The sequence below is a fragment of the Kogia breviceps genome, chromosome 6, assembly GCF_026419965.1.
Source record: "Kogia breviceps isolate mKogBre1 chromosome 6, mKogBre1 haplotype 1, whole genome shotgun sequence".
Classification (NCBI taxonomy): Eukaryota; Metazoa; Chordata; class Mammalia; order Artiodactyla; family Physeteridae; genus Kogia; species Kogia breviceps.
The window spans coordinates 35324766-35468944 of NC_081315.1; the positions used below are offsets into that span (position 1 = coordinate 35324766).

Here is a 144179-nt window from a genome sequence, read left to right on the forward strand (position 1 = left end):
TTCTTTTACACTGCTTTACAATCTGTGCTAGTCCTGCTTTGCATATTCTTGAACGTTTCTAAAGATCTCCTGCTCTCTGCCTACACCAGAAGCAATCAAAATACAGTAAGGCAAGTCTCTGACATTTCAGGACCCCCTCTAAATCAAAAACTTTTCCCTATATCCCTTAAATGAGCACATTCCAAACCCATAGGGATATTTGAAAATAAGGCCAAAAAGCAAATCTCCGATTTCCTTTTTTGTTTGTTTTTATTTGATCTACAAGGACTGTCCTTTCCTCCTTTTTCTTTCATGGACCTCACAAAAGAGGTCTGGGTACTTCTAAAAAGCCTTGTTAGATATCCATGGTTATATTTTTCTGATCGAAGCCCTTTTTTGTTGAATTTGCCTAATGGGAAACAATAGAGATAAAACTAGAAATCATATACAATATCTATTTTTGAAAGCTCACAGAAACAAAAGGATTAGAATTTCATGAAAAACATATTTGGTTCAACGATTTTAATTATCCATAAGCCTGTCCTTTCATATCCATTAGTAATCAAGATTTAACTGATAAACTTTTTAAAACTGATTTTGTTGTTTTCCAAGTTCAGGAGACTCCTCCCACACCTGAAGTCACTAAATTAAATAAAGGGGAAAATATCCCAAATGTTGCACTGAAATCTAAATACATACTAATGAAAATGATCAGGGGCTCATGGGCTAAAAGAGGAGAGACAGTGAGAGTGTCAAGACTGTTTGTATAAGTACATGCCTGGGACATCTAAGCTTGAATAAAGATGCTACATTTTAGGCTCAGTAACTTATCCATGAACTGTGGTATTTTGAGCTAAAGTTGGAATTTCTGAGGTCCTGATTTAGAGAGAAGCCAAATCGAAGACATCTTATAGATTTTTAATCTGAAGATTAAAGCCAGTGGGGAGAGGAATCTAAATACAAATCCACTTAGACAGAAACAAGGAAAGTCTGAAAGAGAATAAGTTCAAAGGAAAGTATGGAAATTCACAACCTAATTATTAGACCAACTAATGGAAAAATGAAGCTGATTTTACTAGAGTAACAATATTATTTGCAAAAATTATTACGGATGAATTAAAGAGACTATCTCAGGTTTATCCATTGAAAAACCCAAAGGTGCTTGCTACATTTCTAAGGTTGGTGCTACAACAGCATCTTCCTCCAGCCTGTACACTTTTCAGTAGACAAAAATAGTAGTCAGCTGGGAACCTCTTCACATACTTGGGTTTTCTGCCTCAAGTTAATGTTGTTGGGATATTTAAGTATAAGCTATAGTGGCGTCTTAGTTAATTGGCATAGGGGAGAGCTGAGGAAGAAAGGAGGGATGTCAATGAATGAAGCAATTGGAAGCTGAAAGTTATGAGATTAGTATTATTAGTTACTAACACCTCAAAGCAGTCCCACAGAACTTCAAACCATAACACTGGGTACAAGGACATCAAAAAGTATATTCTACATAGTAGTCTTCGCTAAGTTTAAAAATTCAGCATCTCTAAACATGCTACACAAATGCCAAAACATTTGCACCTTATCTTGATACCATGGAGACTATGGTGGTGTCATTTCCTTATGGCCTGTACATTTCTCAAGTGCTAAAAAGCTACCAGGGGAATGCAAAATGGTATGGCCACTTTGGAAGAAAGTTTGGCAGTTTCTTTCAAAACTAAACATACTCTTACATACAATCCAGCAATTGTGCTCCTTGGTACTTAACCAAAATGAGTTGAAAATCTATGTCCATACAAAAACATGCACAAGAATATTTATAGCAGTTTTATTCATAGTCACAAAAATTTGGAAGTAACCAAGACAACCTTCAATAGGTAAATAGATAACCTGTGTTACAAGCAGACAGTGTAATATTACTCAATGATAAAAAGAAATGAGCTATCAAGCCATGAAAAGACGTGGAGGAAGCTTAAATGCACGTGACTAAGTGAAAGAAGCCAATCTGAAAAGGCTACACACGGTATGATTCCAGCTAGATGACATTCTGAAAAAGGAAAAACTATGGAAACATTAAAAATATCAGTGGTTTCCAGGGATTGAGGGGAGGGAGGGATAAATAGGTAGAGCATGGAGGACTTTTAGGGTAGTAAAACTATTCAGTATAATACTCTAATGGTTGTCAAAACTCATAGATTATCAAAACCAAGAGTTAATGTTAATATAAACTTTGGACTTTGGGTAATAATGATGTGTCACTGTAGGTCCATTGATTGTAAAAAAATGTACCACTCTGGTTCAGGATGTTGATAGTGGGGAAACTGTGCACATCAGGGGGTAGTTGGTATATGGAGGCTCTTTGTACTTTCTGTTCAATTTTGCCGTGAACCTAAAATTTCTCTAAATATAAACTCTGTTTCTCTATTTTTTAACAAAAGCTGCTAGAGCCTCAGAGGCCCTTGGGGATGTGGTAAAATATAAAGGAATATTGAGTTCTGACTCACAGGGAGTTAGTATAAGGGAATTCTTCTGTAGCTGAATTGTGTTGTTTGCAGGAAACATACAACAGGAGAGTTTTCTAATTACGAAGCTGAAAGTCTTTTTATCAATCGGTATAGGTAAAAAAAGAGGAACTAAACGTATTTTTCTTAAATGAATAGCTGAACATTATATTAAAAAATTCTGTGGAAATTGATAGTGATGGTGAAGATAGAGGTCCAGTATAGGGATTAACAACTTCATGAGGGTAGTGAAGACCTTCAATGTCAGTGAGGGAAAAATCAAAGATTAAAATGCAGGCTTTCAGGAGTCAGAAAAAAAAAAGAAACAAATGAACAGAAGTTCCTCAGATTACCCTAAACTGTGTTTTGCCTTGAAATAGGTGTTATGGGTTTAGGCATATAGACGATATTATGTCATATACAGGACCCCTGAAAATTCCTGCATAACCTGTTGAATACATTATATGGGCTACAATGATCAACTGTGGTAACAACATGGTACAGGGAAAAACACTAAGCTGAGCACGTCTCTGACTGAGTTATGCTGTCACTGCCCTCACAGAGTGGACCACCTATGTACCCTGTGCCTCCCAGGGCCATCTCAGGAGGTTCTGCCATTCAGTGACGCACTATTATCCACATGATTCTCCTGCTATCCTTTAAGGGATCATGTGCTTTAGTTGGAACCTGGGAACTAGATGACTTCAAAATTCTCAAGATTTCCCAAGGAAAAATTTCCCTTACCAATCTCTGTTAACCTAGCTTCCAGGATTAGAGGAGCCATCTGGCAGGTTTGCTTTATGTACTTCAGCGAAAGCAACTCACCAAAAAGGACAGTGGCAGTAACCATGGTAGAACAAACCATGAAAGTCTAGAGACATGATGCTGGCCCCCCTCAAAGGGATAGTTCTAAATCTTGAAAGTGTGCTTGATATTGAATAAATAAGGTATTTTACCTTTGTGGGAATGCTTTCCTGGAGAATCATATATAATGTTGGTTCCTGAGCAAAGATAAGTCCAATTTCAATGACGGAAGGTAGGGGTAGTTTAGAGGAGGAGATTGGAGTAATTTCTGTCATTGTCCATAGAAAGTACACAGTTGTCTCTGGGGTTCCAGACAAACCTCCTTCCCATGTAAAGTTTTGTTATTGTTTTGTTTTGTTTAAGTGACCATGGCAGAAAAGTATGAAATGAATCACTGGGGGACCTTAAATATTTTTGGCCAACCTTGAAGATTCCCACTTATAAAACTGTCATCAGTTATCTGGCTGGGATCATGTCTGGAGAGAGAGAACATTCAGGGTTCCTGTCAGTGCTCTTCTTGAAACTGTACTAAAAGTGGTAACATAATCTGGCTCCATGATACACTACACAATGGTGGTCCAGCACAAACCTTTAGCTAGGCCTCCAACACTCTTCCTGCTTACTCTGGATGGACAACTGGGAAGTAGGATGGAGACCATTCTAGGTCAGAAGTCATGCCACAGCTGACCATAGCTGCTTCCTCTCTCTCATGGTGTCTAAGGCAATGGACAGTATTCTTGGTGCAAAAGCACAAACTTTACTTCTGGCTTTCCAAGAAAACCACTCTAAATACAGCCTAGCCCTCACACTGCCTTTCATTGGGCCATTTTAAGAACCTAACCATCAACCAGGAGATAATTACACCATCTCCTATTTGATCCACATTCCTTATTTCCTTCTCATTTAGATGCCTCTGAAAAAATAATCAGATCAACAGACTCAAACACAAGACAAATAAAGCAAACATTAAAAAAAAACACACTGAATTCCAAGGTGAGCTGGTAGCTTCTCCCTGTTCCATGACTACAGACTATTCCTAATCCTCAAAACTATCATAGTATTAAATGTTCTTGTTCAAAAGCCTTGGAAAACAAATAAGGATAAATCAGTGGAAATGCACCAGTATTACTAAAAAAAACAACTCAAGTACTTTCTCTTCGAACAGTGAGTGAGAATTGTTATCTCTGTGTCAAAATGATGTCATCATGCACTTTCATGGTTCCAAATGACCTCAAACCCTGTTCACGTACCTCCCTACAATCACATATTTCACAGATTGGTGAAAGAGTTCAACACTAATACAAAACCTGGCCATTAATGCTCATTTGAATCAACTGGATTATTAAATATAGGTTTAAAAAATCTTTCAAAATGTTTGTAAAAGATTACACTACCAAATCATACAATTGCTGGATAGTGAGTAGCAAAACACAGAATTAAACGATATGAAGTTAAAAAGAATTTATTTAAAGAAAAAAAAAGAATTTATTTGAATCCCAGCTCCATAGCTTACCAGCTGAGTGACTATGGGTGTGTTATTTGAACTCTATGATGGTTAGCTTTACATGTCATCTTGACTGGGCCACAGTGCGCAGATATGTATCAATAGTTAAAAATTATTTTGGATGTTTCTGTGAGGGTGTTTTGGGTGATATTAACACTTTTCCAGCTTTATTGAAATATAATTGAAAAAACTGTATGTATTTAAAGCATACAACATGATAACTTGATTGTATATATACACTGTGAAATTATTACCACATTAAGTTAATTAACACATCCATAACCTAACATGGTTACTTTTTTTTTTTGAGTGAAAATGCTTAAGGTTTACTCTCTCAGAAAATTTCAAGTATACAATACAGTATAATTAACTATAGTCACTATGCTAAACATTAGGTTGCCAGGAGTTGGGGGTAGGGGAAATGGGGAGATGTTGGGTGAAAGGGTACAAACTTTTAGCTATGAGATGAATAACCTCCAGGATCTAATACACAGCATAGTGATTATAGTCAATACTGTATTATATACCTGAAAGTTGCTCTGAGAGTAGAGCTTTAATGTTCCCAAAACAACAACAACAAAGATATGGTAATTATGGAAGGTGAAGGATGTATTAACTAACCTAACTGTGGTAAATATTTTGCAATGTATATGTGTATCAAATCATCACATTATATAAATTAAACTTACACAATGTTATATATCAATTATATCTCAATAAAGCTGAGGGGAAAATCAATAGGAAAATCAATCAAAAATCTTGAAGTTAGCAGTAAACAAACAGAAAAAGAAATGAAAAATTAACTTATTCAAAATGACAACAAAAGCAAATCCAACAAAACAAAATCAAGAAATTTGCTTTGACCGTTCCCAGGGCCAAAGCAGGAAAAACCCAAGTCCTATTAAAGGTCTATGTAGGGGGAGATTCAAGATGGCAGAAGAGTAAGACGAGGAGATCCCCTTCCTCCCCACAAATAAATCAGAAATACATCTACATGTGGAACAGCTCCCACAGAACACCTACTGAATGCTGGCAGAAGACCTCAGACCTCCCAAAAGGCAAGAAACTCCCCACATACCTGGGTAGGGCAAAAAAAAAAAAGAAAAAAAACAGAAACAAAAGAATAGGGATGGGACCTGCACCAGTGGGAGGGAGTTGTGAAGGAGGAAAGGTTTCCACACACTAGGAAGGCCCTTCACAGGCGGAGACTGTGGGTGGCGGAGAGGGGAAGATTTGCAGCCACGGAGGAGAGCGTAGCAACACGGGTGTGGAGGGCAAAGTGGATAGAGTCCCACACAGAGGATCGGTGCCGACCAGCACTTACCAGCCCGAGAGGCTTGTCTGCTCACCCGCCGGGATAGGTGGGGGCTGGGAGCTGAGGCTCCCATACACCATGATCAAGTGGGGTTTATCCCAGGAATGAAAGGTTTCTTCAATATATGCAAATCAATCAATGTGACATACCATATTAACAAACTGAAGAATAAAAATCATATGAACATCTCAATAGATGCAGAGAAAGCTTTTGACAAAATTCAACACCATTTATGTTAAAAACCCTCCAGAAAGTAGGCATACAGGGAACTTACCAAAACATAATAAAAGCCATATATGACAAACCCACAGCCAACATTGTCCTCAATGGTGAAAAACTGAAACCATTTCCACTAAGATCAGGAACAAGACAACGTTGCCCACTCTAACCACTATTATTCATCATAGTTTTGGAAGTTATAGCCCCAGCAATCAGAAAAGTAAAAGAAATAAAAGGAATCCAAATAGGAAAAGAAGAAGTAAAACTGTTTGCAGATGACATGATACTATACATAGAGAATCCTAAAGGTGCTACCAGAAAACTACCAGAGCTAATCAATGAATTTGGTAAAGTAGCAGGATACAAAATTAATGCACAGAAATCTCTTGCACTCCTATACACTAATGATGAAAAATCTGAAAAAGAAATCAAGAAAACACTCCCATTTACCATTGCAACAGAAAGAATAAAATATCTAGGAATAAACCTACCTAAGGAAACAAAAGAGCTGTATGCAGAAAATTATAAGACCCTGATGAAAGAAATTAAAGATGATACAAATAGATGGAGAGATATACCGTGTTCTTGGATTGGAAGGATCAACATTGTGAAAATGACTCTACTACCCAAAGCAGTCTACAGATTCAATGCAATCCCTATCAAACTACCACTGGCATTTTTTACAGAACTAGAACAAAAAATTTCACAATTTGTATGGAAACACAAAAGACCCCGAATAGCCAAAGCAACTTGAGAAAGAAAAACGGAGCTGAAGGAATCATGCTCCCTGACTTCAGACTATACTACAAAGCTATAGTAATCAAGGCAGTATGGTACTGGCACAAAAATAGAAATACAGATCAATGGAACAGGATAGAAAGCCCAGAGAGAAACCCATGCACATATTGTCACCTTATCTTTGATAAAGGAGGCAAGAATATACAGTGGAGAAAAGACAGCCTCTTCAATACGTGGTGCTGCGAAAACTGGACAGCTACATGTAAAAGAATGAAATTAGAACACTCCCTAACACCATACACAAAAATAAACTCAAAATGGGTTAAAGACCTACATGTAAGGCCAGACACTATCAAACTCTTAGAGGAAAACATGAGCAGAACACTCTATGACATAAATCACAGCAAGATCCTTTTTGACCCACCTCCTAGAGAAATGGAAATAAAAATAAAAATAAACAAATGGGACCTAATGGAACTTAAAAGCTTTTGCACAGCATAGGAAACCATAAACAAGACCAAAAGACAGCACTCAGAAGGGGAGAAAATATTTGCAAATGAAGCAACTGACAAAGGTTAATCTCCAAAATTTACCAGCAGCTCATTCAGCTCAATATCAAAAAAACAAACAACCCAATCTAAAAATGGGCAGAAGATCTAAACAGACATTACTCCAAAAAAGATATACAGATTGCCAACAAACACATGAAAGAATGCTCAACATCATTAATCATTAAGAGAAATGCATATCAAAACTACTATGAGATATCATCTCACACCAGTCAGAATGGCCATCATCAAAAAATCTACATATGATAAATGCTGGAGAGGGTGTGGAGAAAAGGGCATCTTCTTGCACTGTTGGTGGGAATGTAAATTGATACAGCCACTATGGAGAACAGTATAGAGGTTCCTTAAAAACTAAAACTCACACTACTATATAACCCAGCAATCCCATTACTGGGCATACACCCTGAGAAAACCATAATTCAAAAGTACCACAATGTTCATTGCAGCTCTATTTACAATAGCCAGGACATGGAAGCAACCTAAGTGTCCATCAACAGATTAATGTATAAAGAAGGTGTGGCACATATATACAATGGAATATTACTCAGCCATAAAAAGTAATGAAATTGAGTTATTTGTAGTGAGGTGGATGGACCTAGAGTCTGTCATACAGAGTGAAGTAAGTCAGAAAGAGAAAAACAAATACCATATGCTAACACATATATATGGAATCTAAAAAACAAACAAACAAAAAATGGTCATGAAGATCCTAGGGTCAAGACGGGAATAAAGACACAGACCTACTAGAGCATGGACTTGATGATACGGGGAGGGGGAAAGGTAAGCTGGGACAAAGTGAGAGAGTGGCACAGACATATATACACTACCAAATGTAAAATAGCTAATGGGAAGCAGCCGCACAGCACAGTGACATCAGCTCAGTGCTTTGTGACCACCTAGAGGGATTTGATAGGGAGGGTTGGAGGGAGGGAGATGCAAGAAGGAAGAGATATGGGGATATATGTACATGTATAACTCATTCACTTTGTTATAAATCAGAAACTAACACACCATTGTAAAGCAATTATACTCCAATAAAGATGTTAAAAAATAAAATAAAATAAATAATTCTATTATGGATGCATGTTAAAAAAAACGTCTATGTAACTAAAGATCTAGTAGGACATGTCATGTATATTGCAAGTAAAACCAAAAACATATATGTGATTTTCAAATACCAATCCCAAATAGAAGATCATAAGGGCAAACACCCCAAATTACATGTGTTTGGTTTGTAGTCTACATAGGCAATTCTATGTAGCTTATATAAAAAAGATAGACCCATGGGGAATTAATTCAAATATGTTAATAATTCCTCAGGAGTAGACTGGTACATTTCTTAGTGTCTTATCAAGATTTTTATTAACCAAGATAATGTCAGCAGTGTAAAATTCACAGAAGAGTTTTCAACATGTTCTATACTTGGGAACAGTTATGAGAGCATAGGAAATAACAGTTTCTTGAAAACATTATAAGTCCTGATGCTTTTAGGAAAAAAAATTATATAATCTTTTCTATTTCTTCCACAGTTTTTTTTCTGTCCAAATTTCCTAGTTCTTGAGTCAATTTGAATAATTTTTATTTTTTTCAGAAATTTATTTTCTTGAGACTATTTTTGGTATAGTTTCACATATTCTTATTTCTTCTACATCAGCTGTTACCTTATTACTCTGTTTTAAAATTGCTGTATTATATATTTGTGTGTTTTTATCAATATAAATAACCCTCTTTACTTGTTACTGTTATTGCTTTGGACCTCTATCCTTACTATCTCCGTATATTTGCTTGCTATCCTTGTTCCTTCTCTTTAACTTTTTGTATTAGTTGTATATCTGACAATGTATAGGCTTCTGAAAACTGGATTTTCTTTTTAAAACTATCAAAGAGTCTTTGCCTTTTACTCCATCTGTTGAAACTACTCATGTATATTAGCGTAAGTTTTATGTTTGGTATAACTCTGTCACATTTCTTTCTACCATTTATTTCTTATGTTTCTTATGGCTAATTTCTTCATTATCTTTATTTTATTCCCCAAACAGACACCCATCCCCAGAGCAATAAAGACCTCAGTAAATACTTCTAGGTACTTCCCTCCCTTGGTGGGAGATTTTCTACATCTTATTCATAATAGTCTAATCATTCTGTTTTAGACAAACATGCTTTGTTTCCTTTAAAGTATCTAAAAACAAAAATTAAAAAAATGTTTTTATACTAATACTTTATGTAATTTTATCTCCCCAAACACCCCTACTTGTCCCAGCTCGCCAGTGAAATCTCCCCTATTGTGACTTTGGTAACAGGCTTGGCAGCCAGAAGAGAAAATGCATGCAGCTCCTGGAGAGGACAGCTACCGCCTTGTGGGGAAGAGGCTTCTGCAATATCCCTGCGCAATGCTAGCTCAACGGAGAGAGAGAACCCACTTCTGCAAACTCAGAAGGCTCAAACAAAAAAAGTTTGCAGAGTCAAAAACTTCAGGTTATCTAGCCCAATAGCCACATCCCATGCGTCAGGTTCCAAGTTTTACTAACTAGGGCTCTGACTTTGGATCACCAGATCTATGTTGAGCATCCAACCATCAATGCAGTTCAACCACTCTATCCAGTCCTGTGTTTGGTATTCAGCTTTTCCTGTTCACCTACTGCATGAGATGAGAGCTTTTTAATAATCTACCAAAGAGAATCTCTGGATCTCAAACTCAGCTTTCAATTATGTTAATTGCCCTCCACCTTTCATTATCCACCTCTTGCACATAATTGCAAACTAGTAGCAACCATGCAATTCCACTGTCCTTATGTTTATCACCTCTAATCCTAAAATGTATGAACTGGCACTAACCTGTGCACTCACCTCTACTACCAGTGCCAGTCGTGAAAGTTTTAACAATCACATCACTGCCTGAGCTAGAAGCTGTCAGCATGCCACCTACCACCAAATTCTCATTACCAGCACCAGGTGAGTGGTGACTGATCCAGTCCCCAAATCTCATCTTAACATCAGTTTTCTTGGAGCTCTTTCAGTACTACCTACTACCTACTACAAACTGGGCTTTCTGGGTACCAGACACTTAAACAAAGTAAATGTGCAAAGGTTTATTGAGAAGTAACACCTATTAAAGGAAAAGGGAGGAAGCAGGATCTGGCGGGGAAAGCTATCAGACAGCAACGCCAATCTGACAAAAGTCTCTTCCAGACCAACTGGGAACTATGGAGTAAATAATGTGTTAGAGAAATCCACACTGGATGGAAATGACTAAACCTTTATACCACTACCTTGCTTAGTCATTGGCTGAGGGCTACCCAGAGAAGAAAATGCCCTGAGCTTGAAAACTGAGGCAAACCTTAACAAAGCTAACAGCTAGAGTCTGTCAGGTTGTATTAAGCATATATTTTTACTCTGATACTTTGATATCTGAGGCCTTGCTGACCCTGGAGGGAATGCCTCTTCCAGGGCCAGCTAATTCCCAGAGACGGCAAATGACTCCACTGTGAGCATGTCCTCCATATGCAAACCAACCAACCCAGAGCTTATAACCCAACCATCTTCTTTTTTGAGCTCTTATACTCTGGGCCATCATTCCTCTGCCAGGGAATAGTGTACGCAGTATTATAGTGTACCCACACCAGGGCCATGTACCAGACAACTGGGGACAGCTCCTATGCCACAGGGCCCACTGAAATTATTTCAACTAGCCAATCATCAGCCTGTTTACCCTGACTCATCTGTCCTTCTGATGGAAATCACAATAAAGGCTCTTGCACATAGTTCCTTCTTTATCCCTCTGCCTCTTGACTCTGCTTTCCCATGTGACCCTGCATGCTGTGACATGTCCCCTTCTTGGGAACAGTAAATAACAAACTATCTTTTCAATAAATGGCAATCATCTCTTGATCTGCTAGCCTTACCTTAGCTAAATAAAAATGAAATCTATGTTTTAAAATATAGGTACTCATATTCTTTGCAGTTGAGCAGTTTGTCTTGAAGGATGATCTGAAGGCTACCTCCATGTATCCTACAGGAGTGATATTTTTTTAAGTGGATCATTCATAGCTGTAATACTTCAGAAAGCAGTGAATTTTTATTCACTATTTCATTCACTACTTTTTAAATTAACCACATACCAGTTAGGGATGACTGGCTCTGAAAACGCAGCAGTCCTTTCCCCTATGGGCCCTATGGTCTACTGTAGAATAATTTCAAAAGGTGTGCTGAATACTGTAATGAGTATGAGAGGAGAAGCAAACAGACGTGGGATCACAATGAAGAGGAACCAACCTCTCCTAAGTGTGAAGACTCCCTCATGGATGGAAAAGCATATAAGCATTCCTGAAAGACGATTCAGATTTGGACACTAAAAAGAAATTTGTTGAAAGAGGTATGAAACAATAGGGAAAGCTGAGGGAACACAGCTGGAGGAGACAGAGAGGGCAGTATATTCAAGTAACTAAAGGATATTCAGTGTATAGTGTAGAATTCTAGAAGCAAGGTGGGAAAGGAGGGTGCAAAGGTAGGCAAAGTCCAGATGCTGCAGGGTTCTGCCACCCATGTTAAGGAGAGTGAACTCTCTTAAATGCAAGAGAAGCTACTGAAGAGTTTTTAAGAGGGTAGTGACATAACTCAATGTGTAATGATCACTCGTTGGACGAAAAAGACTTAGAGTGGAAAAAAAAATATGGGCAGACAAGCTAATCAGAAGACTGTGGCAGTAATCCAGCTAAAAGATCACAGTGGCCTGAAGTCATATAGTGGCAGTGGGTATAAGGACAAGGGGGAAATGGGTTCAATAAATATTTATGCACATAAGACATTAAGAAAAGAGATGCAGTCAAGGATGACACCCAGATTTCAGGTGTGAGAAACTGGGTGAATGGAAGGTGACTTATAGAGATAGGAAATACTGGAGAAGCATATTAGGAAGAGGAAGCATAAAGATGTGCATGTAAAGAACAAGTAAAAAGATTAGCCTCCCAAGGGAGGACAAAAACATCTTCCACTATAATAAGAAGGATATAGGCAGATGTATAAAATTTACAGATACAATAACAAGTAGTTGAGGTAGTGTCCATCTGAAGGTGGTTCTATCTTCACCTGTTGATAGAAAAAGTTCTGTCTTTTTCTCCAACAGTAAATCTGTAAGACATCTGTTGAAAGCAAATGCAGGGTGTAAAGGATAGAAAATAAACATTTGGGGAAGAATAGATAAGATATGAAATGGTTTTTGTAAACACTAAACACCGACCAGGGAAACCTAGCTATATTGCTGGGCAGTAGTGAAGAGCCAGATAAGCCCAGCAGTTATAAAATTATAAGGGGATATTTTTTTTTTTTTTTTTTTTTTCGGTACGCGGGACTCTCGCTGTTGTGGCCTCTCCCATTGCGGAGCACAGGCTCTGGACGCGCAGACTCAGCGGCCATGGCTCACGGGCCCAGCCGCTCCGTGGCATGTGGGATCTTCCCGGACCGGGGCACGAACCCGTATCACCTGCATCGGCAGGCGGACTCTCAACCAGTGCGCCACCAGGGAAGCCCTAGGGATCAATCTTAAAATAGATACTTACAACGGTTATGTATATTCATACTGTTCTTATTAGCGACCAAGTAAAAGATCACTTAAGGCCTTTTGTGGATATACTGGGTAATTTTAATTTTAGTTTACCAGCCAGACCTTTCAATTAATCAGATGACTTATGTTGTATATTAATATGTACTATATTTATTTGCCTTGATTGCCTCTCTGAATGTGGAGGGAAAAGAGCAAGAGTCAAATTTTCATATGTATATAGGAAGACAGAAATTACCCTTTATAGGAGAAAATGACTCTATGCAGCTCAAGGGAGACTGATGTGGAGAACTTAGGAGAGGGGTAAAGGATACATGCTTCCTCCTCTAACAAGATAAAAAGGTATCTATAACCGAGATGCTTCTTTGACCTCTTAGTATTAGAAACTGGCTTAAAAAAATTTACATGTGGAAAGCACAAGAAAATAGTTGGCTCTCAACATAAAAGCCATCACAGATTGTAATAAGCTTCTTTGGATTTCTTAAACCATGTTTGAAGGAACGCTGTAGGAATAAGATTGCTTTGGAGAAGCATGGTCACATATGTGAATCTAGGGAGGGGGTATTTTAGAAACACCCAGGGCCATTTTCAAACTGTATGTGCTTTCCACCTCTCAGAAATTGTGACTTCTACACATGTACACACACACTGCCTTGAGAATCAGTGTTAAAGGAGTGACCACATTACATATTGTTGCATTGCCAGGTGCTTTACTTTTGTTAATTCATTTGATTGGATTTGACTGAATTTTCATTTTTCCATGAGAATGGTATTTTAACTTCATTTGTATGTATAAGAAAACTGAGCCATACACAGATAAACAATTTTGTTGGACCCCACTGGGTAGTAAATATTGGGTGGGCCAAAAAGTGCCTTTGGGTTTTTTTTAAGTAAAAATAAAAGACACATTTTTAATTTTCACCAAGACCTTTATTGAACAACATATTCACCCTTTTGTTCTACTACCTTCTGCCCTTTTTCAGGCAACTTCATAATTCCATCTTCCCAAAACTTTTTATCTTTCTGAGCAAAGAACTGTTTCAGGTGCCTTTTACAGTCTTCCAGGGAACTGAAATTTTTTCCATTAAGAGAATTTTGTAAAGGCTAAAATAAATGGAAATCTGAAGGTGCAATGTCTGGTGAATACAGCAGATGAATCAGAACTTCCCAGCCAAGCTGTAACAGTTTTTGCCTGGTCATCAAAGAAACATGCGGTCTTGCATTATCCTGATGGAAGATTATACATATTCTGTTGACTAATTCTAGATGCTTTTCATTGGGTGTTGCTTTCAGTTGGTCTCAGTGGGAGCAGGACTTGTTGGAATTAACCGTTTGGTTTCCTGGAAGGAGCTCATAATACAGGACTCCCTTCCAATCCCACCATATACACAACATCACCTTCTTTGGATGAAGACTGGCATTTGGTATGGTTGGTGGTGGTTCATTTCGCTTGCCCCACAATTTCTTCCATTCCACATTGTTGTACAGTATCCACTTTTCATCACCTGTCACAATTTGTTTTAAAAACGGAACGGTTTCATTACGTTTCAGTAGAGAACTGCATGTGAAAATAAGGTCAAGAAGGTTTTTTTCACTTAACTTATGTGGAACACAAACATCAAAGCAATTCACATAACAAAGCTGGTGGAAATGCTTTTCAATGCTTGATCTGGATATTTTGAGTATGTAGGCTATCTCCCTCATGGTATAACACTGATTGTTCTGAATTAATATTTTGATTTGATTGCTATCAACTTCAACTGGTCTACCTGACCGTAGAGCACTGTCTAGCGAGAAATCTCCAGCACGAAACTTCGTAAACCACTTTTGACACATTTGATCAGTCACAGCACCTTCTCCATACACTGTACAAATCTTTTTTTGCATTTCAGTTGCATTTTTACCTTTCTTGAAATAATGTAGCATAATATGCCAAGAATGTTGCTTTTTTTCCCTTCAATATTAAAATGGCTACACAAAAATTCACCAATTTTGATGTCATTTTGTAAATGCACACTGATATGACAGCTGTCACATACAACCTAACAAAATTGTTTCAAATGACATTAAAGACAACTAAGTGCCACTAGAGCCATCTTATGGAAAAAAAGAACGTTTTGGTGCACCCAGTAGAAGAAACAAGATTTGATTCCAGATGTATTCTAACTCCAAAGAGTGTACTGTTTCTACTACATGCCTTCTGAAGAGAAAAAAGCCTTTGAAACATAGTAGGACATACGTATTCCCTTACCTCCCACTGCCTACAAGTCATAATCCACAAAATATACAAACAGCTCATGCAGCTCAAAATCAAAAAAACCAAACACCCCAATCAAAAAAATGGGCAGAATACCTTAATAGACCTCTCTCCAAAGACATACAGATGGCCAACAAACACATAAAAAGATGCTCAAAGATTCTACCAAAACAAAGATAGCACAAAAAATGAAAATTACAGGCCAATATCACTGATGAACATAGAGGCAAAAATCCTCAACAAAATACTAGCAAACAGAATCCAACAGAACATTAAAAGGATCATACCCCACGATCAAGTGGGATTTATCCTAGGGATGCAAGGATTCTTCAATATACACAAATCAATCAATGTGATACACCACATTAACAAACTGAAGAATAAAAACTGTATGATTGGGCTCCCCTGGTGGCACAGTGGTTGAGAGTCCGCCTGCCGATGCAGGGGACACGGGTTCATGCCCTGGTTCAGAAAGATCCCATATGCCATGGAGCGGCTGGGCCCGTGAGCTATAGCTGCTGAGCCTGTGCATACGGAGCCTGCGCTCCTCAATGGGAGAGGCCACAACAGCGAGAGGCCCGCGTACCGCAAAAAAAAAAAAAAAAAAAAAAAAAAAACCCTGTATGATCATCTTAATAGATGCAGAAAAAAGCTTTTGATGAAATTCAATACCCATTTATGATAAACACTCTCCAGAAAGTGGGCATAGAGGGAACCTACCTCAACATGATAAAGGCCATATACAACAAACCCACAGCAAACATCATTCTCAATGGTGAAAAAACTGAAAGCATTTCCATAAAGATCAGGAACAAGACAAGGATGTCCACTCTCAACACTATTATTCAACAATTTTAGAAGTCCTAGTCACAGCAATCAGAGAAGAAAAATAAATAAAAGGAATCCAAATTGGAAAAGAAGAAGTAAAACTGTCACTGTTTGCAAATGACACGATACTATATATAGAAAATCCTAAAGATGCCACCAGAAAACTACCAGTGCTAATCAATGAATTTGGTAAAGCTGGATACAAAATTAATACACAGAAATCTCTTACATTCCTATACACTAACAATGAAATATCAGAAAGAGAAATTAAAGAAACAATCCCACTTGCCATTGCAACAAAAAGAATAAAATACCAGGGATTAACCTACCTAAGGAGGCAAAAGACCTGTATACAGAAAACTATAAGACACTGACAAAAGAAATCAAAGATGACACTCACAGATGGAGAAATATAACATGTTCTTGGATTGGAAGAATCAATATTGTGAAAATGACTATCCTACCTAAAGCAATCTACAGATTCAATGCAATCCCTATCAAACTACCAATGCCTTTTTCACAAAACTAGAACTAAAAATTTTACAATTTGTATGGAAACCCAAAAGACCCTGAATAGCCAAACTAATCCTGAGAAAAAAAAATGGAGCTGAAGGGATCAGGCTCCCTGACTTCAGACTATACTACAAAGCTACAGTAATCAAGACAATATGGTACTGGCACAAAAACAGAAATATAGATAAATGGAACAGGATAGAAAGCCCAGAAATAAGCCCACGCACCTCTGTTTACCTAATCTACAACAAAGGAGGCAAGAATATGCAATGGAGAAAAGACAGTCTCTTCAATAACTGGTGCTGGAAAACTGGACAGTTCCATGTAAAAGAATGAAATTAGGACATTCCTTAGCACCATACACAAAAATAAACTCAAAATGGATTAAAGACCTAAATGTAAGGCCGGACACTATTAAACTCTTAAAGGAAAACATAGGCAGAACATTCTTTGACATATATCACAGCAAGATCTTTTTTGACCCACCTCCTACAGTAATGAAAATAGAAACAAAAATATACAAGTGGGACCTAATGAAACTTAAAAGCTTTTGCACAGCAAAGAAACCATAAACAAGACCAAAAGACAGCACTCAGAATGGGAGAAAATATTTGCAAATCATGCAACTGACAAGTGATTAATCTCTAAAATACACAAACAGCTCATGCAGCTCAATATCAAACAACCAAACAACCCAATCCAGAAATGGGCAGAAGACCTAAACAGACATTTCTCCAAAGAAGACATACAGATTGCCAACAAACACATGAAAGAATGCTCAACATCACTAACCATTAGAGAAATGCAAATCACAACTACAATGAGGTATCACCTCACACCCGTCAGAATGGCCATCATCAAAAAATCTACAAACAATAAATCCTGGAGAGGGTGTGGAGAAAAGGGAAACCTCTTACACTGTTGGTGGGAATGTAAATTGATACAGCCACTATGGAGAACAGTATGCGCTTCCTTAAAAAACTAAAAATAGAACTACCATATGACCCAGCAATCCCACTCCTGGGCATATACCCTGGGAAAACCATAATGCAAAAGAACACTTGCAATGTTCATTGCAGCACTATTTACAATAGCCAGGACATGGAAGCAACCTAAATGTCCATCAACAGAAGAATGGATAAAGAAGATGTGGTACATATATGCAATAGAATACGATTCAGCCATAAAAAGGAATGAACCTGTGCCATTTGCAGAGACATGGATGGAACTAGAGACTGTCATACAAAGTGAAGTAAGTCAGAAAGAGAAAAACAAATATCATATAATATTGTTTATATGTGGAATCTAGAAAAATGATAAACTTATTTTCAAAACAGAAATAGAGACACAGATATAGAGAACAAATGTATGGACACCTGGCGGGGAAAAAAGGATGGGATGAATTGGGAGATTGGGATTGACATATATACACTACTATGTATAAAACAGGTGACTAATGAGAACCTACTGTATAGCACAGGGAACTCTACTCAATGCTCTGTGGTGACCTAAATGGGGAGGAAATCCAAAAAGAGGGGATATATGTATACACGTATAGCTGATTCACTTTTCTGCAAGCAGAAACTAACACAACGTTGTAAAGCAACTATACTCCAATAAAAATTAATTTAGAAAAAAAGAACCTGCACATAGTAAGAAATAAAATCAAATAGACTTGGCCACACTTAGAAAATCCAATTACTACCCAACTTTTAAATTTACACTTATACTAAATGTAAACATTTCTATTTAAACAACATTTTACAACTTTCAAATGGTGGGCACATCCATTATCTTTCTTTTTCTATCTATATAATAACTCTGTGAAGGAGGTCATGACAAGTTCATTACCAGCCATAGCCATACAACAGTGCTGCCCTGGACATGATGACTAAACAATCTCCAAATTCAAAGAAAACACTCTGGCCCACACCTTCTTACATCATCTGCCTTTTGGTTGTTTTCTTCTGCTCATATTGTTGTGATGGGTTCCACTGAATGACTCATATTTCTTTTAAAGCTAGGTCTATTTTCAGACATTTATGTATTTGGAGATATTGTCTTTACCATGATCTCCCCCCTCAGCCTAGGCAGGCAAAAGAACCAATCTTGATAATATTTACACTACATGATTTATTCTCCATCAAAACAAATGATCTCTTCTATTGATACTTCCCTGAAGCTTTTTCCTGTCAGTCTTAGGTCACATTGCCTTGGTTTTGTGAATGTACAGCTGGAGGAATAAAATCAAGCCTATGGCAGGGAAGAAGAGGATTCTGATATTTTTTTGTACAATGTCATTCTACATTCCTTATTCTTGCAATGGCTTCCCCTATAAAATAGGTCAAGGCCTATCCTGCCACTCTCTGAGGATCTGAAAATTAAGAGTCAACATCTTTTGAATCAGTCCTTGTTAAGAGCTATTCCTTCGCCTCACAAACCATAATTTTTATTGTTTTTTATTAATTTTTATTGGAATATAGTTGCTTTACAATGTTGTGGTAGTTTCTGCTGTGCAGAAAAGTGAATCAGCTATACATATATCCCCTCTTTTTTGGATTTCCTCCCCATCTAGGTCACCACACAGCATTGAGTAGATTCCCTGTGCTATATAGCAGGTTCTCATTAGTCACCTATTTTATACATAGTAGTGTATATATGTCAATACCAATCTCCCAATTCATCGTACCTGCCCCCCTTTCCCCTCTGGTAACCATAAGTTTGTTCTCTACATCTGTGACTCTATTTCTGCTTTCACAAACCATAATTTCATGCCCCATCTCTCTTCCTGTGTTGAGCTCATCACAGGAAAGCAGGAAGTTGCTTTCAGACCGAATGCAGTTTACCCCATGCCTCTCCCCTGACTCATTCCCAAGTTCTGTTTTGAACAGTGCTGCGAAACCAGGATCTGCATTAATTCATTTAGTCATTGGACATTGAAATAATGTGTGCTGACTAAGTACCTTCTCATTAAAAAGGGCTTTGCTGATTGCTCCAGGAAATACAAAGATGGAGAAGAAAGAGCACACATAGTTGGGGGAAAGTATTGTCAACAAAAACCAGAAGACAATATACTTCACATCTTTAAAAAAATTATTAAAATAAAAGCAAATTTTTAAAGGTCATTAAAATATTTAAATAATTTGCCCCAGTATGCTATTTTTTCTTTTTCATGTATTTCAAGGAAAAATTCAGCAGCAGGGTAAAAAAAAAAAAAGACTACATTCATGAAGGTAGTCAAAATATTTCACATTAGGAGATGGTTTCAGTGTTTTATGATGAATCTGTTCAGTGTGATATGATTCACCTTTTAAAATGCAGCCGTTAAAATTCTTAATAATTGATGAATCTAGGTACTATATTTGCAAGTTTTCTGTAAGTTTGAAATTATATCAAAATAAAAAGTTATACTTTTTAGGCAGCCATTAGACAGATACAGAGCTACCAGAAATAATATATATAGCTACTAGAAATAAAAATTAGTAACACAAGAATATGCTTATGAAATAACATTGAGCATAATAAAAAGCACAATACAAAGCTATATACTATGATATAACTTGTGAAAAAGAGCTGTACATGTGAAAAGTACTTAAAGGTTAACATATAAAATGAAAATGGTTTGTTTAGGTAACTGTTCAAATGTTTTTAATATATTGTTTTATTCTTTTTACTAAAAAAAAAAAAGAATATCAGGCATGAGTTATAGGATCTGATGAAAATATATAGGGGGGAAGGGTAGGGAGGAGTCCATGCATTCCTGTTCCTGTGGTATGCACATTATATAAAAAATGCATAAGTAACTGAACACTTCTGGAGTTGAAGTCCTAGAGTGAATTCATTAGACATTAGCTATCAGTGATTTACAAGATAAAGTCATAGAATTTTAGAGATAAAAATGTCCTCTAAAACCACGTGACTCAGCTTCTCATTTTCTCAGTAAGTAAACGAGACTCATAGAGTAATAAGTGATTTTTTGCTTAGGCTTTGCAACTAGTTGGTGAAAAAGTTGAGACCAAAATTCAAATTTCCTAATTCTGTTACACATTCCAATTATTTAGCATTTGTTATTTCTCCCAAAGTAACCTCAGCATAACCTTCCAAATTTATCTCCTGTCCTTCCCAACATAATAAACAGGAATGTCTTTTCTCACTTCCATGCTATTCTACATGGAGTATTCGTACTACACTCTGCTGTCCACTCATCCACTAGCAGTATTGAGTTAAAATATTTTTTTTAAAAGGCGTAGTGAAAAAGACAAAGTGAATTTTAGTTCCAACTGTTCTGCTCGCTTATCCCACAACTTTGTATATGTAATCAATTACTTCTCTGAATCTCTGTTTCAAGTGCTATGAGAAAAACAGAATTTTTTCACAGAGAAGGGAGAATTCAAAGGTAGTACTACCAATTAATATCTGGAAAGTATTTTCTGATAGTCTTTGGCTTGCTGTGGCAGAGAATAAGTTGTATGACAACATGATAATATGGGCGAGTGTCACATCCTTTTTAAATTAAAAACTATGACACTACAGCCTGTGGAGTAGTTTCAAGCTTTCACAAAATACCTATCACCTGTTATCATGTGTAATCACAATTTACCAGTATAAATAAAATTTTTACTGATTTGTAAAATTTCCTATCTCTGATTCCATTCCACAAGTCACATGATTGGTCCAAGTTGGTTCCTTCAGACTTGTTTAACAAGTTAGGTTTTAATTGTGTGGAATTTCCTCCTTTGTCTTTAGTTCTTTCATAGATCATATAAAACACACAAGAGTCATTCATTTGAGTGGAAATCTCAGAGCAGTTGGACAGGCAGAAAAAAGGACCTCTTTATTACTCAGGATTAAAATGTATAGGTAAGTCCTATTTTTGCCTCTGTAGTTCTGAAATTTTGACTATATCATAAAGCATTTGAAAAATGTACAGAAGCTTAAGAAATTTTGGCTGTGCCTAGCAATCTTCTAGTTACTTTTCTCAAAACTTCATTGAAACTCTTAGATATTGTTTAGATAACATGCTTGATATTGTTTAAATAAGGTGCTTGACTGCTTGACTGAATTTTTAACAAAATAAATAAACCTAAAAAGATAGCTTAGCGTTATGAAAACATGTTTGAATAAGGAAGTGTTTTTCTTTTCTCAAATTTAACTTTTCAAAAAACTGATGTGTGGCTTTTAAAATGTAATCAGTAAAAAATTCCTCTGTTGTTTAAAGTTTTTTAAGGATTCTCTATTTTTACTCCTGTCACAATACTATTACTAGCTATTAAATATGCAGTGAATCCTTAAGTCCTCTTTAAGAAAGCAAAGACTATATTTGTCTACCTATTATATAGTATGATATCATTAAATTTCAAGTAAGTTCTCGTTGATACTTAAGAAAAAAATAGTATTTGCCTAGTTTTCTCTTCAATTAATAGCTGCTTATGAGCATACACTTTCACATTAAAAAAAAGCAACAAATTGTAGCACAATCTAGAGTTAGATGGTACAATCTCAAAATTATATAATTTGATGTGTTTGTGTCTGTATCTATGAGTATACTGTTCATTTTGTTTTCCCATGAACAAAGAAAAGTATGATACTGGTAAGTCATTTTAAAAGAGGAATAAATAAAATATGGACAATCTGTTTGCCAGGTTAAGTGTAGTTGTGTTTATTTTAAATCTCCTGAACTTTAGAAAACTCAATCAAAATTCAAATAATTTTAATAAAATACATGTACAATTATGTGCATTTGAATATATATAAAATAAAAAATGGATAGCAATCTAATTTTCTAAAAATAAATGATAATTAACAAGTAATAATATAAGAAAATAATAAAAATAAATTATTTCATACTCACAGAAGGGATAGGTTTAATAACCCATTAAAATAGGTTAAAATCTATGAAATAATTTATATATTATGTATTCTCACTTTATGTAAAAATAAATCACAAAATTGTATTCTCATTGATTAACACTGTAAAACTATACATGTGAAAAAGTCTATGAGAAATATAAAACACTAATCATGTTTGTTGAATTATTATAGTGGTGAGCTTATGAATTATATTTTTCCCATTATTCCTAAACCTCCTATAACAATCTTGTATTGTTTCGGTAAACACAATAGAGTTTGAAGTGTATTTTGCTGAAACATTTTTAATTTGGCAAAGAAATTTCTGATTTTTTAAAGAAATTGAATCTCATAAACAGCTAAATGTCATTCAAAGGAAAATAAAGGGAAACATGGAAATAATGGAAATAATGAAAGTGATGTACAATTTCAGAATGTCTTGAATCAATCTAATTTCTAAATTGATCCATCCTTACACTCAATCAGAACCAAACTTTATAATTACAAGGAACTCTTCTTTGCAACTTGGTTTCTATGGATCACACTTTGAAATATTTTACCTCTTAAAACTAAGCTGTATCTACATATAATCAGTTTTTCCTTTTTTACTAACCTAAAAATATATAACTCACAATTAGGTTTGTTCGTTGGTTGGTTGGTTGGTTGATTTTTATCGGAACAAGATAATCAGAGTCACTGTGCCAAATTGGTGAAATTTTGAAAATAACTTATGGCCCTTGTTCATCAATTTGAGGACCCATGACTAGAAAACAATGCCTTCTGTCAACATGAATAAAGAGTAGAATTTTTAGTGGAAAGAGGAGAGTATACTCAAATGGCTTGCGTAATTTGAAAATAGACAAATTTTTATTGTATTTATTTATTTATTTTTTGGCCGCGTCTCGAAGCATGTGGGATCTTAGTTCCCTGCCCAGGGATCGAACCCGTGCTCCCTGCACTGGAAGTGCAGAGTCTTAACCACTGGACCGCCAGGGAAGTCCCAAATTTTTATTTTGACAGGACACATGCCTGAGTTTAATAGTGCAAGAAATGAATTAAAACATAGTTTCCTACTCTACTTGAACATTCCCATCAGCATAAAGACACATCTCACTATCTTTAATTTAAAAGAAAAAAACTGAAACTTCACTATTTTCCATATGCTCTGAGGGAGCAGGGTTTCCAAATTGGGTAGGGGAAGGGAAATGAAAGTAATATGTTTTTAGGTAATTCTACGTCATTTTTAGGTAATTTTAGGTAAATGTCCAGGTAATTCTGTGATACCTTTTGTTGAGAATGGGGTCTCTTGAATGGTTTGATTACTTTTATGTATAAATTAAACGTCCAGACCTTTCTTAGGTTGTCTTTTCCTGAAGGTTGCAAAGATGGTGTGTTTCTTTCTTTACCTATCTGTTCACCCCTCTCTGAAGAGGGAAATCCTATCAGAGGACTCAGGAACCTGGGCAGCTCTGTTATCATGATATAATTATTATTCATTTCAAATCCTTAAGTATTCCAGATGTTCTTAGGTCCTCTAAGAGAGTGTCTTTTGCACTGGATTACATAAAAAGTATGAGATGAAGTTTGGAAAACAGGATGAAGATTAAAAGCTGGAATTCAGAATGTAGTTTAAGGAAAGATTTAAGGCAAATGAACATATCTCAGCTCAGGAACAGACAGGTCTTAGCAGGACTCCTCCCACAATAACAAATCTTATTTCTATTTTCTTCCTTTTTGTTGGTGCTCTTGATATGATTAACTGACCAGAGAGACATGCCAAAGCCAATCAAATGCCATGGGGAAAAAAACGGCTGTAACTGTCAAAAATGTATTCCAAATTCTTCCTGTTGTTTCAATTCTGGTTTATGAATTGCTATTTTAATTTTCAAAAACCATGCTTAAAATTGTAAATCAGTAGGCAAAGGACATATTTCTTAATAGAAATTAGACAAGTGGATAACAACTTACCTTTACAGTCATGGAGCCCAAAATGGTACATTTAAAGTACAAGGTATTGCCCATAAAAGCCTCAAGCCACATGCTAAACCAGTTGCCCATTTGGCCAGTTTGTTTTTCTTTTTTTTTTTTTTTTTTTTTTTGCGGTATGCGGGCCTCTCACTGCTGTGGCCTCTCCCGCTGCGGAGCACAGGCTCCAGACGCGCAGGCTCAGCAGCCATGGCTCACGGGCCCAGCCGCTCCGCGGCATGCGGGATCTTCCCGGACCGGGGCACGAACCTGTGTCTCCTGCATCGGCAGGCGGACTCTCAACCGCTGCGCCACCAGGGAAGCCCCAGTTTGTTTTTCTAATGTTGGTACAGGCTGGGGAGTGGTGATGGCATCATAATACATGGTGACTGCAATCAGTCCCCTAGAATCATGTATTTTCTAGCAAATTCTCTTATATCCACTGCCAATTTGTCCTCCAGAAGGAACTCAAGTTACTTCCTCAGCAATTTGTTACTCATCTGACTCATGCCACTCCATGCCACCATAGGGGTGGCTACGGTTGACACCCCTAAAATAAGTCATGAAGACAAGAATCAGTATCTGTTGTTGTAAAGGAACCTAAAGATACCCAATCCAATTCCTTAAAAGGTATTGCTCCAACTTGAAGGATCTCATTCTCCTGAGCAAAGAAAACTTGCCATAATTTCAGTTTTTCATAGTATTCTTTAAGTCTAAATTTAGCATGTGCTCATGATATATAAAATTAAAGTACCATCCCAAGTCTAAAATCATTCACTGGGTAACTAAGATCATTGAAAATAAAACTGACTTTGGAAAAGTTTATACTGATGAATAACTCAGCAGAAAGAAATGGCAGATTCAATACAATATTTTCAATATCCATGTGCCAGAAGTATAAACAAGTGAATCAATGATTAAGAAAAGGATATGTGATCTCAAATTTCAAGTCAGGGGATAAATAGATCCATCGAACATTTTTCTAACCTAGACATTTTTAAATTCTGAATTAAACAAATTAAAACATATAGTTTCCTTCTCTGCTGGAATATTCCTATCAGTATAAAGACATACCATGCTATCTTCAGATAAAAAAAAAATTCCTCCCTGATCCACAACTCTTCTCTAGCTATTGCCTCATTTCTCATTTTCTCCCCTTAATAGCAAAACTCTTGTAAAACTTTGTTTAGACCCACTGCCTCCATTTGTTTTCTTCTCCCATTCACTTTTTTTACTTAAAATGTTTTTTATTATGAAATATATCACACACAAAGACTTATTTAAAAATGAGCCTCTGAGTACTCAGCATTTATTAAGAAAAATAGTATCACTGTACTTTAGAAGACCCTCTGGGCCCCTCCCCAATTACATCTTGTTCACTAACTGCCCTCCCCCAACACTGTCCTTGTAACTGTTATCTGTCATGGTATCTAAATTTCCTTGATTATCTTTATGATATATATATATATATATACACATATATATACATATATATGTGTATATATATATATGTGTGTGTGTGTATATATATATATATATATTTCCCTAAAGAACATACTGTTTAGTTCTACCTATATTTTAAATTCATTACATGGGATCAAAATTAGGTTTTATAAGATGTATAGTAATAACTTATTCGTGTTCACAGCTATATGATATCCCATTGTAGGAGTATAATATAACCTACATGTCCACTGTTTGGGGATTTTACCATTACAAATAACACAGCTCTGAACATTCTTGAATGGGTCCAATGGTAAAAATGTGCAAGAGTTTCTCTTGGGTATGTTCCTGCAAATGAATTTTCTGGACCATAGAGTGTATGCATGTTTATCTTTAACCTATTCTCTCTTTTCCCATTACAAACAGATTCTCATCTCCACAGCTGTCAAATTGCTCTTGTCTAGCTCTCCAGTGATCATGCAAAATACAGTGGTCAGATATCAGAGTTCATTTTACTTAACAGCTTCACAACAGATCATTCCCTCCTTGAAACACAGTCTTCACAAAGCTTCCAAAACATTATTCTCTCTTGATTTTTCTCCTATCCCACTGGTCAAACTCTCTGAGTTTATGTTACTGGATCCTTCTCATTTTACGGTTGTCCAAATTCTAAGTAATTTGACGTATAACTTCTTTTCTTCTGTAGCTCTGCTTACTTTCTGTGTGATTCCATCCAGTTCCATGGTTTTTACCAACTTCTCAACTGATTTTTACGCACACAAAAACTTGAGAACTGTTAGCTTAGATGGCAGTTAAAGTTGACTGAATGAGATCAACTAGAGAGAAAAGTGAACACCCAAAGACAGAGCATGGAGCAACACTAGACTCTTAAGATTGAATAGAGGAGAAGCAACCAGCAAAAGACATTTAAAAGCAGAGTCCAAAGGATAAAAAGAGTGTGGAATCATGGAAATTAATAGAAAGAGAGTGTTTCAATAAAAAGGAATGGTCAAGGGTATGAAATCCTGCTAATAGGCTATATCTTATCTTCCCTCAGAAAGTCATGAGTGCCTTAAAGCAAGGACAATTGGCCAGTGTTTTAAAGCCCCCAGTGTCTAGCAGAATGGCATAATAAGTACTCAATATTTATTAATTTTTCCACCTCTCATTCAATAAACACTATGTTAATACAGTGCCCACCATGTCCTGGGTTGAAAAATAAATAAATAAGACTTCAGAAAAAAAAGACACAGATTAAAAAAATGAAGAGGCATCTCTGTACCACCACTTAATCTCTCTTTAGATCAGTCGATTCATCTGGATAATGGATAAGATGGAGTAGATAACTAACTTATTATTTCATCTAGTTTGTGCTGAAATGTCTTTCTTGATTTAGACCCTTAACTAATACATTTTTACTTAACTTGTACATTTCTTTTTTCTTTCTTCAACCCCATTTTTCATTGTACCTCCTTTCTTGCCTCCCTGCCCCACCTGTCCCAAGTAAACAATGTTAAAAATCTAGTATATATCTCTCTATACAAATTAAACAGGATTGTCTCCTTGGTAATTGTTAGAATTTTTAAATATTTGGGTCTATATATAATAATCAAATCAAATATTAGAAGATGAACACATCTGGGGCAAAAAATGCTGCCTTGTGCTTCTCCAGAGTGTGGTGTACCAAATTTCTCACCTCATTGGGACACACTTTGTAGAAACAATAAAACAGGGAATATCCTGATACTTTCAATTTAGTATTACAAATCAGGTCACAATGAGCTAGGAGTAAGGGCTCCCAAATACTTCACCCATTTATTTTCTATAGAAAGCAAATATGTATCTAGTTTTATTTTGACAAAGCAGTAAGTTAAGGTTTTGGACATTTCATAATGATCTTATAGCAGAAGAGGATTGTCTCCACACTTGGACTTTAGGAAACAGAGAAGAAACTAGGATGTCTTCAGTAGAAATCACTCTGTTCTGTCTTGGAGCTACTCTGATCTAAATGTATCCAAAACCCTTGTTACACAAAGTGTGGTACTGGGACCAATAGCATCAGCATCACCTGGGAGCTTATTGGAAATGCAGAATCTTGGGCCCAACCCCAGATTCACTAAGTTTAAGTTTACATAATAGGCAATTGATAAATACATTAAAATATAAGAAGTACTAAACAAAACAACTTCAACTAAACAGCTACAAGGTAGTCTCCCAAGTATTCAAAATGGAGAGAGAGGTACAGCAAGAAGTATCTTTGTGTGTTTAAATATGAATGAGCATGCCCTCTAACCTGGGTGTGCAACAGATTTCCCATTCCTCTCCTGCAGAAACACTTTAGTGCCTTAGGCAAGTCACAACTCACAGAGGAGCATTTTCCTAACTGAGTTCCAGGAACACTGTGCTCCTCAAAATGTTAGGTATTTTGGAAATAAATGTTTCTGAACTCAAATAAGTTTGGAAGACACTGCTATCTAGGCAGGTCAGGCCGCTTAAGAAAGGAAGAAATTGGGGAATTGGGAATTCCCCAGGAGAATTGCAGAATGCACAGAAAATGAACGGCTTTTTTGTCATTTAGCAGCTGAAATTTAAATATAAGTTTTTTTCTAGGACTTCTTAGTTCTTTTTTTCCACCCTGACAAGTAACAGTAATATGTGTGACATACCCCTCTGGATCTAACCAGGCTTATAAGCAATTCCTAATGCACTCCTTGTAACTCCACTCAAAAAAAAAAAAAAAAAGGAAGAAACAAAATACAAATGAGTGAGAGGAATGTTATGCTAAAATTATCTGCTCTAAATTGTGTAAGAAGTAAATCATTTCAAAACTCTGATGCTTTAACTATTATTTGTAACAAGTTGTTTGCTATTGTTGTTGTTATTAACAGTAACACACCACTGTATTCCAATACCTAGATGAGAATTGCTCTCAAGGAAATGGCACTGAAACTTGAACTGAATGAGTTATTGAGTCCTTTTCTGTCTCTGTGAGTTCAAGTCCACCCTCACTGTCAATTACTCTTTGAAAGTTTGGTGATTTTGTTATTGCAGTAAGTTAAGAATCATTAAAAGATAAACAATTTTAACAGCTTTATTGAAATGTAACTATGTATCATAAAGTTCACTTGTTTAAGTGTACAGTTCAGTGGTTTCTAGTATATTTACAGATTTGTACATCACCAAAACCTAATTTCAGAACATTTTCATCATCCCAATAGATACATTTAATTTTAAAAATTAATTTCAAATACACATTTTTTTGTGTGTGTGTGTGGTATGCAGGCCTCTCACTGTTGTGGCCTCTCCCGTTGCGGAGCACAGGCTCCGGACGCCCAGGCTCAGCGGCCATGGCTCACGGGCCCAGCCGCTCAGCGGCATGTGGGATCTTCCCGGACCGGGACAAGATCCCATGTCCCCTGCATCGGCAGGCGGATTCTCAACCACTGTGCCACCAGGGAAGCCCTCAAATACACATTTTTAAAAGAGCGTTTTGACAATAAACTATCACATGTTTATAGTGTCAAGAATATGTCTTTGTAATTTGCAAAAAGATGGCAAAATAATGTTGGTGCCAATAAAGGTTAAATATCATCTTTAGTTTAAAAAAAATTTTTTTAAAGGAAAGAGGAAAAGATCTCTTTAGTTTTTGAAAAAAAAACTAAACAAAAAAAATTTAGTTTTTGAAAACTAAATCTATAGGAAAAATATACTATTTGGAGGAAAATAGACAAGGAAGCAAATCTTCAACTAAATAGTTATTTCTTGCTCTGAAACTAGTCTGGGCTCAATGGTTCTGTCAATAGCTAGCTACACTTTCTAGAACTCAGGTGGAAAACTAACATAGAAGAACAGTGCCCTCTAGAACAGTGGTCCCCAACCTTTTTTGCACCAGGGACCAGTTTCGTGGAAGACAATTTTTCCACAAACAGTGTGGAGGGGAGGGGAAGGTTCAGGCAGTAATGCAAGTAATGGGGAGCGATGGGGAGCGGCAGATGAAGCTCCGCTTGCCCACTGCTCACCTCCTGCTGTGTGGCCCAGTTCCCAACAGGCCTCAGACTGGTACTCGTCCACAGCCGAGGGGTTGGGGACCCCTGTTCTAGAGTACATGCTAAGCTCTCCCTAACATTAATCAGCAAGGAGATAGGTAATCTCTGTCAGGACTTTCTCTGTTACAGTTGTTGGTATTGAAACACCAGGTACACGTTTTTTGACAGAGGTAGAGTCAAGAGAGTATTGCTCCCATGACTTTGTGTACTTGGTGATTCCTAGAGAAATATTCTTAAAATATCAGCATTGTCAAGTTCCAGAAGTATTTCACCTGTTCTGTAGTTTTCAGATCACCTACGCAGGTTCACCTTTGCAGACAGTGCCACCGTGTACCATTAGTGCCACTGTACCTATTTGCACATGGAAAAGGCTCCATAATCTCAGTTACAGAATCAGAACACACCTTTAGGCAGCTATATAGTTCCAGCAAAGTTGGCCTTCCTTATAAAAGCAAGTGTATATTAAGTTTAGCAGAGCAGTAACCAGAATATGCCTTTCAGTCTTTAACTGACTCTATGTCAGTTAGGAGTCTTCAAATATCCTCTATTAATAATTATGTAAGGCTAACCCTTTTATTGAATTTGCAGGTATATACTGAGTAAATGAAACCTGGCAAGCTTTACTGATCTATGTCCAGTAGCATTCCTCAAACGCTCCTCAGCAGTACATTCCATTCTCTTAACCAGACCATCTGCTTGAGGAAAATGAGCATGAGTGGGACAATTCAGATATACCATCTCCTGCCTTAGTCTAAAATAAGATAAATATCAAAGAAAGATCAGAAACAAGTATCTGGAAATGCTTACTTTAAAACAATGGGTGCAAGGCTGTATTAGGGCTATGATTTGAAAAGGAAGAACTTTGATATTCTTTGGATAAGTCTTCCACAGTCAAGAATTTCTTCCCCTGAAAAGGCCTATGAAATCAGCCTGACTCATGAACAAAGACTCTTGCTTTTGGTATATGTCACATTCCTTTACAGTCTCTTCAATATCGGAATTAATTCCTGCTTCTAGTAAATGCCTTTCTTGGAACAGTTCTTGAATATGTTGAATATAGAGAAACCACAGTAATGGGACCAGTCTTCTTAAAATAAATACATTATTCATGAGAAGGAAGGAGGGAAGGAGGAAAGGAAGGGAAAATCCCCACCCTCCTGGAGCTTCTAAATCAATGAGGGGAGACAGACATCAAACTACATAAGTAATATGGTATATCAGAAGGCTCTAAGTGCTCTGCAAAATAATAAGGCAGGAAAAGAGGGTAGAGAGTACTAGGGGAGGAGGAGCAATTTTAAGTAGGGAAGCCTCACTGAGAAGGTGTCAATTTAGCAAAGACTTGAAGGAAGGAAGGGAGGGAGGGACCCCTGGGGAAACCTAAGAAAAGTGTTCCAAGGAGAGGGAACAGCAAGCACAAAATCCCTGAGATGGAGAGTGCCAGGATGTTTGGAGCACAACATGGAGGTAGAAAGAAGTAAGAGATAAGGTCAAAAATATAAAGAAACATGGAATCACATTAGAAATACATGGAAGTAGCATCACCATGCAGCACCAAGAAATTGAGACAAAATATTACAAGATAAATATCCAGGGTTACTTGGATGTCTGAAAAACATTTCAGCATCAGCATTCTTAATCTTGAAGATGTAAGAAAGTATGCAAAAACAATATTGCCCACACAAGAAAAGCACATAGCATTCAGCATGAAGCCCTTATTGGGGTGATGTATGTAGCACCTTGGTGGTATAGCTTGTGCCAAGACCATTTTGTTTAATTAGATGCTCCAATTCTTTACTCTTTATGGGGTGAGGGGGCCAGGTCTGTACTACAAAAGGAACACACCAGCAAAATAGCAAATAAGAACAAAACCTCAGCCTATAGCTCTGAAGTGGTTGGGAAAATCTATCTGTGATGAAACCTTTGACCTTGGTCTCATTATATCATGCCATAAGTACACAAAATAATCAGCTACTGAAGGACAATTCTGACTCCATTAAATCATCAATCAACTGTTTAAATAACCATACATCCAAACACCCAGCATGAGTAGTCATTTACGTTGTTTCATTCGACTATTCGTGCCTCTTTAAAGTATAGACTAGCTAGGACTTCCCTGGCAGTCCAGTGGTTAAGACTCCATGCTTCCACTTCAGGGGGTGCAGGTTCAATCCCTGGTTGGGGAACTAAGATCCCATATGCCATGCAGCGCAGCCAAAAAAAAAAAAAAATCTAAATAAATAAAGTGTAGGCTAGTTAAAGAAGTACAGACAAAATTTTGTATTTCTTTCTTTTCTATTTGTAAGCCACAATAAAAGTTCATTTTCCCTAGGTCATGGTTCATTGCATTTTTAGTCTCATATGTAGAAATTATTTCACTTTGGACAATGGTATAATTATATGTGTTTAGTAAATATTAATTGATGGCTGCCTAAATTATATACACATACTGATTTTCATAATGCCAAGTGCTTTCACTTATTACTGGATACCTAAGGCTGTAATAATGGGAAGTTCTTTAAGAAATCAAATTCATGTGTGTCTGCATATCTGCCTAGACATTTACATTGTATTTTTTTTAATCCAAATTTAGTTAAATGAGTTGGTTTCATACTCTCTTTTTCAGAGCTTTAAATTACTCTCTCTCAGATAATGGCTTCAGAAAGGATACCTCCAGTCCCAAGATCTTTTCTTAGGTTAGACATACCTTTCCAGCTAATTGCTGGGAAATATCTTACAAGTACTGCTAGTTACTAAAAGTAAATATTATTAAAATACCTGAAAAAACTCAAATTGTCTATTCATATAACTAGTATAACTAATTCCTAAGTTACTCAGGCTGAGCCTTCAGCCTTATCTTGGGCTGCTCCTCTTGCCTCTGGCACTGAATTCTCTATCAGGGACTGATCCTAGTTTTCCATCTTCCATATTTCCCTCCATCCCTCCCTTTCCATCCCACAGTCTCTGCAAGGCCCTAGGCCCATCCTATCCCGTTCACGGACTAATGAGTTAGTCTCCCCAGTAAGACCTCCTGCCTCCCAACTCCCTCCCATTGCGGCCCAATCAGGCCGCCAGATTAGCCTTTCTACAACACTACTGTTTTTCTGTAACTACTCATTTCAAAAACCGCAGTTATGTCCTAAAGCAAGCAAAGACTCCAAATCCATCACACTTAGTATCTTCTATAATCTTGACTGATCTTAGTTTTCCAGATTAGTTTCCGTTTACTAATCTATACATACAATACAGGGCCAATTACTATTTCCCAAGCACACTTTGCACTTTCTATCTCTTCTGTTCTTGTTTCTTCATCTACTCAGAAGTCCTGCCCATCCTGCAAAGCATAGCTCACATGCCACATCTTCCATGAAGACTGGAAACAATTTATCTTTCCTTTAACCAAAAGTTACTTCTCTGACCTCTCAATTTCTATAGCATTTGGAGTGCTTATGTGCCACTTTTTACCTATCACTCTAAAGATATTTAAGGAATTTTATTTATTTTTACATGTCTGGCAAAATAACAGGCATGTAAAACCAATAAATATTTCTGAATAAAGGAATTAATGACTACATAAGAAGAGTAGAAAACTAATATTAAATTTCTTCTACTACAAAAAGGACTTCAGTAGAGGCAGCTGTGGACATGTTCCTTTCCTTTGGTCTAAGGTATATATGTGATAACACCCAGGTGTCAGTTGGAAGAAATTGGAGCTCATGAAAAACATTACAACTAAAGATATAAATTAGAAGTCATCTCTGAAAAAGAATGTGTATAAAGTAAGCTTGAAAAAAGTGGAGATAGAGTAGAATAGGTAAATAGGTAAAATTGAATATTTTAAATGAAATACATTTTCTTCTCTTGATAGTATAAATTAAATATGAACAGAGGGTAATAAATAAGATTAAATTGATTAATGAAAACAATTGCTACTTACTCCAAAGGTGCCTTGTGCTTCTTTAGCACTTTATAGTTTATATAGCATGCATATATCTGCTTTAATACTCACAAAATACTGTGCAGTGGGTATTGTTATCACCATGGTACAGCTGGGGCAACTGAGACTCCACCATGTTAGAAGGACTCATTCAAGATCACTCAACAGTTACTGGAATAACAATCTTCAGTTCTTGAGATCTTTCTAGTATACTTCAGTTGTCCCTATAATAATGCCTTATATTCTGAAAAACTTTTTCAGAAGTTTACAAATAACTGTCACATACATTTTATTTTGTTCTCTTTGGATAGGGAAGGTATTGTTTTATCAATTTTTAAAATAAGACAGCTGGAGTTTGAAAAAATTATGATTTACATGAGACCTCATAGCTTAGATTTGACAGAGAGAGAACCTGAATCCACATCTCCTAACTCCAGTTCTCTTTCTACATCTCCTTAGAAGTCTTTTACAATGCAGGAATTAAACACTATGCTCAGAAGTTTAAAGTCAATGAAAGGAATCTTTTATATCTCAGGTCTTTCATTTCAAAAACATGACTGATATTAGAATGAAGGAAATCTCAAAAAGAAATAATTTTTAATTTACTTACTTATTGCAGAAATGTAAAGTGAACATTATTAACAAAGAATGTGTTACAAAACTGGAACTATTTTTCAATGTAGCTGGGTCCAAGTAAATTAAAACTTGATATACTATGCTGAAGTATAATCTGTAATTTTTCCCTTCTCCAATAATTGTTTAATGCAGCCCAAGATCTATCCTCAAACACTAGAACTCAGTGAATTTTTTAAATCAAGTAACAATTGCTGTAAAACATCTTAAAATATATTTCAATGATATAATAATAATAAACTGGAGAAAGAATGTCCATGGGAGTTCTGAGCTTTTGAACATGAGCTGCCCATTTTCCTTGCTTGGCCGTGAAATAAACCTTTTTCTGCTCCAAAAAAAAAAAAAAATGTCCATGAACTTCCAGTATATGAAAAATGGATTCCTTCAAATTTAGAACCAATTAGACAAAGTATGAATACAGCATCATAGAGAAGGAATTAATTTTTCCCCCAGCAATAAGGATGGATTTGTCTTATTATGGCCACACTCTCTCATGGGGTTAATTCTGTGGTCTGGATCTGTTAAAAAGAGCCTGAGTTCCAGGATACAGCCTGAGTCCTAAGAAAGGAAGAACTTAACTAGCCTGTGAAGCTACTGAGCCCACACTCTTGGCTTCATTGGCAGCAGGTTCTCCTGAACCATCATCAACCCCCCAACTGAACTACTACATACATGCAAACATAGGCACATGCTTATATAATACCTATTAGTCATTTATCCATATCAATTTGCAAACTTTATGAGAAAATAATGAAGCCTAGATTGGCTTTTCCTACTAGCAGCAGATTCCAAAGCTTTGACACATCATTTCAGGTCTGTTGTACACAGCTGTGTAGTTTGTGCAATGCACAGAAATGCTGGTTCAGGGAGAGACTGGAAGCCTAGATGGTGCCTATGCTCCCTGCCAAGGTGTCTACCCCAGAGTAGAGCTGCATGCAGACCAAGAAACACCACTGTCTCTGTTTCCCAGAGAAGTTGCCTTTTCCTAATTCTCACAAAAGCATTGTATAGGCTTGCTCAGGTCCCTTACCAATTGCCCAGTCTCTGTATCCTCAACTGGTATAAAGTGCTGTATATCCTCAAGGAATATAAACTTATTTAAATGTTACCCAAGATAAAGTTAAGTTGGAAGGTAAAGCATTGAATTAAAAGAAAGTAATGTGGGTTTCCCTGGTGGCGCAGTGGTTGAGAATCCGCCTGCCGATGCAGGGGACGCTGGTTCGTGCCCCGGTTTGGGAAGATCCCACATGCCGCGGAGCGGCTGGGCCCGTGAGCCATGGCCGCTGAGCCTGCGCGTCTGGAGCCTGTGCTCCGCAACGGGAGAGGCCACAACAGTGAGAGGCCCGCGTAGGGCAAAAGAAAAAAAAAAAAAAGAAAGTAGTGTAGTGCATTCCAGAGGTACATGCACATAAAATGTGGATTTGTGATTCAAGGATAGAAATCTTTTCTTCCATATGAACCCAGAGTTTTCAGAATGCATCATGTTTTAATAAAACAAACATATGCCAGAAGTCTTAAAACTATAGCATTTACTCTACCATCATACAGTTGTGCAATCCTGAATAATCCTGTGTCTCTCTTTTCTTTCGGAGCACACCTAAGGTTATCAAGAACAACCAAAAAAAAAAAAAGTTAAGAAATAAATAAAAGTGTTGGACTAGATCAGTGATTTGCTGGAAATAGGAAGGGGTCCTTTTCCCACAACTCAAAATCAAACAGAGAAGCTACTCCATTTTCATCTGTTTTAATCATTAAGCTTCCAAGCCTTTCAAGACCTTGTTTGAACAAGTATTTCTCAACTTAAAAAATTAAATCATTGAATTTTATAGTCTCTATTGCCTGCCTTGTGACACCATCCAAAGTTAATGTAAGGGACTAAAATAGAGTAAGTTCCTCTACTTTGGAACCATTTCTCATATTCTTCATAACTCCAACATAAAATGTAAATACACACTCAAATATATGTGTTTGTATATCCTGTAATACAAGGGCTATAGAAATATTTTTGAACTTTCCATTTCTTAGTATCAACAGTAAGGTAGTAAGTGTGACAGAAATTAATAACAACAACGTGATGATTAACAGAAAACTTCCTCCCATCTGAAGTGGCCATTTGTAGTCTGAGCTTGACAGACCTGTATTTGCATTCCAGCTCTCTTACTAGCTGAGTAAGCTTCTGTTTCTTACCTGTAAACAAGGGTTTTTAACAGGGATTAAATTAAATGGTGTAGAAAAGTTCAGCCAGTACATGGTAAGCACTCAATAGATGGCAGAGATTATTCTCTGATCTATATCTTTGTCAGTATTTAAAATAAGAATGCACAGCATACAATCTTCCATAAAGTTCCTCCAAACTATAGTAAAATTATTTTTTAAAACCCTCTTTGCAGAGTCATTCATAAATTTTTCCATAGCAATGCCTGATGTGGACTCTGTAATGGGTATTATGTAGGAATGGGGCATATCCTGGCAGACAAGATGCATCGCTACCTTTCATGAGTTACAGCCTAGATGTGGATGCAGGCACATGAGGGGATAAGGGACTGTAACAGAGAAATTCATTGAGCACTATGAGATCAGATGAGAAAAAAAAGGTAACTACCTGGAGGGAAATGAAAGACGTTTAAATTATTTTAAGGATAAAATGAGAATTAACCAGGTATGACATTTTCCATGCAAAAGACATCACATACAGAAGGGGCTGTGACATTTGATCTGGCTGGGGTCAAGTGGGAAGGTGAAGATGTGGCAGACGATGAAGCTGCAGGGGTGATATGATTGGCTTTAAATGCCATGGAAGATTTGAATGCCATCTGAGGATTTTGATGAGCTATAGAAAAATTTCAAATGAGGTATTGGAAGGGGAGGATGTCAGACCCTAAGATCTACATTTTTAAAAATCCCTTGAAGGATTTTAAAGTGTTGATTGGAAAGAGGCAAAAATCTTGAATTCATTGGAAAGAGGTAAAAATCTTGAATTCAATCTGGATTTCTCTTTCTCCCACATCTCATAAGTGAATCATCAGCAAATCCTCTAGGGTCTAAATTCAAAATATATCCACACTCTGACTACTTCTTACCACCTCCACTGCTACCACCCTTGTCTAAACTACCATCGTCTCTCACTTCGATTATTTAATGACCTCCTAAGTGGTCTCCCACACCATCCAGGCCCACTATGCCCCGCAAAGTACCCAGAGTGATCCTATTGAAGAAATAGATCTGAGGTCAGTCTCTGCTCAAAACCCTCAAAGACTTTGTCTCACTGAGAATAAAGACCAAAGTCCTTACTTTCAAAGCCTTAAGTGATCTTCCCCAAACCACTGACTCCCTGATCATTATCTTTCTGACATTATTTTCCTCCAGTATCCGCCACCCCTAACTTTCTCACTCCACTCCAGTTCAGCTGCCTCTCTTGCTGGTCCTCAAATTTACCTCATGAGCTCCTTGCTCCAGGGCCTTCAAACTGCTGTTTATCTGCCTAGATAATTCTCCCCCTGGTATCTTCATGGTTTGTTCACTCACCTCCTTCTGATCTTTACTCAAATGTCAACTCCTCAGCAAAGCCCTTCCTGGCCACTCTAAATTTTCAGCACCCCATACTTATACTTCTTCCTACTCCTTTCCTTTTTTTTCCCTTTATTTTATTTATTTATCTTACTCATTTCTCTCCCCACATTATTAGGAGTGCTATGATTGTTTCTTTTCATTGTATTCCCAGAAATTAAATTTTGCCTAGAACATTGCAGGCACTCACCAAATGTCTCTTGATAACGGAAGAAGGGAGAACATTTAAGAGGTATTTCACATAATACAAAATAATAGCAGCCAGAATTAAGAAAGAGATAGAAGTGATAGACAGAAAGATTTAAGGAGTAGGTATAAGCACCAATGACCTCTCGAATGTGGGAACTTACCAAGAGGGAGCAGGTACAGCTAATTCCTGGATCTTTAATGGTACCAGATAGATGGTAGTGACATTCACCAATATTAGAAATAGTGGGACATGAGTGCAGGCTGGAGAAAAAGATAGCAAGTTCAGTTTTGAACTGAACTGTTATATTTAAGGAGGTTCTAAAACATCCATAAGATGTCCAATGCATAACTGAAAATAATGATGTGGAGCTCAAAGACAGAAGTCTGGGCTGAAGATCTATCTTAGAAAATATTACCTTATTATATGCTTGCTGAAACCAGGGCATAGGATGGGATCATTGAGGAAGAATACACATCAGGAGAAAACAACCGTGGACCAAATCTTTGTTACTATCATACCTGAAATCTTATTTAAATGGATACAAAATTGTCTAAAAGTCCTCTACAGACATACTATGTATATCTGAATTTGCAATTACCCTGTCGCTATTTTCCTCTATTCTTACAAATAATGGAAAATTATTGCCAAGTGACTCTATTAATCCACAACCATATATTGCTTCTAACTATGTGTCAATGGCAGAAGTTAACTAGTATTCCTACATAAAACTGATATATTAATGTAAGGTGTACTTTCAAATTAAAATTAAATCAACAATTATTTTATTGCATATTTACTATGTGTAAGAACAAAATCCTAGCACTCAATTTAATAAGCACTCAACAGATGTTGATTCCCTTTGCTTCCTCCAAGTGATGTCACAAGATATAGGAGTCCCAAAATTTTTTCCGTCTCTTACAGTGTGAGGGAGGAAGTCTACATCAGAGGAAGTCCATGTTCTTTTATTCTAAACACCCTGGTTTCCATTTCCAGCTCTGTCACTCCTGAGTTACTTGCTTTCTGAACCTCAGTTTTCTTATCTTCCAAATAGGGAACCGAATACCCATCTTACAAGACTATTATGAAGATAGGCAATAAGCATGTATAAAGTCTGACACTTAGGTTCTCATAATAAGAGCACAGAATAAGTTTTCTAAAATTCATGTAATTTTCCAAGTCAATGAAAGAGAGAAAGAAGGAGGCGGAAGCTGGTTAAATATGTCACAACTGCATATTTGTTTTGCTGTTTAAACACAACCACTAAAAATTTTACTGATCAGGATCATGCTTTAAAAGCAAAGTATTTGCTTGAAGATTTCCACTGAATATGAGTCAAAATTCAGACAGTGGTAGCAAATGTATTTTCTCTAATAGTTTGCAAAGCAAATATTGTACACAATTTAGTGTGTGTTGGCATAAGCTTTATAATCAGCCACATACAGAGGTTCAATGACAAGTTGCACCACTAACAAGAGAGCAGATATTACTTCAGCAGTTTCTACAAGGTGGAACAACCTATTATTATGTAATTAATTATGGCTTGGGAGATTAAGGTAATTTGAGCTCCACACCCTTTGTTTATTGAGTCACATGTCTCATGGTGCTTTTTAGCCATTGGGTTTAATATGTTTTCCATGAACTGAAGCAAAGTCGGTTCTACAGCCATGGGAGGCTCATCCAAGCTAAAGCATATGCTGACTCCAGCTTATGATTTTTGTTTTTTGGTATTTTGGCTTCCAACTTAAGGCTTGTGTTTTAGTAACATCTCATTCTACACTCATAAATCTTGATACTTCTATTCACCTCTGGAAATACAGTCAGTCCCTTGTTTTTTGTTTTTTTGTGGTTTTTTTAAACATCTTTATTGGAGTATAATTGCTTTACAATAGTGTGTTAGTTTCTGCTTTATAACAAAGTGAATCAGCTATACATATACATATATCCCCATATCTCTTTCCTCTTGGGTCTCCCGCTCACCCTCCCTCTCCCATCCCTCTAGGTTGTCACAAAGCACCGAGCTGATCTCCCTGTGCTATGCAGCTGCTTGCCACTAGCTATTTATTTTACATTTGGTAGTATATATTAGTCCATGCCACTCTCTCACTTCATCCCAGCCTACCCTTCCCCCCACCTCATGTCCTCAAGTCCATTCTCTATATCTGTGTCTTTATTCCTGTACTGTCCCTAGGTTCTTCAGAACCACTTTATTTTTATTTTTATTTTTTTAGATTTCATATATATGTGTTAGCATATGGTATTTGTTTTTCTCTTTCTGACTTACTTCACTCTGTCACCTTATTTTTGATAAATGAGGCAAGAATATACGATGAAGAAAAGACAGCCTCTTCAATAAGTGGTGCTGTGAAAACCGGACAGCTACATGTAAAAGAATGAAATTAGAACACTCCCTAACACCATATACAAAAATAAACTCAAAATGCATTAAAGACCTAAATGTAAGACCAGACACTATCAAAATCTTAGAGGAAAACATAGAACACTCTATGACATAAATCACAGCAAGATCCTTTTTGGATCCACCTCCTAGAGAAATGGAAATAAAAACAAAAGTAAACAAATGGGACGTAATGAAACTTAAAAGCTTTTGCACAGCAAAGGAAACCATAAACAAGACTAAAAGACAACCCTCAGAATGGGAGAAAATAGTTGCAAATGAAGCAACGGACAAAGGATTAATGTCCAAAATTTACAAGCAGCTCATGTAGCTCAATATCAAAAAAACAACCCAATCCAAAAATGGGCAGAAAACCTAAATAGACATTTCTCCAATAAGATATACAGATAGCCAACAAACACATGAAAGAATGCTCAGTATCACTAATCATTAGAGAAATGAAAATCAAAACTACAATGAGGTATCACCTCACACCGGTCAGAATGGCCATCATCAAAAAATCTACAAGCAATAAATGCTGGAGAGGGGGTGGAGAAAAGGGAACCCTCTTGCACTGTTGGTGAGAATGTAAATTGATACAGTCCCTTGTTGTTGAGGTAGGGGGTCAATCAGTATGAAACTTATTTGGGTTGGCTTGTTTCCAGCTCTTCTTTTGACTCTCCCCTGCTGAGTACCCACTGATATTTATTGAACTCACAAATGCCAAACACTGTGCAACTGTGACCACATGTCATTGGCACAACAAACCCAGTAGGAAACAGAAGAGTAAACTGAGGCTCAAAAAGTCAGCAAATGTCAATGGGCCAATTTTATCCTACTAGAAAATTACTACAGTTAGTCATTCCCAAATGTTGGACTCTAGACCAGTGTCACTGAAAGTCAGTTTTGATTAGCATAGCAAAATGAACAAATAAGAGCAATGCAGTAAAAAGACATCATTAAGCTAGAGCTAAATTATTCATCTAATTTGTTATTATGAGATTATGTCCTTCCTACTTTTATCAATTTAAATGCCCTTTTATTAAAAAATAATATTTGAGTGTGGTCAATTTGGGGAATGTTTAATGTGTTTATTCAACAAAATTGAAAGTTGGCAAGTCTATGTCCACCTCCAATAATCTTCTGAAATGATACTGGTCCCATAGCCATAGAGTACAATGTGCAGGTGGTACAATGTAAAATACCAGGAGATGCCCTTTCATCAGTATGTGCGTTGGGTAGAGCCCAAACAATACCAGGCAACCCTTCTCTGAAAACTAAAGTCTGGGAATCACTGACTCTCAGAGCATTCCCTTCCCACTTATACCAGAATGTTAGCAAAACAAATAGAAAAAAATGGAAATCTGACTATATTCTAGCTAAATGTAAGTGCTTTTCAGCTCTGTTAAGGCTTTTAAATCTAAAACACACCCAGAAGTTAACACATACAACAAATATTTATAAATATCATAAATCTATGGACCACCTATATATGCCAGGTACCCTACAAACTGTCAGAAACATATGCATGAATACCATCTTTATCCTCAAGGTTCTCACAGTCTAGTGGATAACCTATTTAATAGAAATATATACTTTATACACTTAACATAACCTCACTGATCTTCAAATTAGCCTTGTGAGGCAAGTATTATTCCCATTTTTTCAGATGAAGAAAATCTCAGATAAATGACAATATGATCTCCAAGCAAACAAGGGATAAAACAGGAATTCACACTCAGCTCTTCTGGTGACCTCCCCAGTGTGAGTGTGTGTGGTAGGGAGAGAGGCCGTGAGGAAGTACTTGGATTATATGCCTAATATAATACCAGATACTGTTAGTACAAATCTATTGGCTTACACTGCTGTTGATGATTTCATGGGTGAAAAAAATTATGCAAATCCTCTGCTGCTGATACAGTTCTAATTAATTACAGGTGCTTATTACTCTCCTGGATCTCAGCTCTCAGCCTCTAGACATATCCCCATTTTAATAACCCAGAGAATATTACAGTGAGAAATGCTACTGTTCTGACTCCCTCCACCCCTCTCCCCACCCAAAATGATCTCTCTTCAGCACATCCCTGAGGATGGTGCCCAGGTAAGGGAGCTTACTACAGTAGTGTCCAACATAGGGTCTTAGAAGGAGCTGTAGTAAAACAGAAAGAGTTGTTATTCTTGAGACTTCATCAATTGACATTAAAACGAAAAGCAATTGCAAACCAGAGGTCAGATTTCCTTATTCTTTTATCAAACTATCTAAATGTCAACATTTTAGTGCTGAAAAAAAATTGAAAGAAAAACCATTAAGGAGAGTGTTGTTCAGTTAGATTTCATTTCCAGAATTATATTCCTATCAAGAAACAATCGGGGGCTTCCCTGGTGGCGCAGTGGTTGAGAGTCCACCTGCCGATGCAGGGGACGCGGGTTCGTGCCCCGCTCCGGGAAGATCCCACATGCCGCAAAGCGGCTGGGCCCGTGAGCCATGGCCGCTGAGCCTGCGCGTCTGGAGCCTGTGCTCCGCAACGGGAAAGACCACAACAGTGAGAGGCCCACGTACCGCAAAAAAAACAAAAACAAAACCAAAAAAAAAAACAGAAAAACAATCGGTTTTCTATAATAGAGCCATGTGCAATCTAAGAGACTTCGGAAGGCAGAAAATGATCATGAGAACTTAAATGATTGCTTCTCTGAGTGAAATGAGTGGCCTTTGATTTTTCCCTTGTTCTAAGGCCAGCATGGATGCCATCAGCCTCAAGATCTCTGAATCCATACATAGTATGTTTTGTTGTCGTCTCAGTTGTGGTGCTCCTGGCCGTGACCACAGCTCTACTTGTCTACTTTTTAGCTTTTGGTAAGTACCAGAAGATTGGAAATACCACTCTTCAGATGAATTAACTAAATATACTTTCAGATTAAAAGTTTGGGATTCTCACTTTTATTGCCACTTCTATTTCTTAATACAACATAATTATATATTTTATTCATATACCCCTGAATATATGTTCATGTCTATATTTTCTCTAATTCAGTATTTTTTCTCTTCTTTTTCCTTTGGCCTTTTTTAGTATACTAAACAACATTAAACCCAGACAAGAATTATTCTAGCCAAGGGAAAAAACAATATTTTTCTGATGCTAGAGTTCACTTGTTTTGTTTTTTTATTAATACCATGATTTCCTTCTTCATTTAAAATTTGCCCAGGACCTTAAGTTTCAACATCTAAAAGTTGGATGTACCTAAATATTTGTTAATTCACGACCTGTCTCCCGAAAATAATCCTAGGAGCAGGACAATTATGAAAGGAGATGAATTTGAAGTTAAGAAGTAGAAAGAGGTTAAAAACAAACTTTAAAAAGGATTCTGTTCCTTTTTGTTTCTCTTAGTTTCTTTAATTTTTCATTGCATCATCAAAATAGGAAACAAAGAAATAATATAAAGAATGTATATACCCTGTTCATTTACAAACAACTTAATATCTCAGTGAATATTCTTTCAGGTGTTTTAATGTAGATAAAATGTGTCAAATTTCACTAGATAATATACGTTATAATCTGTTTTCTTCACCTGAAAAAACACTTTGAGTTGTTTTTTAAAAATTTTGCTATAATCCTGTTAAATTATTTAAATCATTGGGGCAGGGCAGGGCAGAGTGTGAAGGCATATGGGTATGTGTGAGTGTGGAGACTGACCAAGAATAAATCTATTTATTCCAGTAACTAGGAATAATCTTTTCAGTCAATCTAATTATAAAGTTGTGGCTAAATTTTGCTTTTGACTACATTTTGCTATCAAATCACCTAGAGACAAATATGTCCAAGGTGAATTGCCGAAGAAGGAAAAACAAACATCAAGTTTCAGATTAAACCAATCAATTTTCGCTCTTAACGGCACTGTATTGTCACACTTAAACACAAAGGGCGAAGCCTTAAGTAAGTTCTCTTCAAAGTGTATACCAGTGACCACTCATGGCCCTAGAAAGACTTGTCCTTCTGCCACAAAGGACCACACAACCTATCCCCAGGATCTCAAATGCTTTCCCTGATTGAGGTATTTCTCTGCATATATTATGTATATGAATGATCAAATGGAAGCAGGGAATTTTTTTCCTGAGACAGGTTAGGTTATGTCCATGTTCATAATGTTTCTAAGGTAAGGACAAGTATGTTTTAGGAATTTTTATTTCCTTCACATAGCTTAATATATCCATTGGAAGACCCTTTTTGATGGAAATAGTTCACATTGAACAACCAGATTAGCTTTCTTGCCAGAACAGTTATTTTCTAGCTTAATCCAGAGAACCAATAAGTCACTAATTCCTCTAGAAAGAATAGTATTTGAAATAATTTTTAAAACTATTCAGAATTACTTTATTCCTTAATGATAAATAATAGTGTATTATAGACATTAATATTTCCTGAATGAATAAATCTGTAATCACAAATCTCCCTAAAATATATTAAGAATGAAAATTATGATACTACTGAACAATTTAATTTCTCAAATAATGCTGCTCTGATTTTCATGCATTTTTAACAGTTCCAGCATTGCCAATCTTTTAAAAAACTGAAAGAAAAATAATTTTATTATAGTTACATTATATTTAGAGTTTCCTTTCAAGGGAATCAATTTTTTTTGATTGTATAACATAGCCTCCCATAATCCTGTATAAAATACAGATTAAAGTACTTAGTAATGTGAGATTGATTCTGCCTTTTCTTTTACAGATCAAAAATATTACTTTTACCGTAGCAGCTTTCAAATCCTAAATGTTCAACATAGTGATGAGCTAAATTCACCAGTTACACAGAAATATAGGACTCTGAGTGCAAGAATTGAGTCTATGGTAAGTTAATATTTGCATTTCCTCTTTATTATATCATAAAACAATTATGATAATAAACCTAATATTTTGTGATATATTTGCAACTCCTAGATGCTCTACATATTCTCCTCCCTGAATGGTGAAAGATGTGTTTTGTTGTGCTTTTTCCAAGTCAGTTTGCTTGTACACTTGTTCTTATTCATATTTTCTTACATCATGAGTGAAAAGTTTTAGGTCATGAGTAAACATATTTTTTATGATTATGACTTCAAAGATTGGAAATCTATTGTTTATGCAATTTGAGCATTTTTCCTACCCTCGAGATTGTCTTTTTAAATCCTTTTCATTTTGCCTTCTTTCCTTTTTTCTTGTCCAACTAAACATACAGGTAGTAGGTGTTAAAATACATATTAACATAGTTTGGAGAACGTCATACTTTGGTTCAGTGATCGACATAGAAAATATACAAACAAAGCCTGGGCTCTCACTTGAAAAGGCCACCAGGCTGCTTACCAGGAAACCTCACAAGCAGACCCTTAGCACTGGTTTAATCACAGACCAGGGTTTGGCCTTCAGCCCTGAAGAGTCAGAGCTGAACAATCTCAGGGTTGCTCACTTACCCTTACGTTTTCTAAGATTCCTAAGGTTATAAACTAATCCAATGGTTCTAAAACTTTAGCAAAATCACCTCGAAGGCTTATTAAAAATAGAGTTCTAGGCCGTAGTGTCAGAGTTTCTGATTCAGTAGTTAGAATTTGCATTTCTAACAAGTTCCCAGGTGATGCTGATGCTATGGTCCAGGGACCACACTCTGGGAACCACTGAATTAATCTATAATGAGAATTATCATGGCTGGGGGACTGAATCATCTGCTTGTCTAACACCCTTTTCCCCTAGGGGCAAACTACACTGGGAGCCAAGTATTGAGAAAAGTTCTTGGTGAGCATTAAATTAGAGCAAGGGAAGTTAGTATATTATTTAAATGTTTAATCAGAATAAACAGCTGAATCAGAATAACCTGGGAACAGAATCTAGGCCAGGAGGTAGAGGTAGGGTTAATATTGGGGAACATCAGTTTATTATGTCAGAAGTGGGAGCCTCCTGTTCCTTCAATAAACTTCTATTAAACATCAATCCTGTCAAATGCTGTGGATGTAACAAAAAGTGGAGTAGATATTGGATCTGCCCTCATGGAACTTAGTCTAACATGGGAGATTAAACAAGCTTACAAATATTTATAATATAAGGTATACAGTGAGTATGTGACATGAGAGCAACGCAGATGTAAGTTTGTGGTAAGAGGATAAATGATATCCTATTAGGAAGATCAGAGACAGCATCTTATAAAAGATGACTTTTCAGGTTAGCTTTTAGAATGAGCAGGGCACACCACAGCTAAAATATAAGTCAAGGCATAGAGAGGAGAATGTGCTTAGCTAAAAAGTTTGGGCTTTATCTTGTAGAGAGAAAGTCTTGAGCTAGAGGCAGAATGATGCAAACAGGATCTGAGAGATTCATGTTCCGAATGTAAAAATTAGACTATAAAGAGAAGTGCCTACACACAGTAAGCCTAGTTAGAAGCTCATTATGGTGGTCCAGAAGAAAGCCAAGGGTTTAAAACTTGAATTAGGGTATATTCCAGAAAATGTGGAAATGCAAATAAAACTTCCATTTTAGGCTTACCAAAGCAATCCTCCTCCCCAACTTCCTACTTTCTCTTCCCAACCTGCTCTTAAAAAATCAACAGGAATATTTAGTTATATCATTTGCAGCATGAGAGCCCATTGTTTAGACTTTAAACCAAGAGACATTCTTTTTTTTTTTTTTTTTTTTAGTATTTAAAGAATATCCTTAAATTTATTCACATTTATTTAAAAATGCCAGCTTTTAAAAACTTTGGTACTTTGTCATTAGTAATGAATTACTTCACGACTAACTGCCCACACAGTTTAGATGTTGAAAGGTGCTGATTTATGCAATAATCGGTGCTTGGGTTAGTAATACTACTCTGAGGCTGGACCCCACAAATACACACACAAATGCAAACTACGCAGACAAATACAAAGAGCCTGTGAGTACCTCTGTCTCAGGCAGAGGGCAACATGCAAATCTGAACAGATTTTCTTGTGATTAACACTGCAAGAGACTTTCTTAAATTTCTTGAAGAAGATACTAGAGACAAACATCTCAGGAGGACAGTCTGAGAACAGTTATTCATAATGAAGTCCTCACATCCACACAAAGACATCATGTAATGTTTCAGCTGTTTACCCAGTCTAATAAAAGGGAGCAAACTGAAAGTGTGTATATTGAGAATCCCAGCTTCATTATAGGGAATTAGAACCCAACTATTTGTCGTTAAAGCAAGATGCCAGAGATATCCTCAGCCCGAAAGAGGTCACTCAGTTCCTGCCAGACAGATCAGATACGTTAGGTCAGCTCATCCTTCATAGAGCATATGTAAAATTGCAAAAGACTGATAATGGAGAGAAATGGCATAAGGCATGAAGCACAACGTACATATTCAGCAATGTGAAAAACATAAAATAAGTTTCTTTTCAAAAGTACTACCAGCACATTTGGAAGATATTCAGTAAATCTTTAAAACCCAATCCCAATGACAAAAAAATTATACAATCTAATTTGTTATTCTTAAGTTACTCTCAAAAGTGGTCTATGAAGTAAATTGTAATGTATAAAGTGTTACCAAAATGAAAATAATTTTAGTATTGTCTTTTGTTGTAAAGATAATATAAAAAAGTAGAAAAGTCAGGGCATTAAGAAATATAAAGAAAAAGAAATATGCACAAAATCTCAATACTCATATATCCACTATTAATATTTTGATGTTCCAAGTACTTTTCATGAAAACTGCATAATCATCCATGTACGAACACATATAATTTTCTGTCAATGGAATAAGACTATATATGCTTGTTTACTACTACTTTTTTCTCAAAAAAATGTCATAGAGGTATTTAAGTATCAATGAAGAAATACACCATTTTAAATAACTAAATAGTATTATAGTGTGTAAAGGTACAATATTTTAGTTAACCAGTCCTCTGTTGACAGATGTTCAAAATTTTCCACTTTTTCACTATTGTATCCAATATTCTGATGACCAGTCTTGTTGATACATCTTTGCACACCTGAGTGATTATATTCTTGGGACATATTCCCAGAAGAAGAATTATCAGAATATAGGGTTTATGCATTTTTAAATTTCTCTCTAGAGATTTTTAAATTTCTTCTTCAATTTTAATAAAGATTTTATTTTAGAAGCATTTTAGATTCATAGAAAAGTTGCAAAGATAATATAGAGTTCTCATATACATCACACCCAGTTTCCACTATGATTAACATTTTATATTACAATAGTATATTTATTGCAATTAATGATCCAATATTAATACATTGTTATTAACCAAATTCTGTATTTTATTCAGATTTCCTTTGCTTTTACTTAATGTTCTTTTCCATTTCCTGATCCCATTCAGGATAGCAAATTACAGTTGTCATGTTTCCTTAGGCTCTTATAGACTATGACAGTTCCTCAGATTTTCCTTGTTTTTGATAACCTTGACAGTTTTGAGGAATACTAGTCAGGTATTTTGTAGAAATGTCCCACAATTGGAGGCCTTCTGATGTTTTTTCTTATGGTTAGACTGGGGTTTGTGGTTTTAAGGAGGAAGACTATAGAGGAAAAGGGTCATTTTCATTACATCATATGAAGTGGGGTACATAATATCAACATGACTTACCACTGTTGACCTTGATCACCTGGCTGAAGTAGCGTTGGCCAGATTTCTACACTGTAAAGTTATTCCCTCCCTTTTCCATATTATACTCTTTGGAAGAAAGACAGTATGTACAGGCCACACATAAGAAGTGGAGGAGTAATGAGTTATGCTTTGAATATTTAAAGAATATGTGAAATTCTTCTGTTTGTCTAGTTTCAACCATTTGTTTATATCAATATAGTGATCTATGCATTTTTAACATTTATTTTAATTTCTAGATTGCACTCCAGTAGTGCCCCAGTTTACATTCTTACCACCAGTATATAAGTATGCATAGGTATGCTTTTTTCCCCCACAGCATTAACACTATGCATTGTAAATCTTATTAATTGCTAATTCAATAGGTAAGAAGTGATATCTCACTATTATTTTGGTTTGCATTTCTTTGATTATTGGTAAGATTTAATCTGTCTCCCTATAGTAATAGGTCATTTTTATAATTTCATTTGTGAATTGCCTGGTCATGACCTTGCCCATTTTCTTACTGGAGCCTTTGTGTTTTTATATAAATCTGGGGAAAAAAATTCCTGTTAAAATATTAAAATTTGCCTGTCATTCATTTGCATATATTTCTCTAACGAGATTTGACTTTCAACCTTGTTTATAATCCAGGGGTTTTTTTTTTACTGCCATATAGATTTAATTTTTTAGGTAGCCAAAATTATCAATTTTATCTGATTCACCTGTAATTTATTTTGTAATAAGATAGAGATCCAGCTTTTTCCCCTAAAAGAGCTAGGTGGTGGTACCAAAACAGTACATTAAATAGTGTACTGGATTTATTTGTTGTGCCATCTTTATCATACACTAAATTCCTCCTTTTCTTTTTTCTGTACTCCCCTCTCTTTCACTGATTAGTCTTTGCCTGTACCAGTACGCAACTATTTACTGTGGCTTTATAACGAAACATCTGGCAGAGAAAGAGTCCCCTTGAAATTCGTCTGATGTATGATTTCTACAGTTAATCTCATTTATTCATACTTCTGTAGAAACACTTTGAATAATACTCTAATATAGTACTTTAGAGTTCATAAAGCACTTTTACATATATCATCTAACCTTCAACTCACAATGGGCATGTAATTTTTATAGATGAGTAAGTGAATACTGTCAGGATGAAGCCCACAATGGTCTCCAAGATGGAGCTGTCATACCAGGGAGGGATTCACAATAATTTTATTGGAGTCATGGAAGAAAATACTCAAATGTCACTCTACATGTGTTTTTCTCTTTTACCAAAATATTTTTAAACAAGAAGAAAAAGAAAATAGGGAGAGAAGGAGTGAAGGAACAAATGAATAAACTTAGCTTTGTTACAATTTAACAAATGGATTGGCACTGGCACCTTTGTTTGGTTTTATGTCAAGTAGTTCCACACAATGTGTGTGAAAATATCTTGAGGGATGGGGTGGGCAGTAACACAGTAGAACTGACTGGGCATCAGCACACTTTTACCGGCTCTCAGTAGATTTAAATGATACACAGTTTCCACTGGATTTTAAAATTATATTATCTAGCTCTAAAAGTAAACTAAACCTCCCCCCAAATTAATATGAGGACTGAGAAGAATCCTGCAAAACACAAATAAATTTAAAAACCTGCAATTTGAAGATAACCCTCATATGCGGTAATGGATATGCAATATACAATAATGAATAAGTAAATGAACAGTTAGGTAACATAAGAACTGACAATCTTCTATTTCTGGCTAGAGCCATACTGCCAGGTTAAGCAATGCTTCTTAGAAGATGTTTAAACACACACACACACACACACACACACGCACACGCACACACACACACACACATACATCCTGTCCCATCAAGGTATAAGTGTGAGAAATTAACTGCTTTTTAAATAAATAAGAGAAAACTTTGGAAATACATGTTTAACAATGTGTCCAGCATTAGGTGATTGAGTTCAGTTGTTTTGTTTTACTGAAAATTAAGGGCTTAGACATGCACACATAAAAATCTGGGAGACAAAAATTACCTACCATGTTTGGTTGATTTTGAACACATTCCTTAAAATATGTATATAAATTTAATGAAACTCCTTTGATTTGATTTAAAAGGGTAGCCAATTGAAATCAGGGAAGATGGAAAGTCACTTGCTGAACTTCAACAAAACCCTTGCATGATTGGTGGGACTGACAACTTAGTGTCATGATTTATTAAGTTCTGCCAATGAACTTCATGCATCTGGAGCCACATAATTGTGTGGAAACTTCTTCAGTGCTTCAGACCAAGTATTTAGATTAAACTTAGAATCATACCTTTGGGTCATTTTATCACAGTGTTTCAAAAATTATAAATTCTATCCAGTCATATTGTTAACACTGAATATATTACTATTAAAAAATAAATGGAATAAAATACCTAAATGTTTGTTCTGTAACTCAGCCTTTTTAATTTCTAATTTTGTCAATATTTTATAATTCATATTGTTAGTAGAACAGTATTATTACATGTGTATAATTTATAAACGTGGTTTGCCCACACATGCACAAAATGTATTACCCATAAGAGTGCATAATCAAAAATATTTGAAGGGCTTCCCTGGTGGCGCAGTGGTTGAGAATCCGCCTGCCGATGCAGGAGACACGGGTTCGTGCCCTGGTCCGGGAAGATCCCACATGCCGCGGAGCAACTAAGCCCGTGAGCCATGGCCGCTGGGCCTGTGCGTCCGGAGCCTGTGCTCCGCAACGGGAGAGGCCACAACAGTGAGAGGCCCGCATACCGCAAAAAAAAAAAAAAAAAAAAAAAAAAAAAAAAAATTTGAAGAGTATTGTAGTAATAGATAGATCATATTACTATGTATTTTATCCTTTTCTTGAAAACTGAGTTTCCATTAAACAGAAAAGAAAGTTTGTAACTGAAGGGTGACTGAAATCACAAAATAACATTATTATTATTATTCAGCTCATGAATATTATGAACAAAACTGTACCTATTGAGAAATGATATGAAGTAGGTATGTGAGAGATGCTTCCACCTCATCAGTTGTTCATGTAATTTCATCATTAAATACTAAAATACAAGACAAAACAAAAAATATACCTACCAAGTAAGAAGGTACTGAAAATAAGTTGATTTACTTTCATGGGGTAGCTAATAAGATCTTTTCCCCCTCAAGATGAAAAATATGTGACAATTATAGACATTCTATGTGTAATGTCTTACCCTTCGTATGACCTCATCTATTAACCAGTTTAATGATGGTTACTTTGTTAGAATTTACCTAAATAATCCATATCTCACTTCAATTCTTATCGATTATGAATATTATTGAGGTTTGAGGATTCTAGGCTATTCTAGAATTCAAAGATAGTATTGTCAAAGAGACCTTCAAGATGGCGGAGGAGTAAGACATGGAGATCACCTTCCTCCTCACAAATACATCAAAAATACGTGTTCATGTGGAACAACTCCTACAGCACACCTACTGAATGCTGGCAGAAGACCTCAGACTTCCCCAAAGGCAAGAAACTCCCCATGTACCTGGGTAGTGCAAAAGAAGAAAAAAAAAAACAGAGACAAAAGAATAGGGATGGAACCTGCAGCTCTGGGAGGGAACTATGAAGGAGGAAAAGTTTCCACACACTAGGAAGCCCCTTCACTGATAGAAAAGGGGGATGGGCGGTGGGGGAAGCTTCGAGCTACAGAGGAAAGTGCAGCAACAGGGGTGCAGAGGGCAAAGCGGACAGATTCCCGCACAGAGGACTGGTGTCAACCAGCACTCACCAGTCTGAGAGTCCTGTCTGCTCACCTACCGCGGTGCGTGAGGGCTGAGAGCTGAGGCTCAAGCTTCTGAGTTCAGATCCCAGGGAGAGGATGGGAGTTGGAGGCGTGAACATAGCCTGAAGGGGGCTAGTGTGACACAACTAAACTGGGAGGGAATCCAGAAAAATGTCTGGAACCGCCTAAGACTCAACAGACCATTGTTTTGGGGCACGCGAGGAGAGGAGATTCACAACACTGCCTAAACGAGCTTCAGAGACGGGCACGAGCTGCAGCTATCAGTGTGGACCCCAGAGATGGGCATGAGATGCTAAGGCTGCTGCTGCAGCTACCAAGAAGCCTGTATGCAAGCACAGTCCACACTTTCTCTCCCGGAAGCCTGTGCAGCTCACCACTGCCAGGGTCCCGTAATCCAGGGGCAACTTCCCTGGGAGAACACACAGCAGGGTCTCAGGCTGTTGCAACGTCATGTGGGCCTCTGCAGCCGCAGGCATGCCCTGCATTCCATATCCCTCCCTCCCCCAGCCTGAGTGAGGCAGAGCCCTCTAATCAACCACTCTTTAACCCGCTCCTATCTGGGCAACGAACAGATGCCACAGGGTAACCTACATGCAGAGGCAGGGCCAAATCCAAACCTGAACCCCAGGAGCTGTGCGAACAAAGAATAGAAAGGGAAATTCCTCTGTGCAGCCTCAGAAGCAGTGGATTAAATCTCCACAATCAACTCAATGTACCCTGCATCTGTGGAACACTGGAATAGAAAACAAATCATCCCAAAATTGAGGCAGTAGATTTTGGGAGCACATGTGGACTTGGAGTTTGCTGCCTGAGACTGACTAGTTTCTGATTTTTATGTTTATCTTAGTTTAGTTTCTAGCACTTGTTATCATTGATGGATTTGTTTATTACTTTGGTTGCTCCCTTCTTTATTTTTAAATTACATTTTTTTACTTTAATAATTTTTCAAATTTTTATTTTAATAACTTTATTATTTTATTTTATTTTATTTTTTCTTTCTTTTTTTTCTCCCTTATCTTCTGAGCCCCGTGGCTGACATGGTCTTGGTGTTTCAGCTGGGTGTCAGACCTGAGCCTCTGAGGTGGGAGAGCCTAGCTCAGGACATTGGACCACCAGAGACCTCCCAGCCCCATATAATATCAACCGGTGACAGCTCTCCCAGATATCTCTGCCTCAATGCTAAGACCCAGCTTCACTCAACGACCGCCAAGCTCCAGTGCTGGATACCCCATGCCAAACAACTAGCAAGACAGGAACACAACTGTACCCATTGGCAGAGAGGCTGTCTAATATCATAATAAGTTCACAGTCAACCCAACACACCACCGGACGAGGTCCCGACCACCAGAAAGACAAGATCCAGCCTCATCCACCAGAACACAGGCACCAGTCCCCTCCACCAGGAAGCCTACAAAACCAACTGAACCAACCTTACCCACTGGGGGCAGACACCAAAAACAACAGGGACTACGAACATGCAGGCTGCGAAAAGGAGACCACAAACACAGTAAGTTAAGCAAAATGAGAAGGTAGAGAAATATGCAGCAGATGAAGGAGCAAAGTAAAAACCAACCTAACCAAATGAATGAAGAGGAAATAGGCAGTCTACCTGAAAAAGAATTCAGAATAATGATAGTAAAGATGATCGAAAATCTTGAAAATACAATGGAGAAAATACAAGAAATGTTTAACAAGGACCTAGAAGAACTAAAGAGCAAACAAACAATGATGAACAACACAAAAAATGAAATTAAAAATTATCTGGAAGCATTCAATAGCAGAATAATTGAGGCAGAATAAAGGATAAATGACCCAGAAGATAAAATCGTGCAAATAATTACAGCAGAGAAGAATAAAGTAAAAAGAGTGAAAAGAATTGAGGATAGTCTCAGAGACCTCAGGGACAACATCAAATGCACCAACAGTCGAATTATAAGGGTCGCAAAAGAAGAGAAAAAGAAAGGGACTGAGAAAATATCTTAAGAGATTAGAGTTGAAAACTTCCCTAACATGGGAAAGGAAATAGTCAAGTCCGAAAAGTGCAGAGAGTCCCATACAGGATAAATCCAAGGAGAAAAACACCGAAACACATATTAATCAAACTTTCAAACATTAAATACAAAGAAAAAATATTAAAAGCATCAAGGGAAAAGCAATAAATAACATACAAGGGAATGCCCATAAGGTTAAAAGCTGATCTTTCAGCAGAAACTCTGCAAGCCAAAAGGGGGTGGCAGGACATATTTAAAGTGATGAAAGGGAAAAACAACCAAGATTACTCTATGCAGCAAGGATCTCATTCATATCCGACAGAGAAATTAAAACCTTTACAGACAAGCAAAAGCTAAGAGAATTCAGCACCACCACACCAGCTTTACAACAAATGCTGAAGGAACTTCTCTAGGCAGGAAACACAAGAGAAGGAAAAGACTTACAAAAACAAACCCAAAACAATTAAGAAAATGGTAATAGGAACACACATATCAATAATTACCTTAAATGCAAATGGATTAAATACTCCAACCAAAAGACATAGACTGGCTGAATGGATACAAAAACAAGACCCGTATATATGCTGTCTACAAGAGACCCACTTAACCTTTGGATACATACAGATTGAGTGTGAGGGGATGGAAAAAGATATGACATGCAAACAGAAATGAAATGAAAGCTGGAGTAGCAATTCTCACTTCAGAAAAAAAGACTTTAAAATAAAGACTATTACAGGAGACAAAGAAGAACACTACATACTGATCAAGGAATCAATCCAAGAAGAAGATATAACAATTGTAAATATTTATGCACCCAACATAGGGGCACCTCAATACATAAGGCAAATGCTAACATCCATAAAAGGGGAAGATGACAGTAACACAATCATAGTAGGGGACTTTAACATCCCGCTTTCACCAATAGACAGATCATCCAAAATGAAAATAAATAAGGAAACACAAGCTTTAAATGATACATTAAACAAGATGGACTTAATTGACATTTAGAGGACATTCCATCCAAAAACAACAGAATAAACTTTTTTCTCAAGTGCTCATGGAACATTCTCCAGGATCATATCTTGGGTCACAAATCAAGCCTTGGTAAATTTAAGAAAATTGAAATCGTATCAAGTATCTTTTCCAACCACAACGTTATGAGACTAGATATCAATTACAGGAAAAAAAAACTGTAAAAAAGTGCAAACACCTGGAGGCTAAACAATACACTACTAATTAACATAGAGATCACTGAAGAAATCAAAGAGGAAATCAAAAAATACCTAGAAACAAATGACAGTGAAAACATGACTGCCCAAAACCTATGGGATGCAGCAGAGTAGTTCAAAGATAGAAGTTTATAGCAATACAATCATACCTCAAGAAACAAGAAACATCTCAAATAAACAACCTAACCTTACACCTAAAGCAATTAGGGAAAGAAGAACAAAAAACCCCAAAGTTAGCAGAAGGAATGAAATCATAAAGATCAAATCAGAAAAAAATGAAAAAGAAATGAAGGAAACAATAGCAAAGATCAATAAAACAAAAAGCTGGTTCTTTGAGAAGATAAAGAATATTGTTAAACCATTAGCCAGACTCATCAAGAATAAAAGGGAGAGGACTGAAATCAACAGAATTAGAAATGAAAAAGGAGAAGTAACAACTGATACTGCAGAAATACAAAGGATGATGAGAGATTACTACAAGCAACTATATGCCACTAAAATGGACAACTAGGAAGAAATGGACAAATTCTTAGAAAAGCACAACCTTCCAATACTGAACCAGGTAGAAATAGAAAATATAAACAGACCAATCACAAGCAGTGAAATTGAAACTCTGATTAAAAATCTTCCAAGAAACAAAAGCCCAGGAATGGATGGCTTCACAGGCAAATTCTATCAAACATTTAGAGAAGAGCTAACAACTGTGTACAGAACAATTTTTTAAACACACTTTGGACTGTTTTCCTTTTACAGTTGAAGAAACTGAGAGGAAGAAAGTTTAAAAGATTCGTTCAGGTTCTCATAGCAAGCTAACTTTTCTTGTGTCCCCTATCTACTACACTTTCCACTCTCCTATTGGCTTCCTCTTCAAGCATCTGCTCACTTATTTTCTACCAAGTATTTGATAAGTTCTAATGAAAGAGACTACAAAATTTTCACCCACTCTATGAAATATGGATTCATATCCGTAGGCCTCTTCTTTTATCCTTGTATATGGATATCAACCAATTAATCAACCTGCTTTCTTTATGTTGCTTATTACCTTAGTCCTCACTAAATTACATCAATATTTTCCACATAACAAAAATGTCATAATTAAATTAGATTTTTAACATTTTGGTCCAGTGTAGCCCATGCTGATGCAATACCAAATCATGAATTAAAATATAATTACAAGAAACATCTAAATTTTAGCAACTCCTTCAGTTTTAGGTCAGTTCCTTTTACTTCTGTTAAAGTCAAGTAAAATTCAAGATAAATCAGTTTATTAAACTCCCTCCTACAATATACCATATTAGTAAACACATTAAAATCTATCCTTCTACATAGTTAACTAGAATATGACTCACCAAATGATTGCATTCTTTAATTCTAGATCATAGAATTTTGAGTGACTTTCTGTTTTCTTCTTAACACTTACTAGTACTTCTTGAATTTTTTAAAAAGGAAATTATTTTGAAAAACTAACAGCCTCATAACTCTTAAAAATGTTCAAGGCCTCTAGAAAGAAAAATATTTATTTTATATCACAACTGGTTGGTCTGATATCAGCCTAAAGAATGGATACTGAAAAAATAAGATATAATGCAGTGTAATAGAGATTGCATAAACTTTACATTCTCAAGAAGAATTGGCTTCAAATCCTGGCTTAATATAATATTCAACATGCTACTTAATTTCCCCATCTTCACCGTTTCATGTACACCCCCACCTCAGTCCAACCTCACAGTACAAGCCAACAGAATCCACTCCCCATTATGAAAGCTCAGTACATCTCACCCTGCATCTTGGCAGAACTGTTCCAGTCACAGAATCACTCACTACTAGTTTACTGTGAAGTTAAACCTTATACCTCAAGAGGACCATCCCTGCTGGCACTGAGCAATGATTCAGGGGGAAAGTTAAAGTTAGGTCAGGAAATACCAACTGATGCTAAAAATAACTTATGTTGCTTAGGCATTAATCAGAAACAATAAGGAAAAGCCTGCCCTTTACTTCTTTTCCTCTTTCTCACCAAGCTCTCCATTGCTACTCATTTAAATCTGGTTTTACCGATTTAAGAACAGTTGTTGCAGGATCACACACTGTAAATTGTATCAGTGGACTCACCTAGTGTTGGGTTGGCTCATGCGCCCACCTCTTTGGGAACAGCCACCAAATCACATAATGTGGGCTCTCATTTAGCAAAACATCTGGTATGTTTAGAATGGCTTCTAGCGAAGATGCATCCTGTCCATTATCATCTTTGTGTAATAGAAGAAGAAACAGGCACTGCATCAGAACGTTATTAACTTGCCTAAATTGCTCCCATGTGTTCTGAGATGGAACTGAACTAAACTGAACTCTCTATTCCTCATTAACATAGTCAACTCCCCATTAACAACCATGTTGCAAGGTTGGGCAGAAAGAGGAAGCAGAGAAAGAATGGTAATTACAGAGAGGTTGTTTTTTCCTTTCTTTCTACAGATTACTAGAACATTCAAAGAGTCAAATTTAAGAAAACAGTTCATCAAAGTTCATGTTGTCAGACTGAGGTGAGTGGAACTACAACAAAAAATATCTATAAGCATAGATACAGCTTGGTGCATTTGATTTTGTTCACACCATAGATAATGAATGAGACGTTCACACAATGTGTTGCAATATTATGAAAATAGTATCATGGACAGTTTAAAAACCAATGCCAAAAACCAAAACATGTCACATACGGTCTACTTACTAATGTAAATAACCATATTACTTCAGTTCTTGGTGGGAAAAGGAGGAAAGGGTAGAGAGAGAGTTGGGTGAAGGTACAGCAACAGGGTTATTCTATTATGTAACTCCAGGAGATAACTATTCACAATGCAGTCTATGTAGCAAACAATGCCTTGTGGAGATGTGCAATGGTGTAGTCCTGGGCACGATTGGAACACTAAACCAACACCAAAAGTGGCTTTTTGTGTTTTGTCTGCCTGGAATGCTATAATATAAAGGATGCTGTGGCCAAATACAGACGTGTGTGCTATGAATTAATAATAGGAGAAGTAACAGCACACAAGCTAGTTATTTGCCATTCTTACCTTAGTTGAATATGGACTTATCTTTGTGATGTAATGTGATATCCCTACCAACTAAAATAGCCACCCTTACTGACCCTACCATAAATGTCTCAAATGTCTATATTGTTCAATCCTTCAAATAATATACAAAAGCTCTTCAGAAGGGAGAGAAATTATACTAATTCTTTCTCAAATACTAATACCACAAGAAAATTAATTTTCTTATTATCGGAAGAGTCACCTAGTTAAGTACCCAGGAGCATAGAGCTCTGGTCAGTTAAGTTTTGCTAAGGAGTTCAAGAAGTAAGAAGAATCCATAGGAAGAACATTTTCCAAAATGCATTTCAGTCAGTTCAGTGCACATTCACCTTAGTACTTCCTTGAGAAATTCTCTGTACCAGCCACTAGCTTGCAATACTTGTAGGACTGAATCTGCAATTTTTTCTCCTTTTGTTCACTTCCCACTTACTTCTCACTTCACTGCAGTCTGGCTTCTGACCTCACCACAAAATGGTAACTGCTCTTGCCAAATTCAGCAATGACATCTGAATCACAAACTCCAAAGAAATATCAGTCCTCTTCTTGGACCTCTCAACAGTATTTAACACTGTTGAGTTTTCAATCCTTTTTGAAATAGTACCATCCCTTCGTTTCTATGACCCTACACACCCCTGATTTTCCTTTTATCTCTCAAGTTATTCCTTCTCAATTTTGTTAGTTCTTATTCTTTCTTTTCCTCAAATGTTGTCAGACTGTGCTGTAAGCCTCTCATCTTCTCAGTTCACACTGAAGCTCCTTTTAGGGGCTTCATTGCCCCTATATGCTAATTATTATCAAAGTTGTATCTCTGGGCTAGTCCTCACTTCTCATCTCGAGATGTGAATATACACAGCCATCTACTTGATATCATCATATGGCTATCTTGGACAACGCAACTTTAATAAGTCCAGACCAGAACCTATCATTTCTCCCCCACCAAATATGTTACTCTTCTAGTATTGCCTACCTCTGTCAACGGTGTCACCTTCAACCCAGATGCTCAAGAAAGAAATATGAGTTATCTCTAAATTCCTATCTCTCCCTCAGCCCACACATCCAACCATCTTACCTTCACAATTCTATTTCTTAATTATGTTTAAGATCCATAACTTCAAACACACTACTGTCAACCATCTCTCTCCTTGTCTATGAACAGCCTCCTAATGAGTCTCCTTTCCTGCAGTCTTGCTCCACTCCACATTCTACACAGCAACCAGAAAGATGTTTTTGAAATGAAACGCTAAACATAGTATTTGCTTAAAGTTCTTCTAACCACCATTCCTTACCCTTATGATATGTCAAATATCATATATAAATAAACATGTATAATATATGTGCATCAAAGATATATGTATTCTTGATATATATATGTCTCCTTATATATATATATATATATATATATATATATATATATATATTTATATAAAGTTTACTAAACCTTCCTATATAGGGTTTTCTCCTACCATCTCTATTTCTGGGGTAGTCTTTTACTACTCTCTACTTTGTTCTTTACTCGCAAGTCCCACTAGACTGTTTTCAGTTCTTCACTCTCTCTAACCTCAAGATCTTCTTATGTAAGCTATTCCCTCTGTCTGAAATACACATACACACACACACACCACTTTTTTTCCCTTCCCCTTCTGTTTTAAAATATACTGTATCAATAGAAAATTTGAGGTACAGTAAGGCCAACTAATCAGGAGATGATGACTTTTGAAAAGAGTTTGTTACTCACAGTTCCCAAGAGGAAGGTACATGACCCTTTGATAGAGTTGATATGAAGATCAAATAAATGAAGTATAAAACACAGTCCTGTTTGAGTATCTATTTACATGTTTATTATTCACTAAAGATACCTCTTCTCTGAATTGCATATTCATCTTTTCTGGGTTTTTTCTATGATTTGTCTTTTACTTATTGATTTGCAGGAGTTCTGTGTCTATAGGAGGTACCAAACATTTGTTACTTTGAGTTGCAAATACATTCTCCGTGTCTATAGCATTATTTTAACACTTTGTATATGCATCTTTTGTTGTAGAAAATCAGTTGTAAAATGTCTTACTTAAGAAATCCTTTCTCCTCTTGTATATAAAGAAAATCTCCCGTATTTGACTATAAATTTTAAATTTTTGGTGTTCCTATTCAAGTGCTTTGTTTGTGTGTGACATGAGGAAGATTTTTGATTTTTTACATAACTTATTTTCCTTCAGATTTGTGATACCACTTCTATAGAATATTGTTTACATATGTCTATGAGTCTGTTTCTGGATCCCTATTATACTTAATAATAGGAATTCTGTTCCTTCCAATTAAGCTTAGTAATTATGTCATTCAAATAAAACCTAGCACTATGGATTTGCCTATTTCTCCTTGTTCAATATATTTTGAGCACATATTATCAAGCATCTATATGTTTAGAATTATTATATCTGTCTCATGAACTATTTCTTTTAGCAAGGTATTAATCCTTTTTATCACTAATTAATGTCTTTCAATCATAAAATCTCTTATATCTGATACTATTATGCTACACTGACTTTCTTATGGTTCTTTTTCAACATACCTTATCTTCATTTTCAACATTCATATATCCTTACAGGTTAGATTATTCTCCTAAAACAAGAAGACAGCTAGATTACATTTTCAAATGCATTCTGACCATCTCTGCCTTTAACTAGAGAGTTTAGTCAGTTTCAATTTATTGTGATGACAGTTACATTTGGATTTATTTCCTCCATATCATCTTATATTCTTCATCCTGGTTTTTCTAATGCTTTTTTCTACTATCTTGCCTTCTCTTGTATGATTGTATTTTCTTCATTTTCTTTTTTTCCATTTACTAACTTACAAGTTCTACATTCCATTTATCTTATTTTAGTGATTATTCTTAAAAAGTCTTACAAACAAGGAGAGTTGGTTTAATCCACTACCCTTCTTCCAAATATACAGGAAACTTGGAACTGTTATTCACGTATTACTGTTTTAGTTCCACCTTATTTGTAACACCTGCAAATAAGTCACTGTAATTATACTGTCAATGTCATTTTACTTATTTTTTTAAGTAAACATCTTATTTTGGAATAATTTTCAGTTTACAGAAAGGTTCCAAAGACAGTACAGAACGTTTCTACATACACTTCACCTAGCTTCCCCTAATGTTAACATCTTACATAACTATGGTACATTTGTCAACACTAAGAGATTAACACTGGTACATTATTAGACTCTGATTTACTTCGTTTTCACCAGTTCTTCCACTAACGTCCTTTTTTTCCATTTCAGGATCCAACCCAATATACCACATTACATATAGGGTGTTTCTTTTTTTAAACATCTTTATTGCAGTATAATTGCTTTACAATGGTGTGTTAGTTTCTGCTGCATGACAAAGCAAATCAGCTATAGGCATACATATATCCCCATATCTCCTCCCTCTTGTGTCTCCCTCCCACCCCTCTAGCTGGTCACAAAGCACAAAGGTGATCTCCCTGTTTTATGCAGCTGCTTCCCACTAGCTATCTATTTTACATTTGGTAGTGTATATAGGTCAATGTTACTCTCTCACTTCATTCCAGCTTCCCCTTCCCCTTCCCATGTCCTCAAGTCCATTCTCTGTGTCTTTATTCCTGTCCTGGCCCTAGGTTCTTCAGAACCTTTGTGGGTTTTTTGTTGTTGTTGTTGTTTTTAGATTCCATATATATGTGTTAGCATACAGTATTTGTTTTCCTCTTTCTGACTTACTTCACTCTGTATGACAGACTGGCTCCATCCACCTCACTACAAATAACCCAATTTTGTTTGCTTTTAGGGCTGAGTAATATTCCATTGTACATATGTGCCACATCTTCTTTATCCATTCATCTGTCGATAGACACTTAGCTTGCTTCCATGTCCTGGCTATTGTAAGTAGTGCTGCAATGAACACTGTGGTACATGGCACTTTTTGAATTATGGTTTTCTCAGGGTATATGCCCAGTAGTGGGATTACTGGGTCACATGGTAGTTCTATTTTTACTTTTTTAAGGAACTTCCATACTGTTCTCCACAGTGGCTGCATCAACTTACATTACCAACAGATCAAGAATGTTCCCTTTTCTCCACACCCTCTCCACTATTTATTGTTTATAAACGTTTTGATTATACCATTCTGACCAGTGTGAGGTGATACCTCATTGTAGTTTTGATTTGCATTTCTCTAATGATTAGTGTTGTTGAGCATCTTTTCATGTATTTGTTGGTAATCTATATATCTTCTTTGGAGAAATGTCTATTTAGGTCTTCTGCCCATTTTTGGATTAGGTTGTCTGTTTTTTTGACATTGAGCTGCATGAGCTGCTTGTATATTTTGGAGATTAATCCTTTGTCAGATGCTTCATTTTCAAATATCTTCTCCCATTCTGAGGGTTGTCTTTTCATCTCCTTTATGGTTTCCTTAATAGTCTGGCCTTACATTTAGGTCTTTAATCCATTTTGAGTTTATTTTTGTGTATGGTGTTAGGAAGTGTTCTAATTTCATTCCTTTACATGTAGCTGTCCAGTTTTCCCAGCACCACCTATTGAAGAGGCTGTCTTTTCTCCATTGCATATTTTTCCTCCTTTATCAAAAACAAGGTGACCTTATGTGCGTGGGTTTATCTCTGGGCTTTCTATCCTGCTCCACTGATCTATATTTCTGGTTTTGTCCAGTACCATACTGTAGTATTGTATGATTGATTACGGTAGCTTTGCAGTATAGTATGAAGTCTAGGAGACTCATTCCTCCAGCTCCGTTTTTCTTTCTAAAGATTGCTTTGGCGATTCGGGGTCTTTTGTGTTTCCATACAAATTGTGAAATTTTTTGTTGTAGTTCTGTGAAGAATGCCATTGGTAGTGATAGGGATTGCACTGAATCTGTAGATTGCATTGGGTAGTATAGTCATTTTCACAATGTTGATTATTCCAATCCAAGAACATGGTATATCTCTCCATCTATTTATATCATCCTTCTTTCATCAGTGTCTTAGTAGTTTTCTGCATAAGATCTTTTGTCTCCTTGTCCAGGTTTATTCCTAGGTATTTTATTCTTTTTGTTGCAATGGTAAATGGGAGTGTTTCCTTAATTTCTCTTTCAGATATTTCATCAGTGTATAGGAATGCAAGAGATTTCTGTGCATTACTTTTTTAAACTGCTACTCTACCAAATTCATTGATTAGCTCTAGTAGTTTTCTGGTAGCATCTTTAGGATTCTCTATGTATAGTATCATGTCATCTGCAGACGGTGACAATTTTACTTCTTCTTATCCGATTTGGATTCCTTTTCTTTTTCTTCTCTGATTGCTGTGGCTAAAACTTCCAAAACTATGTTGAATAACAGTGGTGAGAGTGGGCAACCTTGTCTTTTTCCTGATCTTAGAGGAAATGGTTTCAGTTTTTCACCATTGACAACGATGCTGATGTGGGTTTGTCCAATATGGCCTTTATTATGTTGAGGTAAGTTCCCTCTATGCCCACTTTCTGGAGAGTTTTTATCATAAATAGGTGTTGAATTTTGCCAAAAGCTTTATCTGCATATATTGAGATTATCATATGGCTTATATCCTTCAATTTGTTAATATGGCGTACCATATTGATTTGCATATATTTAAGAATCCTTGCATTCCTGGGATAAACCCCACTTGATCATGGTGTATGATCCATTTAATGTGCTGTTGGATTCTGTTTGCTAGTATTTTGTTGAGGATTTTTGCATATAATGTTCATCAGAGATACTGGCCTGGAACTTTCTTTTTTTGGGACATCTTTGTCTGGTTTTGGTATCAGGGTGATGGTGGCCTCATAGAATGAGTTTGGGAATGTTCCTCCCTCTGCTATAATTTGAAGGGTTTGAGAAGGATAGGTGTTAGCTCTTCTCTAAATGTTTGATAGAATTTGCCTGTGAAGCCATCCATTCCTGGGCTTTTGTTTCTTGGAAGATTTTTAATCAGAGTTTCAATTTCACTGCTTGTGATTGGTCTGTTTATATTTTCTATTTCTACCTGGTTCAGTATTGGAAGGTTGTGCTTTTCTAAGAATTTGTCCATTTCTTCCTAGTTGTCCATTTTAGTGGCATATAGTTGCTTGTAGTAATCTCTCATCATCCTTTGTATTTCTGCAGTATCAGTTGTTACTTCTCCTTTTTCATTTCTAATTCTGTTGATTTCAGTCCTCTCCCTTTTATTCTTGATGAGTCTGGCTAATGGTTTAACAATATTCTTTATCTTCTCAAAGAACCAGCTTTTTGTTTTATTGATCTTTGCTATTGTTTCCTTCATTTCTTTTTCATTTTTTTCTGATTTGATCTTTATGATTTCATTCCTTCTGCTAACTTTGGGGTTTTTTGTTCTTCTTTCCCTAATTGCTTTAGGTGTAAGGTTAGGTTGTTTATTTGAGATGTTTCTTGTTTCTTGAGGTATGATTGTATTGCTATAAACTTCTATCTTTGAACTACTCTGCTGCATCCCATAGGTTTTGGGCAGTCATGTTTTCACTGTCATTTGTTTCTAGGTATTTTTTGATTTCCTCTTTGATTTCTTCAGTGATCTCTATGTTAATTAGTAGTGTATTGTTTAGCCTCCAGGTGTTTGCACTTTTTTACAGTTTTTTTTCCTGTAATTGATATCTAGTCTCATAACGTTGTGGTTGGAAAAGATACTTGATACGATTTCAATTTTCTTAAATTTACCAAGGCTTGATTTGTGACCCAAGATATGATCCTGGAGAATGTTCCATGAGCACTTGAGAAAAAAGTTTATTCTGTTGTTTTTGGATGGAATGTCCTCTAAATGTCAATTAAGTCCATCTTGTTTAATGTATCATTTAAAGCTTGTGTTTCCTTATTTATTTTCATTTTGGATGATCTGTCTATTGGTGAAAGCGGGATGTTAAAGTCCCCTACTATGATTGTGTTACTGTCATCTTCCCCTTTTATGGATGTTAGCATTTGCCTTATGTATTGAGGTGCCCCTATGTTGGGTGCATAAATATTTACAATTGTTATATCTTCTTCTTGGATTGATTCCTTGATCAGTATGTAGTGTTCTTCTTTGTCTCCTGTAATAGTCTTTATTTTAAAGTCTTTTTTTTCTGAAGTGAGAATTGCTACTCCAGCTTTCATTTCATTTCTGTTTGCATGTCATATCTTTTTCCATCCCCTCACACTCAATCTGTATGTATCCAAAGGTTAAGTGGGTCTCTTGTAGACAGCATATATACGGGTCTTGTTTTTGTATCCATTCAGCCAGTCTATGTCTTTTGGTTGGAGTATTTAATCCATTTGCATTTAAGGTAATTATTGATATGTATGTTCCTATTACCATTTTCTTAATTGTTTTGGGTTTGTTTTTGTAAGTCTTTTCCTTCTCTTGTGTTTCCTGCCTAGAGAAGTTCCTTCAGCATTTGTTGTAAAGCTGGTGTGGTGGTGCTGAATTCTCTTAGCTTTTGCTTGTCTGTAAAGGTTTTAATTTCTCTGTCGGATATGAATGAGATCCTTGCTGCATAGAGTAATCTTGGTTGTTTTTCCCTTTCATCACTTTAAATATGTCCTGCCACCCCCTTTTGGCTTGCAGAGTTTCTGCTGAAAGATCAGCTTTTAACCTTATGGGGATTCCCTTGTATGTTACTTATTGCTTTTCCCTTGCTGCCTTTAATATTTTTTCTTTGTATTTAATTTTTGAAAGTTTGATTAATATGTGTTTCAGGGTGTTTCTCCTTGGATTTATCCTGTATGGAACTCTCTGCACTTCCTGTACTTGATTGACTATTTCCTTTCCCATGTTAGGGAAGTTTTTGTCTATAATCGCTTCAAATATTTTCTGAAACCCTTTCTTTTTCTCTTCTTCTTCTGTGACCCCTATAATTTGAATGTTAGTGTGTTTAATGTTGTCCCAGAGGTCTCTGAGACCTTCCTCAATTCTTTTTATTCTTTTTTTTAAAATTTTGCTCTGCAGCAGTTATTTCCACTATTTTATCTTCCAGGTCACTTATCCATTCTTCTGCTTCAGTTATTGTGCTATTGATTCCTTCTAGAGTATATTTAATTTCAGTAGTTGTGTTGTTCATCACTGCTTGCTTACCCCTTAGTTCTTCTAGATCCTTATTAAATGTTTCTTGTATTTTCTCCATTCTGTTTCCAAGATTTTGGATCATCTTTACTATCATTACTCTGAATTCTTTTTGAGGTAGGTTGCCTATTTCTTCTTCATTTATTTGTTCTATAGGTTTTTACCTTGTTCCTTCATCTGTAACATATTTTTTTGTCATTTTTTTTTTGATGGGTGGTGCTGTTTTCCTGTTTTTCTAGTTGTTTGGTCTCAGACCTCCAGCACTGGAGTTTGCAGGCAGTTGGATATAGCTGGGTCTTGGTGCTGAGATGAGGAACTCTTGGAGATCTCTGATTAATATTCCCTGCGGTCTGAGGTTCTCTGTTAGTCCAGAGGTTTGGACTTGGAGCTACCACTACAGGAGCTTGGGCCTGATCTCTGGCCTGCAAACCAAGTTCCCACAAGCTTTGTGGCACAGTAAAAAAATAAAAAAAATTTTTAAAGCGAGAAAAAAGAAAAAAAGGAGCAGTACAATATCAAAAAATAAAAAACAAAATAAAATTAGAAAGATAAAAAATATAGTAGGAAAAATAAAACTATAATGGAAACAACTTCAACAATGTAAAATAAGACCACAACAGAAAAAAGGAAACAAAAAGTGGGTGGGGGAAGCAAGCCAGAAGGAGAGAACAATAACAAAAGGTAAAGAATTAGATAAAGTTTAAAAATAAAACATTTATTAGGAAAAATAAAAATATGAAAGAATCAACAACAATGAATCAACAAGGTAAAACAGAACCCCAATCTAAAAGAGGAAAAAAGAAAAAAGCCTTGGCTATGGGAGCGGAGTTTAGGTGGGGTGGAACTTAGGCAGAGGCGGGTTTCAGTGTGGGGCAGGACCTAGGCGGGTGGGGGGGTGACGTTTGTTTGTGGGGTGGGGCCTAGGATCAGGACCCACGTAGCTGGAAAAAGTCCTGGGGGCAGGGCCTAGGCAGGGCAAAATTCAAGCATGGGAGCACAGGGGTTCTCTGCTTAGAAGCTGTGTGGAAGGGGAGAAGCAGCATGTGGAAAGGAAGGCCTCCAGAGTGTGGGGCTCCGAAGTTCAGAGGTAGGCCCCTGGGTGAGGGTGTCTGGGTGGGGTTTAGGCCCAGTGCGTTGGAGAGGGTCTCAGATGGGGTCTCCGAGTGCAGAGGTGGGGCCCTGGATGGGGGTGTAGGAGCAGGGCTTGGGCTCTGAGCAGCAGAAGGGAGGCTCCGAGGGCAGAGGATTAGGACTGGGAGCCCACCAGGCTCCCCAGCTGCTAAGCAGACAGGGGATGCACTGGCTGTGTTCCCTTCTGTTCCTTTGCACCTCTCCCTCACCATCTCCCCCAGGGTCTCCCCCATCGCCGCTGGACCCCTAACCATTGATGGGTCCCACTGGGTGTAGGAACTCCGCCCCTCCCCCAGCCACCCCTCAGGGGGTCCAGTCCCCTAGGTCTGGCCTTTACTTTTGCTCCCCCTTCCCTCCCTCCCACTCTCTCAGGACGACATGGTTAAAGGGGGCCTCTGTGGGCAGAGGATCAGGCTTGGGATCTCAGCAGGTTCCTGGTGGCCCAAGTGGGCAGGGGAAACCTGGCCATGCTCCCTCTTGATCCTCTGCCCTCCCAACAGTTCCCCAATTTTCCCCTTCGGGCGTAGGATCCCTTCCCCTTCCCCAGCCACCCTTCAGGGGCACCAGTCCCGTCCGGCCTCCACTTCTCCTCCCCCTCACTCCCCCACAGGCCCCACGTCCTACCCAGTCCCTGGGGGTTCCTACTGTCCCCTTAGGTGCCCACAGTCCCCCACTAGTGCCTGGTAGGTGCCCCAGTTGTATGAGACACGAATTCCACGTCCTCCTAGTATGCCATCTTGACTCCACCCCCGTCAATGTCTTTTTAGATTACCAGTTTACCATTTTCTTTGTTTCCTATGTCTTCTGTACCTAACAAACACCCTTCTTCTGGGTTCAATTTCCTTCTTACTTCCTTCAAAAATTCTTTAACAAGAGTACATGAACAATAAACTACACTTTTGTTTAGTTTTGTTTTTGTTGTGATGCATGAAAGGTCCTTATTTTAGCCTCATTCTTGAATAATACTTTAGTGTGGATATAAAATTCCAAGTTGACAGCAATTTTCTTTCAGCATTTTGAAAATACAATTATATACTGCCTTTTATCGCTGCTATTAAGAAATTGTCCTTCAGTCAAAACTTTCTTTGGTAGCTAGTTTTTTCTCTATTGTTTGAAAATCTTCCATTTGCCTTTGGAGTTCAGAGTTTTATTATGATGTATCTGTGTGTGTGTTTTGTTTTATTGAGTATGCTTCAGACTCATGTCGATCTGAGACTTACTGTGTTTATTAATTCCAGATAATTCTCATTATCTCTTGTAATACTGCTGCTCCTTTATTTTTCTGTGCTCTTCTTTAGCATTTCACTAGGTAAACTTTGAGATGTCTCCTGTCTCTTAGCCTCTATTTGATCTTTTTCATACCTTTATCTATGTTACATTCTGTGTGATTTCTTCATCTCTTTCAGTTAACCAGTTTCTCTTCAACTTTGTCTACTCTTCTGTGTAACTCATCCATCAAGTTTTCATTTCAATTAAAAAGTATGTTTGACTATGTTTACGTGCCTGTTTTGAAAAAGTACTATACTTTTCTCATATTTATAATTCCCCTTTTATGTCATTTGTCATTTCAAATTTACTTACCTGAATATCTGTTAATTTTATTATGTGGACTTTTTGAGGATGCTCTTCTTATTCTGATTTTAGCTCATGATGTATTGTTTATAACTGAGGTTGTATGCTTATCTTTAATCCCACTTTGTAACTGGGATCCTATAAAGTCTGGATTTAACATACATACCTACAAAGCATTTGCTTCTATCAGATACTCTAGGAGGATTGACATCACATGGACCATTTTTTGGTTAATTTCTTAAAGTGTCTGGGACCATGCAGGTGGTATTAATGTAAATCCAAAACTTTCATGAAGTCAGGTTCATGATTATGAATTCTCAGGAGAAACTTTTTTCCATCCAGACCTGGACCTCTGAGACAACTAAACTTCTTTTTCTTTTATGATGTGAGTTCTTCTTCTTTCTAATCTATGTTTTTACTGAATGCCTAGTTCTTTGAGAAACATAGCCTTATTCTGAAACCTCATGTCTGTCTCCCTATTTTGTACTAGCCCAAGTCCTCATCTCTAGTATCTGTTAATGCTGAAACACAAAACAATTGGAATTCTAATGCTTACCATGTAATTATTCATATTCTTCTTTATTTTTAGTCTTCTAAGATTTCCCTTATTTTCACAGGAGACCAACTTTGCATTTCAAATAGAATTTATTTTTTCTTACATTTCTGGTTGTTTTATATGAAAAGCTTTTTAAAATTATTTAGGTTTCCATGTTGCTAGAAATGTAAGATTTAATTATTCATTCAGTGTCTGCTTCTTCATCTAAACTGCCCTATTCATGAGAATGGCAGCTGTGAATCTTGGTTATAGCTAATTTCTGAAACTAAGAATAATGTCCAGCACAAAAAAGGTGCTTATTTAGTATTTACCTAGTAAATATTAAATTAATATCTGGGGTGAATATTATGGCAAAATTAGCAATTGAGATGAGAGGAGGAAGCCTAGAGTGAGTATGAGAGCATCAAAACCAAGTGTGCCTAATGCACATTCATTTTCAGAAAAGGAGAGCGCCAAAATTAGGTGGAGGAAGTGATTTACATGGTAATTTACATGGGAGGAAATGGATATTATCTCGATTTTAGAGAATTATAACCTTTAGCCAAATTATCAAGGTTCTTGTGAGAAATATCAACAGTTAATCGAAACAGAGATAAAAATCTTAACGTATGACTACAGAAGTTAAAATTTGCTTTTGTAGCCAGATAAGGGGGTGTAGGTACCAGAAAATTAACTTGAGCCTATAAGTCACATAAACTTGGAAGTTCATCTCTTTATAAGTTTGTTTAATGAGATGAGTGGGGTTTTATGAAGATTTGTGAAGTCTAACCATAGCTAATACTTACAGCATACTTACTGTATGCTATGTACTCTTCCCAAAAGTCTTACATATGTTAATTCATATAATCTTCATAATAACCCATTTTAATGTGAGGATACAGGTACAGAAAGATTAAGAAACAAAAAACCTACCTAAAGTCCAACAGTAAATGGCAGAGCTGGTGTTCAAACTCTGGCATTCTGACTTTAAAACAAGCTATGCTGAATGGTGGGTACAGTGTACTATGCACTGAAATCTAGTGTTTGTGGGATAGCATTGTGATATATCATTACATACAGAAACACTGTTATGTGAATCTGTTCTAACATTAAATTTCTTAAGTAATGCTTTTAATGCTTAATCAAGAAGAGTATATAAAGAGAATGACAGAAAATTATCATAATTATACATTTAAAAAAATATCTTTATGGTTTTTCAGGCTAAGTGGTAGTGATATGATAGCAGATACTGTCATGAAATTTAAATTCACCAGGAATAACAATGGACCATCACTAAAAAGGAGAATTGAATCTGTTTTACGCCAAATGCTGAACAACTCTGAAAACTTGGTAATGAAACCTCCAACTGAGTTAACAGGCAAGTATCATTTTTTTTAGCCATTTCATTTCAATATATCTCTCTACCAGTTCTAATTCATGTTTTGATTTAATGACTGACTTTTTTCTCTTGGAATTAAACTTTATGAAAACAATGTATTATGAAGCTAACTATAATATATAGCTCTCCAATATAAAATGTTCTAAAGTTTTAAACAATCATTTAGCATTCATTTAGTAAGTTTTATGTGCTAAAAATTCTTTATTATTTTCCCCTCTCAACCCTCCTTGTAAGGGATGTTGCTATCAGATGTTCAATTTGTAGGTATGTTATAAGAATGGTAAATAGCTGTTCAAGGTCAGAGAACAATTTAATTAAGGATCTATCTCCCTGAGAACAGAGCATGCAATTGGAAGGTGTCTGGTAAATACTTGTAGAATAAAGAAGGAAATTAGAAGATTTAACAATATCCCTACCTCCTCTCTACTTCTGCCTAGAATGGAATCTATTTCCATTGTTTTTCATCCCTATTGCTATCACTCTGGTCTAAGCCAACATCATTTCTTACTTGAACTACAGCACTAGCCTCCAAGCTACTCTGCTTCTATACTTTCTTGGCCCTTTCCAATATATTGTACACATACTGAACAAGGAAATATTTTAAAATATAAATACAATCTTGCTTAAAAGCCTCCCATGGCTTCCCACAAAACAAAACAAAAATAAAAACAAAACATAAACACCACATGTAAGAAGAATACCATATTTCCTGGTTTACCCAGGACAGTCCTGGGTTCATGCCAATTGTCCAAGAACCATTATTAATATTAGCCTTTACGTTTTCTGGTTTGGACAATAAATGATATGGTGATCTCATCTAAAGCACTGTATGATCTGGTTCATACTTACCCCTCTAGCCATTTATTATACCATTCTCTTCCTCATTCACCACAATCTGGCCACACCTTCACTTTCTCTGTTTGCAAAAATTCTCTCCTTCTTGCCTCAGGGCCTTTGCATACATTATTCCAGTTTCTTATAACACAGGTTAGATCACCCCCTTGCACCTGTCACGTATCATCTGAATCATTTCTTTCTAATGTAACTCTTTTCTAACTTCCAGTACTAAATTTACCTCTGTCATACACGTCTTCATTTTCCTTCACAGTGTTTATCACAATTGAAACTACAATATTATTTCTGTGTCTTCATCCTACTCTGTAAGTTTTCTAAAGGCAAGGATTAGTCTGCTTTGTTCATCCTACTGTCCTTCTACTGCCCAGTGTCTAGCACATAATAAGTACTCCATTAATATTTTTGCATGACTTTAAAAAAAAAGGAATTACTTAATATATGCATAGAATTTAAGGATACTACTTCAACTTTGTCATGTACTGCTAGCTTAAGAAACCATGATTCCCCTCATAATAAGCTCACAATTAAGGGATTTTGGTGGCTCCCATATTGGACTGGTAGTTAATCAGCAAATACCTGTTATAGTTTTACTAGTTGTTAAAATATTGAAATTCTTTCCTATCTGTTGGTAAATAATCACTGCACCAGGCCTACAAAGGTGCCTCCCCAACCCCTCCAAATTCTCCATCCCTACCTTGGACTCCCACCTCCTCCCCCTTGCAACTACAGCATTAATGCTTAGCACAGCAAGGACCTCCGAGACACTGATCCATCTCCATGGGTGGCTGTGTCCTTCCTGACTGGCTGATGCTCATGTATTACAGTTTGTTTAATCCTCACAACAACCACATGTTATAGATCCTTCTATTGTACCCACTCAGAAAAGATAGATAATTGCCCAGGGCATACAGGCAGCATGTAGGGGAGCCAGTATTGAAATAAAGTCTTTCTTGCTCAAAGAATGAAAAGGAATGGTCAGCTCTTTTTATTTCCTTTCTCCAAAAGGATGTTTTGCCTCCTCTAACATTTACAAAGCAGGTGTGATGCTCAAGTCCTGTGAAAAGTTCTGGCAGCAAAAAAGTTTGTTTAAGTTGACTTTAAAGAACATGAACACCTGTCTGAGAGGTTTAGATTTATCTTATAGGAAATAAGAAGCTGATTTCTCATTAAAAGATTTCAAGAAGAGGAGAATATACTCTGATATGATCTACATTTTTAGAAATGTCAGTCTGGTAGAGGTGGATGCATTAAAAAGGGCAAAAGTGGAGGTAGGGAATAGGTGTCAAATGATGAAAGCATGAACTAAAGTAGTAGCCAAAGGGAGGGGGAAGGTGGTGCTAATGCAAAGTATGATTAGAGGCTAGACGGTACAAAATCTGGAAAGCAATAAGATGTGGGAAATGATGAGAAAGGAGGAGTTAGAGACCATTTCAGATTTCTAACTATTGGTGGAAGTGGTGTCATTTACTAAAGGAGGAAATATAAGTAGCAAATTTGGAGTAAAATTTGGTGACACTGAGTTTGAGATGGCTGTAGGATATGTAGAGAAAACTGTTCTATAAGCAGACATTAAACTGGAATATACACTGTCACTATCTGGTACCAACATATTTTCCTTTTTGTGCTCTCCCACCACTTCCATACATGCAACACTTGTATTAGCTCTACTGACTTTATTGCTCCACAAACATCTTACACCTCCATGCATTTGTGCCCACTATATCTCTCATCTGGAATGCCTTTTCACCTCTCACCTGCCTGAAAAACTCCTTTTAGGTATTCAAAATACAACTCAAATGTTATTTTCATCATGGTAACATTTGTGAACCATAATCATTAGTAACTCTCTCCTTTATCCTCTCTACTTTGCACTTAAATTTATTTGAATGATTTCTTGATCAATTTCTACCTATAAATTATGTGATGGCAGACCCCCTATACTTTGTTATACCTGCAGTACTACAAATAGTATCAGTAAAGTAATACAGATATAGATATATGTACATAAATATTAGAAAAAAATGAAAACTTCTCTTATAGCATTTACTACATTGTATCTCCATGACTATGTTGCTGTTTTCCCAAGTAAACTGAGTGACTTGAGAGCAGAAATATCTTTTAAATAACTTTTAAGTATCTTTTAAGCATGTGATGAGAAATTAAAGCACAAACTTTAGTGTGCAAACAATAAATTGAGGGAATATTATAAACAGTTTTCTGAAGCTCATAACTCAAGATTCTTTCAGCAGGTCTGGGATGGAGCCAAGGAGTCTGTATTTTAGCAGTCCTCTAAATGATTCTGATTATGGTTGTCTGAGGACTACACATTAAGAAATTAAGGTCAAATGGTATACAGTCCTTTTTGTATTGATCTTACTCTATCTCTCTTTTTTAACACCAGAAATAACTGACCAGGATACAGAAGATATTTTAACTCAAGGTAAGCTTTTAAATTACTTTGTAAATGTGGTTTACCAAAATAAAAAGAGTAAATGTTCAAGTGATTTGTAGTCTTTGCCAAGGCAGTGTCTATTGAGGTGGTATTTTTATTCTTAGTTCACTCATGTGGGTTGTTGTTGAGATAAGATATTGCTGATTCTGTTGGCCTATGAAGTGATGTTTAAGTTTTCCCCTCCTTTTAGAAGGAAGAAGTAGCAATGCCATTCCACCACTCTGTATCAAGTTTAGTCTCATTAAGGTTTTCTTGGCAGCTTTGGGAAGTTTTTCCTGCCCTGGTTCCATGGCAGCATCTCAGTAGACTTGCAAATTATGTTTAGTTGCATCATTTATATGCCTTCTCCTAACCACCAGAATAGCTTGCTTTGTTGTGGATTTAAGTTAATCATAAAGTATAATAAAAAATTACAAAAAGCAATATCAGTTTTATTTCTATAAACATATTAGAAAAGTCACTACTTTCCAATGTCCTTATGTATACTCTCAGGCTAGGATAGCAGAAATATAGCCCCTAGAAAACAGCAGTTTACTTCTCTGGCTAATAAAAGGTAGTTAGAAATTAGTTCAATATATCTTGATAGCTGGCCTATCTCACATACTTAAGTGATGTTATAAGTTAATGCTTCCTCTGTGGGTGTTTTTCAACTTCATTATATATTTAATTCATGCTTGTTTTTCATTAAAATGTGCTTAAATAATTTACTAGAGAATTTGGTTGGAGAATGTAGCAAAGTAACCTATATTCCATGTATATTCTTAATGGAAGTCTAGTCCTCCTCTATCTGGGAGATCTGTTAGAAACAATGCCTTTGGATGGTGTCCTACTGAAGCAATGTCACTACTTCAGAGCTGGTCCAGCAATAGAAACTGTTGGTGGTGATTTACCTCTAATTTCTCAGTAATAGACTAAACAAGAGGAAATAAACCATGGGAGTGGGAGTTAAGAGGAGTTGAGTGATCCAGCCCACTCCAGACCGTTTCAGCTTTGACCATTGGAGAGTCATAGGCTCTCTTAAAATATTTAAATAAACCTCATCTAGATACTTAGAAACCTTCAGTTACCCTCGAGAATATTCTGTGGACCTAAAGTAACTCCTTTTCCAGGGAACATTTGGTAAGATAGAGTCAGTTACAGATGTGGACTGAACTGTCGACAATGAACTGAATTACCACTATAGAGTTTTCATGATGACAGCAGTTTCCCTCCAACTTCACTGTGCACATGAATCACTTGTTAAAATTCAGCTTCTAATAAGTTCTGAGAACCTAATGCCCAGCTTGGTGACTACAGTTAGTAATATGGTATTGTACACTTGAAAGTTGCTGAGAGTAGATCATAAGTATTCCCATCACACTTACACACACACACAAAAAAGAGAACTATGTGAGGTGTTAGATGTGTTAATTATCTTGAACTTGGTAATCATTCCACAATGTATATGTATATAAAATCATCACACTGTATACTTTAAATATATATACATTGTATCAATATTTGTCAATTATTCCTTAATAAAGTTGGAGGAAGAAAAATGCAGCTTTTGATTTGTTCCCTGAAGTGGGTCTGAGAGTCAACATTTTTTTTGTCATTGTTCATCTTTACTGTGGGACAACTGACAAATAAAATTACAAGATATTTAAAGTGTACAATGTCATGATTTGATACATGTATACATTATGAAAAGATTCCCCTCATCCAACTAATAAACACATTCATCACCTATTTATCACCTCCCTCACATTTTTTTTTTAGTGAGAACTCAGCAAATTTGCTACTCTCTCAGCAAATTTCAATTATACAATACACTGTTGTCAACTATAGTCACTATGTTATACATTAGATTCTCAGACCTCATTCATCTTACAGCTGAAAGTTTATACCCTTTTACCAAACTCTCCCTATTTCTCCGACCTGCTGGCCACCACTTTCTACTGTTTCTAGGAGTTCAACTTTAATTTCCACATATAGGTGATACAATGCAGTATTTGTCTTTGTCTGGCAAATTCCCTTAGCACAATACCCTACAGTTTCATCCATGTTGTTGCAAGTGACAGGATTTACTTCTTTTTTTAAGGCTGAATAACATTCCTGTGTGTGTGTGCACACTTGTGTACATGCTTATGTGCACATATATACCACTATTTCTTGATCCACTTATCTACTGACAGACACTTAGGTTGTTTCTACACAGAGCCAACATTTCTAACAAGTTCTTAGGGGAGGCCCGTGCTGCAGATCCACAGACCACACTTTGAGTAGCAAGGCTACTGAGAAAATGAAAATTTCCCAGGGAACCTGTGGCCTGAACTGGTGCTTCCAGCACTGACCTATCTTAACCCCCCCCCCCGAAACTCATGAGGAATTCCAGAGAACTCTGAAACTGCTCCAGAATTTGAAACCTCCATGCCAATTAAGTTCAGCAATGTTCTCTAAAATGCAGTCTGTAGGCAACAGTCACATAAGTACTCTAAAAATATAACATATTGATCATGCTTTTGGAAAGCCTAGCATGCCCTGGGAAAGAATACATAAGAGACATAAAAGTCATAAATGATGGTGAAATTCTTAAAGCATCTGCCAAGTGTAAGAATCATGATCTTCTTAGCACATTAATTCCCTTTTCCCATTAGAATGTGGGATCCGTCAAGGCCTAATAACATTGTCTGATGAGAGAATCATAGGAGGCACTAAAGCTAAGGAAGGAGACTGGCCATGGCAAGTCAGTTTACAGTGGAGTAATCATCACTACTGCGGAGGTGTCTTGATCAGTAACAGGTGGATCCTGACAGCAGCTCACTGCTTCACAAGGTAAGACCACAGTTACCTACCCATCTTGGCATACCTTGGTTGTCTCAATTAATACTTACATCTGTGTTAGAGGGTATCAATCAATCACATTTTATTCATAAAAAATTGATCATTAGCGATATTAAATAACTTGCCCTGAATAACACTGCCAATATGCGATACAGCCAAGATTCAAATCTAAATTCAACTGGTTCCAAAACCATGCTCTTATTCATTTGCTGAAAGAAAGGAAAGGAAGAGAGGGAGGGAGGCAGACAGGGAAAAAAGAAAGAAGAGTAAAATCTTCACTATAAAGACCCTGAGGCAAAAGAAGTTTAATATAAAAAATGCATGTATTTTCTGGTTGTCAAATATTTTTTCTTTAGAATTTTTTACTAGCATTTACTCTTTTGCAAGCTACTGTACCTTATGAAAGTGTCTCCTGGATATATAATTTCTATTTTCCATGTAACTCCACTATCTGAACTCCACAAAACCCTCAAATTATTTGGTTACATTTTGCTTTTATTCAACCTTAAAAGTATGTTGCATTAATCAACCTTCCAATTCATAGATCCTTATTTTCATCAGTTTGTACAAGACCTTTCTCTCCTTTTATTTTTCTCCTGTCATACCTGTATTCCACTTCTACTACCTTCCCTGCCCCCACAGGCCTCACACAAATATTTGACATATGTCTTTAAATATACAATTACCTGCAAAACCTTTGGTGTTTGTGTGTGTGTGTGTGTGTGTGTGTGTCTTTAATTTATATGAGTAGCACTGTGTATAAGTCTCATATTTCCTTACTGTTTTTGCTCAATCCTGGGAATTTTAATCTGGTCCACCACTGCATCCACCATATCCCTTCATCCAGCTAGGTTGCTCCAACTTCCCACTGCCACAAAGAGCAGCACATATACACTTTCTCTCATGCCTTCATATGTGCCTCTCTATAAACCTTCAAGAATTTCTCTGACATACATACCCAGAAGTATATATACAGTGTGCTAAATACACTACAATGCTTTCCAGAATTTTACATCTTCACATGTAATGCAAAATAGTTCAAACTTCTTTCTCACCAATGCAATACTATTCTTTTTCAGTTTTTTGTCATTCTTATGAATATACATTAGATGCTCATTATTGTTATAATTTCCATTTCACTGCTTATCAGTGAGTTTGAGTATCTTTTCATATGTCTACCGGCTGTTTGGGCTTCTCCCGTGAAATGCCTATTAATATTTTTTGCTCATTGTATAATGGTTTTTCCCTCCATTTATTGCTGGTATACAGACTTCTGTATATTCTACAAAAATTTTAGATATTAAACATTGCAAGTCTTTTCTCATTCATCTGATAAATATGTCTATGGTACAGTTAACTTTGTTTTAAGTTTTTTATTTCTTTCAATTGATTTTCTTTTTTATGCTACATACTTTTCATTGAAGTATAGTTGATACACAATATTATAGGTGTACAGTATAGTAATTCACAATTTTTAAAGGTTACACTGCATTTATTATAAAATGTTGGCTATATTCCCTGCATTGTACCATATCCTTGTAGCTTATTTATTTTATATATAATAGTTTGTACCTCTTAATCCCCTATACCTATCTTGCCCCTACCCCCTCTACCATTAGTTTGTTCTCTATATATGATACACTTAATTTTGATCTCATGAAATTCATCCATTCTTAACTGTATGGTTTGTATTTTGGGAGTCTGGCTAAAAAGTCCCTATTCCTAGGTCAGCAAGATAATGCCTTATATTTTTTTATATTAGTACACTCTCTTTCTCTCTCTCTCTCTCTCTCTCTCTCTCTCTCTCTCTCTGTGTATGAATACCTACACACACACACACACACACACACACACACACACAAACACCCCAAAATCTTCAAGAAGCATCACACCTAGTACAGAAAAATCATTCATCAATTAATAAGACAAGGAGCCCCTTATCATCACTATTTAAATGGAACTTCTGGCTAAAGGAAAGCAAAAAAATAACAGTTGGAAGGAAAGAGTTAAAACTAAAGTGAACATTATTTCAGACTTCTTAGTTGCTTGAATGGAAGGATGTAGAAAAGGGAGAAATCAAAGAAAAGTTTTGTGTTACACTAGTGTTCATCAAAGTATCAGTATATCCTTATTGGAATAATGGAACACCAGGACATTCATCACCCCAAGACATGTTTTCTAAAATATTTCTATATTTCTTTAGACAAATGATCACTCATTGTGCCAGTAAAGAATTACAGAAATAGATCACAAAGAAATGTTGGTCGAATACTTCCTAGATTGGGGGTGGGGGGGGGAAACACAAAAACCCAATATTTGAAATTCTCACAAGTTCTCTATTCAAATAACATGATTTCATATTTTTAGACACTCTGATACTCTTCTGTGGACTGTCACCTTTGGTATTTCCACAACATCTCCTAAAGAGAGAAGAAGAATAAGGACTATTTTAATCCATAACAATTATAAACCTGAAACTCATGAAAATGATATTGCACTTTTACACCTTGATAGAGAAGTCACCTTTAACAGAAATATCCATGTGGTGTGCCTCCCAGAGGCTAGCCAGAATATTCCACCTGGTTCCACTGCTTATGTAACAGGATGGGGATCTCAAAGTTACACGGGTGAGTATCTCAGGAAAAATAAAACAAAAACAACAGCAATATTTCCTGGTACTTGCTAGTATGCATTTTTTTAAAATTAAGGAACACCTGAAGGGTAGGTTCTATGGACAGAACCATGCTACAGTCTGGTCATCCTAAGATCTAACTAGAGTTCCTTCAGCAAATCAAAGCAATGTCCCTAGAAACTATACAGAATTCTCACACACAGTAATAGGAAAATGTAAAAGCAAGTAATACAGAAAACATGAGTTTTTCCATGATCCAGAGACTGTACAGACTTGAATGGCTCCCTTATAAAGAAAATTTTTTAAATTTATAAGAGGATTTAGATAGGTATTCTCTAAGGGTTTTAAGGTATTCTGAAGTGAAAGAAATCCTGCCTTCAGAACAAGAAACTCTGTGTGTACATAAGTATTGTTCACACTTATTTATGAAGCAAATAAAATGAGAAAAAGAAATAAGGGTGACATGAAAGAGCAAATATAGCTAAGGGGAAAATGAGTATCAGCTAGAGAGTGGAAGGATAGCATTAACAATATCCATGGGTTTCTAACTATGTTGTAGATCATGTCTCCAAGAAACAAAACAAAGGCTGAACTGTCCTAGAAAATATTTCATTGTGTTTTCATGGCCCAAAGTAATCTGGTGTAGTAAATAAAATTTGTGCTAATCACAAAAACAGCAGTACCATATTGAAGGAATATCAATATAAAATAAATTCATTCTTTAGCCATGAAACAAGATTTGTTTCTCTTTTGTTACTCTATTAAAGGTTAATCAATATGTAATTTTCTAATTCAAAGTTCATCAGTGGATATTTCAAAATCTACTAGTCGATTTTAAGTAAGCAGATTTTTTTCCCCCTCTTAAGGTCTAAGGGGCACTGTATCACAAACCTAAAGCAAAAAAAGAAAAACACCGATCTATGTAAAGGGGTAATCCATCTCTACTATGGAAATCTTCGCTGAGAAAAAACTACTAGTACATTTTCAATAACCTTCTTTGCTGAATAAGAGATAATGTTTGTTGTACAATTATTCCTTCCTGTATTCACCATTGAATCATTCATTTATCTACCCTGAAGTCCATTTTCATTCTGCTTTTATACTTAACAGGAAGTACAGTTACACATCTAGAACAAGCACGGGTCAATATAATAAGTAATAATGTATGTAATGCACCATCTAGTTATAATGGAGCCATCCTGCCTGGAATGCTATGTGCTGGACTATCTCAAGGTGGAGTGGATGCATGCCAGGTAAGTTCAAGACAATATTATCCACGTCATCAGCCAAGTTTATAAGCACTTACTAGCATGTCATATTGTGAAAGGGATAGAGGTATCATTATAATACACAGCCCTGATCCTCTAAAAATGTACGGTCTAGATTTTACAGATTCTTATATGAAGTTGACCTATCACGAAACACTGATTCTGAGAAGCCAAGTTGCAAAGTGGTTAACTATCAAGCTCAAGAACCAGACAGACCCGGGTTTGAATTCCTTAACCTCTATTACCAATCCTTTTATCTATAAAATCAGGATAAGAATAGTATCTAACTTTTTAGGTACCACTAAAGATTAGATGGAGATTAAATATGTCAGGCACGCACTAAGCAAGAAAGCTCAGCTATCTCAGCTATTTCTACCACTGTTGTCAACCTAGACCATGATCACTGACATCAATAACTTTCACCTCAACCTTCTACTATGAAGACTTAAATAAATCACTCATCTAAGAGTTGTAGATAATTGATTTTAAAAATATAAATAACACCTGAATATCAGCACCTTGAAGATAAAAAATTTATAAAAGAGCTTAGTTACTTGAGTCACCAGAGCTCCCACAATTGTAAAATAGCACTAATGAAGGAAAAAAAAAAACTATTTAGATCTACTTTGTAATTTTCAACCAAATATAAAAACACTAACAATAAATATGAATTCTTACTCTAATGTAATTAGAATAAGATATTTTTTGGAAAGTATGTTGCTATTTATTTTTAATAGATCTTTACTGTAGTATAATTGCTTCACAATACCGTGTTAGTTTCTGTTGCACGACAAAGGGAATCAACCATATGCATACACATGTCCCCATATCTCTTCCCTCTTGAGCCTCCCTCCCATCTTCCCTATCCCACCCTTCTAGGTCATCGCAAAACACCAAACTCATCTCCCTGTGCTATGCTGCTGCTTCCCACCAGCCAACTATTTTACATCTGGTAGTGTACATATGTCGATGCTACTCTCACTTCGGCCCAGCTTCGCCCTCCCACCCCATGTCATCAAATCCATTCTCTATGCCTCTTTATTCCTGCCCTGTAACGAGGTTCACCGGTACCATTTTTTTTTTTTTTTTTTTTTTAGATTCCATATATATGTGTTAGCATACAGTATTTGTTTTTCTCTTAGAATAAGATTTTAATACTAAATTTTAATTAAACTATCTAAACAACTGATGTGGTTATATTTTTTAATAGATTTTATTCCTATGTCTGAAACCCAACCCCATACAGTAACAGCAACAACTACTTAGTATACAAAATTACATTTTTGGAATTAAGAAAAATCAATCTGTTTTCTTGATGAATCTGCTACTGCTTTCCTGACTAAATCATAAGCAGAAAAATGAGGTTTATTCTTTCTCAAACATTACTGACTTTTATATTTAATGCTTACATTCTTGAAAAAGAGGATAAGTAGTAGTTCTTACATAGTTTTGGCAAAGACCCCAATCCATGAGCACTTTCCCCAAAATGAAACATTTTTCTTGACTACAAGCTGTGGGGGGGTGGAGGGGAATTGTTTATCAATTTTCAAGACACTGTTAATTACCCACTGGTTTTTATTCACTTTAAGTGGGGATGTCTTGATGGTAGGGAATGCTTCTTGTTCCCCTTCCCATTTTCTTCTTTTCTATTGCTAGCCCTGTAACAACAAATTCTCAACTTTCATAGTAGTTTTACAAAGAATTCACCAATCAAGTAAGCAACAAACCTCTACACGATTTCAGATCTACTAAGAGCATTAATTAGAACTGACTTAAGGATATACATGAGATATAAAAGGGTGTTTATTCATGCTTTACTTATGATACACTTTACCTTCTGCATATACAGATTCTGCTCTTCCTCCAAGCTCAGTTCAGGCCATACCTCACCATGAAACTTTCCTGTGTGTTCCACTCTGGGCCTCACTGATTTTCAGCTGAAATACTATATATAATGCATAGAGTTTATGCCTCAAAAAAATAGCACTTTACATAAGAGCTTATGAGATCCTATTTGTTTTTGTTCATTCATTTTTTAAAAAATTGCATTATTTACTTTTTATTTGCCAGACTCTGTGCTTACACAGTATCACCTGAACACAGCAAGTCTATGGTCTAGACCACAGGCTCAGATATCTGCCCAATCAGGCAGTGAAGCTGCCCAGATATAGGAAAAATTACATGTCCCACTTAGTTTAATATTTGCTTGCCCACTCTTGGTAAGACATTATACAAAGAAGTCTCTTACTATAGAAGAAGTAGAAGAAAAACACAATGATGGGAGAGTGCTGAGAACTGGTAAACTGAAGCACATGTGCAAGATCTAAAGGAGGCAGATGCCAATCACCTCCATGCAGTGCTTGCCATCAAGCTGGTAATTCAGACACTAACCCTTCTCCCCATCTAAACCAGTAATTAAGTAGGCATGGAAGAACTAGCTACTATTAAGAGCAGTCAAATGAATAGCAAACTATTCCAGAAGCACACTTGGTAATAACAGCTGAGTTTTATTAGTACTATTTACCAGGCTATACTCAGATTGCTACGCATGTTAAACTCATTTAAACACGTAAAAATATTATTTACAGATGAGAAAGCTGAGGTACAAAGGGCTATCAAGTAGTTTATCGCTAGTAAGTAGAGGATTCAAACGTACGCTAACTCCAGAACCCAGACTTAACCCGTTATACAGCATGTAAGATATCCTAATTTTTCTCCCCAAATAGGTTATTACATGCACAAATATTTAGTTGGTTGGCTTATTATTATAATTTGCTGGTAAATATTTCATAAGGAGTGTTTTACTCATTGCCATATAAATTTCTATTATTCACCAAAAGAATACTTTTTGATACTCTGTATATCAAATACCATGCATTGTGCTATGAATAGGAAGATAAGTGAGATTTCTAAAAACTTATTCATTCAACAGACATTTTCTTAGCATTTCCTTTGGGCTAGAAGCTTAGCATATAGCAGTGTCCAGAATATGTATGCCCCCTTCCCTTATGAACCTTACAGTAGAGGCTGAAAAACAGACACTGAACAAGTATCATAAATGCAATGAGAGTTGCAGAGATGTGCAGCTGCTACAAGGGGAGCTGATCCAGTGGGAGTAAGTTCAAACAGGCACACAAATGTGCATGTACAAAATAATGAAGCAGCAGTGAAAGTACCCACAGGATGTGGGAATGCAGGCAGTGAAAATCTAGCCCAAAGCTGGAAGCGGTGACAGTGGGGAGGAAAGATGCAGGTGAGGGATGGCCCCCTGAAGGAGGTGAGCCTGGGATGGGTAGCAGACTGGTGGAGTCTGAAAAATATGCTTCTCATCTTCTCACAATTGCTGAAGGAACAACACGTGTACTTGGAAGATTTTGTTAATTTTCGCATGACTTGGTATTTAGTATTTCAACAGGAAATGTCAGACTAACTTTATTGTCATACTGGATGTGACTTCTACTGCCACAGAAGTAAACTCAATACTTTTCCATTGTTTTCACACTTAAATAATCAATCATTCTGTTTCCTTCAGGGGGACTCTGGCGGCCCACTAGTACAAGAAGACGCACGGCACCTCTGGTTCCTCACAGGGATAGTAAGCTGGGGATATCAGTGTGGTCTGCCAGATAAGCCAGGAGTGTATACTCTAGTGACAGCCTACCGTGACTGGATACACCAACACACTGGGATCTAGTGCAATAAATAACATCTCTGTTGCAGAGTCTGAATGCAGATGTGCCTGTATGAAATTCTAAAACTTTTCAGCTGCAAAAAGAAACACTGTCCTATTTTAACATTCTGTTACATAAATACTAAAGATTAAATACTACTTAACTTTTAGTTGTTACTGTGGGTTTTATATTTTCTCAAGAAAATTATATGAATGTTGCATAGTACTGTGCCAGGGGGAACACTGTAAACTAGTTATAGAGATAACAATTATACTATACTTGTGATAACATAAATGCTAGTAGTGAGAGAAACAGATATACTGAGAGTGGAAACTAAACGAAACTGCACAAGTCTGCAAGGTCAGAGGAGTTTCCTCTGTGGAAGTCTCATCAAAGCTGATAAATGGGCAAAGTATACAAACTTGCAAAGGAAGAAGTTGTAGATAACATTTAAGACAGAAAGGCAAGAGGCAAGAAAAATATGAGGCAAGAAAAATACTATATTTTGAGAAATGAAATTGAGTTATTTGTAGTGAGGTGGATGGACCTTGAGTCTGTCATACAGAGTGAAGTAAGTCAGAAAGAGAAAAACAAATGCCGTATGCTAACACATATATACGGAATCTAAAAAAAAAATGGTTCTGAAGAACCTAGGGGCAGGACAGGAATAAAGATGCGGATGTAGAGAATAGACTTGAGGACACGGGGAGGGTGAAGGGTAAGCTGGGACGAAGTGAGAAACTGGCATGGACATATATGCACTACCAAATGTAAAATAGATAGCTAGTGGGAAGCAGCCGCAATGCACAGGGAGATCAGCTCATTACCTTGTGTCTACCTAGAAGGGTGGGATAGAGAGGGTGGGAGGGAGATTCAAGAGGGAGGGGATATGGGGATATATGTGTATGTATAGCTGATTCACTTTGTTATAAAGCAGCAACTAACACAACAATGTAAAAAGCAATTATACCCCAATAAAGATGTAAAAAAAGAAAAAGAAAAGAAAATTCTATTTTTTAAAATTTCTGGTTACTTAATATTTTATAGGAGGCGTTACGTCCTAAAAGTACAAGTATGAAGTCATTGTACAGTCCTACAGCAATCTTAATTACCCTGTAAGAACATGCTCACATAGGAACTAACCAATGAATTTCAGGCATTTACGATCAAAGCTAGAATATTCACTACTCACCAGAGACCCAAAGAATTATAATTTTCATGATAACTTTTATTTAAAATATTCTTTATCTACGTGAATGAGAGAATTTATCGCCTCCATGGTAGCGGGGAGCAGGGGGAATGGGAAGAGTTGGTTTGCAAAAAAAAAAAAACCACAAAAAGTTAAATAGCTTAATTTCAATAAAATTATCTTAATGAAGAAACTTTTCTCTCTCTCCTTTCTCTTTCTCTTTCTCCCTCTCTCCTGCCCTCCCTCCCTTAAACACACACACACACACACACACACACACACACGCACACACACACCAAAAGAACACAAATAAAATTTACTAACATTTAATGGCACAGCAATTTATACAGTCTGAATTATGATTGTTACTGAATTTTTACGGGATTCTAGCAGAGCTAAAGTTTGCTTATACATGATCATCTATGTGTCAGAGCTTCCTCATTCTAAAAGCTAACTTATGACACCTAGGTATCAGAACAACTACATGCATTGTGATGAAAACGTCTTGTATTTCCTCATGTAAAATTGTGAAGAGACACTGAAGTCACTTACTTTACAGAAGATGAAAATTTAACCAACTCTGTGAAATGTACAAATAAATCATTGGTATACCTTACTTCAAATAAACTATTTTAAAATCATTTCTCTGCCTAAGTATTTACGGAAGTTATGACTTATGAAGGACAATCCAAAACAATTATTTAACTGATTCTCAAACAACAGAAAGGCCAACTAGATTCTGAAGGCTTGGCACTTTCTGCTGCCTTATAATCAAGCTCTGTAACTAAGGCAAGCGTCCAGCTTGAAACTCCCTGGCTGCGCTCTGTGAGGACAATATTAAACTGGCCTTTTAGAGTAAGCCTCAGGGGAGTGTGTTTGTATGTGTGTGCATGTGCCTTCACATAATCATAAACATACTAGCTTATTTCTACACATTGAAAGCTATATAAAGGAAAGTACTTATTTAGCAGAAAATAGAGCAAATTCAATTATTTATTGAAAATAAAATAGTAAATATTCATAGTTTTATGAAAAGATATTTGAACACCAGAAGAACACCTATTTTAAGAGATTTTTTAATGTTCTGATGAGATCTATCTTCTTGATAGCTAAGTAACTTCATAAAAGCAATTCTGAATATTTATGGAAGGCATGGTGATTCATAAATCTTTTCAGTTCTTAAAAAATAATTCTGGAAACTCTGGAAGAAACATTCTAGAACGTTAATTCAGTGCTAGGAAGAGTTATTAATACCAGGGAGAATCCTTTTCATCATAGAGAAAACACACAGATGAACCAATTTTTTTTAAATGGCGAAGTGAATATTTGATGTTCAAATTGAATAGTCCTTAGTTTAAAATAATCAACAGAACGAATAAAAAGAATTATTCAAGAAAGTTTAGAACAAGCAATTGACTATTTCACTCCTGGGAAGTCTTAATTACAGAATGTAGATCATTCATTTGGCAAATTTATTGAGCCCTATATATTTCAGGCTCTCTACTATACTACTCGCTACTATACACTAATGAAACTAAGATAAACAAGACATGGTCCCTGTCTTTAAGACACTCAATGTATTGTATGACAAACAGAAATATAATATAATGGAGTCAATGATAAAGAGTAGGATATTTATTATAGGATAACAAAAAAGGGGGTAGTTCTAGAAGACTCAGGGAAAATATCTTTTTTTTTTTTTTTTTTTTTTTTTTTTTTTGTGGTACGCGGGCCTCTCACTGCTGTGGCCTCTCCCATTGCGGAGCACAGGCTCCGGACGCGCAGGCTCAGCGGCCATGGCTCACGGGCCCAGCAGCTCCGCGGCATGTGGGATCTTCCCGGACCGGGGCACGAACCCGCGTCCCCTGCATCGGCAGGCGGACTCTCAACCACTGCGCCACCAGGGAAGCCCAGGGAAAATATCTTATAATAATATCAAAAGTGAGTCTTCCAGACCATCACTTTACCATGAACGATAATATTTACTGTGTGGTTAGAGAGAAGGGAGCTAAGAACTCCTCAGGTTATTTATTTAACTATGTCACAAGCTCTAATTTATAAAATTCAATTCCTATTTTCCTATTTGCTAAACATTAACCTTCAAACAGATCCAAAATACAATTTTTTATATTTTTTATGTCCACATAATCCAAATCTCAAAATCCAGTCCATTCTGCTTCTAATCAGTTTAATTAATCTCCTTTGGGGAAAACAGATCATCCCCACTCCCCTACATTTCTAGTGATTCATTTCTGTAAGAATCAGCTGTCTTTTGAAGGAACAGTTTTCTTATCATGAGAGATATTTAAGCAGAAGCTGGATAATAACCTGAAGAAATGTTTTAGAAGATTTCTGCAATGGGTTAGGCTTAAAAGCAGATTATTTCCATGGTGATTTCCAGACTAAGATTCTACGCATGATAAGTAAATAGCTTTGAGGGAGCATAACATCTGAGAAAAAGAAGAATTTCAGCATATTAGGATATCTGTTTTTTAATCTGGTGCACAACCATGAAACAAATCATCCAGAGCAAAGAAATCAAACTGATCAAAATTCAAATTAAGTAGAAAACCATTCTGGAGAAAAAGAGAACTGAATGAAATGAGAAATTAATTCAAAAAGCAGACAGAGCTCAGGCATTTTCCTACCTCCAATCATACAACTTAGACTGAAATTACTAATAAAAATTACTAATAAAAATCTGTTGATATAGTATTAATAAAGGGCTTTTCCCTGCAAAATTCATCCATCTAACCATTCGTTTACCCATTCATTTGTTTATCAATAGCTTTGAGCACTGACAATTTTCCAGGCACTACTGTAGGCTAGCCAAGTCAACTTCAAGGAAAGAAAAAGAAAAGCAGAGGAAGAAACAAGTGTAAAAGTCCTGAGGTGACTACAAGTTTGTGGGTTTGAGGAACAGTAAGAAGTCAATGTGGCTAGAGCAAAACTAATTTAAGAGAGATTAGTGTTAGAAGAGGTTGAAGAAATAGGTGTGGGGGCCATCTAAAGAAGTTTTGATTTTATTCTAAATGTGAAGGCAAAATTCTGAAGGGAAATGATATGATCAATTTTCTACTTCCTAAAGATTAAACTGGTGAAACGAAGGTTAATCATTAGTTAGATCCATTAAATCTGTAACCTGCCTTCACTAATCAAGCTCCCTTTTTTACTACAAAAACATGCATGCCCTCCAAGTGGCATGTAACCTAAACAATAAGATGTTTGCCCAAGTTGTGTCCAGTTCAAGCTTCAGCCAATTAAGACTGGTTGGGACCACTGACCCTCCAACTGCGCATGCCTGAATAACTACTTGGTGACCTTTTAATGTCAGAGGGCTAGGTGTTCTGGCACCCTCAGAACATGCCAACACCACCATTTTCTGACCATGAGTTCTGTGAAGAAGCCTGTAGCTTAGTTACACTTGTGCAGCACCACGATAACTTCACCTTTTTCTTATTTCCAATCATTTCCCCAATGCTCCCCACACCTCAGACCACCCTGCTTCTTTATCCCATAAATATCCCAAGCCTTTCCCTCCTCTCTTTGGGGAGGCCGATTTGAGATTTTGTTCTCCCATCTCCTCACTTGGCTGTCTCACGAATATGAAACAGTCGCCCTAAAGCTGAGTTCCTCTGCTGAGTTTATGATTAACCTCTCTATCCAAAACTTATTCCCTTTTTTGCCCCATACCTATTCCCCCTCAAGATTGAGAAGTATCAAAGAAAATGGGGGATTGACACTGAGAAGGACCCTATGGGGTCCTTCTAGGCACAAAAGTCTTACCATGTCCCCTCTGTTTCTTGCTCATAGGCCTTCCCTGATTTCCAAAGAGCAGATTCAGTTACCAATTAGGGAGGTGAGGGAATAGAGAAACAAAGAAAAGCAGTGAAGAGAAAACTGTGCAGTGGTAAAGCAGAATACTAGTTCCTCCTCAAAGTATATACACAACAATCTGATACTTTTCTTTGAGTTTTTTTGACAGGAACTAACCCTCACCCAGGTGGAGGGTGGTAACTTCAGGCTGAGCATAAGCACATTGACCCCAGACCAGTTAGAACCAGAAGGCTGATGACTTTCCTGGACCACCACCCTGTTACCTCACCACCAATCATGCATCCTGCAGCCCTCCCCCTAAATTTGTCTTTAAAAATTCTTCCCAGAAGACTATTGGGGAATTTGGGTGTTTTGAGCATAAGCCTCCCATACTCCTTGCTTGGCCCTTGCAATAAACCTTTCTCTGCCTCAAATTCCAATGTGTCAGCTTGTTTGGTCTCACTGTGCAGCAGGCACCCAAACTTGAGTTCAACAACAAATATACCCTTTCTCTGCTGCAACCCTCTGCAGTCTCGACATGTGACTTGCTGTGCATCAGGCAACTGAACTTGGTTTGGTAACAGTGGCAACCCTAAAGAGAAAGAGCTACAAGAAGACAAAAGAAGGGAGATGAGTCAGAAGACTAATGCAGTAATCTAGGGAAAAGATGGGACTGACCTGGATTAAGGAACTAACAGTGAAGACGGTGACAAATAGTGGAATTCAGAAAGTATTTGTAGGAAGAAACAACAGGAATTTCTAATAGACTAGATTTAGGGACTGAGGGAAAGGAAGAGATCTAGGTTGACTCAAATTTGGGGCCTGAACCACTGGGATAGGAAATTTGGGAGGAGCCAATTTGGGGTGTGGGGAAACTATAACAGTATCTTTCTGAATCTGTTACGTTTGAAATTTGAAAGCAATAAGGTGAGGTAAACAACTATAAACACACATCTGTAGCTCAGGGGAGGGATGAGGCCTGAAATATCTATCTGATGGCATTTACAATTTCAGGAAAGTAGGAGACAAAAGCCATATTGGATGACTAGAAGAAGGAGTGGAAAATGTAGCTTTTAGAAAATATAAGGAAATATCTTAATGATCAAGAAATATTTTGATATCTAAAGAAGACGAAAGAGTGATTTTAGTATCAGAACAAAATGGGATTTAAAGGAAAGTTAAATTTGATTTTATTAAAATTAAGAACTTTCTATTCAAAAGACACTATTAAGGAATAAAAAGGTAAAATGACAGAGTGAGAAGATATTTGCAATACACATGACAAATACCTTGTATCTAGAATGTGTAGGGAATGACTACAGATCAAAAGGAAAAAGATAACTCAATAGAAAAATGGACAAATGATTGGAACAGGCATATCAGAACAAAAGAGAAATTTAAATGGACAATAAATGTAAGACAAAGGGCTCAAGCTTATTAGAAATAAGGAAATGTAAAATAAAGCCACTGTAATGTATCACAACTACACACTTACCAATGGATAAAAATGGAAAGTCTGAGGATATCAAGCACTGGTAAGGATGGAGGAGTGTAAATTGCTTTAACTTGGAAAAAAAATTGGCATTATCAAATAAAGGATATCATATGCATATCCTATGATCTAGCAATTCTACTCCAAAGTGAATACTCTAGAAATGGGTGCACATGTGCAGGAATATTCAAAGCAGCATTATTCTTCATAGCCAAACAGTGGAACGACCAAATGTCCATCAACAGTAAAATGGATAAATAAATCTTGTTATATTCACACAATGGAATACAATACAGCAACAAAAATGAATGCACTAGAGTCACACCTAACAACAAGGCTGAACTTTAAAAAAACACAAAGTTAAACAAAAGAAACCAGTCACTAAAGAATGCATACTATACTATTTGTTTAAAGGTTTACATTGTTTAGGAATTCATTCTTACTCATTAAAAGCTATTTTTTTTAAAAAAAGCAAGTAATTTATTATCAAAAAATACAAGACAATATTTACCTTTAGAGGAGGAGGGTAGAATTGTAATCATGAAGGGAAAGGCTGGTTTGTTAGTGAACTTCAATGGATATATGCTTTATAGCAAGCCATTAAGTTGTATGTTTATGTTTTACATGCTTTCCTACGTGTATGTTGTTAATCACATCTCTGATGCAGAACATCTGTGGACATTCCAAACATGGTGAGGGGAAGCAATCTATAATTCTCAGGTCATTCAGGAAAGAATCTTTGAAGGAAATATATGAAACTCTTTTTTTAAGGTATATATCATGATAGATAGTGGAAAAAAAGCATTTTCTTTCTGTTCATGATCCACACTAATCTTTTAAAACTTGTTTTTATTTGAATTTTAAAGATCTAGCTGGATCGCCTATTAGTGTTAACATTGTTACTATACTTAAAACATTTCTAATGTGCATGGTACTATTCAAATATCTGATTCTATTTCTTCCACAATTAGTTAATTTTCCTAAACTGTAAGTTTTTGAGGTAAAATAAAAAGATACATAAAATCCCATTTTGTAACAAGAGGCCAGATCAAATGATTCAGAGTTAAATTATTCATGTTAAATGATTCAGGTTAAATAATAGTACTTGAAATAATAAAAATGGTTTAATAAAAGGTTGTGTGTTTTGTTTGTAAACAGAAGATTTCTTGAACATTTCATTCAGCTTGTACTAATACACCCCTTCCTTAAAATCTCACCTAACTCCTTATTATAATAAAAATGTTCTTCTGTTTTGGGCCTTAACTCTTATAAGAGTGGACAACCCCAGGGACTTGATACATCCACTGAACTCCCCCTAGCCACTGCCTCCAATAAAACTCCCTTGATGAAAGGAAAGAAAACTAAAGCTTCCATACATATCAATGCAATGAAAGCAGATGCTGAGAGGGAGGGTACAAAAGGTACTGGTAAAATCTTCTGAGTTTCAAGTGAGTCAGCCAGAAGCACTGTTCTATTACAGTTTTTAAACTACTGTAGCTTTTTCTGAATTTTTAAACTTCCTTTCTAGTTCTAATGTTGTCCTAACTCAATACCTCTCATACTCGTATGGGCCACTTGAAAAAAAACCTGCCTTTTGCTCCTTTTGTGATGATTTTATGCATCCTCACAGGGTAATTTCACTGACATTTTGTCCTGAACAGGCTTAGGATGCAACCTTGTTTCTTTTCAACCTTAAATATATCACCTTCTCTCTATTTTTGACAGGATTTTTATGAGACAGATATAAATTTGAATGAACTGTCAAAATCATAAGCAATAAAAATAGGATTATAAAGAACTCATCAACACTAGCTCCAAAGATGTTTATACCACACACTTGGACGAAATAAAAAAAAAAACTTAAAAATTATCCTACAGATGTTAAGGTCTATATAATTATATTATTCTGGTTAAAAAAAGAAATCTCCATTTGGTTTGTAGCACTTATCAGAACATGAAAAATTTTTCTTCTAAAACTGAAGATTTTTACAATCCCGTCTATAAAACTTTTCTCTATATAAGACTTGTCAAGAATGTCTTATATAAATCTACTGTAACTTCATTATTTTTCCAAACCTGGCTCAGGAAACATCAATTGCAAAATGAAATGCCCTTAACTTTAGGGCAACACTTACCCATGGCGTCGCCGGCAAAGCCCACTGGGGTCCCTGGGAAAAATTCGATGGAACCTAGGTGATAAGGCCAACCTTCTTTTGTGCTTAGTCTAGTTTCACTTGTCTATAGAAGCTGCGTGCAGAAGTCTTGCACCTAACACGCTGGGTTAGCACTTCCAGCATAAAAACGCTGTGCCGGCACTTTGGCGGCTGTATGCAGAAGGACCGCACACGGCACCCCAGTCCAAGATGGCGGCGGAGGTCCGTGTGCAGAGAGGCTGCGCCCGCCCGGCACTGTGATCTGGGCGTGAGCAGCACAGCTGCGCCCACCTCGCGAGAACTGCGCCCACCTGAGAGAACTCTGTCAGCCTGTGAGAATCCTATAAAGCGGCCCTGATGCCAGCCTGTCAGGGAGAACGGTATACTCTAGAGCTGGAGCTCGAAACTCTCCGTTCTTGGATCCTAGAATAACGCTTTCCTTTGCTTCTGAACCAAACTCGGTCCCATTATATTGGTGAGTAACACATAGGTCAGGAGGATCCAAAGGGTCGGTAGCAATGGAATGAGATTGAAATGAAGACTTCCTTTCTAGATACCCAGATGTGTGACTTTCATATCTGTAGGTTCATATAATCGGTTAGATAAATGCCAGCTTAGAGATGTAATTGTAGGACTCAACTCAAGGCAAACATTAAGAAAATTAGAATCACTCTTTCAGAGAAGGACCCCTCTAATGAGAGGGATTCTTCTACCCTGACTCAAAAATAAGATTTATTTTATTATACTCCTCTAAAATACGTTCTTAAATTTTAAAACTAAAATTGAAAATTTTTAAATAATAATTTAAAATTGGACCAAATAAACAGGCTCATAAATGAGACAAAGAAAAAGGAGGAATAAGAGCTAGAGGGCCTATAGTCTATGAGAATATTCTCCTGGATAATGTTTGCCTCAAGCAGACTTGATATCCAACACTTAAAATATTTACTAATATGTGAGTATATATTTCAAATTACTTATATACATATGGAAAAGTTTAATAGGATCCATCCTACATTTTGACATATTGGATTTTAATTGTTCAAGTAAGTTTTTAACATTTAAGAAAGCAAGATGTGTGTATGTATATTTACAGATTAAGTTTCTTATGGAACTCAATAATAGTGAATGATATAATCATTGGGACTGAGGAAACAAAAATATATAGCAATTAACCTTATGACCAGTTTATGTCACAAGTTTCTCATGAGATTTACATAATCACACAGCAGATGTACAGACTTTCCACAAAATTCTTACAGCATTTAAATTTTCAATAAATTAAAACATAGTTGCCTTTCATCTCAGAAATCCCATCATGATGCATAACAGATAATAGACATTCAGTGAATGTTTGTATACATAAATGATTGAAAGTTCAAATTCAATGGCATTGAAGGAAAAATTAACTTTTTTCTCAAAGTGGATAGAGATTGTAGCCACAAAAAATTTTATCTTACATGCAGTCATGTTTTAAATTATGGCCTCCAAAATCAAAGTACATTTCGAAAAAAAAAATCTAGAATACATTTGTTCTAAATTTTAATTAACATTCTGTCAAAAATTTTCCAAGTGTACAGCCTAAGTTGCTAAAGGTTACAGAGCTGATGGATGAGACAAGCACATACAGAGATACAGACACAGAGACATAGATACTTTCAAACATATACAATTATGGAACTTAAAGGAATTATATATATTCATAGCAACACAATCATATGAACATTAACAAAAAGATCAACAAAAGTATTCTCAGATAAGAATAGAGAATTTGACTAATTAGTTTTTATGAGTTAAACAATTTTTACAAAAATAGTTAAAATAAGAATTATGAACAGTGAGTATACTCAATATATATTCATTAAGAAAATCCATAATACTGTTTCTCAAATCATGAATTGCATGTATTCCAGGATTATCTCTTAGACTAGCCCTCATCTAAGGTGTTCTAAATAAAAATTTTTGCATAGAACAGTATCTTTGAAATGGTTTATTTATTAAATTTAAAAACCAATAAAATTTATTCTTTCCCAAGTACCATTTAAAGATTGAAATATCTTTATGTTTTATCCTTTGTGATTTTTCAAACTTTCCCTTCATTAAATGTCTTCTATTTCAAAACTAGACAGAAAAGTGCATAATATGTATTTTATACTTATTTTTAAAAGAGATCCATTTTATAAAGCAGAAACTAACACACCATTGTAAAGCAATTATACTCCAAAAAAGATGTTTTTTTTAAAAAAAGAGAGAGATACATTTTAAAATTTCACCTGAAAAGTTAAAAATGGCTATACATGAATAAGTCATAATTTTTAAAAATATACACTTTAAAAGAATGTATTGTGTAAACAATGTTATAATAATGGAAAAGAACGAAAAGCTTTAAAAAAATCAGTGACTGCTAATAATATCAATTTTCACTTTCTCATATTCTCTTCCAGTTCTCATCCAAATATATGTATAATTTTACTTAGTTTGTAATCATAATTTTGGTTCCTAAACTGGCCCCTGTACACAGAAGGAAAGGACAGACTGAAGAAAGAGGCAGACCACCTCAGACTGGTAGATGGCAATTTTAGTAAACAAGAGATCTTACACTCAAGGCTTGTCTTGGGTGGTCACAAGAAGGGCAGATCTCCACACCTGTCCACCAGAATCTTTAAAGTTTACAGTATTTAGAGGCCTTAACTGAGCTCAGTCACATATACAGTCCAGATGATCTCAGCAACACATTGCTCTCTCAAGGCTGCGTCCTTGAAAATGGCTCCCACTGTGGGAATAGTGGGCAGAACATACATCCCAAGGACAGGAAAGGGGCGAGGAGCTTCCAGTTGCCCAGGTCCAGCTTGTGAGTCAGCTGGCAGTCATGTCCTTTCCATGGCCTCCTCCAACAATACAGAACAATTTTGTATTCTGCCTTATTCACTTTATATTTTATCTTTAACATTAGTTTATGCTGTTTCATGATAATTATCAAAAGGTTTTAGGTTTTCACTTACTTTATATGTCAATGCATCCATTAATATTTACTTAAAAATTAATTTTTAAATGATTCTCATCTCAATCCAATGATTGATTGGTTGATTTTTAATGATAGTTTTTAAAGTGGACACTTAGATTTATAATAAGAAAAAAAGAGATACTTTTAGTTTTTGAAAGTGTTCTAGTGTACATCATCACAAATGTTAGATATATAGAGAAGACACTTTCAATCACATAAAATTATAGCATTTAAAAAGAAACTTAGAGTTGTAACTTCCATATAGCCCCTTTCTATGGAATCTTTCTTCTATATAATTTTTTAAAGCTATGACCCTATGTTTTTCCTTGATACTCATTGCTTAAAAACTAATACTTTTATGAAAACCCCCTTTTTTGGTTTTTAAAAAATTTTTTATTGAAGTATAGTTGCTGTAAAATATTATATAAGTTTCAGGTGTACAATATAGTGATTCACAATTTTTAAATTATTTTTTATTGGAGTATGGTTGCTTTACATAGTCACAATTTTTAAAGGTTATACTCCATTTATAGTTATTATAAAATATTGGCTATATTCTCTGTGTTGTACAATATATCCTTGTAGCTTATTTTACACATAATAGTTTGTACCTCTTAATCCCCTACCCCTGAATTGCCCCTCCCCCATTTCCTCTCCTCATTGGTAACCACTAGTTTGTTCTCTAATCTGTGAGTCTAATTCTTTTTTGTTACATCCACTAGTTTGTTGTATTTTTTATATTCCACATGTAGGTGATATCATACAGTATTTATCTTTCCCTGTCTGACTTATTTCACTTAGCATAATACCCTCCAAGTCCATCCATATTGTTGCAAATGGCAAAATTTCATTCTTTTTTATGTCTGAGTAGTGTTCCGTTGTATATACATACCACATCTTCTTTATCCATTCATCTGTTGATGGACACTTAGGTTGCTTCCATATCTTGACAATTATAAATAATGCTGCTATGAACATTGGTGTGCATGAATCTTTTCAAATTAGTGTGAAAACCCCTTTTTGTATATCTTAAAATCTGCCTTTTAAAGCTCATACTCAAACGTGCTTCTTTAGCTGGTCTGATATTTTCTTGCCATAAACTCAAGTATACCCCCCAGAAAAGTAATTTTCTTAATAATGTCTCTTTCAAACTCCCATTCTGCCTAATGACTGCAGCTGTACATCTATTTTTGGTAGATTTAGCCAATTCAGGCTTTTCTTAGGCAGTCTGGGGTTTTCTCAAGCGAGTTACCATACTCCTCCCTGTTTTCTAAGTTCCAGGTGACCCAGCTTACATAGTGTCAAAGCACTGGGTTGAGGGGGCTGATCTACAGTCATAATCTGTCCAGACTGTCACCTCACTGGCACAATCTACAGGTCAGTCAGCTTTCTCACACATTCATTTCTACACAGTGCTTAGAAGCATAGAATAAAGACTATTATCCCCCACTCTTCTCAGTCACCATCACGCTCAACAAGGCTACCTCAGGATCTCACTGCCTCAATACACTGTGAAGTCTCTCTATTCAAGGGCTTAAACACCATGATGGCACAAAGAACTCAGGAAGGTGCAAGATCCCATGACTTTATGAACTTCAAATGATTAAGCAGTATATTTTGGGAAGCTCACATGGAAAAAGTAGGAACTGACCTAATGTTAAAGGATGAATAGATTTACATAGACAAGTGAGTGAGAAGAGCATACTAGATATTTTGAAGAAAAGTACAAAAGCCTAGCCTAGAATGCTCAAATAAATACAATTAAAGTAGAAATTGTTAAAGAATGCAAATGTTTCTGATCCACGTCCTATTAATAATTGATACGAGAACCACCGTTATGGTTTTTCATTCTGATACAAATATCATTACTCTGATGACCTTTACCTTTACATGTTTGGGAGGAAAAGAAGAGGGGAAGCACAGGTTAGAACAATGATTTTACTCGGCCATATAAGTTTGAATCTCTTTAACAAAGACTGTTACCCAAGGAAGCCTTCTCTCCCAGCATAACTGGATTTTCCTTTACTGCTGGTCCCTGGCCTCTGGCAAATTCATTTTCTTCCAAGTGTCTAAACATTAGAATGTGTCAAATCTAATCTCCACAACACTATCTAAATTTGCTGCTAAGAAGAAGAATGCTATCTAAAAATTTGAAAAATTACTGGTTAAATCCATGTATACTTAATAAAAAATCAACACCCTTTGGATTTCAGGGAATGAAAAATTCTTTAATGAGTGCTAGTATTAGGGTAGAAGTAAAAATTTCAGGGAGGAATTCAGAAAGGATGATATGAGTCAAAGGAGACAAGAGTTATGAGTTGGAGAGCATTCAGATTCTGGTGGAGGGTGAGAACTTGGAGAGCCATTGGTCTTCCACCAAAAAGCAATAAAGAAACTGCCACAATCTAGGGAATAAGAAGGGCAGCTGCTCTCTTTAGATTCACAAAATGCAAAACTAAATAACTGCTGACTGTCCTTCTCAAACCACGTAACCTTATGGTTTCCTCAGTCACAACAACTGAGAGTTTTAACTTGGGTCATATGATTATTATTTATGGAACAGCATATATACAGCTCATGTTTTACTAATGTACAAAAAGGAAATGCTCAGAAAGTGCTTTGAAGATGAAAAGTTGTATGAGTGCTAAGTATTATCATTACACCATTATCATAAAACACATAAAAGTCACAGTATCTTGTAAGCTAAATGGGTGGAGAATGACTGTGCTGCACAGCACTCGGGGAGATGATGGCAAAGGGACAACCTCTGTGGAGAGAGCAGGCATGGACACCACCACAGAACAGGTGGGCTTAATGGGCTGGGCAGCAGGAGAGCTTGCCCTTGCTCCTCAGGGAAATTTTATGAAGAGACCAAATTCATTAAAGTAGTTTCATTTGTATTTTATAGTCTCAAAAATGAACTTTATATGGAAGAAGGAACAATGTATATTCTAAATAAAATAAAAATAAGAATGATTGATAAATTTTAATCATTAGAGTCTGTTCTGCTTGTTAGTTTTTGTGAGAAATATTTCCATCAAAATTAAAACATTCATGAGAAGTATATGTATAAATTGCTGAAATTTCTGAAGTAAAATTGGGGCATTCTACTTTTTAGAAGATAATTTCACTTTGAAAATTGAAAGAACACAAGATAGTTATATGTATTTATTCTTGATGTGTGTTGATACAGAGACATTAATATTTATGTTTATAATATGCTATTTTACCTATAGGAAGTGGTAGATAAAAGTTTCGGTCTTAATGTTAATCATTGAAACATCACAGTGCTTCACTGCTATACATTTTTACTGGTGTGATTTAATATTTCAGTTGGAAACAAGAACAAAAAAAATTATTTCTTTACATTAGCAGTGCCACATGCTTAGATAGCAACTGGCCCGAAAGTTGAAGAAATGTGCTGAATGGTTCCATGGCACACAGATGGACAAATAATTTTTGATTCTTAAGCTAATCAAATTAGCACACAAAGATAAATGTTCACATACAAATTACAGTCCTTCCTGTCACTCCAAAATGCACACCTTGATAAACCCATTGGGCCCGACCCATGTTTTTAACAATTTTTAAACAACTTTTCTGGTTTTGATCTTTCCAACATCTAGATTCTAGGTGAACAGTTTAATATTGGGCAGAATATAACTTATTCAATAATCAGTCACTTTATACATTCACATAAATATTTAGCTTAACTATAAGAGTACCCCTGAAATCTTTTCCATTAAATGGTGACTGTTAATCCTTATGATTTAATTAACAAAAACTCTAGTAAAAAATGTCTGGCCCAGGCTTCCCTGGTGGCGCAGTGGTTGAGAGTCCGCCTGCCAATGCAGGGGACACGGGTTTGTGCCCCGGTCTGGAAAGATCCCATATGCCTTGGAGCGGCTGGGCCAGTGAGCCATGGCCGCTGGGCCTGCGCGTCCGGAGCCTGTGCACCGCAACGGGAAAGGCCACAACAGTGAGAGGCCCACATACCAAAAAAAAAAAAAAAAAAAAAAGTCTGGCCTGTCTCTAATTAATGTGTTTTATTTCCACATCAACTTGCTCAGTTCATTAGGCTTCATAAATGATATATGAGAAATAATGTATAGACAGACCCTGCTTTCATCCTTTCAAGGAAATAATTTTTATGTAAAACTCATCAGCAAGCCACACTTTCTAAAACTGCTAAATCAATCTCAGTATCATTATTACACCTTACCATTATTACATCTTACATTTATCACACCTGAATGGCTTCAAGATACACTTGGTGAATAAATAAAGCTTTGGAAAATTAAGGCATGTTGCAGAAATCAAAACAAGTTTTTCTCTTCCTCATGTCAACTCCCACCTAAGACCCAATTTCTGTTGAATAAGTAGTGTATTTTTCAACTGACAATTCACATAATAACACTTTGAGAAAGTGCAATTTAAATGTCTCACACTGTTCTTAGAGAATAAAGAATCTGGATGTTTACAAAGTTTAATTTTTCTTTTGAATTTAGGGATACACACACACACACACACACACACACACACACACACCACACTCACACAGAGGGTAACTACTTTCCAAATCAATAAAATCCTTTGTAAGTAGGAAGAACATCTGCACCTTTGAAAACTCAGGTGAGAATGACAGAAATACACACACTTCATTTGCCTTTAGAATTAATTTTTATTCACTAACCATAATTTTGCATTTGTGAATCAAGATAGTTAAGTCACTGTAGTGATCTTAGATTTTGGCTGTAAGATAAGTAAGAGTTGCAAGTTAGAGAGCCCTATATGATTTACTTTTCCTTCAGGAGATCAGGAAAGAATCCTAATCCAAATTCAAACCCTAACCCTAAATATGTTGCTGATAACCAAAGGAGAAATCTCTACCTAGAATGTTTGTCTTCCCTAGATTTGAAAGGTTCTAAAGAGAAAATATTGTCTTACAATTTCCACTTTTTTAAAATAAGGAAACAAGAATGGGTGATTTGCAAAATCCCTGCCATCTCCAAAAGGCCATGCATCTCTCATTTTAGGAAATTTACACTGAAGAGATGCTTGAAGTCAAACAATCTCCCTAATAAACAAGTTGTTGTTTATAAGAATCACTTTTTTGTCACCTTATAGACAAATAAGGAGAAACAATAAATTAAATGTATCTGAATCTATAGGTTAAACTGTTATAAAATTGACAATATTCAATGTTTTTGATCTACAAAAGCAGCATCTTTATATAGCTCACTTTGTTAGAAAAACACAGTTGAGATAAATAGAAAATATACTCCAAGTACTTGCCACATCAAATTTCACACTCCATTTATCATATTTTCATTGAAGCTTATTCCATGGCAAGCTGTATTGAAGAAAACATACAGACATATACCTTTGGGTATGGAAAAGGATGCTTTTAGTATAATATACTAATCTATAAGAATTTAAGTTATGAGGGTTTTACCATATCACTTAGTCTTTTCTTTTTCCAAAAACTTTATATTATACATTGTTCTAGATTCAGTAAGTGAATTGTTCCAATTGAAAAGTGTTTTCCTCTAAACTTTTACATAGTGAGGTGTCCTTTAGGGTTTTTTATTTTATTATAGATCAAAAGAGTTCATGAACATCATACTTCCATGGAAATATTGAGATATTAATTTTTATGTGCAGGATGGAAACATAACTTTGACAAACAATATTTAAATAGTCAAAGTCAGTTTTCTTTTTAAGTAAAAGGAAATTTCTAAAAAGCTTAAGATTTGGAAATGTATCTGCTCTGGGGATCTAGTAAATATTTCTTCAGGGAATATTACCTTTCAGGGAATGACTGTTAACTAAAAAGTAAATTTTCTGATAGATATTTGACTGTTTGCAAATAAAAATCAAACTAACATAAGTGTTTTTAAACCAATCAACATTTAGCATAGTCATTTCAATGAATGTTGATATATATATCAGATACATTTTTCATACACACCAACATACAAGCATACCTGAAATATTGTATGTATGGGTATATACTATTTAAAATATATAATATAAATAGAATATGTATATTATGTTAGTAATATAAATATGAAATATCTATATTAATATATATAAACCAAACATAAAATACAAAAATATGTTATGGACTGAACTGTGTGCCCTCAAAATTCATATATTGAAGTCCTGACCTAATACCTCAAAATGTGATTGTATTTGGAGATAGGGTCTCCAAAGAGACCTTAGGTTATGAGGAGGTCATTAAGTGGGCACTAATCCAATGTGACTGGTGTCTTTATAAGAAGAGGAAATTAGGACACAGATATGTATAAAGAGAAGACTATGTGTAGACACAAGGAGAAAAATTATAAGCCAAAGAGAGAGGCCTCAGAAGAAACCAAACCTGCTGAAACCTTGATCTCAGACTTCTAGCCTCCAGGTGACTTCTGAATGCTGTTTTGATTAAGGCATTAAAAAGGCAGACTTGAGTCCTAAAATACTCATAGTTACTTTAAAGCTAAATAGCCTAAATATACCAGTAAAAGACATATATTAACAGAATGGATTGAAAAACATAATCCAGTCGTATATTATCTACAAGAAACTCACTTCAAATATAACAATATAAGCAGATTAACTGTAAAAGAATGGCAAAAAGGCCTATCATGTAATAGTAGTTAAAACAGTACTCAAAGGAAAGCAGGAGTGGCTAAATTAATATCAGATAAAGAAGTAGACTTCAGAGCAAAGAAAATTACCAGAATGAGACATTGTATAATGATAAAAGAGTCAATCAACCAAGACGACATACCAACCCTAAAAGTGTATGTACTAAACAGAGAGGCAAAATATGTGAAGAAAAAAAACTGAAAGAAATTCAAAAGTCAAAATTACAGTTATAGACTTCAACACCTCTCTCTCAATTGTTGAATATGCAGAAAAACAAGATATAGAATAAACAATGCCAACATCAACAGGACCTAGTCAACATTCATAGAAAACTCCAACAACAGCAGGACACATTCTTTTTAAGGACCCATAGAACATATGCCAAGATATATCATATTCAGTGCCATAAAACCAACAAATTTGAAAGAATTAAAAAATCATATATAGCGTGTCTTTCAATCACAGTGGAGTTCTACTAGAAGTCAATAAGGAAAAGGAATATCTCAAAACACTTGGAAACTCAACGACACATTTCTAAGTAATCCAGAACTCAAAGAGAAATTCTCAAAGGGTGTTTTAAAAATACATGGAATGAAAATGAAAATAAAACACATGAAATTTGTAAGACACAGCTAAAACAGTGGTGAGATGGAAATTTATAGCATTAAAAGCATGCATTAGAAAAGAGAAAAAGTCTCAAATCAATAATTTAGGCTCCCAGGGAGCTTCCCTGGTGATGCATTGTTTAACAATCCACCTGCCAATGCAGGGGACACGAGTCTGAGCCTTTGCCCAGGAAGATCCCACATGCCACGGAGCAAGTAAGCCCATGAACCACAACTACTAGCCTGCGCTCTAGAGCCCACGAGCCACAACTACTGAGCCCACGTGCTGCAGCTACTGAAGCCTGCACGCCTAGAGCCCGTGCTCCACAAGAGAAGCCACCTCAATGAGAAGCCCACACACTGCAACTAAGAGTAGCCCCCACTCCCCACAGCTAGAGAAAGCCCATGTGCAGTAATGAAGACCCAACACAGCCAAAAATAAACAAAATACATAAATTTTTAAAATAATAATAATTTAAGCTCCCACTGCAAGAATTTAGAAAAAGAAGAGTAAAGGAAACCCAAAGCAAGCAGAAAGATGGAAATAACAAAGATAAGCTCAGAAATTAATGAGATGAAAAAAAATGGTTCTTAGAAAAAAATCAATAAAATTAGCAAATCTCTGGAAAACTGACAAAGGAAAAAAAGAGAAAAAACACAAATTACCAATATCAGGAATGAAACAGGGGATATAGGTACATGTAGACATCAAAAGGATAAGGGAATACTACCAACAATTCTACACACGTAAATTTGACAATTTAGACAAAATGGACCAATTCTTTGAAAAACACAAACTATCCCAACTCAAACAATATGAAATAAATCATTGGAATAGACTCATAGTTATTAAGGAAATTGAAATTGCAATTTAAACACACACACATGCACACACACAAATCCAGTGAGGTTTATGCCAGAGGTTCAAGGCTGGTTCAATTTTTTTTTTTTTTTTTTTTTTTTTGTGGTATGCGGGCCTCACTGTTGTGGCCTCCCCCGTTGCGGAGCACAGGCTCCGGACGCGCAGGCTCAGCGGCCATGGCTCACGGGCCCAGCCGCTCCGCGGCATGTGGGATCTTCCCGGACCGGGGTACGAACCCGTGTCCCCTGCATCGGCAGGCGGATTCTCAACCACTGCGCCACCAGGGAAGCCCTCAATATTTTTTTAAAAAGCAATATAATCCACCATATTAACAAACTAAAGTAGAAATGTTACGTATCATTGGATGTAAAAAGATATTTGACAAGATTCAACACTGTTTCATGACAAAAACTCTAGGGAAAATAGGAATAGAGAGAAACTCTCAACTTGAAATAAACATCTACAAAAAACTTAAAATAATGGTGAAAGACTAAATGCTTTCCCACTAATATCAGGCACAAAACAAAAATGTCCACTCATGACTCTTATTTAACATAGTGATGAAGTTCTGGTCAGAGCAATCAGATAAGTAAAGGAAATAAAAAGCTTACATATTGGATAGTAAGAAATAAAACTGAACCTATTTGCCAATAGTACAAATAGGGCATGATTGTCTACACAGAAAATCCCAAAGCATCTGAAAAAAAATAAAAAGCAACTTCCTAGAACTAAAAAGTGAGCCCAACAAGTCACAGGATGCAAGATAAACTGCAAAAATTAATTGTATTTTTATAGAATAGCAATGAACTTCTAAATCAAAACATAATACTATGTACAATTACTAAAAAAAAGAGAGAGAGAGAGAAAGAACTTAAGTGTAAATCTAACAAGATATTTATAGGATTTGTATGCTTAAAACTGCACAACACTGGTGAAAGAAATCAAAGATGATCTAATTAAATGGAAAGACATGCTATGTGGATTAGAAGACTCAGCATAGTAAAGATGTTAATTATCTCCAAATTGATATAGTGTTTTACAGAAAAGCCTATCAAATTCAAAGCAAGATTTTTATTTAGATATACACAAGATTATCTTAAGTTTATGTGGAAAAGCAAAGAAACTAGAAAGCTAAAAAAAATTTCACAAAGAAGATAGCGTGGGAGGAATAGTTCTACCTGATTTTAAGACTTACTATATAACTACAGTAATGGAGATTGTGTGGTATTGGAGGAAAAAAACCACATAGATCAATGGAACAGAAGAGAACTCAGAAATAGACCCATATAAATATGCCCAACTGATTTTTTGACAAGAATACAAAAGCAATTCAATGGAGGAAAGATAGACTTTTCAGCAAATGGGGCTGGAGCAACTAGCAATCCAAAGGAACAAATTAACCTCAACCTAAGTTTCTTACCTCATGTAAAAATTAATTCTAAATGGATCATAGCATAAAATGTACAAAATTTTTATGAAAAAATATAAGACAATCTAGGTCAAGGCAGAGTTCTTAGATTTGACACCAAAAGTGTGGTCCATGAGAGAAAAATTTGAGAAATGGGCCTTCATCAAAATTAAAAACTTTTGCTTTGTGAAAAGACTGTTAGGAAGGTGAAAAGACAAGCTACAAACTGGGGGAAAATTACTTGCAAAACACAAATTCTACAAAGGACTAGTATCTAGAATATATAAAGAATTCTCAAAACTCAACAGTTAAAAAGAACAATCCAATTATTAAACAGACAAAAGATATAAACAGACATTTCAGAGGATAGACATATAACAAATTAGCACACATGTAAAGATGTTCAACACCATTAGTCAATGCAAATTAAAACTACGGGGTACCTCTCTATACCTATCAAAATTGTTAAAATTAAAAATCATGATAAATGTTGACATGGATGCAGAGGAGCTGGATCACATACATTGCTGGTAGAAATATAAAATGTTGCATCCACTCTGGAAAACAGTTTGGCAGTTTCTTAAAATTTAAACATACAACTACCATATGTCTCAGCAATTACACCTCTGGACATTTATCCCAAACAAGTGAGGACATGTTTGTGCAAAAACATCTATGTATATAGCACCCTTATTCCTAACAGACAAAAAGTGGAGATAGTCCAGATGTCCTTCAGTGAGTAAATGATTAAACAAACTATAGTACATCTATACTATGACTTCTTAATATAACTGTTTTAAGAAAGAACTATTGATACATGCAACAACCTGAATGAATTGACAAAGAATTTTGCTGAGTGAAAAAGCAAAATCCAAAAAGTTTCATATTTATATTCCACTTATATAACATTCTTGAAATGAAATTATAGAAAAGGAGAATAAATTAGTGGTTACCAGGGTTAAGGAGGGCACTGGTACTGGAGGCAAGTGAGTGTGACTATAAAAAAGGGCAACATGAAGAATCTTTGTGATGGAAATCTTGGTATCTTAGTTTCTTGGTTAGTTTTCTTGGCTGTATCAATGTAAATATCCTGGTTATGATATCATATATAGTTTTGCAATTTGTTACCACTGGGGGAAACTGGGTAAAATATATGAGGGATCACTGTATTATTTCTTACAACTGCATGAGAGTCTAATTGTAACAAAATGTTGATTTTTAAAAAAAATTAATTTATCTTGAGCTGCTTTGGGTCTTCGCTGCTGCACACAGGCTTTCTCTAGGTGCGGCGAGCAGGGGCTACTCTTCGTTGCAGTGTGAGGGCTTATTGCGGTGGCCTGTCTTGTTGCAGAGCATGGGCTCTAGGCACGGGGGCTTCAGTAGTTGTGGCACGCAGGCTCAGTAGCTGTGGCTTGCAGGCTCTAGAGTGCAGGCTCAGTAGTTGTGGCACACAGGCTTAGTTGCTCCGCAGCATATGGGATCTTCCCGGACCAGGGATCGAACCGGTGTCCCCTGCAGTGACAGGCGGATTCTTAACCATTGCGCCACCAGGGAAGTCCACAACATTTTAATTTAAAATATTTGAAAAATATACAAACTTCTCTTAGTAGAACATTCTATAACACAACTGACCCAGTACTTTCAATAAGTCAATACCACAAAAAATTTAAAAAGGAAAGCAGAGTATGAAAGGTATTCTAGATTAAAAGAGACATAAGAGAAATAATAACCAAATGCAATGTGAGGGTTTTGATCTGATTTCTGTTCAACAACAACAAAAAATTGTAAAAGACATTTTGAGGACATTTTAAGGACAAAAAGAGATGTTTGAATATGAACTTGGTATTAGAGTATATTAAAGAATTATTGCTAATTTCATTAGAGATGATCATTTTTTAAATGCCCTTATTTTTTAGATGGAAAAAATCTAAAATGATTTTTCCATTGTGAATATCATAAGGCAATTATTTTCCTTTAACTATTTTTAAATGCTTCAGAAAAATAGATGAAATCTTGCAAAATGTTCAACTTTTAAATCTATGTGATTGATAAACAAAAGTTTATTAAGCTATTTTATGTATATTAAAACATTTCCATAATAAAATAAAATTTCTCTTGATCCCATTTCCTTCACCATGTATATATTCCCATTTTTTACTCCCCTTTTTAGCAAAATCTTTGAAAGAGCGGTCAGTGGTCACTGTCTCTAGCTCCTCTACTTCCATTCTCTTTCAAACCATCTCTAACCATTCTCACTCCCCTTCCACTCCTAAAATTTCTTGCAACAAGGTCACAAATTACCTCCATAATGCTAATCCAATGATCAATTTTCAGTGCTCATCTTGTTTATGAGCCATCAGCAACATCTGACACAGTTGATCCCCTTCACAAGTCTTGGTACACTTCTATGGGCTCCCAGGACACCACTTTTTCTTGGTTTTCCTCCTACCATCACTGGTTGCTTCCTCTCAGTGTCCTTTGCTTGGTCTTCCTCTTCTCCCTGATCTCTTAATATGGGAGTGTCCCAGTGATCATCTCTTGGTCTTCTTCTCTAGCTACACTTACTCCCTTGGTAATCTCATCTAGTCCCAGAACATAATCTCTATGTTGAAGAATGCCAAATGTACATCACCAGCCCAGACCTCTATCCAAAATTCCAGACTTGTATATCCAACCTGCATCTTCACTTGGATAACTAGTGAACATCTAAAACATAAAACTGAAATAATAATCATCCCCTCAAAACCTGCTATATCAGCAACCTTCCCATCTCAGATGAAGACAACTCCCTCCCTCAAGTCCTCAAGCTAAAGAACTGGAAACCATCTTTGACACCTCTTTTCCATTCACATTCCACCAATTCATCAGGAACTCCTATCAACTCTGTATTCAAAATATATCCAAACTTCAAACACTTTTCATTTCCTCCACCTCCACCACTCTGGTCCAAGCCAAACTCCACATTCCTGATCTTCTTTACCTAGCTCCACTTTTCCTACAGCACTTATTACCTTTTTACCAGTTATGTATTTGATTTATTAATTTTACTTCATTTTGTTGTCTATCTCCCCTCAGTAAAATGTAATATCCATAATGAAAGAGATTTTTATTCCTACAACTACGCCTAGTAGGTTATCTATAAAAATTTGCTGAATGAATGAAGTTTGATTTTAGTATTATATTATTCATACATGCTGAAAAATAAGTAGGTCAAATATTAATTCACTACTTCTGCATGTTGTTCTACAAGCTAAGCAGTTCACTGAGTCCATAATTAATGTAAAACAAAATGTACTTTTACACTTTACATCAAGTCCATATGTATTTCTGAGAGTATCCTATATTTTGCTCATATTAACACTTGCTTCCCTGTCCTTTCTGCTCAAAAGAACAGATTCAAACACAAAAATGAAAATCACAAGGTGTGGAAAGCTTACCCTGTGTATCTTAATGATGGTCATCACCATAGTAGTCTTCAGACTCATTGTTTATTTTGGCACTTAGGCTGAGTAGTCAATATGTCTTTCTAATCACACAGAAATATTGGTTCCATTATTCGGAAAATTAGGAATTTTGAGAATGAGGAAAGAGAAGCAGTCAGACAATATTATTAGGCAGAGAAAATTTCTTATGATTAATAACATTTAACGAGATTGTTCTTTAGCAAACTTTGGTTTAGGGCACTCGAAACCCAAAGATTTAGTGTACTCTTTTTTAAACTCCTGGTAAAGTTTAGGTTCTTGGAAAATATTAGTGAAGTAAGTAGTCATTCTCCCTACCTTAGCTAAACTTATAACTTTCTGAAGAGATAATCAAAGAGTTAACAAACATTAAAATCTATAATATGGGATTCTAAGCTTTCTTCTTCCAAAGCCTATAATTTTTTCTCTATACAAAGTTTTGTTCTGATAAAATTTTTTTAAAAAACATCTTTATTGGAGTATAAATGATTTACAATGGTGTGTTAGTTTCTGCTTCACAACAAAGTGAATCATTTATACATACACATATGTTCCCATATCTCTTCCCTCTTGCATCTCCTTCCCTCCCACCCTCCCTATCCCACCACTCTAGGTGGTCACAAAGCACCGAGCTGATCTCCCTGTGCTATGCGGCTGCTTCCCACTAGCTATCTATTTTACATTTGGTAATGTGTATATGTCAATGCCACTCTCTCACTTCGTCACAGCTTACCCTTCCCCCAACCCATATCCTCAAGTCCATGCTCTAGTAGGTCTGTGTTTTATTCCTGTCCTACCCCTAGTCTCTTCATGACATTTTTTTCCTTAGATTCCATATATATGTGTTAGCATACAGTATTTGATTTTCTCCTTCTGACTTACTTCACTCTGTATGACAGACTCCAGGTCTATCCACCTCATTACAAATAACTCAGTTTCATCTCTTTTTATGGCTGAGTAATATTCCATTGTATATATGTGCCACATCTTCTTTATCATCTGTTGATGGACACTTAGGTTGCTTCCATGTCCTGGCTATTGTAAATAGAGCTGCAATGAATATTTTGGTACATGACTCTTTTTGAATTATGGTTTTCTCAGGGTATATGCCCAGTAGTGGGATTCCTGGGTCATGTGGCAGTTCTATTTTTAGTTTTTTAAGGAACCCCCATACTGTACTCCATAGTGGCTTTATCAATTTACATTCCCACCAGCAATGCAAGAGTGTTCCCTTTTCTTCACACCCTCTCCAGTATTTATTGTTTCTAGATTTTTTTCATGATGGCCATTCTAACTGGTGTGAGATGATATCTCATTGTAGTTTTGATTTGCATTTCTCTAATGATTAATGATGTTGAGCATTCTTTCATGTGTTTGTTGGCAATCTGTATATCTTCTTTGGAGAAATGTCTATTTAGTTCTTCTGCCCATTTTTGGATTGGGTTGTTTGTTTTTTTGTTATTGAGCTGCATGAGTTGCTTATAAATTTTGGACATTAATCCTTTGTCAGTTGCTTCATTTGCAAATATTTTCTCCAATTCTGAGGGTTGTCTTTTGGTCTTGTTTATGGTATCCTTTTCTGTGCAAAAGCTTTTAAGTTTCATTACGTCCCATTTGTTTACTTTTGTTTTTATTTCTATTTCTCTAAGAGATGGGTCAAAAAGGATCTTACTGTGATTTATGTTGTAGACTGTTCTGCCTATTTTTTCGTCTAAGAGTTTGATAGTGTCTGGCCTTACATGTAGGTCTTTAACCCATTTGGAATGTATTTTTGTGGATGGTGTTAGGGAGTGTTCTAATTTCATACTTTTACATGTACCTGTCCAGTTTTCCCAGAAACACTTATTGAAGAGACTGTCTTTTCTCCACTGTATATTCTTGCCTCCTTTATCAATGATAAGGTGACCATATGTCTGTGGGTTTATCTCTGAGCTTTCTATCCAGTTCCATTGATCTATATTTCTGTTTTTGTGCCAGTACCATACTGTCTTGATTACTGTAGCTTTGTAGTATAGTCTGAAGTCAGGGAGCCTCATTCCTCCAGCTCCATTTTTCGTTCTCAAGATTGCTTTGGCTATTCAGGGTCTTTTGTGTTTCCATACAAATTGTGAAATTTTTTGTTCTAGCTCTGTAAGAAATGCCAGTGGTAGTTTGATAGGGATTGCATTGAATCTGTAGATTGCTTTGGGTAGTACAGTCATTTTCACAATGTTGATTCTTCCAATCCAAGAACATGGTATATCTCTCCATCTAATTGTATCATCTTTAATTTCTTTCATCAGTGTCTTATAATTTTCTGCATACTGGTCTTGTGTGTCCTTAGGTAGGTTTATTCCTAGATATTTTATTCTTTTTTTTGCAATGTTAAATGTGAGTGTTTTCTTAATTTCACTTTCAGATTTTTCTTCATCAGTGTATAAGAATGCCAGAGATTTCTGTGCATTAATGTTGTATCCTGCTACTTTACCAAATTCATTGATTAGCTCTAGCAGTTTTCTGGTAGCATCCTTAGGATTCTCTATGTATAGTATCATGTCATCTGCAAACAGTGACAGGTTTACTTCTTCTTTTCCAATTTGGATTCCTTTTATTTCTTTTTCTTCTGTGATTGCTGTAGCTAAGACTTCCAAAACTATGTTGAATAATAGTGGTGAGAGTGGGCAACCTTGTCTTGTTCCTGATCTTAGTGGAAATGTTTTCAGTTTTTCACCATTGAGAACGATGCTGGCTGTGGATTTGTCATATATGGCCTTTATTATGTTGAGGAAAGTTCCCTCTATGCCTCCTTTCTGCAGGGTTTTGATCATAAATGGGTGTTGAATTTTTTCAAAAGCTTTTTCTGCATCTATTGAGATGATTATATAGTTTTTCTCCTTCAGTTTCTTGATATGGTGTATCACGTTGATTGATTTGCGTATAGTAAAGAATCCTTGCATTCCTGGAATAAACCCTACTTGATCATGGTGTCTGATCCTTTTAATGTGCTCTTGGATTCTGTTTGCTAGTATTTTCTTGAGGATTTTTGCATCTATGTTCATCAGTGATATTGGCCTGTAGTTTTCTTTCTTTGTGACATCTTTGTCTGGTTTTGGTATCAGGGTTATGGTGGCCTCATACAATGAGTTTGGGAATGTTCCTCCCTCTGCTATCTTTTCAAAGATAGAGTTTGAGATGGATAGGTGTTAGCTCTTCTCTAAATGTTTGATAGAATTCGCCTGTGAAGCCATCAGGTCCTGGGCTTTTGTTTTTTGGAAGATGTTTAATCACAGATTCAATTTCATGGCTTGTGACTGGTCTGTTCATATTTTCTATTTCTTCCTGGTTCAGTCTTGGAAGGTTGTGCTTTTCTAAGAATTTGTCCATTTCTTCCAGGTTGTCCATTTTATTGGCATAGAGTTGCTTGTAGTAATCTCTCATGATCCTTTGTATTTCTGCAGTGTCAGTTGTTACTTCGCCTTTTCATTTCTAATTCGGTTGATTTGAGGCTTATCCAGTTTTCTCTTGATAAGTCTGGCTAACTTTTTATCACTTTTGTTTATCTTCTCAAAGAAACATCTATTAATTTTATTGATCTTTGCTATTGTTTCCTTCATTTCTTTTTCATTTATTTCTGATCTGATCTTTATGATTTCTTACCTTCTGCTAACTTTGGGGATTTTTTGTTCTTCTTTCTCTAATTGCTTTGCAAGATTAGGTTGTTTATTTGAGATGTTACCTGTTTCTTAAGGTAGGATTGTATTGCTATAAACTTCCCTCTTAGAACTGCTTTCACTGCATCCCATAGGTTTTGGGTCATCATGTTTTCATTGTCATTTGTTTCTAGGTATTTTTTGATTTCCTCTTTGATTTCTTCAGTGATCTCTTGGTTATTAAGTAGTGTATTGTTTAGCCTCCATGTGTTTGTATTTTTTACAGATCTTTTCCTGTAATTGATATCTAGTCTCATAGTGTTGTGGCCAGAAAAGATACTTGATATGATTTCAATTCTCTTAAATTTACCAAGGCTTCATTTGTGACCCAAGAAATTATCTATCCTGGAGAATGTTCCATGAGCACTTGAGAAAAAAGTGTATTTTGTTGTTTTTGGATGGAATGTCCTATAAATATCAATTAAGTCCATCTTGTTTAATGTATCATTTAAAGCTTCTGTTTCCTTATTTATTTTCATTTTTGATTATCTGTCCATTGGTGAAAGTGGGGTGTTAAAATCCCATACTATGATTGTGTTACTGTCGATTTCCCCTTTTATGGCTGCTGGTATTTGCCTTATGTATTGAGGTGCTCCTATGTTGGGTGCATATATATTTATAATTGTTATATCTTCTTGGATCGATCCCTTGATCATTATGTATTGTCCTTCTTTGTCTCTTGTAATAGTCATTATTTTAAAGTCTATTTTGTCTGATATGAGAATTGCTACTCCAGCTTTCTTTTGACTTCCATTTGCATGGAATATCTTTTTCCATCCCCTCACTTTCAGTCTGTATGTGTCCCTAGGTCTGAAGAGGGTCTTTTGTAGACAGCATATATATGGGTCTTGTTTCTGTATCCATTCAGCCAGTCTGTGTCTTTTGGTGGGAGCATTTAATCCATTTACATTTAAGGTAATTATTGATATGTATGTTCCTATTCCCATTTTCTTAATTGTCTTGGGTTTGTTCTTGTAGGTTTTTTCCTTCTCTTGTGTTTCTTGCCTAGAGAAGTTCCTTTAGCATTTGTTGTAAAGCTGGTTTGGTGGTGCTGAACTCTCTCAGCTTTTGCCTGTCTGTAAAGGTTTTAATTTCTCCATCAAATCTGAATGAGATCCTTGCTGGGCAGAGTAATCTTGGTTGTAGGTTTTTCTCCTTCATCACTTTAAATATGTCCTGCCACTCCCTTCTGGCTTGCAGAGTTTCTGCTGAAAGATCAGCTGTTAACCTTATGGGGATTCCCTTATGTGTTACTTGCTGTTTTTCCCTTGCTGCTTTTAATATGTTTTCTTTGTGTTTAATTTTTGATAGTTTGATTAATATCTGTCTTGGCGTGTTTCTCCTTGGATTTATCCTATATGGAACTCTGTGCTTCCTGGGCTTGATTAAGTATTTCCTTTCCCATATTAGGGAAGTTTTCAACTATAATCTCTTCAAATATTTTCTCAGTCCCTTTCTTTTTCTCTTCTTCTTCTGGGACCCCTATAATTCGAATTTTGGTGTGTTTAATGTTGTCCCAGAGGTCTCTGAGACTGTCCTCAGTTCTTTTCATTCTTTTTTCTTTATTCTGCTCTGCAGTAGTTATTTCCACTATTTTATCTTCCAGGTCACTTATCTGTTCTTCTGCCTCAGTTATTCTGCTATTGATCCCTTCTAGAGTATTTTTTTTATCATTTATTGTATTGTTCATAATTGCTTGTTTCTGCTTCAGTTCTTCTAGGTCCTTGTTAAATGTTTCTTGCATTTTCTCTATTCTATTTCCAAGATTATGGATCATCTTTACTATCATTATTCTGAATTCTTTTTCAGGTAGACTGCCTATTTCCTCTTTCATTTATTAGGTCTGGTGGGTTTTTACCTTGCTCCTTCATCTGCTTTGTGTTTTTCTGTCTTCTCATTTTGCTTATCTTACTGCGTTTGGGGTCTCCTTTTCACAGGCTGCAGGTTCGTATTTCCTGTTGTTTTTGGTGTCTGTCCCCAGTGGCTAAAGTTGGTTCAGTGGGCTTTGTAGGCTTTCTGTTGGAGGGGACTAGTGCCTGTGTTCTGGTGGATGAGGCTGGATCTTGTCTTTCTGCTGGGCAGGTCCATGTCTGGTGGTGTGTTTTTTGGGGTGTCTGTTACCTATTATGATTTTAGGCAGCCTCTCTGCTAATGGATGGGGCTGTGTTCCTGTCTTGCTAGTTGTTTGGCATAGGGTGTCCAGTACTGTAGCTTACTGGTCATTGAGTGAAGCTGGGTCTTGGCGTTGAAATGGACATCTCTGGGAGAGTTTCGCCATTTGATATTATGTGGAACTGGGAGGTCTGTGGTGGACCAGTGTCCTGAACTCGGCTCTCCCAACTCAGAGGCACAGGCCTGACACCTGGCCAGAGCACCAAGAGCCTTTCATCCACACAGCTCAGAATAAAAGGGAGAAAAAATAGAAAGAACGAGGGTAAAATAAAGTAAAATAAAGTTATTAAAATAAAATATAAAAAGTAATTATTAAGAAAAAAATTTTTTAAGTAAAAAAAAAAAAAAAGCGGATGGACAGAACCCTAGGACAAATAATGAAAGCAAAGCTATACAGACAAAATCACACACAGAAGCATACGCATACATACTCACAAAAAGAGAAAAAGGGGAAAAAATAATATATGTTTGCTCCCAAAGTCCACCTCCTCAGTTTGGGATGATTCCTTGTCTATTCTGGTATTCCACAGATGCAGGATACATCAAATTGATTGTGGAGCTTTAATCCGCTGTTTCTGAGGCTGCTGGGAGAGATTTCCCTTTCTCCTCTTTGTCTGCACAGCTCCCGGGGTTTAGCTTTGGATTTGGCCCGCCTCTGCGTGTAGGTCGCCTGAAGGCGTCTGTTCTTTGCTCAGACAGGATGGTGTTAAAGGAGCAGCTGATTCAGGGGCTCTGACTCACTCAGGCCAGCGGGGAGGGAAGGGTATGGATGCAGGGCGAGCCTGCGGCGGCAGAGGCCAGCATGACGTTGCACCAGCCTGATGCGCGCCATGTGTTCTCACGGGTAAGTTGTCCCTGGATCACGGGACCCTGGCAGTGGCGGGCTGCACAGGCTCCTGGGAGGGGAGGTGTGGATGGTGACCTGTGCTTGCACACAGGCTTCTTGATGGCTGCATCACCAGCCTTAGCGTCTCATGCCCATCCCTGGGGTCCGCGGTGATAGCCACGGCTTGCGCCCCTCGCTGGAGCTCCTTTAAGCAGTGCTCTTAATCCCCTCTCCTGACGCTCCAGGAAACAAAGAGGGAAGAAAAAGTCTCTTGCCTCTTCGGCAGTTCCAGACCTTTTCCCGGACTCCCTCCCAGCTAGCCTCGGTGCACTAGCCCCTTCAGGCTGTGTTCACGCCTCCAAGCCCACTCCTCTCGCTGGGATCCGACCTCCAAAGCTGGAACCTCAGCTCCCAGCCCCCACCCATCCCGGCGGGTGAGCAGACAAGCCTCTCGGGCTGGTGAGTGCTGGTCAGCACCGATCCTCTGTGTGGGAATCTCTCCGCTTTGCCCTCCTCACCTTCGAAGCTCCTCTCTCCACCACCCACAGTCTCTGCCCACGAAGGGACTTCCTAGTGTGTGGAAACCTTTCATCCTTCACAGCTCCCTCCCGCTGGTGCAGGTCCCTTCCCTATTCTTTTGTGTATGTTTTTTTCTTTTGCCCTACCCAGGTACGTGGGGAGTTTCTTGCCTTTTGGGAGGTCTGAGGTCTTCTGCCAGTGTTCAGTGGGTGTTCTATAGGAGCAGTTCCACGTGTAGATGTATTTCTGATGTATCTGTGGGGAGGAAGGTGATCTCCGCGTCTTACTCTTCCGCCATCTTCTCCCAGCTGGCCGTCCCCACGACTGTCGCGGCTTCGGCCTCTGGGGCCCCTCCAGAGCCGGCAGCCTCAGTGAGGCCGCCCTCCCCTCGGGCTCCGGGGCAGGAGCCCCGGAGTTGGGAGAGTTACTGGCGGAGGGAAGAGACCCCGAGCCAGGAGTTCCAGCTCTGTGGATACACGGGCTCCGTTCTGCCCATTACCATTTTAAGATTTTCTAGTTCACTATTCTAGACACCAAACCTGGAAGCTACTAGCCATATCCTCAAAATAACTACTCTTTCACTTGGGCCAGTAACTAGTTAAACAAAGACAGTTGGACAACCAAAGCACAGCACAGATATTCACTCCACAAAACCTACCTTTTTCTACTTCACCTGACTCTATGTAATAATAATGTTGTGTTATCTATTTGGTTAACTTTTTAAGAGAAGATAGATAAATAGATAGATAGATAGCCTTCCTCTTTCTCCCATTCTATCTGAAACTGCATACAGATTCAACCCAACAAGCCATTCATTGGGTGACTACTGTGTACTTAATGGCAGGTAGTAAGCTAGATGCTATAATGGGAGTAATGGAGTAATGAAGGAGTTTCTAGAACATCACACTAGTCCTTGCCTTAAAGTGCTCAGCATCTAGAGCAGGGTCAGCACACTTTTCCTGTAAAGGATCAGACAGTATACATTTTCCTCTCTGTGGGCCATAATAGTCTCTATCTCAACTTGAGTCTAATGTAATGCTAAAGTAGCCAATGTGTAAATAAGTGAATGTAGTTAATTTCCAATAAAACTTTATTCATGGACACAAATTTGAACTTCATGTAATTTTCACGTCACAAAATATTATTATTTTGACTTTTTTTCAACTTTTAAAAAATGTAGAAACCTTCTTAGGCACAGGCCATACAAAACTAGGCAGCAAGCTAGATTACACAGTTTTCTGATCCCTGATCTAGATTCGTAAAATTTAACCCTGACTGCACCTGAGAATTACCTGGAAAGCTTTTTTCAGAAAATACTAGTACACGGGCTTCCCTGGTGGCGCAGTGGTTGGGAGTCCGCCTGCCGATGCAGGGGGTGCGGGTTCGTGCCCCGGTCCAGGAAGATCCCACATGCCGTGGAGCGGCTGGGTCCGTGAGCCATGGCTGCTGAGCCTGCACGTCCGGAGCCTGTGCTCCGCAAAGGGAGAAGCCACAGCAGTGAGAGGCCCGCGTACCGCAAAAAAAAAAAAAAAATACTAGTACAAAAGCCCCACTCAAAGATGCTCTCTGGAGTGGAAATTTTAACTTTAAAAGCTCCCCAGGTGGTTCTAATGTTCAGGCAAGATTTGAGAACCACTGATCTAGGGGGAAACAGATACATATATTTATAAGATTCAGACACAAATATGTTCAGAAGTCAGTGACTCAGGTTCAGTATGTCACTTCAAGATGTCAGGGACCCAGGCTCCTTCAATCTTGCTATGCTACCATGACCTATATTGCCCAGATCATCTCAATATTCAAAGTGACTGTGCCAGTTCTAACCGTCATGTTCACATTCCAGCCAGACAGAAGGCAGAATAGGAAGAAGGGCATGGCTTCTATTAAGAAAACATGTCATAAATTGCACATACCACTTTCCATTTCATTCCATTTGTCAGAACTTAAATGTACTCCATCACTCCTAGATGGAACAAACAGAGACAGGAAAACATAGTTTTTATTTTTGGATAGAATCTGGTCAGTAAAAAAATCACAAACTGTATCACTATAGAAAGAGAGAAGAAAGAATAACAAGAAGTAGCACATAATTTCATCCTCAGGAGGTTAAACTTCTCTTGCAGTAGGTTCGGCTGTGAGTAATTGATGAGGAAATGAGATTTCCAGGAAAGTTTCTGGATATGCATGGAGAAAGCTAATCTATCTTGCTGATTTTCTCACTACCACTAGTTCAGGATATTTCAAATATTCCTATGCCAACTGTAAATGGAAATTGTTAATCCAAAATAGCAACTTCACTCTCAAGGAATAGGATATGAAAGGGAAAGCATCAGAGTCAAGGCAGAAATAATTTCTTCTCAATTTCTTCTCAATTCAAATTTCTTTTCTTTTTCTTTCTTCTTAGCCAAAGGCCAAAATGATAAATATGTGAGGTACTTTTTCTAGACTGTCTCTTCAGGGCCAAGTTTAATGTTAACTAATAGATTTTGTAAAAGGCACCTCTTTGACTCTCTAGAGGCACATTTGGGAGATCCTGGCCTGGAGAACTACTTTCAACAAGTCTTAAATGTTGAGAACAGAAGCCAAGGACCAAGCTGAGGGTATTTAAGGTGATTTATCTTCTAAGATAATAGCAGACAAAAATGAGAGTAATTGGTGGCCACCAGAATGCAGTTTTGAGCAAGTAAGTCGCCATATGTGAGAAAGATCTAGGTGTGGAAACATCTAGGGACAAGTGTACTGATACTGTTATCAGTTAATTATAAGCCCACAATATATGTATGGTCCTGACCACAGAAAGAATTCTATGGGGCAAGAATTCTCACAGGACAAGTGGTACTGTAAAAGAAAATTCAACATAAATCCATTTCCTTGAACAGCATTTTTAGATTACTTTTAAGTAGTTTTGAAAAGATACAAAGAGCAGGGGAGGGAATCTGCCACATGAATCAAGTGAATGAAGTTAACATCAGCTGTAAAGGGACAAACTGATATCAGGTGCCTAATGTTTGCTGAAAGGCATATAACTGCTGTGATATTTACTGGCCAGAAAAATAAGCAAATCATAATCTAAATCTAGTCATGAAAAACATCAGTCTTATTCAAATGTCAAGCCACATAGAGTGCCCATATTCCACAATCTCTAATACAGTAGTGTATTTAAATAATCTTTCTTTAGCATTCTAGAGAGGCAGTGTCTCCTAATTACTCTTATCTTTCAGAAATTTCTGCATTATTCTGGGCCATAAATGCCATCCTGTTTAGATGTGCATTTTCTTATTTATTTATTTATTATTTTGGGGGGGGCTGCTTTGGGTCCTTGTTGCTGTACATGGGCTTTCTCTAGTTGCGGCAAGTGGGGGCTACTCTTCGTTACAGTGCACGGGCTTCTCATTGCAGTGGCTTCTCTTGTTGCAGAACATGGGCTCTAGGCACGCGGGCTTCAGTAGTTGTGGCTCAGAAGCTCTAGAACGCAGGCTCAGTAGTTGTGGCACAGTGGCTTAGCTCCTCCATGGCATATGGTATCTTTCTGGACCAGGGCTCAAACCCATGTCTCCTGCATTGGCAGGCGATTCTTAACCACTATGCCACCAGGGAAGCCCTAGATGTGCATTTTATTAATCCTGGTCTACATAGAGCTGACGGACCATCCATATGGGAACTAAACACTACATTTCCCTTCTTCACTGATATACCAGGTCCCCACTTCATCCTACATATGAATCTTAGCTATCAATAACTTTTCAAAGTGATCTGTCACAAAGGGAACATTATCTGTAGTTGCAGGTCATTAATTCATGGTGGCAAGTACTCAAGGCCCATCAGAAATCTGAATGGAGAAAACAAAGAAGGATCTGGGATACAGGGGAGAAGTGTTCTTAAGAGTTAACCTTGACTGTCACAAGAAAGAAGAAAAAAAAAGGTAGTTGAAAAAAAACTTGTTAAGCAAGTACAGAAGTAAAATTTTGCATGTTCTAAAACCATGGCATTTTAAGAAATAAGGAGGACATAGCCCCTGACCCAAGACAGGACATTCACCTGAGAACCTGCCATTTCTTCCTCTTCCGCTTTCTCCTCTAGGTTTCTTACTCAGGTGAAATTATGTGGAGAAATCACATCAGCATCTTGAGAATATGCCTTTAAAGGCTTCAGCACAGATCCTTTACCTGCTACCAATGTGGCCATGGGCAGAAGGGCCTTGAAACTCAGGAAAGTCAACCCTTCCTTGTCTCAGGAGAGATTCAGAAACAATGAGCTCCTACCTGGAGAACAAACTTAGAGCTTCTCCTTTCTTGTCTTCGAGGACCCTCCCTTCCCACAGATGCCCCTAAATTTTGCTACACAATAGCTAATGTGGGCTCCACCGCCCTGCCTCTGCCAAACCCATGTAGAACAGACCCTGTTACCTCCCCTTGGACAAAAGCCTGCACTCAACTCTCATAAATATACTTGGGAGCCCACATACTTAACCCTGGCCTTATTCTTTTTGGCCTTACAGGTCACAAATTTGGATCTCAAGAACGACACTCATCTTTTTTAATTGACCCACTAAATTTTTTAGCTTGAAAATTGTGCTGTTTAGTACTATATAGTCTTTTTTTGATGTACCTGAATGTTTTTATGTGTGCTTTTTTGCCATTGTTGTTAGGTTGTTGTTTTCTCCAGAAGTTCTCTTTTGATGAGCACCTAATGTGTTATTTCCTTTCTCTGGCTGCTGGGTTTCTTTATTTGTATTATCATTTTTTCTTGTTGGTTTATTCGGGCCACTGTTTTGTTACTGGAGACAATCCTACAAGATAGAGCATGAGCTATTCTTAAATCCTGTAGTCTGAATGTGGGCAGCAGGCCTTCTGCGTCTCTATACCAAGGACCCAGGAGGAAGTCTTCCAGCTCCCCATGTACTAGCCTAGCATCAGGAGAAAGGAGGCTTCAGCCCCCTTTTCAGTTCCTTCTTGGCCTCTGTGGAGCCATGGAAACACACTCACATGGTCCAATGTCGATCTTATCCCTGGGTATTCACGCAGGGATAAGTTGACCAAGATCCTCCCAGGGCCTGTTTTGATTCTATCCTTGCACAGGACTCATACTATTCTCTAGGTTCTTCCTTGACCCATGGAAAAGAAATTCCTCATCACCTTCCTGTTTCTAGGACTCCCATAAAACCCAATTCCACCTGGCCCCAGGAGTGGCAGATTGGAATAGAGAATAAAAGAAAAATACAGTATAGTTTAGTTACCATCTTGTCAGGATTCCTCCATTCACTATATTTAGGAATAACATCCAAACTTATTACCATGGCCAAATAGACTTTCTGTAATCACATTGCTATCTACCTGGGCAACCTCAGCTTATACACTCTCCCTTGCTCACTTTACTTGAGTCACAGCAACTTTGCTTCTATCCCTCAAATATACTAATCTCATTTTTACCTAGGATTATATCACTTGCTGTTCACTCCATATAGAATATTCTTCTCTCCTTGATAGTCAACTTTACATCTTACAGGTCTCAATCAAATGTCACCTCTTGAAAGAGATCTTATTTTATCATTCAAGTACTATTCCCTAAATCACTCCATCACATCATTTTACATTTTTTATATCACCTAACACTATCTCAAATTCTCATATTTATTTCTTGGTCTGCTTATTATCTGTCTCCTTCATTGAATCTCCAAGAAAGTATGGATCTATCTAATTTGTTAGTAGTTTTATTTCAATAGATATTTATTGAATAAGTGAACATATTCCAATTGCTTTGGAACAAGAGGAAAAATATGAATTAAATCTTTGCAATTCCAAAAACGAGTCACTGTTTCTGAAGGACTATCTTTGCCAAAGTAAAAGCCATGGACAGTGCATGTTTTGTCTTGTCCTCTGTGAAGGTCCTGCTGTGAAAAATCATCATTAGGCTAAGATCAAGAACAGCTGAGAAAATGACTCTTATGTGAGATTTCTCTGAGAGATTTCTACATATCCTGCTTTGAACCTGTCGGTAGCACACAATTGAAAGATCAGGGAAAAATGTTTTGCAGTCCAGAGGTGAAAAGCAGGCTGCCATAGTACAAAAAAAAAGAGAAATTTTTCCTCCTTCTCTGAACACTTCTGTTTAGTTTTATGGCATTGATGTTCAATGGAGGCTGAACATGGAAGACAAACTCTATCCGTTGGACCTTTGAATTTATCTCTCCAAAATGAATAATCTTCCCTATCATGCTGTTAGGAAGCAAATATTACTGCCTCACCTTGCCACACAATTTATTGATTTAAGGATATTTGTGAATGAATTGAGCTAGTATAAAGGTAATTAAAAAACACACATGTTTAACACACATTTCATCTCTTTCTTAAGTGAGATCTGGGGAAATTTTAACACTATGTATTTGATGATATTAAGGAGTTATTTGATCCCTAGGATGTGGATAGTAGTAAAATGAAACTGGTTTGGTCCTTGATTGATAACTGGTGAAGATGAATGATGGGTACATGGGGTACATTATACTATTCTATTTTCATGTATATTTGAAGCTCATCACAATGAAAACTTTAAAATTAACAAATTAAAAGCATAAGTTATTCATTTTACTGTTTAACAGATAAATGAAACATTTCATGGATCCAGACTGAGAAGACAGTATGTCAAATCTCATGTTGCCCAAGCAAGGTATGTAAAACAGCCTGAGAGGCACAGAGAATAAACTTTTCCTTTGCCTTCATATCTCATATTCAACAGAATATCTTTGCATAGTATCTAATCAAATGGTTAACTTTGGGACTTCAAAACCAGTAGCATTTTCAAATGTGAAAAAATGTATTCAAGGTCTGTTGGAAAATTATTAAACCAGAATCAAGAGTTCCAGCTGATGGTGAGTATCAGGTAGAGGTTAAATGGGGTTGTTTTTTATTTGAAGGCACAAAGTCAAAAAGCAATTCTAAAATCAGATAATTTCAATGTAAGAATGGATAAGAGAGCCACATATAAAATGTCTGTCCCGGGAGTGGCACACTAGTAGATAATGTGCCAAATCTTGCTTAGAATTGTGGATTAAATGTAAAAGTTTGATAATTTCACATAAAAGCAGGATTCTCAGAATGCGTTAAAAAAAATCAAGAGATCTAACAACATGTGACCCACATTCCCACACAGTAACAATATTCTGACACTGAAGCTGCACTGTTGCAGCAGGCCCTAACACTCACACAAATGTATACACATATATTTACACCCAACCAGCTTCACTCTTTTACCTTACCTTCCTAATTCTACAGTTATTTTCTAGCAGCAAAGACGTTTATCCAAACACTGGTGAGGAAGAGGTAACCTGCAATAGATATGGAAAAATAATAACCACAATCTCAAATAGAAAAGCTAATATGCTTTGGAATATACCTCTTCCTAAAACCAGAACTTGTGCCATTTAATTTTCTTGGTTCCTTTTTAAATAATCCATGTTCTCAACCAGAACCCCCAGAGAACTTATAATAATTCATTTAACCTGATAGCAACCCTGTATGGTGTGTACATATTAGTTTCTCATTCTGCAGAGGAGGAGATTGAATCAAAGTTAAGTTAAGTGACTTGCCAAGGTCACATATTTAATAAGTAAAATACTGTAGTCTGAACCCAAGCAATCATATCTACATTATTGCATCAACTTGTCTAATCTTCAGCTTTCACTCTTGCTCCACTATTATACATACTGCATGCAGCAATCAAAATGAATTAGAAGAGGCCATCATCCCCTTCCTTAATACCCTCTGTCAGTTTCCCACAAATTCCACACTTCTTACATAGTGCATATAACCTTACCTGGAATGGCCCTGCTTCTCTCTGACCTCATCTCATACCCTCATTCTCATTCAACACTTATATCCATACAGATTGCTATTATTCCCCCAATAAACATGACAAAATTGTTCCCACCACCGGGCTGTCAAAGCACAAATTGCACCATACAAAATTGAACAGACAAGGAAGATATTGTTCAAGGCTTTTGCAACAGAGTAGATTGGTTGAATGTGAATGTGAAATGGTGAATCTAGATTACAAACTCAGTTCCTGTGAGTCTAAATCACATTCTCTTTGCTGTTCACCATGTCAATAAAGTGCCGTTTCCACTCCCTTTGGAGGAACTAGAAAGCTGCCAGGAGCTCTGCTTAACAAAGGATAGAATGACTCCACTAAGAATGATACAGGCTCAGTAATAAAAGCATAATTTCTTTGTCTGTTTCTGTTCTGCAGCCAAGCCAAAGGAAAAGTGATAACACATGCTGTGCTTAAATTTAAATCCTGTTATATGAATAATGCAGCAAAATTTGGGGATAAGATCGAAACCATTTTACATCAGAAGCTAAAGGGCAAAACTGGGTCTTTATATATAGATTCTTCTTCATTTAGATTTTCAGGTAAGCTTTTTATGTATGGTACAGAATGATTTTCATCTTTTAATTTGAATATGGTGTTTTGCTGTGCAAATGAAAACAATACTTTTCTCTTTAAATATCATTTCATAGATAATGGTAATTATTTTTAACCACTGTTAAAGTAATCAAGATCTCTGTTAATCAATTTTTGATATAGAATCATCTTTTTATTCTTGAAATTAAACTTTATTTAATGATAGATATTTTTCAAAAAAAGCAATCATGGTCCCAAATAACATTTCTTTGCAAAACAAGGCAGCCTTAAGCTCGAACACTTATGGCTTGTTCTGTGGGTCATGATTTCTCTCTCAATTCTTTGAGATGTCTTAAGAACCTAGACTCCCAAATTTGAGAACTGAGTTTGAATATCTTTAACATCAAACTTATTTCTTGATAGGCCTTTAATGGATTTCATCTCTCTCCTATATCCAATCTAATTCTTATTCTTGGTCACATAACAATATTGTGAAAGATGGCTTCTAAAAGATAGTGACACATGTTCTCCATTCCCAGGATAATCAGTGTCTCCCTGATCTTGATAAATGTATAGCCAATGCCTGGCACATCTAAGCTAGGCTATCAGTTCTCTGCTACAACAAATTTGATCAAGGGCAAAAAAAGTATCCTATCCCTACAGAAAGGACTAAAGGTTTGTGAAAAAAAAAATCTAGTCCAAGTGTTCATTTGTCTGGAACATCAAAAGGATCAAAAAGCAAAACCTGAACATGCTTCTCCTGGATAAAAATCCATCATGTTGTTGAAATGTGACTCTCCTTGGGTTATATTAGATGCTTTGTCTTAGAACCTTCTTTTTCACACAGGTACGTATGATTACCTTAAAAAAACACGGAGAAATAAAGCAGTTCTCTGATTTACAGAGAATCAACCACCAAAGATATATTTTTGGAAACTCATCTGCTAAAAACATGAACTCACATAGTAAAGAAACAACATTATATTCCGGGTATTCCTCCAAACTTTAAGAACACTATGTAGGATCCCAGGAAAACAGAGTTTCTCGGAGGTATTTCCTAGGTTTATGGTTTTCCTCAGTAGTTTTATTTATTACAGTGCCATCCGACAAGTTTATGGAGAGCAGTGACTGATAAGTGTAATACTCTTAAGTACATACAGTGCTTTGGTACTGTCTTAGCCTCTACCTATTCCCTAGAAACTCCCTAACTCTCCTCCTTCACTTCTCATCAGAAGCTAGACGTCTCATGAAACTGACTGGGCGTTCACAGGTGCAAGATCAAACTCAGAAGCCGACTGGGCCAGGCCTCCAAAACCACAATGAAGTGAATTAACACAAAGCTCACCTTTAAGACAGCTCTTAAAGAGATTATGAACCTTCGTTAGTCATCATATAAATGGATCTCTGGCTTAGGGATTTATGAAAGCTTATTTAGGTAGCCAAGGTTGCTGTCACAGCATCTTATTGAATAGCCTGACCTTCTTATGCTGCCTGGTTAGTTTGGTTGCTTAGCACCTGCTCCTAAGTATGTCAAGGTTGTGGATTTCATTTTCATACAAGCTGCTAACATAGAGGAAAAAGACATCACTGGCCAGTGCTATTAGTTACAATGAATGCCTGAATACAATACCAGTGTTCCCATATGATTATGCCTAGAAAGAGGGCATAGAGAATAATGATATGCATAAACTGTGTATCATCGGTGCATAATAGAGATGTTCCAGATGCATAAAAGAGAAGTTTCATTAGAACAAAAGCCACCTAGGACTTTAGAGCTTAATTCCCTTACAGAACCCCAACTGAGGAAGGCCGATGGCAAGTTTGGCACATGTACACTGCTAGTAGGCACTGCTATCTCCAGATTTAAGATGCAAAGAGTGCTTCAATTATTAAGACCTGTGAACATAATATGCAATGTAATTTTCCACTCACTCTTGAATTCCAGGAAAATGACACTGCTACTATCTTCCTAGGTACTAACAATCAGTATTTACAGTGTGTTCTTAAGTGAGGAATAAGTATTTTCTCCAACAATTCTAAACTTACTAGATCAGAGAATTTTCAAATTGACTACCAGGCATAAAGCCTAGAAAAAACATTGATGGAATAGTTTTCCCCTGCCCATGATAGAATAATTTCCAGAAAAATCTCTCAAATGGCAAATTTCTTAACCTAATACCATTCGGTGGTGAAAGTTTTTATGCATTCCCAAACCCCTGAATTTATATTCACTTATACTTTATCCTTAAACAATATCACATTATTTTAAAAATAGCGATGACAACCTCAATAGTTAAAATTAGTTAACACAATCAATACTTTCTATATTATTTCCTTTATAAATTATAAGATCATGCTTACATGATCTTGTTATTTTTATAGCTTAACAGGCAGAACATACATGTGATACTTAATGTTTATGCAAACTTTAATGCAAAAAAAAAAGAACATACATGTGATACTTAATGTTTTGCAAATTTTAATGCAAAAAAAAAAAGAAAGAAAGAAAGAAAGTAAAGAACAAGTAAAGCAATGCAAGTGATATCTCACCAAACAAGTTGACCTCACAGCATGATGAAATTGACTGTCACTGCCATAAACTATCAAGCCAACAGCTAAGAAGAAAATGTAACACTTGACTAGATCTACCAACTACACAACTTCAAGGTTGACCACATGGTGTTTCTCTCCTGGAAGCTTTAGAAGAAAAAATCTAAGTCATTCTTTGTAAAAACAAAGAAATGCCTCATAAGCTTAAATGAGAGTTTTAATGAAATGCTTTATAAAGTTGAATGCTCATAACTTTAATGGGCATACTTAAGGATATGACTGTACCTTGTTTTAAAAAATATTTATTATTTCCTACAGAAAAATGCCTTGTACCTACTGCTACACTTAACCATTTACTGATTAAGCACGAAAAATATTTTAAATACTTATGCTAAATCATAACTGGTTAAAGTAAAAACTCAAATTATGTGACAGTAATAGAAATTCATACACAAGGATGACAGTCCTGACCCACTGTTAAGGGTTTTACAAGAAGAGGAATGAAGCTCTGGCCTAGCACTCATTTGTGTGTAGTTGGGCAACACTGAGATATAAATGATGTTAGGAGAACACAGCTTTTTCATGTGGCTTGATCCTGAGACACTGCATGGCTTCATTTGTACCATGTTTTGTTTTGTTTTGGTTTGGTTTTTTGTGGTACGCGGGCCTCTCACTGCTGTGGCCTCTCCCATTGGGGGGCACAGGCTCCGGACGCGCAGGCTCAGTGGCCATGGCTCACGGGCCTAGCCACTCCGTGGCATGTGGGATCTTCCCGGACCAGGGCACAAACCCATGTCCCCTGCATCAGCAGGCGGACTCTCAACCACTGCGCCACCAGGGAAGCCCTGTACCATGTTTTAACCAACTTTAACCAATCATTCTTTGATAACTTCTAGAGGACATTTTTTTAAGGTATACTGTTTCCCAGAGACATGTTCTCTTTCTTTAAGTATTTTTCAAATGCAAGCTTGAAATATATATATATATATATATATAATTGAATGATACAACTATTAGACACAGTCCAGATACTTTAGGAGAATGTAAAAATTATTAATAGCATTACATTAAAGGACTCACTATCAATAGGGCACACAACACATACTCTCACAGGATTATCTGTGAAACAAGAATGTTCTTCCAAATGAATCATCCTTATTTTCTAATCTCTATAAAAGGAAAAACATTATAATTTATATTAGTTAATTTTGATAGGCACTAATTTTAAATGTTTCACACTAAGACACTCCATCTAGTGGGCCAATTCAGTTACTTGCCTGGACTACCTGCTAGATCCCTGTAGAATGACTGAGACTTGATCAGAATAGGCTGTTAGTAGACCAGACCACAGCAGATTTTATTTAGTGGGGTTCTAGATTCATCTTGCCAATTTAGATCCAGGATACCTGAAATGAATCCTGAACTTTTTGTTTTACACCTTTATTGGAGTATAATTGCTTTACAATGGTGTGTTAGTTTCTGCTTTATAACAAAGTGAATCAGCTATACATATACATATACATATATCCCCATATCTCCTCCCTCTTGCATCTCCCTCCCACCCTCCCTATCCCAACCCTCTAGGTGGTCACAAAGCACAGAGCTGATCTCCATCTGCTATGCAGCTGCTTCCCACTAGCTATTTATTTTACATTTGGTAGTGTATATTTGTCCATGTCACACCCTCACTTCGTCCCAACTTACCCTTCCCACTCCGTGTGTCCTGAAGTCCATTCTCAACATCTGCATATTTATTCCTGTCCTGCCCTTAGGTTCTTCAGAACGTTTCTTTTTTTGTTTTTAGATTCCATATATATGTGTTAGCATACGGTATTTGTTTTTCTCTTTCTAACTTACTTCACTCTGTATAACAAACTCTAGGTCCATCCACCTGACTACAAACAACTCAATTTCATTTCTTTTTATGGCTGAGCAATACTCCATTGTATATATGTGCCAGATCTTCTTCATCCATTCATCTGTTGGTGGACACTTAGGTTGCTTCCATGTCCTGGCTATTGTAAGTACTGCTGCAATGAACATTGTGGTACATGACTCCTTTTGAATTATGGTTTTCTCAGGGTATATGACCAGTAGTGGGATTGCTGGGTCATATGGTAGTTCTATTTTTAGTTTTTTAAGGAACCTCCATACTGTTCTCCATAGTGGCTGTATCAATTTGCTTTCCCACCAACAGTGCAAGAGGGTTCTCTTTTCTCCACACCCTCTACAGGATTTATTGTTTGTAGATTTTTTGATGATGGCCATTCTGACCACTGTGAGATCATACCTCATTGTAGTTTTGATTTGCATTTCTCTAATGATTGGTGATGTTGAGCATCCTATCATGTGTTTGTTGGCAATCTGTATATCTTCTTTGGAGAAATGTCTATTTAGGTCTTATGCCCATTTTTGGATTGGGTTTTTGGTTTTTTTGATATTGAGCTCCATGAGCTGCTTGTAAATTTTGGAGATTAATCCTTTGTGAGTTGCTTCACTTGCAAATATTTTCTCCAATTCTGAGGGTTGTCTTTTGGTCTTGTTTATGGTTTCCTTTTCTGTGAAGCCTTTAAGTTTCATTACGTCCTATTTGTTTACTTTTGGATTTATTTCCATTTCTCTAGGAGGTGGGTCAAAAAGGATCTTGCTGTGATTTATGTCATAGAATGTTCTGCCTCTGATTTCCACTAAGATCAGGAACAAGACAAGGATGTCCACTCTCACCACTATTATTCAACATAGTTTTGGAAGGGGTAGCCATGGCAATCAACGAAGAAAAAGAAAGAAAAGGAATACAAATTGGAAAAGAAGAAGTAAAACTGTCACTGTTTACAGATGACATGATACTATACATAGAGAATCCTAAAGATGCCACCAGAAAACTACTAGAGCTAATCAATACATTTGGTAAAGTTGCAGGATACAAAATTAATTCACAGAAATCTCTTGCATTCCTATACACTAATGATGAAAGATCTGAAAGTGAAATTAAGAAAACACTCCCATTTACAATTGCAACAAAAAGAATAAAATATCTCAGAATAAACCTACCTAAGGAGAAAAAAGACCTGTATGCAGAAAATTTTAAGACACTGATGAAAGAAATTAAAGATGATACCAACAGATGGAGAGATATACCATGTTCTTGGATTGGAAGAATCAGTATTCTGAAAATGACTCTACTATCCTAAGCAATCTACAGATTCAATGCAATCCCTGTCAAATTACCAAAGGCATTTTTTATGGAACTAGAACAAAAAACCTTACAATTTGTAGGATACACAAAAGACCCCGAATAGCCAAAGCAGTCTTGAGGGAAAAAGACTGAGCTGGACGAATCAGACTCCCTGACTTCAGACTATACCTCAAAGGTACAGTAATCAAAACAATATGGTACTGGCAAAAAAACAGAAACATAGATCAATGGAACAAGATAGAAGGCCCAGAGATAAACCCACTCACCGATGGTCAGCTAATCTATGACTTGGAGGCAACAATATACAATGGAGAAAAGACAGTCTCTTCAATAAGTGGTTCTGGGAAAACTGGACAGCTACATGTAAAAGAATAAAATTAGAACACTCCCTAACACCATACACAAAAATAAACTCAAACTGGATTAGAGACCTAAATGTAAGACCGGACACTATAAAACTCTTAGAGGAAAACATAGGAAGAACACTCTTTGACATAAATCACAGCAAGATCTTTTTTGACCCACCTTCTAGAGAAATGGAAATAATACCAAAAATAAACAAATGGGACCTAATGAAACTTCAAAGCTTTTGTACAACAAAGGAAACCATAAACAAGACGAAAAGACAACCCTCAGAATGGGAGAAAATATTTGCAAGTGAAGCAATGGACAAAGGATTAATCTCCAAAATATATAAACAGCTCATGCAGCTCAATATTAAAAAAACAAACCCAATACAAAAATGTGTAGAAGGTCTTAATAGACATTTATCCAAAGAAGACATACAGATGCCCAAGAAGCACATGAAAAGCTGCTCAACACCATTAATTATTAGAGAAATGCAAATCAAAACTACAATGAGGTATCACCTCACACCAGTTAGAATGCGTATCATCAGTAAATCTACAAACAACAAATTCTGGAGAGGGTGTGAAGAAAAGAGAACACTCTTGCACTGTTGGTGGGAATGTAAATTGATACAGCCACTATGGAGAACAGTATGGAGGTTCCTTAAAAAAATAAAAATAGAATTACCAGAGCTTCAAGATGGTGGAAGAGTAAGATACAGAGATCAACTTCCTCCCCACAGATACATCAGAAATACATCTACATGTGGAACTGCTCCTATAGAACACCTACTGAATGCTGCCAGAAGACCTCAGACCTCCCAAAAGGCAAGAAACTCCCCAAGTGCCTGCATAGGGCAAAAGAAGAAAGAAAAAAATAGAGACAAAAGAATAGGGATGGGACCTGCACCAGTGGGAGGGAATGTGAAAGAGGAAAGGTTTCCACACACTAGGAAGCCGCTTCACGGGCGGAGACTGCGGGTGGTGGAGGGGGGAAACTTTGGAGCCAAGGAGGAGAGCACAGCCACAGGGATGCAGAGGAAAAAGTGGAGTTTTCTGCACAGAGGATCGGTGCCGACCAGCACCCACCAGCTCGAGAGGTTTGTCTGCTCACCCGCCGGGGTGGGCGGGGGCTGAGAGCTGAGGCTTGGGCTTCGGTCGGATCGCAGGGAGAGGACTGGGGCTGGCGGCGTGAACACAGACTGAAGGGGGCTAGTGCACCACGACTATCCGGGAGAGAGTCCGGGAAAAGGTCTGGAAATGCCGAAGAGGCAAGAGACTTTTTCTTCCCTCTGTTTCCTGGTGCACGAGGAGAGGGGATTACGAGCGCCACTTAAAGGAGCTCCAGAGACAGGTGCGAGCCGCGGCTATCAACGCAGACCCCAGAGACGGGCATGAGATGCTAACGCTGAGGCTGCAGCCACCAAGAAGCCTGTGTGCAAGCACAGGTCACTCTCCACACCTCCCCTCCCACGAAACTGTGTAGCCCGCCACTGCCAGGTTGTCGAGATCCAGGGACAACTTCCCCGGGAGAACACACGGCACGCCTCAGGCTGTTGCAACGTCTTGCCAGCCTCTGCCACTGCAGGCTCGCCCCGCATCCGTACCCCTCCCTCTCCCGGGCTTGACTGAGCCAGAGCCCCCGAATCAGCTGCTCCTTTAACCCCGTCTTGTCTGAGCGAAGAACAGACGCCTTCAGGTGACCTACATGCAGAGGCAGGCCAAATCCAAAGCTGAACCCCAAGAGCTGTGCAAACAAAGAAGACAAGGGGAAATCTCTCACAGCTGCCCCAGGAGCAGTGGATTAAAGCTCCACAATCAACTTGATGTACCCTGCATCTGTGGAAAACCTGAATAGACAACGACTCATCCCAAATTGAGGAGGTGGACTTTTGGGAGCAAAGATATATTATTTTTTCCCCTTTTTCTCTTTTTGTGAGTGTGTATGTATATGCTTCTGTGTGTGATTTTGTCTGTATAGCTTTGCTTTCACCATTTGTCCTAGGGTTCTGTCTGTCTGGTTTTTTTGTTTGATTTCCTTTTTTTTCTCTTTTACTTAAAAATTTTTTTTCTTAATAATTATTTTAATAACTTTATTTTATCCCCTTTCTTTCTTTCTTTCTTTCTTTTTTTCTTTCTTTCTTTCTTTCTTTCTTTCTTCCTTTCTATTTTTTCTCCCTTTTATTCTGAGCTGTGTGGATGAAAGGCTCAGTGCTGGACACCCTATACCAAACAACTAGCAAGACAAGAACACAGCCCCATCCATTAGCAGAGAGGCTACCTAAAATCATAATAAGGCCACAGACACCCCAAAAAACACTACCAGACATGGACTTGCCCCCCAGAAAGACAAGATCCAGCCTCATCTACCAGAACACAGGCACTAGTCCCCTCCACCAGGAAGTCTACACAACCCACCTAACCAACATTAGCCACTGGGGACAGACACCAAAAACAATGGGAACTACAAACCTGAAGCCTGCGAAAAGCAGACCACAAACACAGTAAGTTAAGCAAAATGAGAAGACAGAAAAACACAAGGCAGATGAGGGAGCAAGGTAAAAACCCACCAGAACTAATAAATGAAGAGAAAATAGGCAGTCTACCTAAAAAAGAATTCAGAATAATGATAGTAAAGATGATCCAAAATCTTGGAAATAGAATAGAGGAAATACAAGAAAAGTTTAATGAGGACCTAGAAGAACTAAAGAGCAAACAAACAATGATGAACAACACAATAAATGAAATTAAAAATTCTCTAGAAGGGATCAATAGCAGCATAACTGAGGCAGAAGAACGGATAAGTCACCTGGAAGATAAAAAATAGAGGAAATAACTACTGCAGAGCAGAATAAAGAAAAAAGAATGAAAAGAACTGAGGACAGTCTCAGAGACCTCTGGGACAACATTAAACACACCAACATTCAAATTATAAGGGTCCAAGAAGAAAAGAGAAAGACAGGGACTGAGAAAATACTTGAAGAGATTACAGTTGAAAACTTCCCTAATATGGGAAAGGAAAAAGTTAATCAAGTCCAGGAAGCACAGAGAGTCCCATAAAGGAAAAATCCAAGGAAAAACAAGCCAAGACACATATTAATCAAACTATCTAAAATTAAATACAAAGAAAATATATTAAAAGCAGCAAGGGAAAAACAACAAATAACACACAAAGGAATCCCCATAAGGTTAACAGCTGATCTTTCAGCAGAAACTCTGCAAGCCAGAAGGGAGTGGCAGGACATATTTAAAGTGATGAAGGAGAAAAACCTACAACCGAGATTACTCTACCCAGCAAGGATCTCATGCAGATTTGATGGAGAAATTAAAACCTTTAAAGACAAGCAGGAGCTGAGAGAGTTCAGCACCACCAAACCAGCTTTACAACAAATGCTAAAGGAACTTCTCTAGGCAGGAAAGGACCTATAATAACAAACCCAGAATAATTAAGTAAATGGGAATAGGAACATACATATCGACAATTACCTTAAATGTAAACGGATTAAATGCTCCCACAAAAAGACACAGACTTGCTGAAAGGATGCAAAAAAAAGACGCATATATATGCTGTCTACAAGAGACCCACTTCAGACCTAGGGACACATACAGACTGAAAGTGAGGGGATGGAAAAAGATATTTCATACAAATGGAAGTCAAAAGAAAGCTGGAGTAGCAATTCTCCTATCAGACAAAATAGACTTTAAAACAAAGACTATTACAAGAGACAAAGAAGGACACTACATAATGATCAAGGGACCAATCCAAGAAGAAGATATAACATTTGTAAATATTTATGCACCCAACATAGGAGCACCTCAATACATAAGGCAAATACTAACAGCCATAAAAGGGGAAATCAACAGTAACACAGTCATAGTAGAGGACTTTAACACCCCACTGTCACTAATGGATAGATCATCCAAAATCAAAATAAATAAGGAAACACAAGCTTTAGATGATACATTAAACAAGATGGACTTAATTGATATTTATAGGACATTCCATTCAAAACAACAGAATACACATTTTTCTCAAGTGCTCATGGAACATTCTCCAGGATAGATCATATCTTGGGTCACAAATAAAGCCCTGGTAAATTTAAGAAAACTGAAATCATATCAAGTATCTTTTCTGATCAAAATGCTATGAGACTAGGTATCAATTACAGGAAAAGATCTGTAAAAAAATACAAACACATGGAGGCTAAACAATACACTACTTAATAACCAAGTGATCACTGAAGAAATCAAAGAGGAAATCAAAAAATACCTAGAAACAAATGACAATGGTGACATGATGACCCAAAACCTATGGGATGCAGCAATAGCAGTTCTGAGAGGGAAGTTTATAGCAATACAATCCTACCTTAAGAAACAGGTAACATCTCAAATAAACAACCTAACCTTGCAAAGCAATTAGAGAAAGAAGAACAAAAAACATAAGTTAAACAGAGGTTAGCAGAAGAAAAGAAATCATAAAGATCAGATCAGAAATACATGAAAAAGAAATGAAGGAAATGATAGCAAAGATCAATAAAACTAAAAGCTGGTTCTTTGAGAAGATAAACAAAATTGATAAACCATTAGCCAGACTCATCAAGAAAAAAAGGGAGAAGACTCAAATCAATAGAATTAGAAATGAAAAAGGAGACGTAACAACGGACACTGCAGAAATACAAAGGATCATGAGAGATTACTACAAGCAAGTGTATGCCAATAAAATGGACAATCTGGAAGAAATGGACCAATTCTTAGTAATGCACAACCTGCCGAGACTGAACCAGGGAGAAATAGAAAATATGAACAGACCAATCACAAGCACTGAAAGTGAAACTGTGTTTAAAATCTTCCAACAAATAAAAGCCCAGGACCAGATGGCTTCACAGGCGAATTCTATCAAACATTTAGAGAAGAGCTAACACCTATCCTTCTCAAATTCTTCCAAAATATAGCAGAGGGAGGAGCACTCCCAAACTCATTGTATGAGGCCACAATCACCCTACTACCAAAACCAGACAAAGATGTCACAAAGAAAGAAAACTACAGGCCAATATCACTGATGAACATAGATGCAAAAATCCTCAACAAAATACTAGCAAACAGAATCCAACAGCCCGTTAAAAGGATCAGACACCATAACCAAGTGGGGTTTATTCCAGGAATGCAAAGATTCTTCATTGAATATGTGGTGCTGGGAAAATTGGAGAGGTACATGTAAAAGTATGAAATTAGAACACTCCCTAACCCCCCCCCCCAAAAAAATAAACTCAAACTGGATTAAAGACCTAAATGTAAGACCAGACACTATCAAACTCTTAGAGGAAAACATAGGCAGAACACTCTATGACATAAATCACAGCAAGATCCTTTTTGACCCACCTCCTAGAGAAATAAAAATAAAAACAAAAATAAACAAGTGGGACCTAATGATACTTAAAAGCTTTTGCACAGCAAAGGAAACCAGAAACAAGACCAAAAGACAACCCTCAGAATTGGAGAAAATATTTGCAAATGAAGCAACTGACAAAGGATTAATCTCCAATATTTACAAGCAGCTCATGCAGCTCAATGTCAACAAAACAAACAACCCAATCCAAAAATGGGCAGAAGACCTAAATAGACATTTCTCCAAAGAAGATATACAGATTGCCAACAAACACATGAAAGAATGCTTAACATCATTGATCATTAGAGAAATGCAAATCAAAACTACAATGAGATATCATCTCACACCGGTCAGAATGGCCATCATCAAAAAATCTACAAACAATAATTGCTGAGAGGGTGTGGAGAAAAGGGAACACTCTTGCACTGTTGGTGGGAATGTAAATTGATACAACCACTATGGAGAACAGTATGGAGGTTCCTTAAAAAAGTAAAAATAGAACTGCCATATGACCCAGGAATCCCACTACTGGGCATATACCCTGAGAAAACCATAATTCAAAAAGAATCATGTACCAAAATGTTCATTGCAGCTCTATTTACAATAGCCAGGAGATGGAAGCAACCTAAGTTTCCATCAACAGATGAATGGATAAAGAAGGTGTGGCACATATATACAATGGAGTATTGCTCAGCCATAGAAAGAAACGAAATTGAGTTATTTGTAGTCAGGTGGATGGACCTAGAATTTGTCATACAGAGTGAAGTAAGACAGAAAGAGGAAAACAAATACCATATGCTAACACACATATATGTAATCTAAGAAAAAAAAAAAAAAAAAGGTCATGAAGAACCTAGGGGCAAGACAGGAATAAAGACACAGACCCAGGGCTTCCCTGGTGGTGCAGTGGTTGAGAATCCGCCTGCTGATGCAGGGGACACAGGTTCGTGCCCTGGTCCGGGAAGATCCCACATGCCGTGGAGCGGCTGGGCCTGTGAGCCATGGCCACTGAGCCTGTGTGGCCGGAGCCTGTGCTTCGTAACGGGAGAGACCACAACAGTCAGAGGCCCGCATACCACACACACACACACACACACACACACACAAAAGACACAGACCTACTAGAGAATGGACTTGAGGATATGGGAAAGGGGAAGGGTAAGCTGTGACAAGTGAGAGAGTGGCATGGACATATATACACTACCAAACGTAAAGTAGATGGCTAGTGGGAAGCAGCCGCATAGCACAGGGAGATCAGCTCGGTGGTTTGTGACCACCTAGAGGTGTGGGGTAGGGAGGGTGGGACGGAGGGAGATGCAACAGGGAAGAGATATGGGAACATATGTATATGTATAACTGATTCACTTTGTTATAAAGCAGAAACTAACACACCATTCTAAAGCAGTTATACTCCAATAAAGATGTTACAAAAATAATAATAAAAATAAAATTTAAAAAGACATAGACGTAGAGAATGGACTTGAGGACATGGGAGGGGGAAGGGTAAGCTGAGACAAATGAGAGAGTGGCATGGACATATATACACTACCAAATGTAAAATATATGGCTAGTGGGAAGCAGCCGCACAGCACAGGGTGATCAGCTTGGTGCTTTGTGACCACCTAGAGGGGTGGAATAGGGAGGGTGGGAGGGAGATGCAAGAGGGAGGAGATATGGGGATATATGTATATGTATAGCTGATTCACTTAATTATACAGCAGAAACTAACACACCACTGTTAAGCAATTATACTCCAATAAAGTTGTTAAATTAAAAATAATTTTAAAAAGGAAGGACACACAAACTGCCAGAGCAGTGACTCAGTCGAAACCAATGACAGCTTACATTTCCCCATTCGTGGTACCTGTTTTCCACCTAACCAAGTGATAGTTCCTGTATTAAGCTTTGAAATAATACAACTATTAAATGTAAGTTCTAGATCAAAAACATTTCTTCTCTTTAGAAAGTCATGCATTGCTAATGTACATACATGGAATCTAAAAAAAACAGTACTGATGAACCTAGTGGCAGGGCAGGAATAAAGATGCAGATGTATAGAACAGAGCTGAGGACACAGGCTGGGAAGGGGAAGCTGGGACGAAGTAAGAGAGTAGCATTGACATATGTACTCTACCAAATGTAAAATAGATAGCTAGTGGGAAACTGCTGCTTAGCACAGGGAGATCAGCTTGATGCTTTGTGACCACCTAGAGGGGTGGGATAGGGAGGGTGAGAGGGAGGCTGAAGAGGGAGGGGATAAGGGGATATATGCATACATATAGCTGATTCACTTTGTTGTAAAGCAGAAACTAACAGAACATTGTAAAGCAATTATACTCCAATAAAGATATATTAAAAAATACAAAAATAAATTAGGTACTGAGACCATATCATAATAAAGCTGTAACTTTTGTAGTGTTTATCATACCTTAAAAAAAAAAGTTCATGCATTAGTAAAGAAAACCTCAAAGGAAGAAGAAAGTCTGTGAACAAAGTAGGGTTTCTAAATAATTAGTTCTTAAGATATAGGAATTCACATTTTTCCAGTAGAGTTATAGTAGTTTAATTATTTCCCAAAATCTTGATATGGTTTGATATATTTTATCAACCACACAAAGCTCAAAATCAAACTCTACAGGTATCATTTTGAATGAAAATTAGCCTCTGGAAAGCAGACATAAAGGATTAGACAGAAATACGCCATCGGTTTAAGTAGGTGTGGCACACATTAACTCCTAGTCCCTCTGACTACTGAATTGCTCCTGCCTTTTTGTTCAGACAGGTTGACTTTCTGGTAAAGGATTCTTTTGTCTCCCTGATTTGTTGTGCAACCTAATACAAGAGTGTGTAATTGTAATTGGCATATATAACTGGATACTCCCTCCTGGATTTATAGAAATCCAAGAGCGTAATAAAAATGAACCTACTTTAACATTTACAGTATTTAACTTATAGAGTAACTGGTGATTTCTTTTTGAAGAGAAACTCATAAGTCGAAATGGCTACTGGATTTGCAGTTCTCTGCATCTGAAACTTGGGACATAATTGTAATTCATTTACCCTCTCCTCACACACTTTGCACATGAATTAAACAGGTTTGCCATTCTGCATAGATGTGGGGCCCATACCAAAATTATCAGGAGTAAATCTCACTCTATAATGTTCCCTAGATGTCTAGGAATGAGTACACAATGTTGAAGTGTACCCTATTCTTAAAATATATTTTTATCCAAAATGAATGAGAAATGGAATGGCATGCTTAACTGAATGTTCTGAATAATTGAAATTTACTGAGCAAAATATATTTATTTTTAAATGAGCAAAATATAGCAAAATGCACACAACACTGAAAAATGCACTAACTATAACAATTTATGTACCCTCTCCTAATTACCAGCATTATTTGTTCTGGTATGTAGTTATTTGAGTTTCTTGACCTGGCTCCTCAAAAGCAGAGCCTGAGACAGAGACTTGCATTCAGTAGTTGATTTGAGAAAGAGTAAAGGACAGAAAGAGTAAAATGGGGAGAGGAAGTTGGTCATCACTAGAGGCAACTCTAGCTCCATCTGGTAGGACCTTACTAATTGTATTTCAGAACTGTGTTCCCCTGTGACTAAAGGGGGAAGCATTTGTCATTCAGCTCTCAGCCAATTCTGGCTCCAACAGTTACCTCCCACATCTCCTATTGTCCATCTTGGAATGTCCAGTGGGTTCCTTCTAGCAGAAAGTGAGAAGTCTTAGGTGCTGACTTAAGAAGGGCATTTGTTACTCCTGAGTAGAGAAGATCCAAGTCTGTGTGGAATAGGTCACCATACTGTGGATGGGATAAGATGGGCCAAGAGTATTTAAAATGGCATTAAAAAGTGTCAAATGCATTTAGTATCTGGTGGTTTGTATTCAAGATGTGGTGAAAGATGACCGTTTTTCATATATTTTAGTACTTTCTAAAACCCAGACCTCTTTTTCAAATATCTTGTGATGGGGAACTTGAGAGTCTTTTTAGAAACAGAATAATAAATACTAAGATTTTATTACTACCTATGCTAATCTATGAACATAGAAATTACATAGTCAGGATTGAATAAAATGATGATGCCTACAGAATAATGTGTTCTCCAAAACAAAATAATTAATATGAATTAATATTAAAACAAAATGTGTTCATAAATGTAACTATTTCCATTTTCTTCCCCCTTGACTTTTAGACATTGCAATGCCAACAGCAGAAAATCTTCTCAATACCTGTAAATTCACTAATAAAGATTTATTTTCTAGTAAGAAATTCCTTAGATGGAAAAATAAAAACCAACCCTCCACTTGAGAGTCAGTGTGGTATCCATAAAGGTGTAATGGGAACTTTTCTTCTAGAAACCTGTTTGAAGGTGACTGTAGATGGATGGTCTTTGAGTGATATCATGGATTTAAAATGAGGAACACGTTATCTCATGCCATGATGGCAGAGGGGATCTAAGGACAGCAGTGATAATTAAGAACTTAGGTTCTAAAACTAGCTACACATTAGTTTTGAGCCCCAGATCTAGCACCTCCTAACTGGATGAATTTACACAGGTTATTTAACTTCTCAAACCTTCTGTTCCAAGTTATTGTGATAATAAAAGAAGGTACAAATAAAGTACTTAAAAGAGTATATGCTCATGATAAGCACTCAAAAGATGTCAGCCGTTTGCCTTTTCTACTCTGCCGATGAAAACTTCAGGCCTAGGAACTCACTGTGGAATTCTGATCCTAGAAGCCAAGTTTAGTGTGCTAAGAAGTCAGCTGCCTTACATGCAAGCAGCTGCTTGCTGGCCAAGGCATTCTGTTTCTACTCTCCCACTAGCTGCTTTGGGAAATGTGATCCCCAAGGTTGCTAGAACCTGGAGCACACTGTCAGGAGAAGCACTTCTCTTATCTGAGGTTGATTGGAGCAACTGGATTAGAGGAATTGCCCTCCAGAGCCAGGTGACACCAACCCCAATGGCTCTTGCTATCCTTCAGTCACATCACAGTTATTTCTGAGCAACCTGGGCAAAACTTAAACACAAATCTGTATTAGATTGTTTTTCTCTGTGATATATCTTGACTGAACAATGCTTAAGCAACTAATAAGACATTTTAAAGTCAATTATTCCAGTTAAAAACTTTAGTACTGATATAATCAAAATCCACAATTATGAATTTGTCAGGTTGGTAGAGAGAGGTAGTCAACACAGGAATAAAACAGTGGTAAGAAAGAGATTAGCCAATTTGTCCATCCCCCCCATCTAGGACACTAAACAACCATCCAGACCAGTATCCTGAATTTGCCTTGGTTTATCTGAGATTTTAATTGTACTTTAAATAAGAAGGGACTAGGGAGAGGTAGGCAAGAAAAATCGAACAGGGTTGAAGAGAATAAAGTTAAGCATGTCACGTAAAGTATATTAAAGTGCAGTAACAGGATAAACAACAAGGTCATACTGTGTAGCACAAGGAACTATATTCAATATCATGTGATAAACCATAATGCAAAAGAATATGAAAAAGAATATATATATAATAACACTGAGTCACTTTGCTATACAGCAGAAATTAACACACATTGTAAATCAACTCTACTTTGATAAAAAAATTTTTTAAATGCAGTAATAGCTGATGGAGTAGAAGTTAGAAGTGTAGTGAGACTGTAAGAGCTTGGTAGATTATCTGATTTTTCTGAAAGTATCACCCAGAGAGTCTTCATTATATTCCTTATATCCTTGAAATTTGTCAAATGACCTCTTTTGACATAACAAAAGCTCTAAGGTGCCAGGTAAGATTTTGGCAGAGGTAATAACAAGGTAGTACTGCAGAGATGGTGGCTAAAAGCTTAACAGACACAACAATCATGGGTAAATAAAAACTCAGAATAAAAATTGGTGCATGGATATAAATTAGATTAAAATTCTGAGTAAGCAGAAACAGAGAAATTGAGTCACCCAGGGAAGGTTCTCCTAGACCACAGATTTTCATCTTTGTTTTTACATTCCTCTGAAGGAAGGTGAGTAAAAGCCAACTTCCTTTAGGAGTTGTCCAGGCAGAAAGGAAGATCAGGAGGAACCCTTATATCTTCAGGTTCTGCATTATTTTCTTTATCCTCTGTAGCGTCCATGATAAGGGAGTGGATAGAAAGAGGGAAAGAAAAGGGAGTCACACTTAGTGAGTCAATGTGAGTGCCGTCTCATTCAAATTCAGTGATGTTTATCAAGAGGATGCCTTAACAACCTGAAGGTTGGGTTTCATCGAAGAGAACAGTCTAGAATCAGAAGCAATATACAATCTTAAGGATTTCAAAGGGCTAGTGAAGGTTTTTTAAAAGTCTACATGTCCCTCCCCTGTGCTTCTAATCCTTTCCACCCTCAGGAGAGAATACCTCAAGATACATCTTGTCACATATAATAAACAACATCTCTGTGAAGCAACTGACCATCTAACCTTTCCAATTAATTTAAATATTCTCATTATTGATACAAACATCTTTCTTTAATTCAGAGTTTCTCAACCGTAACTACTAACGTTTTGGGCCAGATAATTCTTTGTTTCAAG

At 36.7% G+C, this 144179-nt stretch overlaps 1 protein-coding gene across 1 annotated transcript; it reads left to right on the top strand.

Annotated features, from left to right (window-relative positions):
- The first annotated feature begins 29995 nt into the window (after positions 1 to 29995).
- TMPRSS11D (transmembrane serine protease 11D) lies at positions 29996 to 85918 on the top strand. Its single transcript, XM_067036245.1, has 10 exons — positions 29996 to 30086; positions 43497 to 43646; positions 45520 to 45638; positions 58865 to 58932; positions 72016 to 72173; positions 75451 to 75489; positions 78138 to 78315; positions 80692 to 80951; positions 82067 to 82209; positions 85757 to 85918. Exons 1-10 carry the CDS (start codon positions 29996 to 29998, stop codon positions 85916 to 85918), a joined length of 1368 nt encoding a protein of 455 aa, XP_066892346.1.
- Positions 85919 to 144179: the final 58261 nt, after the last annotated feature.

Excerpts from the sequence above, each read along its gene's own strand:
- TMPRSS11D (XM_067036245.1), top strand. The coding sequence starts at position 29,996 with ATGGGGAGCGATGGGGAGCGGCAGATGAAGCTCCGCTTGCCCACTGCT. Across the intron at positions 45,639-58,864 it reads GTGCAAGAATTGAGTCTATG|ATTACTAGAACATTCAAAGA; the intron begins GTAAGTTAATAT and ends TTCTTTCTACAG. Across the intron at positions 80,952-82,066 it reads GGGATCTCAAAGTTACACGG|GAAGTACAGTTACACATCTA; the intron begins GTGAGTATCTCA and ends TATACTTAACAG.